The 143,527-nt window shown below is 46.7% G+C and overlaps 2 protein-coding genes across 6 annotated transcripts; one reads left to right on the forward strand and one right to left on the reverse strand.

The window, feature by feature from the left end:
- Window positions 1-2,129: 2,129 nt before the first annotated feature.
- Window positions 2,130-69,774, reverse strand: RNFT2 (ring finger protein, transmembrane 2). 3 transcript variants are annotated; one of them, XM_041728325.1, is made up of 11 exons: window positions 69,646-69,774; window positions 67,824-67,996; window positions 67,252-67,310; window positions 62,078-62,556; window positions 61,611-61,687; window positions 58,523-58,623; window positions 54,958-55,111; window positions 15,541-15,690; window positions 14,202-14,267; window positions 13,986-14,087; window positions 2,130-5,066 (listed from the first exon to the last, which is right to left on the reverse strand). In XM_041728325.1, exons 2-11 carry the CDS (start codon window positions 67,845-67,847, stop codon window positions 4,932-4,934), a joined length of 1,347 nt encoding a protein of 448 aa, XP_041584259.1. In that variant the 5' UTR covers window positions 67,848-67,996; window positions 69,646-69,774; the 3' UTR covers window positions 2,130-4,931. The 3 variants fall into 3 exon arrangements, with proteins under 3 accessions (XP_041584259.1, XP_041584261.1, XP_041584260.1); XM_041728327.1 differs by lacking the exon at window positions 2,130-5,066 and adding an exon at window positions 9,974-10,465; XM_041728326.1 differs by lacking the exon at window positions 2,130-5,066 and adding an exon at window positions 12,169-12,335.
- Window positions 69,775-69,972: 198 nt separating this feature from the next.
- On the forward strand, window positions 69,973-88,881 carry SPRING1 (SREBF pathway regulator in golgi 1). Of its 3 annotated transcripts, none has more exons than XM_041729446.1 (5): window positions 69,973-70,229; window positions 79,904-80,060; window positions 83,936-84,087; window positions 84,475-84,588; window positions 88,490-88,881. In XM_041729446.1, the coding sequence occupies exons 1-5, from the start codon at window positions 70,119-70,121 to the stop codon at window positions 88,538-88,540; spliced, it is 585 nt and encodes a 194-aa protein (XP_041585380.1). In that variant the 5' UTR covers window positions 69,973-70,118; the 3' UTR covers window positions 88,541-88,881. The 3 variants fall into 3 exon arrangements, with proteins under 3 accessions (XP_041585380.1, XP_041585379.1, XP_041585381.1); XM_041729445.1 differs by lacking the exon at window positions 88,490-88,881 and adding an exon at window positions 86,562-87,128; XM_041729447.1 differs by lacking the exons at window positions 79,904-80,060; window positions 88,490-88,881 and adding an exon at window positions 86,562-88,363 and having other exon boundaries at window positions 70,052-70,229.
- Window positions 88,882-143,527: the final 54,646 nt, after the last annotated feature.

The raw sequence follows: 143,527 nt of genomic DNA on the forward strand, positions 1-143,527 counted from the left end.
AGCAAACCCATGAGCTAACTGCTCTGTCACACTGGATTCCCTCCTCAGCTGGTCCAGAGCATTGCTAGTTCAAGGGCAAGCACAGCCTAGGGCCCGGCAGGGACCAAGAGAGTGTTGCATTTGGGAACACTCCAGAACAGGCTGGATTGGTTGAGTTGGCAATTTTATGTATTTATGCCCTGCCATTTGTGTCCTTAATTTCTCTAAGGTCCCTTGGAGGAACGTCTGGTTTGCAAACAGGGCCTGTTCAACTTACTTCCTAGGACATGGGAAGTTTTTCTTACCTCTTTCCTGTCCCCTCCCTGACCGGAACCCTTAAGTCTTTTGCACTATAAGTGCCCAGGAGTCTATGTGTGTGTGTGACAGGGATAGCTGTGGGGGTGTTTGGAACCTCGGTGAGGCCTCTGGCTCAGCCAGAGAGGCAATAAGCTTGGGAACATTCCGTTCTGGGTTCTAACCTTGCTGGTTTGTTGTGCTCTTTTGTAAGAGGAATTTCATACCTTGGAGACGCTTTGTACATATTTGTAATGACTTTATTAAAAAACTGGTTGTGTGCTTCCAGCCAAAGGCCTTTGCGTTTTCATTTCATTTTGAAAGATTGGTCCCCAAAGATTATGGGAGGATCTGTCTGTATACCCCAACCTTTCCTGGAGCAGGAGGCCACACTCACCTCCCTTCTCTGAGGGTATTTCTGAGAACTCCCTAAGGGGAGGATTGGCCTAAACAGTACCCTTGGGTTGGCCAAGACATTGAGGGAACCTGCCTGACAGTTCAAGATCAGTGTACAGAACCATCACTTAGGCATGGTGCCATGCATATAAGCTATAATGGCTGTGCAGACTGATGTCTCCAAACATGGGCACAGGGGTCTCTCTGGTGGGCTCCTTTTACCTACATTTACCTGGTCTAAGATACTCTGAGCAATCAAGTTGTAGTCTTTTTCTAAGAATGGTGAGTTAGGGACAGGTGGTTTTTCTAGATAGTAAATGCTTTCTTTTTCCTTAGGGACCCACCCCTGCCTCACTCTCCATCTTTGTGACTTAGAGGTGTTGACCCTATCCTTCTACACACCCCTGTCCCCACAGCTGGGGCTCAACACCTGATGCAGTCCTGGCCAGCAGGATGCCAAGTCCCAAAGGCCATAGGGGTTGGTTTGGGGACAAACTAGCAAGTCACCCTCAGGATTTCTGCTGTAGCTCTGAGGAAGCAGAAGCTCTTTGCTGGGGTTGCTAAGCTGGTAGAACAGAAGCAGAGAGCTTTTGGAGGCCATCTTACTGGCACATGGGGAGTGACTGCCTCAAAATCAACCTATCTTAGAGGAAAGCAGGATTGAGGGATGGAAAGACATGACTCTATTATCACTAGAACCCCTGAACATAGCTATACTCGAGGCCCATACTGTCACATGAGCCAAATAAAGCCATTCTCTTACTTAAGCCATATTTGAGTTAATTTTCAAATAATTGCAACAAAAAAGTTCTGCCTGATGATGTTTTTGTGACACCAATGTTTTGGTTTCATATCCATGTCCTGAGAAGCACACACTGTCACCTAATGCTATTAATTTACATTTTAAATGTCCTTCACAATCTGGCACCCAGGCAAACCCGCCTTGAATCATTAGCTCGTACACTCTGGGTCTGTCCTCTGGTTAATCACCATGGTAAGCCCTGCAGGTGACCTGCCCAGATCCCTTCTGACCCCTCCTACCAGTTCTGTATCCCCATCCTGCACTTTTATGTGCTTTGTGGCAGCTGGCACCTTCAGAGCCTCAGGGGCTCCTCCACCAGCAAGCCATACCCAAGGACTGATGGTGCACAAACAAAAAAACCTCAGGATGGGACAAACCCTGAAATGCAGCTGATGCTCTAGAGCTCCGAGAGACCACACTGAGCTGGGACTTTTCTGAAAGTCACCCTCTTACTTGGTTTCTTCTCCCCTCCTTTACTGGTTTCTCCTGGGAACACTTCCTAAGCATATGCTACTCAACCGATCTGCTTGGGGGGCGGGGGGGGGGCCCAACATCAGACAACCACCCACTGCTGCCTGAAGTGCTTCTCAGCATTCCTCCTCCAACACCTCCACCCAGCTTCAAGAGACGAATGGAGATTCAAGACCACGAACCGAAGTTTCATCGACAAATGATTATTTATTAGCAGAAAGGAACTTAAGGGAACATTAAAAACATCAAAGGCCGCTCTGTCCAGCCCAGAGCAAAATTACTAAGAGATTCCAGGACTTGCTTTACATTTCCTCTTTCCAACCCAAGGTCCCAGGCGCCTGGGGCCTCCAAGCGTCTCTCGGGTTCTCCTCTTAGGAAGGTAATGAGCCTGTTCCATCCAGGTCTAAAGCTTGCCTTTTTATTCTCACATTAATTATGCTCATGATCTTCTACATTAGGAGAGCCATTTCCAAGAGTTTCAGGAACTTGAGTCAGTGAATCATAAAATATTAAGAGCAGGATACTCCAACCCGATACTTGATTAATCCTGCTTATAACAAAGGAGTTGCAGAGCCAGGATGGGCAATGGAGAATGTTCTTCTTTCCCAATGACAACCCTTGGCTGCTTTTACCAAAAGGGATGCAGATTGTAATTCCTTCACGTGGTGGGGAACACATGTAGTCTGATGTTTGGGAGACTCTTAACCGGCCACTGTTCCTCCTCAGGGCAGAAATTCCTCCCATCCAAAAGAAAACCTCCAGAAGGAACTTTCCTCAAGGGGACAGGAATGAATAAGTAAAATCTTAAACTAAGTCCTCGCACCTGCCCCCAAGTATCCCCTGCGTGTGACACTGTTTATAATGCCAGAGTCATGGCTCATTATTTGAAGACTATTAGAGATGTGTGGGTTTCTTTTCTCTTTTTTTCTGGTGACATGAGTGAAACTGGCAAGCCCACCAGTGCCTTCGCCGCTATTCTACACTGTTAAGTTTTCCTAGCTCCAGCAGCTAATCTACAAGGTTTCATCATCCTAAAGATGGCTTCGAGGAGGTGAAGTGAGTTCCCAAAGTCATGTGGAGTTTGGAATCAGAATTCTGGTCTATCTGCTCTGTCACAAGCTAGCACGTTAATAAATCTCCAGCTCCAATTTCTTGTGTCTCTTTGATGGCATCTGTAGGCAGGGTGATCTTTCTGATAAAAACCAGTCACAGAAGCTCCTGTTGCTTCTCTTTGGTTCTTCCTCAAGGCAGGGGGAACAGAGCAGCCACATCCACCCGGCCCCCTTTCCCTCCGCTTCCCCCTTCTGACTTGATTATCCAGGCAAGTGGGATTGTAACATCGCAGCCATTGCCATAGTAACAGAGCTTGAAAGATGCCACGCTGCCCTGGAAGAGATGTCTTGCTGGGTACCAGGAAAGAGCCAGGGATGTCAGGCACAGGAAAAGGTCCTGGCTTGATAACACATGGGGGCAAATGTCCTGAAACTATTGGGGATGGGGTGGGCTCGTTATTACTGGCTGAGAGCGAGGTGGCAGTGAGTCTCCCACCATTTCTGCTGGGGGCTTTGTTGCTAATCTGCTCACGAGCCACAAGATTGATTTCTCTGTAATGCTGTTGGCACCAGCCCATCGTGCTGAGGTTGATGGTGAGTGAACAGAGTGGGGAGAGGGTTAGGGCAGGCAATATTCCAGAAGCTTCTAAGTGATCACCTGTGCCATCTCCTTCCACATTCAAAGCAGGTGGAGAACTATTCTGTTATGGAGATTAGTAGTTCTGCTGTAGAGATGACAGAAACTCTGACTGCTACTGCACTCTATGCCACCACCCTGCCTTGTGGAAAAATCCACCACATGGATCATGCATTTTGCTCTCAAGGCCACCAGCAGAGAAAGCGGTGGCCACAGGCACTGTGGACAAGCTGAGACTTTAGTGATGGACAGGACAAGAACAGAAGGAGGAGCAGAGAGATGAAGACAGGTGTGGAGACCCAGTGATATCTGCACTGGGACCAGAGCTGGCCATTCGGTATCCAAATGCGATTGCGCATCCCAGCCAGAGCCCAGCAACATTGCGATTTTAAAGACCAACTCTTTCCATGAACCCAGCCACAGCTAGATTTCCAGAGCCAGGCCTCACCGTTGGCATCTTCAGTGAGACCCAAAGCAAATGTGCTATGCACCTGGGCCACTGACGGGCACCAAAATCACCTCTTATGCTTCTACAAATCCATGTCTGCTGGGCCCCACGCCTGCAGCGTCTGAGCAGCAGGGGAGCATGGTGGTTGAGAGCGCAGGCTCTGAAGCCAGGTGGGCCTGGTTGGAAACTCGGTCCACCACTGCTACCTGGATGACCCTGGGAAGTTACCACATGGGGCTTGGTGCTTCAGTTTCCTCAACCTTAAAACAGAGGAAGCAACAGTACCTCCAACCCAGGGGCTGTTGCAAGGATTACAAGAGGTCATCCAAGCAGGATGCTCATCTTGCATGAAGTGCTTGGTACACTCAGTTATTTAGGTACAACATGGGGCCCCAACATTTTTATTTGGGAAAGGCTCCATGGTGATTCTAATCTGCAGACCTGTGCCATCTCAGGAGGGGCTGTAACCTCCAGGCCCCTCGACTTCCAGGCCCCTCCCCACCCAAGTGCCGCATCAGGTCAGCATGAATTAAAATAATAACAGGCAGGACCTGTGTGTCACCTGTCCCTTCACATGGAGGGGGCAGGCGACCCACCTGGAGGAGGCTGAGTCTGAGACAGGAGGGTTGTAGGGGAGAACAGAGGCATGCGCTATGCCCCAGAACACAAGAGGAAGGTGAAGGTCAGGACAGGGGGCTGGCTTTAGGGAAATTGCTGGAGAAAGGCAGCAGGCAGGATAGGAAGTGCTTGAAGCCTGTTTTCCAGGAAGCCTCCGGAGCCGGACCCATCACGCTGGCCACCCCTCAGCTCCCAGAGCATGCCTGGGAGCCCAGAGTCTTAGTTTTTCAGTCCCTAATACACCTGGAAGTGAGCCGAAGTGGCCCCGTCTTTCCAGCAGCGCAGGGTGTCCACAGCAACCGAGCGGCAGAGCGGGCAGGTGCGCTCCCGATCCAGCCAGAGGCAGAGGCACTCCTCACAGAACACGTGCTGTGGGGACAGCAATCAGTAGGACTGGGATACTTTGCCGAATGGCCGCTATGTGCCAGCCTCGCTCCTAGGAGCTGGGAACATAGCAGTGAACGAAATAGACGACTCCTGCCCTCATAGAGCTTGCACTCTTGTTGGGGAGATGATGGGCCAAATCAATCTCCAGAATACATTTGGGAGTATATCAGTGATAAGTGCTGAGAAGAAAAACCTGGGGGAAGTGGGTAGGGAGTGCTTGGGAGGGCTGCTGTGTTCAGCATGGTGGGCCTGGAGGATGTCACTGAATACCGACATCCGAGTGAAACCTGAAGGAGGGTAAAGACTGAGGCCTGAGGATCTCTGGGGAGAGTGCTATAGGCAGGGGGAATGGCTTGTGCAAAGACCCTGAGGCAGGACTATGCCTGCTGTGCTGCTGAGCCTGGGGCTGGAGGGTTATTGGGCAGGCGATGGGGTCAGAGAAGCTATGGAGGGATGCAGATTGTATAGGGCTCTATGGGTATCATGAGGCCTTTGGCTTTTATTCAGAAAGAAGTAAGGAGCCATGGTCGGGCTCTGAGCAGAGGAGTGACCTGAACAGGATTTGTATGTATGTATGTATGTATGTATGTATGTATGTATGTATTCATGACAGACACAGAGAGAGAGAGAGGCAGAGACACAGGCAGAGGGAGAAGCAGGCTCCATGCAGGGAGCCCAACGTGGGACTCGATCCCAGGACCCCAGGATCACGCCCTGAGCTGAAAGCAGACGCTCAACCACTGAGCCACCCAGGTGCCCCCAGAATTTGCATTTTTAAAAGAGCCTTTAGCTGCTGGGTTGAGAACAGAGCTCAGGGGTTAAGAGGAAGACAAGGAGACTGGAAATACCAACGAGTTTTACCACTTTTTAGCCACTGGACAAATGACTCAACCTCCCAATCCCTCAGCTTCTTCATCTGTAAAATGAGAGGTCAGGTGAAGTGGAGAGAATCTCCTCTTTTTTAAAGTAAGCTCAAAGCCCAGTGTGGGCCTTAAACTCATGACCTCAAGACCAAGAGTCGCATGCTCTACGGACTGAGTCAGCCAGGAACCCCCAAAATGCAGTTAAGAGTACTCCGCTCATAAGAAGACTGATGCTCATTAAAAGTGTTTAGATATAACAATTGAAGGCAGTATATGATCCTCAGTTGGAGCCTGGTTGGGGGTGAAGCCTAGCTATGCGGGATATCTTAAAGACAATTGGAGAAAGCCATATATATGCTATATAATATTATGATATACTATATTATTATTATAATATATTATGTATTATATTACATATAATACATAATACTATATATACTAGATAATATTTTACACCAATTTTAAATTTTCTGGGCATGACGGTGGAATTACAGTTACGGGAGAGAATGTCCTTGTTCTTCAAAGATGAACACTGAAATATTTTGGGATAAAGAATCAAAATGTCACCAACTTATTCTCAACTGGTCAGGGGGAAAATCATTAACATCAAGAAAAGACAAATGTAAAATGCCAATGATTAGTGAATCTAGATGAAAGATAAAAGGGTGTTCATTCTACTATCCTTTTGCTCTGAGGCTTTGCAATTTTTCAAAAGAAAAGCGATGATTTAAAATAATAATATGAAAATCCAAATACAGTGTTTCTTAAAAAGTTTTAAAAAATTAAATTAAAAAGGCACTTAGAGCCCTGCCTGGCAAACACCAAATGTGCTATAAATGTTGGCTATCACATAGTAAGAGTTATTATTACATTATATCTATTTATCTGTCCCTCAGTGCCATACTGTAAGCTTGTTGTAAAGTGTGTAGTAGGTGCCTACTTGTAAACAGTGCTCTAAAGGAGAGCTCCATTATCCTCTATGCAACAGGGACCAGTCTAATCCTGGAGGTAGTCAGGAAGGCTTACTGGAGGAGGGCACGCTTGTGTTAAGGCCTGAAGGGCATTTAGGAGTTAAATGGGTGAAGAGAGCAGGTAGGGAGAGTGCATTCCAGGCTGAAGGGAGCAGCGGTGTGAAGCCCCTGAGATGGGAAGGCACTGAGGCACACAAGGATGGCCAATGTGGCTATAGCTGGAGAGTGTAGGGAGTGGGCGGCAGGAGGTGAGCAGGCCACAGAGCCTTAAGGGCTGTGCCTGGACTCTCACCACAGTCTGAAGGGCAGGACCCAGGGGTCAGCAGGCCCAGCAACTTCTCTAGACTCCCACCTAGGGCACTCAAGGCCCTCCATAATGGCGCCCTCCTCTCTTCCTCCTCCTCCTCACCCTCCCACCCTGTCTCCACCTCAGGGTAGCTGATGTCACTGACACACTGGATGACTTGCAATGCAAAGCTCTTCCATACTGCTAAGCCTCTGGGCAAGCTGTAATGTCAGTCTGGGATGCCCTTATGGCCTTTCTCCATCCTTAGCAGCCGGTAGGTGCCTACTCCTCTTAGAAGACTTAGCCCAAGCCATCACACCTCCCCTGCTCCGGGATATACCTCCTCTATGCCATACAGTGCCCAGCAAAGCTAAGTGCTGACTGTGCCTTTCCCTTTCAGTTCCCTCCTGGGGAGGACCCTCTCACAATATCACACTCATGCCTCTACAATGATCCGCAAACTCATCTATCTTGTTCACCGCATTAAGGGCTTCTGGAGGGCAGGGACCATGCTGCCCACAGGGTCTTGAGAATGTGGCTGACGCTCAGTAAATGTCTGCTCAACAAATGAGGGAGACTTAAACTGGTTCCCTGGGAAAAGGAGGTACTTACATAGAATAAAGCAACACAAGCCCTGTTCACATGAAGCTCAATACCTGAGTCAGGTGAATGGGAAAGGGGCAGCTTTTCATTCTGGCATCCATAAAACATTCATGGAGGCTCTCTCACAGGTCTCATTCAGTAGTTCTCAAATATTTTGGTTCCAAGACCCTGTCTTTACGGTCTTAAAAATCATTGATAATCTTAAAGAGCTTTTATATATGAGGGTCAAATCTGGCTAGATTTGCTGTATTAGAAATGGAAACTAAGCTCTATTGAAAACACAAGACTCCATGAGCTCATGAAAATGAAAAGGAACACCAGGGGTTTCCTGGGCTACACTTTGAGAACCACTCTTCTAACTGCTCCTTTACCATTTGACATACCCTCCGGGTGGCAAACTTCGTGAGGGTAGCAACTGTTGATGTGTTCCCACTGCCCAGCCCTGAGCCTGCACAGCCCGGGGATTCCATGAATGTAGCTGACAAAGGAATGCCTTCCCAGGTAGGTCAGGTGGGAGATCCTAGAGATACCAGGATGGTTCAGACCTGGCTCTTGCCCTCTGGGAGCTCACAGTCTCCTTCTCAGAGAATGAGGCAGGATGGGATCCAGTGCCAAATAAAGAGGTTTGAAGAATACACATCAACCCAGGAGTCCAACTGGAGAAGGTCACCATCTTGGACCCGCCCCCAGCATCTGGAGAGAAGGACTAGACCCTATAGAGGGAAGGGAAGGAGGGGCCCCTCTTGGGCTTGGAAGTGTAGGATCGGGTGGGTTTATGGTCAGTGGGGAAGACAGGTGGCATTGGGTCACTGACTGTTCCCTGGCTGTGCCTCCTGGAGCACAGAGGTGGGTGAGGAGCCCCTGGTGTCACCCTCCCCTCCCCCTGAGTTCCATCCAGACTCCCCAAGTCTTGCTCAAAGATTTGGAGCAGATGGGTAAAGTGAGATAAGAGATCTTATCTTGGGACAAGAGCCCCCCAAACCACAGTAGCTAACCCCCATTTGAGTGAGAGAGGGCAGCTCCTAGCCTGGCACTTGGTGTTTGGTGTGAACTGAGAAAAAAAAGGAAGCAGCCAGGCCAGGTCTAAGTGGATGTGTTCAGGTGAGGAGTACAAGTAATGATTAGTCATAGGCCTTATCCTTCACTGAGCACAAATGCTGTGCCAGGCACTTCTAATGTCCTTTATGTACAGTCTCATGACAGCTCACAGAGCAGTGAGACTCAGAGAGGGAGAGCCACCAGCCCAAGGGCACACAGCTGCTAAGTAGTGAGGCTGGAATTCAATACTTCAGAGATGTGGTAAGCTGACTTCTATCATGACTCCCAGTAATCTTCTCCTCCTGGGATTCACACCCTGTGTAGCCAGTCCCCTCCCCTTGAGTGTGGCTGTACTTAGGGACTTGCTTCAAGCCAACAGAATAAAGATGATGGGACATCACTTCTGAGATGAAGTTACAGCAGACTGTGCCTTTCATTTTGTTCATACTCTTCCTTGGGCTTCTCACATGTTCACTCTGATGAAGTCAGTGTGACAAGCAAGTGGAGGTAGCTTTTGGCCACAACAGTCAGCGAGGACCTGAGGCCCTTGGTCCTACAGCCCACAAGGAACTGAATCCTGCCACCACCATGTGACTGAGATTGGAAGCAGATCCTTCCCCCAGGGTACCCTGGCTGTTATGGGAGCCTGGGAGAGGCTCTGAAGCAGGGGACCCAGCTGTGCTGTGTCTGGATTCCTGACTCCTGGAAACTCTGAGATGATAAATGGTAGTTGCTTTATGCCACAGAGTGTTAGAGTAATTTGTTATGCAGCAATGGGTAACTGATACAAGAGGTATCTGACTTTACAGCAAATACTCTCGCCCATTATGTTCTATGATGCATACTGGTCACACATAGAGATTGTGGGAAGGGGTGTTTGTAGCACTTGACTGTGAAAACGACATTACTGAAAGCGGGGCTTCGATCAAACAAGACAAGACACACACACACACACCTCCTAACCACAGATCCTCTTTAATCACACAAACCCAGCCAGCTTTGTCCAGATTTAGAATTAAACACTTACACTGAGTATTGGCCTCACAGGCTATTCTTTTCAAAACCCATACACAGATATACATGTCACCTCATTGGACTATATTTAAGAGCCTGCAAGCGGCTCAGGGCAAGCATTTTCATTCCTGGGTAACAGAGGACACAGGGGTTAGTGCTGCAATGACATGTGTTGCTCAGGGTTGCAAAGTTGGTGCCGGGGACGTTGTCACTGCTTGGAAAGTACCTGATGCATAAATGCAGGGGTCGAAGAGTCAGGTGTGGAATCTGATTCCAGCTCAGCTGTTCATTCACTCCTTGGAGAGGATGTGCACAAGCTTAGCTGAGCAGGAATTTCCAGGAAAAGGGCTCTAATCTTTTAATGCAGCCTAGAGGGCATCCCAAAGCCAGAGGCTGCATCTGGTAGAAAGGTCCTGGCCTCTGAAATCCAGGGCTCTGGGCTGGAATCTGGTTCTGCTGCTGAGGAGAAAGGGGCCCTCAGGCAAATCTGGCCTTTCTCCTTGCTGAGCTCACCTTCTCTGTAAAGAGGGTCACTGTTTCCCCCACAGGGTGTCTGGAAGGATGGAAATGGCTAAGGCCTGCTATAAAGCATTAAGTGTGAGACACCTGTAAGCACAAAATCAACAGGAGTCACCATTCCCTTGCCCTCTTTCCTTTATATTATCAATACTCAAACAAAGCAAAACAAAAACAAAACAAACTCATAGTGATGAAGAACTAATTGCACCTTGACTTTGCACAGTGGAAAGAAGTCCTTTAAATAAGCCAAGTTTCTGACTGTGTGTTCAGCACGCCCTTTCCTTGATCCCCCGTTGCCTGGCAGGAGGCAAGCCGCAAATACTTGTGGAATGACTAACTGGGCAAGTGGATCTGAGTGGAGAGCTCTCACCTCTGGGCATGCTCAATGTCTGCCTGAGCAGCTTCCCAGGGTCTGATGGGTGGGGGTGGTGGGGCAGAGAGGTGGGACATGTGTGTGAGTGACACACTGTACTTAATTAGATGCCCCTTTGAAGGGGAGATAGGATGTTCCTTTAGCCTGGTGCGCTCTTCATCTACCTACTCATTCATCTGTCCTGTTCATCTAACCATCCATCCGCCCATCCATCCATCCAAAATTTACTGAGTCAGTACTATGATTCTGCTGCTAGCTAACAAGACAGCCATGGTCACCACTCTCAAGTTTGCTTACACTTTAGCAAAGAGGAGACAGGCCTTCATAACCAGTTGTCCAATTAACTAGCTGACAACTGTGATAATTGCTATGAAGGAAAAACACAAGGATCTCTGAGGCCATACCACTGGGAGCACCGGCTAGTCCTGGGAAGTAGAGTCAGGGAAGACTCTGAGGAAGAAACATTTGACTCATCATTCAAAGCACTCAGGAATTAATGAAGCCCTTTTACCTGTTGAAGTCATCTGTGCTAGTCCAGGCCCAGCTCCCGGCAGCAGAGTGACACTGGCTTGGCCAGGACTGTGGGTTCCAACCACTGCTGCGTGTGGCCAGTGCTCCTAGATCTAGGACAACCCTCCCAAGAATTTGAATTCAGCTTTGGGAAGACGTCATGGCACCAGGAGAAGAATGGCAGGGAAACAAACACAAGAAGGCTGGGAGAGATTGCCAGAAAGGAATAAGGAAGACTTTCACCTTGATATCATGTTCAAATAATTGCTGCCACTGAGAAGGCTCTACAGATGGCTCTGAACCATGTGAAAAGATGCTCAAGTGCACTTGTAATTAGGGAAATGCAAATTAAAACTGCACTGAGATAGCATTCGTCACCTGTCAGATTGGCCAGACTCAGAGAAGGCTGGAACATGCAATGTGTTGGTAAGCGAGGGGAGCAAGAGGTCACGTCAGGCTCCGCACTGGGAGCGTAAACGGATACACTCTTTATGAAGGGCAATTTAGCAATATCTGTCAAAACCGTATACCCTCTGACCTCATAATTCCACCGCTAGGAATTTATCTACCAAGAGCTTGCTGCACATGTGTGAAATGGAATGTGTGCCAATAAGAGCCGATATGTATTGAACACTGACCACGTGCTAGGTGTAGTTTTAAATGCTTCACTTGCATTAACTCATTCAATCAACACGATGGGCCAAGGCAGGTGCTGTAGATCTCCCCACTTCTGACCTCTCAGGACCGCCAAGCATTGTAATAACAGAAGATTATAAGCTACTTAATGCCCACCCACAGGAGAATGATAAAACCAATGATGGTCCATCCACAAAGAAATGCAAAGAAGGAGCTATTTCTTAAGATAGAGTTTCAGGTCAAAGAGGAAGGATGCAGAACACAGCTTGGGGAGAATATGCTACAACATGGGTCTTTCTGAAAATGACACATTTGCATGTGTGTGTGCATGTGTACATATGGGTGTTTAAAATCTATAAAGCATCTCTATGAAGATATAAAGGATACTGTGGAACTGGGAGGAGGGTAGGAAGCTGGCCACCACTTTCCTTTTTGTATCTTTAAAACATCAAAAAAAAAAAAAACCTTTTAATTTTGGAATAATTTAAGAATTACAAAAAAGTTGCAAAGATAGTGCAAAGAGTCCTCGTCTGACACCCTCATCAAGTTTTCAGTGCCCCAGTATCATCAACTAGCTTTTCTGGCTTTATTTTCTAAATCAAAGCCAAGAAACCCCCATTGAAAACAATACTAACCACTAAACTCGGGACTATATCTGGATTTCCTCAAACCAGTTTTCCTCCTTATGTCCTTTCTCTGTTCCAGGATCCAACCCAGGTCCCATGCTGCACTTAGTCCTCCATGACTCCCTGCTCCTGAGTTCCTCAGTTTGAATTCTGAGTCATGCAAAGATAGTCTCAATTTAAAAATAAATAAGGGGTACCTGGGTGGCTCTGTTGATTAAACAATTGTCTGCCTTCAGCTCAGGTCATGGTCCCAGGGTCCTGGGATCGAGCCCTGTGTGTATGTGTGTGTGTGTGTGTGTGTGTGTGTGTGTATACACACAATCCCTCCCCAGGCATGGATTGCCCAGCTAGTCCTGAGGAGTCTGCTTCTCGCTACCCCTCTGCCCCTCCCCCTGCTTGTGTGCACTCTCTCTAATAAGTAAATAAAACCTTAAAAAAATAAACAAAAACCTCCTAGCATCCTCAAACAGCAAAATAAGAAGTTTTGCTGGTGCTAAAAAAGGACCTCACCTCCTGCCCTCTGAACCCAGAGGGTGGTGGTGGTCATCAAACGGGGGAGCATCTGTGTTCCCATTCCTGCCAGTGTGTAGGCTGTGCCTCCTGCAAAAAGCCTTCCCAACCTGGAACTCATCGCTCTCTATCCAGGTCCCGTGGGATGCTGCATGAATCTCTCTTACCCAGCACTTATCACTGCCTGCCTTGTTTCATAGTTATTTATGTATGTGTCTGTCTCCCCAAGGAGACCGTGAGCTTCCAGAGGAGAGAACAGGGTCTCTGTGCCCTGCCTCCCCTCCCCGGTATCTGACAGGATGCTTTGACTCATACATCTGCTGAATTGACATCTTAGCCCCTGATGTCAGGAGCAGGAGGAGGGGTACGTTGAGGGGGTAACCAGTACTTACTGCTATGGCTTGGTGACCCACAACTAATAATGAAAACAAATGGTAATAGGAATTATGATGATGATAACAATTTTATCAAGAGCAATTTTTAGGGGTGAATAATTCAAATTTGTTTCTTTCATAGATGATCTCATTTAATCATAATAATAGCTCTATGAGGTAAATATATATGATGCCCATTTCATAAACGAGAAAAACCAAGGCTCAGGAAGATGGAGTGATCCATCCCTGCATGGTCCAGAGTGCCACTGGGATTCGTACTCAGACTATTCTGACTCTGCACCATCCCGAATTTTTCATTTTTGACACTTGACTGATAAATCCAAGGCTCAGAGAGGTGAAATAACCTGCCCAAGGCCACCCACCAAGTAAGGGGAGAACTGAGATATGAACCCAGGTCTGAATGACTGACTCCAGTCTTCACCATATTGTTACCAAAGACCCATCCCAGAGCCCCAAAGTTTGGTCCTGGGGTTAATCACATGGGACTTCTGCATGGGACAGGGCCCCAGAGGCACCCCCAGCTTCAGGCCCCAATGGTTCTGCCTGGCCCTGCTCACCTGGCACATAAGGATCAGAGGCTCTCGGAACTCAGCCTGGCAAATGGCACAGGTATCGCCGGCTTCTGTGCACTGCTGCCCAGTGGCCCGGACGCCGTAATTCTGTTTGAGGGAGGAGAGAGAGAAAAATCCAGCTGTGGACCCTCACTGGAGCAATGCCATCAGATGCACTGTGAGATCCGTTCCTGGCTCCTGGTTCTTTTGAAGTTGGCTCACCTGAGAGGTGCAGAGAAGTTTCAGGGCTTTCCTAACTCCGCCCACTCGACCACAGATGTCAAATGACTGAAAGGAGAGAATGATTCTTGAAAAAGTGTCCAAGGGTTGTTCAGGATCTCTCTCACCACCCCCAAGCAACCCCCACTGACCCCTCGTCTTTGATGACAAACATTTTCAGGGCACTCTATCCCATTTGGGGCTCCTCATTCCCATCAGCTTTGCTTGGCATTCGTCTTGCTCCCTATGTCAACAGTTTTCCTTGCTACCTGGCCAGGATAGCAAATACATGACACGCATACTGCATTCTCCCCTTGCCAAGCCCAGCACAGGCATTGCTAATTGATCACAGCATTCTTCTTCTGAGCCCACTCCAGTCAGGCATTACCAGTCAATCAGAAACAGTAGGCAAGAGAAGCCCCAGTGGTGGACAGGGCATGGATCGCCCGGCTAGCCCTGCTGGGAGGAAGGGAAGGGAAGAACACATGCATTCCCCCAGGATTCTCTAGAGCCAGAAATAGGGAAGGGAGAAGAGAAGGATGTGCTTATGGTTGGAGGGGGGAAACCTGATTGAAACCTCTCTCCCATGATGGAGAGAGAAGTACTGCATCCTGACTTACAGACCTGAGGGTATGTATTTGAAGAGGAATGGAAACAAGTTTGGGGTAAAGTGTTGTCTATGGGTAAGAGCTCTGGGCTTTGGAAGCAGACTGCCCAAGTTTGACACTCACTCTGTTATCTTTAGCTGAGTGATGCTGGGCAAGTTGCTTCTTTCTGAGCCCCCATCTCCTCACCCATAAATATGGAGTAGTAATGGAAATACATGAAGGGAGAGCATATGGTGAGCTTTATGGGCAAGAAATTACGGTGGATTTAACCGCAAAAAGGAATGAAGTATTGATATATGCCACCACGTGGATGAACTTTGGAAACATGATGCTAAGTGAGAGAAGCCAGACACCGAAGACCACACAGTGTAGGATTCCATTTATGTGAAATGTCCACAATAGGCAAGTCCTTAGAGACAGAAGGCAGACTGGTGGTTGCCAGTGGCTGGGGGAGGGTAGTGAGCAGGAATGGGGAGCGATGGCTTAATGGGTACAGGGTTTCTTTTTGGGGTGATGAAAATGTCTTGGAACTAGAGGGTGGGGGTGGTACAGTTCTCTGAACCTGCTCAATGCCACTGAGCAGTACACTGTGAGGTCATTAGCGGTTAATTTTGTATTGTGTTTATTTTATTTCTATTAAAAAGAAAAGATTCCAAGCTCCCCACTCGCCCCCAAGGCCCAGAAAATGCATGAATCTTCCTTGGCCTAACCCTCCAGCCCCCGGCCCACCTCACCTTGCAGAGGCTGTAGAGAACAATCAGGACCCCTCCTAGAAAGTAGCTGTTGGAGGAGTCATCTCCCATGATGTATTTATACCACAGCTGGATGGGGACGAGCGATCGGAACAGCTGGCTCAACTCCTCAATGACCAGATAGAACTTTCCCTGCAACCACACAGAAAGCATCAATTATTATTAGCTGTAAAGACCCAAAGGACCCTGACGGAGGTCCCCCAGCCTGGGCAGTAATGACGTTCCAGGTCACAGGCAGGCCATTAATCAGCTTTGGAAAGCACTCAGACCTGCTCCTAATGGGTTTGCGATATGGCTGGGGAGACGTGGCCCCTGCCCGCTGCCTTCACCCACTGCCCACCAGCCCTGAGGAGCAAAGCTCTGAGGATCACATTTCAGGGAGGGAGAAACTGGACACTTCTGTTGGAGGGTTGGAGTATCGGTTGGTCACTCCCTAGTGCCTGTTGTGGCTTTGGGGGCACAGTCCCTGGCCCCACACACAGATTGCCCTTGCCTTGAGGGCTGACCTGCCCTCAGTGCATGGGCAGGGTGGACAATAGGACACAGGTAAGGGCAGGCCTGGAAATGGGGAAGGGATATGCATTCTCCTTCCCAGCTCTACCCACCTACTGTCTGCAAGGAGGCAGGATGACATCTGGGCAAAGAAAGATGCATTTGGGGCTAGGCTTGAAGCTTACATTGCTGCAAGTTCACGAGCCCCAGCTTCCTTATCTACAGAATGGGAACCACATGTCCTATCTTACAGGGTTGCTCTGAAGATTCTCTGAGATAAATGGGAAGAGCATCTAGCACTGTGCCTGGCACGACGTGGCACTCAACAAATTCTATTTCCCTTCTTCCCTTTGCCCTTGGACAAGTCCCTCAAGCTTTCTGTGGCCTGAGCTATAAAAGGAGACAAAAATAACTCCACCCTGTTGTATCTAATAAAGTTAAATGAACATCTACTTATGCCCCAGCAACTCTCCTTCTAGGCAGGTACCAGGGAGAAATGAAAATATATGTCTGCTTATGTGCTAGTGATCAGATAGCAATTCTATTCATAATAACTCCAAACTGGAAACAGCCCAAATGTCCATCAGTAGAAGAATGGATAAACAAATTGTGGCATATTTATACAATAGGATACTGCTCAGCAATAAAGATGAACAGATGACTGATACACACAACAACATGGATGGATCTCACATGCATTACGTCCAATTGAAGGAGACGTTTATAAGATAATACATATTGTACAATTCTCACTTACACGAAATCCTGGAATAGGTTAATACTAATCTGTAGTGATAGAAATCAGATCCGTGGCTTCCTGGGGTGAGGAGGAGGACTATGAAAACCATCAAGGAACTTTTGGGAGTCATAGAGATGTTTTATAATGTGATTGGGGTGCTGGTTACACAATGGCATACATTTGCCAAAATTCATTGAAAAATATGCTTCAAATTGCGCATTTTTTGTATTTACTGACTTATTTAGTTTTTAAAAAAGATTTAATTTATTTGACACACACACACACACACAGAGAGAGAGAGAGAGAGAGAGAGAGAGAGAAGCAGGCTCCTCGCTGAGCAGGGAGCCCCATGTGGGGCTCGATCCCAGGACCCTGGGATCATGACCTGAGCAAAGAAAGCATGTAGATGCTTAACCACTGAGCCACCCAAGCACCCTCATGTTTTGTATTTAAATTATACCTCAATAAAGTTGATTAAAACAAACATAGAAAGAAGAAACCATCCCTGCCTCATGCATGCATAGCCTTAGAAACGTGAATAGCATTTGCTCCAACAATTCTGTTTTTAGAAATTTATCCAAACAAAATAATCAGGGATGTGCACTGAGATGTGTAAGAACAGTCACTGCAGGATTCTCTGTAACAGTCCAAACAGAAACAAGTAAGTTAAGTGTATAACAAGAGGGTGTGATTATGGTAAAGATCCTAAAGGAAAGCCATACAGCCATTCAAATGTTACCTTGAAAAATAACAACTTGACTGTGAAGAAACCCAGCACCTATCATGTTAACCAAGGGATCAAGATTTACATCTTCAGCAGTAAGTTACACTGACAGCACAATGCGATTCACTGATAACATAGTATCACCTCCGTGGTGAATTCTGGTCAACAATTTATAAAACCTGAATTGAGTCATGAACTAATAAGAGACACATTCAAATGGAGGGACGTGCCGCAAAAGCAATGTCCAGCACTCCGGCGCCTGGGTGGCTCAGTGGTTGAGCGCCTGCCTTCAGCTCAGGGCGCGATCCCAGGGTCCTGGGATTGAGTCCCACATCGGCTCCCCACAGGGACCCTGCTTCTCCCTCTGCCTATGTCTCTGCCTCTCTGTGTCTCTCATGAATAAATAAAATCTTTTAAAAAAAGGTCCAGCACTCTTTGAAAGTGTCAAGGTCATAAAAGACAAAGGCAAGATCAAGGAATTGTCAGGTCAGAGAGGATTAAGGAATAGCGCAGATGAATGCAACACAGAATCTTGGATTTGATAATCCCTGGACTATGAAAGACATGTTAGTGGGACAAACGGCAAAATCTGGTAAGGTCTGTAGTTTCGTTAATAATAAGGGCAATGATGTTAATTTCTTGGCTTTGCTCATTGTTCTGTGATCATAGTGGATGCTAACAATAGGGGGAGCTGGGTGAAGGGCACGTGAGGACTCTACTGTTTTTGCAACTTTTGCTTCAGTCTAAAATTTCAAAAGGTAAAAAAAAAAATCATTGTGGTGAAGGATATCTCTTGACTCAAGGAAATATTCAAATAGTTCTGAATGGGAAGGATATAAAATACAGAAACACTAATTTTCTTTGTGTTTTTCTGCCTTTTCCAATTCTTTTCCTTTTTTTGTACTGAGCATATGAGATGTTTACATTAGAAGGGGGAAAAGGTTATAAAAACATGTTGCATATCCATCAAGTGGATGATGTCTGGGTTGACGATAGAGATGTTACATCCACCCCATGATATTCCATCTTGATGGGTGGGGGAAGGGGACTCCTTGAAGCAGATGTGCCCACATCTCTCAGGCCCAAGGAAGGGCATCCAGTTGTCCACTCGTCCCAATGCCTGACCTTAGTGACTGTATGGCTCCGTCCTCATTGTAAGGACCCTTTACCCTCTCCAGACTCCCACCAGTTCTGGACCCCTGGACATATGCCCCAGAGGGGAATGCTGGTTCCCTCTGCAGTCTGTGGGAAGGTGGAGAACTAAGGTATGAGGTGGGGGTGAAGTGACTAGGTAAGTCTTCTAAGACCCATCTAAGCTAAGCTTGAAGGGCTCGCTACTCGACCACCAGCCTCAGCACTGTCAAGGAGTTGGTTAGAAATGCAGAATCTCAGACCTCATCCCAGACCTGCTGGAACAGGACCTGCAATGTGACCAGTTTCCCAGGCAATCTGTGTGCACATTCAAGTTTGAGAAGCCCCGTTTTAGTGGATAAGTAGGAAGCAGAATAATGAAGGAAATGTAGGGAGGATGAGGACGAACAGGTGTTCTAGAAGCCCAGAAGTGACAGAAAGGATGCACAGTGGCCCCATGCCATCTTGGTGGGCAGCCTCCTACTCTGTATGCCTGGCCTCACGGTGGGTGAGGACATGGCCACCTCATGAAAGGTCCTATGTCCCTGTGTCTCGGGAAATCCCTGTAGGCTGGCATCTAGCTGACTCTGGGGACAGACCCTGCTATTCTTCCCTCTCAGCCAAATCTTGCACAACCAGCCTGGCTTGGTGGTCAAGAGTGCAACCTCAAGAACCAGATAGCCTGGGGTCAGATCCTGCCACCCACCACCTTCTTACTACTGCTTTAATCCACCAGAGCTTGGTCACTGTCTTTGGATTCCTAATTCTCAAATTCCATTAGTTGTGGGCTAGTTCCCTGGTCCAGGCCCCAAGCTACCTACTTGCCCACTAGTGGGTCTAGATCAGAGGTTGGCAACATTTTTCCACAAAGGGCTAAGTCATGAATACTTTGGCTTTGTGGGCCATACAGTCTCTGTCACAACTATTCCTCTCTGCTTTTGAAACACAAGACCAGCTTTAGACAGTAGGTAAATATAGAGGCATGGCTAAAGTTCCAAAAAAACTTCATTTACAAAAACAGATGTCAAGAGCATATTTGATTTGTGGCCTCTGGCTTACCAACCCAGTTCTAAAATGCCAGATCCTGGACAGCCCTGGTGGCTCAGCGGTTTAGCGCCGCCTTTGGCCCAGGGCGTGATCCTGGAGACCCGGTGTCAAGTTCCACATCGGGCTCCATGCATGGAGTCTGCTTCTCCCTCTGCCTGTGTCTCTGCCTCTCTCCTGAATAAATAAATAAAATCTTTAAAAAAATAAAATAAAATGTCAGAACCTGGATAAGTCAAACCATGGTGCGGACTCCAACACATCCCCAGAATTTCAGAGCAGGCTCAGGTACCAGCTTCTTGGCCCTTCCTTCTGTTACTTCACTATGCAGACCAAAACTCTTCTTCTGCAGATGGAATACCGTCCCCTACACTCTGGAGAGTGAGCTAACACCTGTTCATCGTCTAGGTGTCAGCCACCTGTCACGTGCTATGAAAAGACTCCCGCAAGTCCTTAGTTAGATCAGGTGCTCCTGTTAGACCCACTAAATCACTCCTTCAGAGCACTTCTCATAATAGCTAGAAAATTATTTTAGTGTCTGTCTCTCCCACTGGACTGAGCCCCATAAGCATAGAGATGATCTGGCTCCCGGTCGTGTTGCCAGCATCTAGCAGAGAGTTGATGCTCGTTTAATAACTGGGGACCTTTCTGGGGCTAGAGATTCCACCCTCATTACTCATGTCAGCTCCTCAAGTTCACTGATGGAGAAGGAGAGGTGGAAGAGAGAACTTCTCTTTAGAAGCAAGCACCGATGTCACAGAAAATAAAGGGAGCGAGTGTCTGTGTGGCACCATGCTAAAGGTAGCAATTAGCTGCTGGGGGGCGGGGATGGCGGGCCACTTGGAGAAGGAGATACAACCACCAGGGAAAACTGGGCATATCCCAGTGAAACCATCTCTCTCTAATTAAGCAGCTTTGTAATTCCAGGTTTCTTGAGCATGTTATTTCTGACGACCACCAAATGGAATGTGTGGTTTCTCTGGGGTGTCAGGGAACAAGGAAAGTGATCAGATTGTGAGTCTGTCTGGCCCCCCTGCCACCCGTGAAGGGGAGCAGGAGCAACTGCCGCGGGACCAGGGCGCACGAAGAGTTCTCTGCTGGGATTCTGAGAAAGGGGGAGGCGGGAGCAACAGAGAAGGGAAGGCGGATTCTGAGCTGACTTCCATACTGCCAGGATGGGAAGGGGGTTACCCACAAAGTGACATTGGAAACAAGGAAACAACAGAGGGCTGACTGGGAGGGGGTGGTGGTAAATGCAGGAGAGCACGCAGCGGAGAAGCAGAGGAAATGAACAGAGAAGGAGAATTTTTGAGAATGCACCTATGTGGGAAAGGGGATTTGAAGAACTTTGGGGGTGAGAGGTGACACATAATCAGATAGTTATTAACATGGGGATCCCTGGGTGGCTCAGCGGTTTAGCACCTGCCTTCGGCCCAGGGCGTGATCCTGGAGACCCGGGATCGAGTCCCACATCAGGCTCCTGGCATGGAGCCTGCTTCTCCCTCTGCCTGTGTCTCTGCCTCTCTCTCTCTGTCTCTCATGAATGAATAATAAAATAAAATCTTTAAAACAAAAAGATAGTTGGGCAGCCCGGGTGGCTAAGTGGTTTAGCGCCACCTTCGGCCCAGGGCCTGATCCTGGAGTCCTGGGATCAGGTCCCACGTTGGGCTCCCTGCATGGAGCCTGTGTCTCTGCCTCTCTCTCTCTCTGTGTCTCTCATGAATAAATAAATAAAATCTTTTTTAAAAAGATAGTTATTAACAGTATAATATTTAAAGAATTGGGTAGACAGGGATGAAAGATCTTTTTCTGAATCAAAATTCATAATATTTATGGTTTTGCCTGTTTATGAATGTCTTTCATACATATTTCTCATCTATAGAAGCAGAACAGTACAGAAGTTAAGGAACGGGATTTGTGACTCCAAGATCAGATCTGTACCTACTAAATTGGTTGATTTTAGACAATAATTTAATGGCTCTGAGCCTCAGTTTCTTCATCTGTAAATGGGGTTGAGATATATATATACATATATATATATATATGCACACACATTTACAAATATATATACACGCACACACATACACACACACACACACACACAGTGGTGTGCAGGCAAACCAGGTCTCTGGAATACAACCAAATAAGGCCCTGATTTGTGTGTTTGTCAATTTCTGTGGTGTAAATATTCCCACAAGGGCCATTTTAAGCTGCCAAGGGTTTTATCAACTGCTTGCAAGTTTCTTGAACATTTAACCATTGGCTCTGGCAAGCCAGTGCAACCTGGCAAATGAACCTAAGACCCAGATATCCAGGAAGGCCTCAGTATGTGACAGGAGCCAATAAGGACTCTCATGATCATCTGAGGTTATGGGCATTATTACTGCTGACTTCTTTTGGAGATGAGAAACGTCAGGTTCAAGAGAACTAAGGGCCACCAGAAGGAGGCTGAGGTGCTGTCTGGGACTTCCCAGCCTGGCATACCTGGCAGCCTCCACGGCCTTCCTCTTTGCTTGGCCTTCCTCTTCCTCCTACAGGTTGTGAGAAGCCCAGGCTACAAAGAGAGACCATGTGAAGAGGATTTATGTACATCATTCTGTGACCTTCTCGATGAGGTGACATTTGTGCCAAGATGTACAGAATGATGTACATAAATCCCGTTCCTTAACTTCTGTACTGTCCTGCTTCTACCTATAAAGAGGAAGAGGCTCTGAGACTATAGGTTGGAGAAAGAGGCAAGGAACCCAGCCAACAGTGAGAACTCAGGTCTGGGACACAGGAGCCTGGGCAGATCATTCCAGCCACTGCAGCTGATGCATCGCACCTGTGAGTGAACAGGCGATCTCGGATGATCCGGCCCCAGTAGACACCACGTGGAGACCAGCTATCCCGGGCATACCTTGATAGAACTCCTGACCCATGGAATCATAAGTGATAATATCATGGTGTTTGTTTTGAGCCAAACAACACAACACAAAACAAACCCCAAAAAACCCCACTTATCTAAGGCTATTTAGCTGGTGCTGTGGATTGGATCAAATCCCCCACCAAATCCCTATGTAGAAACCTAACCCCCATGTGATGGTATGAGGAGGTGGGGCCTTTGGGAGGTTATGAGGCTGGAGCCCTCAGGAATGGGATCAGTGCCCTTATGAGAAGAGACAGAGCTTGCATGCATGTGTGCTCTCTCTCTTCTCTCTCCCCCTCTCTCTGCCCTATGTGGGGACACAAAAAGAAGATAGCCATTGGCAAGCCAGGAAGAGGGTTCTCATCAGGAAGAAATCAGCCTTGATTTTGGACTTCCAGTCTCTAGAGCTGTAAGAAATAAACGTCTGTGGTATTTTCTTAGAACAGCCTGAGCAGACTGACACAGGGAGCCACAGCCGGCCTGTGATATGGATGCAGGTCTTCTGTTCTATTGATCAGGTTCAAATCCCAGCTCTGCTACTTTCTAGCCGTCTACCTTTGGCAAGGTACTTCCTCTCCCTGTGCTCAAACCCCTGCAATCATCTTGGTTGTCCTCTCTCTGATAACCAACATCCAATCCATCTACAAATCCTATTAGAAACAGCTCTTTGCTTCTGCTTGCCCCTATGTCCTCGTCCTTCTGTTTTTTTTTTTTTTTTTCATTCACACGGTATCTAAAATGAGCTTTTCAAAATTCGAGGCAGATCAAATCATCCCTGAGCTTGAACCTGTGAAAAATCTGTTTCACTCGGAGTGACATTTGAAAGCCTTGCCATGTCTTCCAGATCCTGTAAGATCTGCTCCCTGCCCACACGTGTGATGGGGCCCATTTCTCAAAAAACAAAACCAAAAACAAGCCAGGCGCAGGCCTACCCTAGGGCCTTTGCACTTGCTCTTCCCTCTCCTTGGAGCACCCTTCTTCCTGAGATCTGCCAAGTTGGCTCCCTCACTTCCCTTACATCTTGGCACAAATGTCACCTCATCGAGAAGGTCACAGAGTGATGTACATAAAGCAACACCCCTGCACTCCTTCCCCGCTTCACCCTGCCACTCTCCACCTTCTTTATTCTGCTTTCATGTTCTTGATCGTACTCACCCTCTGACACAGTGTATACTTCTTTGTGATGAGAAGGTAAGCCCCTGCAATATAGGCTCTGTGTCTTTCTAGTACTTATTTCTGTCTGCAGAAGCTAGAATGGCGGTTGGCATCAAACAGGATGCTCAGTACATCTCCGCTGCATGTGGAAGTAGGCCTCAAGGTCCTCCACATACATAAATGGATGTAGTAATAATATACCCCTCAAATGGTTGTGATGCTAATAATAACAAATATATACAATGAGGGCTATTTACTTGCCAGGTGTTGTTCTAAGCACTTTGTATTAATTCATTTGGTCTTCACAACAACCTGGGGGACAGGAGATCATTATCCCTATTATATAGGAGAGTAAACTGAGGCACAGAGAGGTTAGGCTTGTGCCTCAAGGTCACACAGCTGGTAGGTGGCAGAGAAAAAGTTTGAACCCAGACAGGCTGGCTCCAGAAGTCAGTTTTAAATCCTTCCTGGTCAGAAAAATAAGTCACATGCAGAAAGAGCTTAAAACAAGGTGTGATGTGTCACAGTATTAAAATACTGGGGGTACCTGGGTGGCTCAGTTGGTTAAGTGTCTGCCTTTGGTTCAGGTCATGATCCCAGGACCCTGGGATTGAGCCCCAGATTAGGCTCCCTGCTCAGTGGGGAGCCTGCTTCTCCCTTTCTCTTTGCCCCTCTCCCTGCTGTGTTCTCTCTCTGTGTATGTCAAATAAATAAATAAAATCTTTACAAAAATAAATAAAATAAAATATTTCTATTAGTATTATTCTTCCAACTGCCTGTCAGCTAAAGGAAGCTCATTTTGGAATAAAGAGCTAAGGAGAGACGTCACAGCCACTCTGGGTGCTGGCTGACCCATAGGCCAAGTTTCCTGGGTAAGTCTGGTATGTGGCTGGCAGCCAATGTTTGCCAGCATTTTTTTAAAGCTGGCTAAGGGCTGGTTAGCACTCCAGGACTGTGCCAAAAAAGCCAGCCACGATTCTATGCGGAGAAAGACAGCTGTGCCTCCTCCTAGGATGTTCCTTGGGGAAATCTGATTATTGAAGAACCCCGCTTATAACTTTCCATGGCTCCCCACTGCCCTGAGGACAAAGTCTACACAGCTTATCCAGCCCTTTCCATGTAGCCCTGTCTACACTGGAGCCATATGGCCACCTTGCATGTGCATGAGGCTCCTGCTCACTTCTGCACAACCTGGTCATTTCCTTCCCCCATCTTACCTTGCCATTCTTTCCCTGAATTTCCATGGATCATCTCCCCAAAATCTATTCTGCTTCGGGGGAGAGCTTGTGACCTTGATTGTGCCTACTGTATAGGATTCCCACAAGCATCCGAGTAAATCAGTGTTTCTCAGAACATGGTCTGGGACCCTGATGGTTCCCCAGGACCCTTCCAGGAAGTCTGTAAAGTCGAACTATTTTCATAATAACACTAACACATTATTTGACACCTTTGCTCTCTACCAAGTGTACACTGGAGTTTTTCCTAAGGCTTATGACATGTGATTTGCAACAAATGGGAAAATGCAGGGATCTTCTCTTGAGCCAGGTATTAAAGAAATCTATAAAAAAATAAAATGCCTCTCTTCTCAGTAATTAAAAAATACAATTATGTTCCATTAAGATATGTTATTAATGTTAATGTGCAATTGGCTGATTATTTTTAATTAATTAGTATTATACAAAGATCACAGTTCTTTTTTAAAGCTGTATTTATTTAAGTAATTTCTACACCCCACATGGGGCTCATGACCCTGAGATCAAGGGTGGCATGCTCCTCTGAGTCAGCCAGGTGCCCCAAAAAAGTCAGTTTTAATTTCTATGACAGTGAATGTGGATAGCTGTGACTCATGTAAACAGAAGCTCCTTTGGTTCTCAATACTTCTGAAAAGTTTGAAGAGGGGGCACCCAGGTGGTTCAGTGGTTGAGCATCTGCCTTTGGCTCAGGTCATGATCCCGTGGTCTTGGGATTGAGTATTGCATCAGGCTCCCTGTAGGGAGCCTGCTTCTCCCTCTGCCTTATGTCTCTGCCTTTCTCTCTCTCTCTGTGTCTCATGAATAAATAAATAAAATCAAGGAAGGAAGGAAGGAGGGAAGAGAGGAAGGGAGGGAAGGAAAGAGGGAGGGAGAGGAGGGAAAGGGAAGGGAAGGGAAGGGAAGGGAAAGGAAAGGAAAGGAAAGGAAAGGAAAGGAAAGGAAAGGAAAAGGAAAAGGAAAAGGAAAAGGGAAAGGGAAAGGGAAAGGGAAAGGGAAAGGGAAAGGAAGGAAGGAAGGAGAATAGAGGACCTGAACCAAAAACATTTGAGAACCTTCAAGAAGCACCTGGCACAGAGTAAGCACTCAATAAATATTACATGTTTCTTGGACTAGACTGTGAGCTTCATGAGTGCAGAGAATCATATCCTGTTCACCACCTTTCCCCTATGCCTCATCAGGGTGGGTCCCTAGTTGCTGGATGTCACCCTAACCTTTCTCATCTACTTCCTTAGTCCTAGAATCCTCAACTTTGTAACTGGATGCAGAACTATCTTGAACAAAAGACTGTATCTTCCAGCTTCCCTTGCATCTAGATGCCACTTTGGTCACTAAGATAAAGTATAAATGTCTTATGATAACTTAAGAGAACCTTTCACCTTATTCTCCCCCCTTTTCTCCATCTTGCTGTCTGGAACTTGGACTTGATGGCTGGTGTTCTAGTTTCCATTTTGGACCATGAACAGAAGTCCCATACCCTAGGATTAGTGAAGCAATGAGCTGAAAGGTGTCACATTACTAGGTTTAGGTTGCTCACCTTTGGGTTTTATGTGAGAAAGAAATACACTCTTTTTACATTTAAGCCACAATTATCTTGGGTTCTTTGCTGTTATTAGCTTATTCCAATTCTAACTAATATGGGGGCTTGGCATCTAGTAGGTGATCAACAAATGTTTATTGAATGAATGAATAAGTGAATGAGTCAATGGGTGGGCTCAATGGTCATGGTTCAAACAGCTCGGTTTTTCACAAGGGTAACTCAGAGAGAGCCCTAATGCTGAAGGTGCTAGGAAGTGAGGGTTTGTGTATAAGGAAGGGTTTATAAAACGGTGAGGCTGAAAGGAAGAGGCTTGTCCAGTGCACCATGTGGGAAAGACATGAAGTGCAGAAGGAAGAAGGGCTGTGGCAGTGGGTGCAAGTCCCAGCTCTGCCTCTTCCAAGCTGGTAAGGCCCTGGAGTCTGAGTGAGTACAGTGGTGAAGAGCACAGATGCTGGAGTCAGATGACTTGGACTTGAATTCAGACTGTCTCTTACCGACCAACCTAGGGTAAGTCACTTCATCCCTCTATGCTTCAGTTTTCTCAATGGTAAAACGGACTAAAGGTAATACCTATCTCCTAGGGTGGCTGGGAGGATAAATGAGCTACTGCAAGTAAAGCACTGAGTCGGGTGCCTGGCACATGAGAGTACCACAGCCCCTGCTATCAGTCTGGCGAGTATAAAACATCTTTCAGACAAAATGAATTAAAGCTTCATTAAACAGGATGGCAGTGGATGAGGAAGGCAGGATGGAAAAGAACTGACTGTCATCTGTAAACATGGGAAATGGGAAATGGTGTCAAAGCACCAAGTTGGAAGTCAGATAGTTGGGGGTGCATCCTTTGTAGCTGTGTGGCTTTTGGGCAAGTTGCTTTCCCTCTCTGGGCCTCGATGTTGTTTTGTGTGTGATGGGGGTTTTGACCCAGCTCTGACATTCTGGATTTCTTTTTCTTTTTTTTCTTTTTTCTTTCTTTCTTTCTTTCTTTCTTTCTTTCTTTCTTTCTTTCTTTCTTTCTTTCTTTCTTTCTTTCTTTCTTTCTTCCTTCCTTCCTTCCTTCCTTCCTTCCTTTCTTTTCTTTTCCTTCCTTCCTTCCTTCTCTCTTTTTTCCCTCCCCTCCCCTCCCCTCCCCTCTCCTCTCCTTTCCTTCTGAATTTCTTTTTTTTTTTTTAAGATTTTATTTTATTTATTTATTCATGACAGAGAGAGAGAGAGACAGAGAGAGAGAGAGAGAGGCAGAGACACAGGCAGAGGGAGAAGCAGGCTCCATGCACCGGGAGCCATACGTGGGATTCGATCCTGGGTCTCCAGGATCGCGCCCTGTGCCAAAGGCAGGCGCCAAACCGCTGCGCCACCCAGGGATCCCTCCTTCTGAATTTCTAAGCACTGTTACAGGAACTACTGGTAGAAGAGTCTGTATTATAGTGTCACTTCGGCTGTAAGTGATAGAAAGCTAACTTGAAGTAGGTTAGAGAAAGATCGTTTTGCACTGGTCATGAAACTGTAAAGGCAGAGGTGTTTTGGTTCCAGTATGGCTAGGTCCACGAGTGCAAACAATGTGGCCAAAGATGTCTATTTTTTTTTTTTTTTAAGATTTTATTTAGGGCAGCTCCAGTGGCCCAGCAGTTTGGCTCCTGCCTTCAGCCCAGGGCGTGATCCTGGAGACCTGGGATCGAGTCCCACATCGGGCTCCCTGCATGGAGCCTGCTTCTCCCTCTGCCCGTGTCTCTGCCTCTCTCTCTCTCTGTATGTCTCTCATGAATACATAAAATAAAATCTTAAAAAAAAATAAAGATTTTATAAAATCTTAAAAAAAATAAAGAGGCTGCACGGTGACCACAGAGCCCTTCAGAACAATACAGAGAACAGCGACCTCTGAGGTGCTGTGCCATCCGTGCCTGAACTAGTCTTCTCCATCTCAAGAAGGCTGCTGGTGGGGATGGCCCTGGAAAGTGACTTCAGAACAGGGTAGCGAGGAGTGGTGGGAGGGAGAAGTGTTGAGGGAACAGGGGCTGAAGGAAGGCTAGAGGAGGGCAGGAGATCATGCAGGAGGGGAAAGGAGCAGAGAGTGATCTCCTTATCAAGCACTTAGCATGGGCCAGGAATTGCACATCCGCTGTTTCCCTGGTGGCTAGTTATGGCCCGTTCCCATTTCCTGGATGAGAAAGCTCAACAGAGAGAGGGAGGGAGGAATAGTTTGTGGGAGACTAAGTTCCTTGGGAGAATTACAAGAGGGAAGAGAGAAGAAACCAGCAGAAAGAGAACTAGAACCGGCTCACAGTTGGGTGATGAAATTTCTCTTTGGAACACTTAGTACCTACATGCTGCCCCAGACTCCGAGAACCTAAGGAGATGGACCCTGTTATCACCAGTCACAGTTAAGACGTGACGAAACACAGGCTCAAAGCGGCAAAGCAGATTGTTCAACTGCTAGACAGGGGCAGGGACAGGGTTCAAATCCAGTCTGACTTCCCATGCTCTGAGCCACTAGGATGCAGACCCGAGGAGTTAAAGTGAGAAACAAAAGACACAAGATGTGTGCATGTGGGGCCCGGGAGAGAACTGAAGAGGGACGATGGATGTCAGAATAATGGGTGCCCTTGTCAGGGGTACTGACCAGAAGGAGGAATGAAGGAGGCTTCTGGGAGCTGGAAATGTTTTATATCTGTGCTGCCCAATACAGTGGCCACTTGTCACACGGCTACTGAGCATTTTAAGTGTGGCTAAATCCAGATTGAGATGTACTGAAAGTATAAAATACACAGGGATCGTCCAAGACTTAGAGAAAAGAGCTCATTAAAATTTTTGTACTGATTACCTGTTGAAATACTACTACTTTGGACGCACCGGGTAAAAGAAAATACGCGGTTAGATTAATGTCACCTGCTCCTTCTTACTTGTTTAACGTGACTGCTGGGACATGTGAAGTCATCTAGGCGGCTTGCATTACATTCCTATTGAAGAGATCTTGAAACATATGGACATACATATACATGTTTTACATATAGATGCATGCATATGCAAAAATTCATCGAGCCTGTACATTTATAATTAGATCATTTTACAGCATGTAAGTTGTACCTCAATACCAAAAAAAAAAAAATAAATAATAATTAAGAAAAAAAAAAAAAAAAAAAGCCAGGAGCCAGGCAAGCCAGGATGGATGGAGCCGAGAACGCGGCAGGTGGGGGGCGGGGCCGGCGGGGGCGGGGCCGCTCGTTACCCGGCAACGGGCGCTGCCGGTGACGTCACCGGCCGGTGGCAGCCATTAATCCCCCTCCGGGCGGCGCGGGCCGGCCCCGCCGCCTGCCTCCTCCTCCCCCGGGCCCGGATGAGATCACCGCGGCGGGCGGCCGGCTGTCCCCGCGCTCCCAACAAATCGACTCCTCGGCGAGCGCCGGCATCTCATGATCTCATGGCCCCGCGGGACGGCGCCGGCCGATGAGGTCACAGCCCCGCGCCCCCGGCCGCCCCGCTCTGCGCGCCGCGGGCTCCGGGGTCCTCGGGGTCTCCGCGCGCCCGCGCCCCCCGCGCCCCCCGCGCCGGCCGCTCGCTGACCTCTGCGGACAAAGGAGGTCGCTGTCGGCGAGGGGCAAAGCCGCCTTCTCGGTTCTTGCAGCCCCCCCGCCGCGGGCACGTGGCAGCCGCGCCGGGAGGCGGGAGGCGGGAGGCGGGAGGCGGGAGCTGCCCGGCGCGGGCTCCGGGGCTCAGCGCGCTCAGGGACCTGCCGCGAGCTCCCGGCTGGGAACGCACCGAGCAAGGCCTCGAACGCGGATGGGGCGGGTTGGCCCCGGCCGCTCCCTTTCCCTGCACCTGTCCCAGTTCCTGCTCCACTGGGCCCGGCGGTGATGGCCTCGCTTGCTGGCTGCCCACGGCCTGGGGGACAGCTTATATCACAGGTCCCTGTTCCACGTGACAAACCAACCCACGGCGCAGTACCGTAAGGGCCGCTGTGCATCTCTGCAAGGTGAGATGACCGGCCGCAGAGCTGGGATGGGTCCCGGAGCACAGCCTTTGTATTACTCTTCGTCACCTTCTCCAGAAGAGGAGGAGGACTTCCTGTGGTCAGCGCTACATACCTTCTCTCCTCTCTCCCACCACAGGGTCAGCCAGCAGTCGCAGAGGGGCCAATGAGAGAGACTCTCAGAAACCTTCACAACTCACTGGCCAGCAGCAGGTTCAACATCAGGCACTGCTCACCAACAGCTGCTCAGCAGATCTCAGCAACCTGCATTGCCATGGCTGACAGGGAGGAGGGCGAAAGACACTGTGCCCCTGTGCCCCTGTGCCCAGACGCGGAGTCGGAGCTTATTACCAAGGGCAGAGCTGTTGGGAGGGTACTTTCCAGCTCCATTTTGCAGATGAGAAAACTGAATTTACTTGAACCAAACTCGGATGCCAAAGAAGTACAAGTCTCACTTTCAATGCCATTTGTGCAGAGGAAGCCCTTCTCGTTTCCCTAAATGAGTCTCCCATGAATTATTTTCTGCCTAGTGCTTATCACAATTTGAAGTTTTGCATGTCTGCATGTTTATTTAATGATGAGCTCCCCAACCAAACAAAAGCAGGGACCCGGTCTGTTTCCGGCAGGAAACAGGAATTCACGGCATTCCTATACCTACACAGTGCCTGTCATACAGTAGATACTTAATATTCTTGGTGTGAACTCAAAGAACTCGTGGCTCAAGCTGGTAGGCAGTGCTGATTTTCAGATCCAGGTTTGTTTGAGTATAAAGTCTGGGCTTGTTGCGTTCTCTCTAGGAAGTCCAAGGTTCTTGGCACAAGGACTTTATTCACTGTAAAGTTCCTCAGGTGCTCACTCAGAGCCTATTAATTCTAAGTTTATTACAGGATCAACAAACTTAATGTTCGGGTCTTCCGACCAGCAGCATCCTTGCTTAGTAACAGGAGAGAATAGAGGAGAAATTCGTAGGAAGTATGAAAGACAGTAGGGTTATATGTAATAGCTCAGCAAGAGAGGACACAAAAAACCACACAAAGGCAACGAGGGAAGGGTCATTGCAAAACTCAGTGGTTTCTTACAAGCAAAGGAAGGGAGGGAGATGGATGGAACCCAGGATGCACACACAGGGAGTTTCTAAGGTGCTATTAATTTTCTACTTTTTAAACACAATTATTTGTTATTATTTTTTGTACCTTATATGTGTTATTTTTTAAAAAGCCACAAGCAGAGGGCACCTGGGTTGGGCTCAGTGGTTGAGTGTCTGCCTTTGGCTCAGGTCGTGATCCTGGGGTCCTGGGATTGAGTCCTGCAACGGGCTCCCCACAGGGAGTCTGCTTCTCCCTCTGCCGATATCTGCCTCTCTCTGTGTGTCTCTCATGAATAAATAAATAAAATCTTTAAAAAAAAAAACCACACAAGCAGAAAATTTGCCCACTCTTTAAACCAACTGTAACAATTTCATGAGCCAGGGGACAAATCAGTACCCTTATCTCCAGATGGGGATACTCAGCTCTGTTACAGAGAAGTTCATCATTTTGCCTAAGATCCCGGAGCTAGTAAGGGGCAGACAGGATTGGAATCCAAATCTGTCTGATGTCAGCATGGACACTTACCCACCATCACATCTTGGACACTAGGTATTAAAAGACCAGAGCTAGTCAAAATGTCTGTTGTCACTTTCTCCCTCACATCCCCAATTTCCTAAAAAAAAAGTCCTCTCTCTACTCTTCTGGCTTCTATGCCCAGGATGAGGTGGAGGCCAGAAAGCATGCCAAAGGCTAGGCTAGGTCTCTGGTGCTGTGGCCCCAGGGGCCGGATGACAAGAGTCCTTGGGGCCTGCCGCTGGCCCCACAGGAGTCACTAGACTGGGAGGAGAGCTCTGCCCCTCAACTGTAGCAGGCATGCACCCAATTTCATTGGTTGCGGTTCCCTTGATTTAAGAGCTTCGGACCCATGAACAGGAAAGGCTTAGGCCACGTGTCCCAGCAACATGCACATCAGGAGCCTCCTTACAAACAGGGCCTTGCTCCCTGGGACCCAAGAGAGGCCCAATTATAAGGTGTTGATGATTAAGCCTGAAGTGGCCTGGGATCCTGTTAGCTGCAGAAAGGCGGTCTCTTCCCTCTCAGTCCCAGGTGGATGGACGTGCTTATCTGTCCCCATGTCAGCTACAGTCTTAGGCACAAATGCTCTGGCCACAACTGCCTGAGCCTGCCTGCCTCCTAAAGCACTGGGCGTCAGGTGGAGGGAAGAGAGACGGCAGAGGTGGGCAGAAGATGCCTCCTTCCTGGCTGTCTAGAGCCCATGACTTGGAACTAGATGGACATGAGCCCCAGTTGCAAGTCTGTCCTTTAGCTGGGAGGTGACTTTGCCCAAAGGTGACATCACCTCTCTGGACCTCAGTTTCCTTATATCTTCAAAGGGTATGGGGAGGGTGGTGGTGGGGTGATAGGTTTAATAGTGGGCCCCCAGAGATGTCCACATTCTATACCTTGGAACCTGTGATGGTATCTTGCAAGGCAAAAGGAATTTTGTGTCTGTGCAGATGTGATTCAGTTAAGGATTTTGAGAAGGAGAGATCACTCAGGATTATTGGGGTGGGGGGAGAGACAATGTCATCACAAAGATCCCTGTCAGAGGGAGGCAGGAGGGTCAGAGTGAAGGGAGCAGAGGTTGGATAGATGTGCTCCGAAGGCAGAGGAAGGGGGTCAAAGCCAAGGAATGCAGGCAGCCTCTCCAAGTGGACAAGGCAAGGAAACCGATTCTCCCCTAGAACCTCCACAAGGAACCGCTCTGCCAACACTTGACTTTAAGACTGCTTTTGGATTTGTAACCTCCAGAACTGTAAGATAATAAATTTGTTTTAAGCCACTAAATTGACTTAAAATTGTTACAGTAGCAATAAGGAAACTAATACAGGGAAGAAATTGTTCCCACCATCACAAGGACAGTGTCAGGGTGGGATGTGCAGATCGTCTTATTTTAAGGTCTCTCCCTGAAGGGCTGGCTCTATGGCAGGATGGGAGGAAGCCAGGATGCAGGCCAGGGCTGGGACAGGGAAGAGGCCTCTGGTGTTGTAGTCCCCTGTCGCCTCTGTGACTGTATCTACCACCAGGACCAGTTACATAACTTGCAATGTCCAGTGGAAACTGAAAATGTGGAGCCTCTTAAAAAATCATTTAGAATTTCAAGACAGCGGCAGCTGATCATTAAACCAGGCATGGGCCCTTTTGCACAGGCTGCATGTCCACGAAGTGGGCCCTGTCCCCACCCACCACTGCTCCGGCCACACTGACCTGTTACTCCTTGAACTTGCCAAGCATGCTTCAACCCCGGAGCCTTTGCACATGCTATTTCCCTTGCCTGGAACACTCTTCTCCAGATGTATGCATGTACACTCCCTTGCTTCTTTCAAATCTTTGCATGAATGTCCACTTCTTAGTGAGGCCTTCCCAGACCATCCTATTTAAAACAGCGGTGCCTGCCACTGCATTCCATTTTATTTTTCTCTACCTCACATACTGCTTATTTATCTCAGCATCTCATTCACATCAGTACCTTGAAAGCAGATACTGTGTCTCGTTCATTGCTGAGTCTCTAGAACCTAGCACAAAAATACTTTTTGAATGAATGAATGGTTGGATGTAAAGAGAGTAGAGCCTGGGTGGCTCAGTCAGTTAAGTGTCTGCCTTAGGCTCAGGTCATGATACCAGGGTCCTGGGATTGAGCCCTGCATCGGACTCTCTGCTCAGCCAGGAGCCTACTTCTTCCTCTCCTCCCTACTTGTGCTCTCTGTTACTATCTCTGTCTCTCTCTCTCAAATCAATAAATAAAATCTTAGCGAGAAAGAGAAAGAGTAGGATCACACTTGGCATGGAGTAAGTACACTGTGACTGGTTTCTGCGCTGTTGCAGTGGCAACACTATCATCATTTCCTACTAGGGAATGTGGGATGGGGGGAAGTCATGCCTCCCAGGGCCCCCTCTCCTCTGCTACTCTGTTTCTTCACTAAATAATAAACTGTGACTGCCACTTACTGAGCTGCAGTGATTAGAAAGCTTCACTCACAGGCATGATCTTGTTTAATCTTCGTATCAGTATGATTATTATCCCCACTTTACAGATGACAAAGCTGAGGCTTAGAGCCTCACCGAAGGTCCCATGGCTAATAAATGGAGCGACTGAGATGGAACCTGCTTGTCTGACTCCCAGTAGACCCTCTCCACTGACTGCACACAGCCTGTTTCAGAGCAAATGTGCCTTTGCCACAATCACAATTAATTACACAGTTCATCCTCTGTGTTTTGAGTGCCTACGGCACCATGCACCAGGCCAGGGAGAAAAATGAAACATATGAGACCTAGCTTCTGCTCTTACCAGGCTTGGAGGGTTTTTTCCGGGGTGGGTTGGGGTTGGGGGAGACAAGCCAGCAATCAGAGCATCATATGATGCACACAGAAGTAACCCAGGGACTGTGGGGGCACATGGGTGAGTCACCAAGCCCACCTGGGGCCAGCTTAGGCCCAGGCCTCCTGGGGGAAGTGAGATGTTAACACAGACCTGTGAGCAGTTAGAGGTCAGCCAGATGGAGTTGAGGTCAAGAGGACAGTGTTCTCAGCACAGGGAACAGGAAATGCAAAGGTCTGGAAGTGACATAAGGGGGGAGGGACCAAGACAACTTCAAAGCCGGCAAGTGATGGGTGGGATGTTAGGCCAGAAAGAGACAAAGGCCAGGCACGCAGTCAAAAAGACGTTCCTAAAGGAGGATAATTGAGTGGGTAAAAATTAGAGAGGAAGACAAACCATGTGAGACTCCTTATTCTGGGAAACAAACATAGGATTGCAGAAGGGGAGGGGGGTGGGAGGATGGGGTAACTGGGTAACAGGCTTTAAGGAGGGTCATGATGAGATGAGCACTGGGTGTTGCACTATATGTTGGCAAACTGAATTTAAATAAAAAAACAAACACACATACACAAAGACTCCCTTGCCTCTGAGAGGCTGCAAGATTATGAATAAAGTGCTGAAATCCTGGGGATGATGGTCTCCTGCTCTTAAAACAGGAACAGCCCTAGACCTGGAAGCCTGGCTGCAGAAAATCCCTGCCTCACCTAGTGCAGGGACGCGTGTGTTTTCAGTAATGCCAAGCCTCAGGGGCCTGCAGCAAGCCAATCAAGGCCAAGCCGACCAGGAACCAGAGAGCACGCCCCTCCTCTCTGCCACCATCTTGCTGCCCCTGCACACCTCTGTTGCTGTCGCTCAGCACGTATCTATAGAGGGCTGTGATGAGCCAGGGACCCTGAATATGCACACAGTAAGGGAATACGTCTCTGCATTCCAGGGGTCCACTCTTTCTGTCCTGTTCTTGTTCTTTGGTGCGTGTCTCTCCCCTACCTTTGTCAGCCTCCTGAAGGCAAGAATGGTCTTATCCTCACAGCAAAGATTTAGCAGGGGCTGCAAACTCTCTGCTAAGCCTCCCTAATTCATGATTTTATGTGCTCCTCACCAGGCTCCTCCTCGAGGCAGGTGATATTATCTACCAGTCCTCTATTCAGATGTGGCTCGGTGGAAGCCTGAAGCTGTGAGCCTGCTCACCTAGTGGCAAAGCCAAATTCAAACCCAGGCTGCCCCAAGATCCTATCCAGGGCTGGGCACAAATAGGTAACTAGGAAGTGTAACCCTTCCTTCTTTCTTTCCTTCCCTCCCTCCCTCCCTCCTTCCTTCCTTGGGCCATTCGGGACCTTGGCATTTCTGAGCCCTGAGGAGAAGAGTCAGAGGTCAGCCAAGTTTTAGTGGGTTCTGAGCCTCTGATCAACCTCCAATCTCCAACCTCCTGCTGAGTCCTGACCTGTGAGGGTCATGAGGGAAGACATGCAAAAAGAAAAGCATATACACACATTGAGCATCTACTACCTATCAAAAATTGCCGAAGGCAAATTTCACCTGTTTTATTTAAAATTTACTTTCTAGCTCACCTCATATCTTCCCTAAAGCCCTTCAAGGTAAACAGAATGATCTCCTTTCTCACAGATGAGGAAACTGAGGCACAGAGTGGGCAGGTGACTGGCCAGAAGGCGCTACCCACAGTAATGGCAGAACCAGGGTTCAAATTTGGATCTGCCTGCCTCCAGAGCTCACTCTAGGATCTTTTTGGACAAGCCGAGGGTTGAGAAATGTAAGCAAGCTGTGGGCTCCCTTGGGCTAAATCTGTTCCAAGCCCCTTCTTTCTCCCCAGGGAAGGAGGAGCATCTGGGTGCAAAGTGAGGACAGGACAGCCCCAGCCACAGCACTGGAAGCCCGACAGTGGGAAACCTGTAGCCCACCGCACTTCTGCAGTCCTCCACCTGGAGGGCGGACGTGAAGTGGACGCCTCCGAGGCCACAACAGGGAGCTGGCTGCCTCCCTGATCATTTAGCTGAAGAAGAGCGCAAAATAATCACCACTTAGATGGCTAATTAATCCTTGCAGCACCCCAGAGTCAGTAGGGGTGGCCACCACATAGCTGTAATGTGGCCGGGAAAGGCAGAGTAGGGACGTGGGCCTCCCTGCCTGGCCCTGTGTACTCACACTAACCATTTGCATGCTCCCAGCTATTTGTCTGAGAGTCACTGCGCACCTGCCATGTGTCACTGGGTCTAAGCACGAGAACGGCAGATTTCCTCTCTGCCCTCCTGGAACTTAGAGCCCAGTGGGGAAGATGTTCTATAGTTACCAGGAAAAATGCAAACGCCAAACTGGTTCCTACTTCCCTGCCATGGCTCTGTCGGGCCCCTCTCCCTGGCATGTTCTGTTGGCTTGGCCTGGCCTGGTTAACTCCCACACATCTTAAAAACTCAATTCTGAGGTCCTCCTATGTAGGAGGACTTTGCTAGGCACTGGTCTGAGTGCTCCTTCTGTTTCCCAAGAGGGCTCTGTGGTCACTGCTTCCCTGCCTACCGACCCATCAGACCATGAGGTTTGAGCTCGAAAGTCCTGGGTCACCATGGCTCCCACGCCCAGCACTCGGTCAATCTGTAGAATGAATATATGAGATGGTCAATCATGTGACCCGGTAACCTGTGGTTCCCCCACCTGTACAACAAGAGTGTCCTTCTGGGTCTAATGTCTGTGAACAACCTCCGAGAGACTGGAGGGGCCTCTGGGATGTCCAAACGGGCATTACTCATCACAACTGATCCCTACTAAAGTCATAAGCAGGCCAAAGCCTCATGCGTCCCTCCTGCATCAGCCAAAATGGTTGGTGTATCCATCCCGGTTCTCTGTACCTGCAAGGAGCCAAAGCTGCTTTGGGCCAAAGCCAACAGGGACTTTGGAGGGATTGTGGCTTACCTCGGGCTTCAGAGAAGCACTGGAGCACCTCACAGTCCAAGCAGAAGGACCCTCCCCTTGACTGCCAACTTGCACAAACGAATGGATCACCTGGGGATCTGGTTAGGATGCAGACTGCCCCAGGTGTTGAATGAATGCACTCAGCTCCCAGGTAACTCAGTTCCTGGGGTAGGGCTCCAGATGGACCTTGCTTGGGCCAGGTGTCTGTGCAGGATTTTCAGCAATGGACAGGTGGGTGGGTGGGTGGGGAATAGAGGGACACCAGGAACAGCCACAGCCCTGGTCCCCATTCCTGTGTATCCACTTTTTCCCCAGGCGGGCCCTGGGCTGGGGCGGCCACACTGGGGCAGGTGGTGGTGGTGGGGGGTATTGACTGCAGCTGGGGCAGAGCCGGGCTAGCTCCCTACACAGTGACCGTCTGAACTGGTGAAACGTATCATCTTTCAACCTGGAAAGTGATTTCCAGAGGCCCCGGTGCAGGGGGCCGGGGTGGGGGTGGGGGGAGCCAAGTGGCAGGAGAGTTTAATAGCAGCTGTGTTCCTAATTTCCCCAGGAGGAGGCCTGGCCGCCCCTCCTCCGTGCTGAGTGTTTGCCATTAAAAACAAACAGTATCATTTGGTTCAATATAAAATGAATTAAGGGAAATTAAACTGCGGGGGCCATGTGGCAAGCCTTGTCCTCCATTGTCTGAAGCCGTTTTTCATCTTCCCCAGTGAGGAACAACAGCTTGGGGGGTGTGGAGCAAAGCAGGACTAGATACATAAATAAATACTACCCCCCCCACCCCCACCCCACTGCCTTCCGGCATGAGGGGTTTGGGAAATCTCAGGTGGCTGCCCTGTCCCTCCTGTGTCCCCTGGCAGCAGAATGTAGCCTTTGAGAGTCTCCCAGGGAACAGAGTGAGGGAAAAAAAACAAAGCACAACAAGAACAACAGAAAACGAGGTGTAGGCCCCTGAGACTGACCTGGGCGGTCGGGGTGGCAGAGGCGGGAGATCATGGACCAGAGGCGGCTGGAGGTAGGGGGTGTGATCCCTGGATTACTGGGGATGTCACCAGTAATTTCCACCAGTCAGCCACCTCGCTGTACCATTTGTGTTGGGGGGAACGGAGTTAGGAAGGTGAGGCACAGGGAATGATGGGCAGAGAGGGCTGTGTGATGCTTAAGACTGCGGGTTCTGGAATGAGACAGCCAAGTTCAAATCTGCCCCCGCCCCCAGCCACTTACCAGCTGTGTGACCCTTAGCAAGTCACTTACGCTCTTTGTACCTCAGGCACCTCATCTGCAAATGGAGGCTAGAGGAGTATCAACCTCAGCAGGTTGTTGTGGGGATCAGTTCATGTTTACGAAGCTCTTAAAACAGTATTGGGCAAATTACTATTATGTATTATGATATTTAATATATTCTGATGGTTGGCCCTTGGGGCATTTCCTTTGGCACCTGGAAGACCTCGCCGTAAGTCATAGCTCTGCCACAGGCTTACTGTGTGACCCTGGGTAAGTGAACACAAACTTGCTGAGCCTCATCTGCAAACCAGGGATTCTCATGCTGGGACACAGACTGCTAGTGCATCCCCACGTCCATTCTCCTCTTCTTCCTTTAAAATCAGAAGCCTGGGGGCACCTGCATGGCTCAGTGGGTTAAGTGCCTTCAGCTCAGGTCATGATCCCAGGGTCCTGGGATGGAGCCCCATGTTGGGCTCCCTGCTCAGCAAAAAGCATGCTTCTCCCTCTCCTCTGCCCCTACTACACCCCACTCGTGCTCACTCTCACTCAAATAAATAGAATTTTTTTAAAAAATAAAATCAGAAGCCTGATTTTTTGTTTTGGTCCCTTGGCACCCAGCTAAGAAGATGCTCCCAGCTTCCCAGGCAGTGACTATGACTGGTAGCCACTGAGATGTCAGTGAAAGTGACGGGAATTATTTCTGGGAAGTCACCCACAAAGCGACAGGGATACTAATGACTGTTGATGCAAAAATCCTAAGTAACATAGTGGCATGCACGATCCAGAAGCATATCAGAGGATACTACATCAGGCGCAAGTGGGTTCATTCCAGCAATGCGAGGCTTAAGAGGAAACCTGATGATGCAGGTTTTTCACTGTAATAGATCTAAGGAGGAAAATCATTGTTCAAGTTCAATGACCAGTTTTTATCTTAAAAATTTCAATAAACTGGCCTAGGTAGATATTTCCTTGCTGTGATAAAACATTGGCCTAAGCCCCCAAATCAGCATCTCGTTAAATAAGGAACAGCAATAGTTCGTTTCAAGCTTTGACTTAGGATCTAGCACCCAGTTATGCAACCAGACTAATTTAGGGCTTGCTACCAGAGGTATTGTGTAAATGTGATCAGCATCTACAATCAGTCAACTTTAAGTAAATGAGATAACGCCTTGATAACCTGGGTGGACCTCATCCAATCACCTGAAAGGCCACAGAACTCTGCAAATGCCAGAAATTTCCATTTTCTTTACATGGAGGAACTAAAGTTAAAGCCTAGGCTTCATCTCCTGTTCCAACAGTGATTGGTTGGGGCTGTCTGGGTTGCTGCATTGAGATGATCCTGGGTGAAGCAGGGCCGTGATAAATTAGTGATGCCTGACACAGGCTGGTAAGTGGGTGCTTTGAGACTGTTTGCTATCTCGGGCTTCAATACTTCAGGGAGGAGTAGGCACCTAAGCTACAACCTTTAGGCAGAGCAAAGAAAGAACAAATCCTAGGGGTGACTGTGGTGCTAAGAAGCCTTGTAAGCCACTTGTTGCTTTAGAGTAAAATTAAAAATTAGCCTGGCAATTTCAAATAGTCAAGTCCTTAATAATGACATTTAACCAAACTCACTTCTGTTGGTTTCTAGCAGAGCCTCTGGCCATATTTCACGCCTTGGGGTCTTCTATTTCCTGAAGTGGCTGTCTGCTGTAGACTACTGAGTTCCCCCTTAGACACAGCTTTCTTACAAAGGCCAAACTATGAGGAATTAGGAATGTTAATAGTTTCAAACTCCTGATCAGGGTTAGCTAACTTTTTCTTAAAGGGCCAGACATTAAATCTTAGATTTTGTGGGCCATACAGACTCTATTTCCACTACTCAACTCTGTCTTTACAGCATGAAAGAAGCCACAGACAATGCTTAAACGCACGAACATGGCTATGTTCTAGTAAAACTTTATCAAATAAGCACTAGGTCTACAGGTTGGGATCTGCCAACTCCTGAACTAGATTTTGCAGCATATTATGCTCCTCAATAAAAGGATTCCATGGTTAAAAGTTGGGGAAATGTCAAACTAAGTGAAATGAATTTCTTGACTGCAGGACTTCTCAGAGCCTCCACTATGTTAATGTGCAAGCAGGGCAGGGGGTGGGATTTATGGTTTGGAGGAGACAATGGTCTAGATAATTACCAAGCAGTGCCTCTGTGCTGGGAGGAGGGGCTGTGGGAAAATGAAACAAAGAAATGAGCATTGCCTTAAGGGGAGGGGGGTGGAGTGACATTTAAGTTGAGTCCTGGAGAATCACAGAATCAATGTGTCAAAGAGTACTAAGCAATTCACAACTACCTAAGGTATCCTTAGAGGAATCTCTATGAAAATCCTTAATAAATCTAAACTGGGGACGCCTGGGTGGCTCAGCAGCTGAGCATCTGCCTTTGGCTCAGGTCATGATCCTGGGATCCTGGGATCAAGTCCCTCATCAGGCTCCCTGCAGGAAACCTACATCCCCCTCTGCCTATGTCTCTGTCTTTCTGTGTCTCTCATGAATAAATAAAATCTTAAAAAGAAAATTTAAACTGTTTCCACATTACAAAAATCCAGCTGATCCCCATCTCCCCAAAAGCTAACTTTTATATATTGCGTGCCATAAGATATGCAACAGAATGCTCACAACACCCTTTGAGGTAGTATATTGTGCATCCCCCCTAAATGTCCCACCTTGACCCTCAGGACTCTACTGGAATGAGCTATCTCAACTGGAGTCTGTTATATTACAGATTTTACAGATGTAATGAAGGTTACAGATCAGTTGACTCTGAGTCCATCAAAAGGGAGACTATGTGGGTGGGTCTAATCCAATCACTCAAGCCCTTTAAATGCAGAAGGGGAAGAAGTCAGGAAAATATGAAGCAGGAGGAGGAATCCACAGCCCATTTCTAGCTTGAAGTAGAGAAGCCCCAGGAAAGGACAGAGAGTGGTCTCTGGGTGCTCAGAGTGACCCCTGGTTGACACCCAGGAAAATGGGGTCTTTAGTCCTACAACCACACAGAAATAAACTCCGCCAACAACCTGAATAAGTCTGGAAGTAGGTTCCCCTCCAGCATGTCCAGAGAGGAGCCCAGCCTGACCAACACTTTGATTTTGACCTTGCGAGACCCTATGCAGAGAACATGGTCAAGTCCAAGCCTGGCTTCTGACCTACAAAACTGTGAACTAATAAATGGGTGTTGTTTTAAGCTGCTAAGTTGGTGGTAATTTGCTAGGCACTAATTGAATAATAGTGGTAGGCCCTATTATTATCTTATTTTATAGATGAGGAAAGGGGAACAAGCAGAGGTGAAGTTGCAGGGTCCCACAACTACTAAGTGACAGTGGATTTCCCAAACAGAATTTGAATGCAAGCGGTCTGGTTTTTAACCATTAGGCTGTGTATCTGTGTGAAATGATCTCAAACAAGTGAGGTGGAAGCTGCATGTAGAACATTATTGTTTGATTAAACAAAAATAAAATCAAATATAAAGCTGAGTGGGATAAGGGTACACGTGCGTTTGCTTGAATATGTATACAACAGCTATAAAAGATCCAGGGAGGGGATCCCTGGGTGGCTCAGCAGTTTAGCACCTGCCTTTGGCCCGGGGTTTGATTCTGGAGTCCCGGGATCGAGACCCACATCGGGCTCCCTGCATGAAGCCTGCTTCTCCCTCTGCTTGTGTCTCTGCCTCTCTCTCTCTCTCTGTGTGTGTCTCTCATGAATAAATAAATAAAATCTTTTTTAAAAAAAGATCCAGGGATAATTATGACCTCTTTGGGGGGCAAAACAGGTGCCTGGGGGCAGGTGAGGGAAGGGGATTTTTCTTTTCCAAAAAAACATATGCTGTTTTTGGTGTTTTAACTTCTGAATCCTGTGACTCTATAACCTATTTAAAAAAAAAATAGGGATGCCTGGGTGGCTCAGTGGTTGAGCATCTGCCTTCAGCTCAGAGTGATCCCAGGGTTCTCGGATCGAGTCCTGCATTGCGTTCCCCATAGGGATCCTAATTCTCCCTCTGCCTATGGCTCTGCCTCTGTTTGTGTCTCTATAAATAAATAAAATCTTTAATAATAATAATGTATCCTCAATAACTAGGGAGATGGCAGAAAGTTGGGACACACAGAATGAATGCAAAAGCACTCTCCTGAGAGGACATAAGTGGGGAAACCGGTGTGTGGATGTATTAGTTTTCCAGGGCTGCCATCACAAAGTGCCCAGACTGGGTGGCTTGAACAACAGACATTTATTTTCTCAGTTCTGGAGGCTGGAAGTCTGAGATTGAGGTGTCAGCAAGGTTGGTTTCTTCTGAGGCCTCTCTCCTTGGCTTGCAGATGCCTGCCTCCTCCCTGTGTCATTACGTAGTCTTCCCTGTGTGTGTGTGTGTGTGTGTGTGTGTGTATAAATTTCCCCTTTTATAAGGACACCAGTAGGATTAGGGCTCACTAAAGACTTCATTTCAAATTAACTGCCTGTTTAAAGGATAGTTCTCCAAACAGTTGTGTTCTGAGATACCAGGGGTTAGAACTTCAACATACGAATTTGGGGCAGGGGGACACAATTCAGCCTGTAACAGTAGGGGAGTTGACTCAGGATCATAAAACACATTTAACCTAGGGTTTCTTGACCTTGGCACTGCTGACACTTTGGATCATTCTCAGTGGTGGGGCACTGGCCTGTGCACGTAGGATATTTAGCAGTATCCTTGGCCTCTATCCACTAAAAACCAATAGCAATCGCTCCCAACCCCATTGTGGCAACCAATGATGTCTCCAGAAATTGCCAAAGGTCACCCCTCACCCCACTAGTTGGGAACCACTAGTTTAACCCCTTCTAGCACCCCCAGTACAGGACTCTGGGGCAGATGCATCTGGCCCTGGGAGAAGTTCTGCACTTTTATACACAAAATGATGTGCCATAAGGACTGGAGCATAGGCCTAGGCCATCCAGACCTGCCCTAGGGTAGACAGATATCTGCTCAGGAGGGCAGGGCAGAGAGGTGAATGCCTGACCTCCAGAAGGGGAGGGAGACACACTCAACAGGAAATCACTCTGAAAGTAAAAGTGCTGGGTTCAGGACCCAGAAAATAGAGGGATTTTCACAGTCTGAAAAGCCTCATGAATCCTCTCTGCTCTCATCAGAGAAAACTACCTTTCCTAACTTTTGTCTGCTCTCCCTCTCCTGCCCTGTACTTGGAGGCGAGCTGGTGAGGCTGGCATCTCGTGGAGTCTCACTCAACAGGAAGATCGGGTTAAGATGATTTTGGACTTAGGAAGGGCTTCCTCTTTCCTATTCTTTTTTTTTTTTTTTAAGATTTTATTTATTTATTCAGGAGAGACACACAGAAAGAGAGGCAGGTTCCCTGTGGGGAGTCTGATTGGGACTCGATCCCAGGACCCCAGGTACAGCCTCTTTCCTATTCTTACAGCAAAGACAGAAAGTTAATCAAATGCTGGGTTCTTTGGAGGAAACACTTGAGCGAAGCCTTTCCTTGTTTTCAGTTGTGGTTGATGCTAGTAACTACCCAGCAAGCTAGGTACATGGCCTTCTACCTTCTGAGAACCTAAGAGGCTGAGAACCTCAAGATGACCACTTTAGGGATGAGGAACCTGAGATGTCCAAAGAGTGAGGTCACTTGCTCAAGGTCATGTGAGGAATACATCAAGGTGCCAGAGTTTGAATGAGGTTTTGCTCAAGGCCAGGGTCTTCTGTTCTGTGGAGCCACCTCCACTTACTAGAGCTGGAGGGCTCTTAGACAAATACCAGCTTTTATGTTTCCCTCTATCTGAGAAATGGGCAGAATGACAGCTGCCTGCTACCTATACCATTGGAAGGTTGAATAAACCCTGTCCTCAGAATGTTCCAGAACAGTGATGTCCAACGAATGTTCTGGGATGACGGAAATGTTCAATATCTGTGCTGTCCAAAATGGTAGCCTCCAGCCATGGCTGGCTACCGAGTGCTGAAAACATGGCCAGGGCAACTAGAGAATGGGATTTTAAGTTTAACTGATTTAAATGTAAATAGTTACATGTGGTGGAACCTGGCTGGCTCAGTTTGTGGGGCATGCAGCTCTTGATCTTGGGGTTTTAAGTCTGAACCCAACATTGGGTTTGGAGATTTCATAAAAATAAAATCTCTATTTAAAAAAATAAAACAAATAGTCACATGTTGCATGTGGCTGCCATACTGGCCAATGCAGCTCTAGAATTCTGGATGAAGAGTATTTCATTTTAATAAAAAGAAGGAGCAATGCGTACAAGCCAGATTTTTTGTTCTTTCTACTTAATAGGAGTTAGAGATGCATGTTTCAAGAACAAGATTTTTGCTCTTTTAACTAGGTCTGGATTAGGTTAATATAAAAACTGGTTTCATACTTATTTTTATATTCTCAGGGTATAAGATCGCCCATGTCAGTCCACAGGTCCTAAATAATGTTGTGGGGTGGGCTGGGGAGGGAAGAATGTGGCCAAGAATCCTATGTTCCCAAGGAAGGAAATAAAATAGGGGTGTGGTAATACAGGTTGAGGACAACCATTTTCAGCAGGGTGGCCAGGGATATGACACGGTCTCAGAATAAGTGACCCTGGAGCAATGGAGCAAGACTTGAATGATGGAAAGGAGATAGCCATGGGGACAGAGGGAAGAAAACTGTCCCAGAGGGAGGAAACAGTAAATGCAAAGAGCCTGAAAGGGAAGGTGCTGGGTGCATCGGGGAGACCCTGAGGCCACTGGTGGTGGATCCAGAGTGAGCAAGGGAGACAGTCACTAGTGATAAGGTCAGATAGTTGGGTAGGAGCCAGATCAAGCAAAGCTAAGACATATGGGTCATATAAGTTATCTGGATTTATAATGATAAGTGGGTGTCTAGACATGCAGCCAGTGTGATGGTTTAGGGTTAAGGTTGCCAACCAGTGGTTGCCAACCTTAACCCCATCCCCATTTTGGCTGGCCAATGAGCAAAGCTCTCCTGGGAGGCCCAGGTGTGAGAAGATTCCTGACAGGCATTCCAGTGTCTGGAGGCACCTGGGAATTGGTGGCTCACCCAGCCTCACACGTCAGGGACCACAGAGCCATCAAGCAAATCCAAATGCCAAAAGCCCTTCCAGTATAACGATTATCATATTAAAAACCAACCCACCCTCTCAGTGGATGGCATGGAGGCACAGGACAGAGCATCTGTGCTGTGTGCCATTAGGGGTCCCTGACAGATGTGCTCTTCCCCCTCCCTCCCACCTCCCCAGCTGCAAATGAAGACCCGTCCTTTTCTTCTGCCCAGACAAGGATTGATGAGGATTCGGAAGAGCACTCAGACAGGCAAGGAAAGGCTGTGAACCTTTTCCAAGCCTGCAATTTATCTTGAAGAGACTATTCACATCACTTTTTACAGGCTGGATTATGCTCTGACCTGGCACATTAATCTCGCCGAATAAAATAATAATAATCAGAAAAAGGGAGCTGGACAGTTGCCAGGGAGGCATTAATAATTGTCACCCATACCTTGGCAGCGCAGGGAAAGGGTGTCAGGTCCCATCCCCACCCCTTTGCCCCCAGAAGTGCCTGCAAGAGGGGGAAGGGAGTGAAGAAGCCATAGTCTGAACTTGGGGGGATTTTGTATACATGGTGGGGACCCCTCTCCTTAATCAACACTGAGCAATTTCACAAACCAAACCAGGGAATGTACATAGGAGGGAATCTGGCCCTAGTAACTCAGACTAAGGATTCTGGTGTCAGACTCCCTGAATTCAAATCCCTGCTCGGCCACTTACAAGCTGTGTGGTCTTGGGCTATCTCCTGAATCTCTCACTTTGATTGTTTTCTCCTCTGGAGAACATGGATAAAGGCAGTACCTGTTGGAATGTAAAACGGTATAGCCACTGTGGAAAACAATAGGGCGGTTCTTCAAAAAGTCAAAGAATTATCCCATGACCCAGCAATTCCACTCCTAGGTATGTACCCAGAAAAAATGTGTTCAAACAGATGCTTGTTAACAAAACATAACAAAAAAACAGATACTTGTACACAAATGGTTGGAATAGCACTTTCACAATAGCTGAACAGTGTCCATGAAACCCAAATATACATAAATGGGTGAATGGGTAAATAAATGGTGGTGTACCCACGCAATAGAATGTGATTCAGTCATAAGCAGGAAAGAGGTCCTGACACCAGCTACAATGCAGATGAACCCTGAAAGCATTATGTATAGGGGAAGAAGCCAGGCACAGGGTCACATAATGGATGGTTCCACTTATTTGAAATGTCCACAAAATCCAGCAGATTAGTAGTAGTTGCCAGAGGCTAGGGGTGCATGAGGGGGAGTGACTGTGAGCGAAGTGGGGAAGGCTCCATTTGGGGTGATGAAAATGTCTTAGAACTAGACAGAGGGGACAGTTACATATAACTGTGAATATACCAAATGCCACTGAATTGTAGGCTTTACACTGATTACTGGTTAATTTCATAGTACGTGAATAGGACTTGGATTAGAAAAAACACAAAAAACAACAGCCCTTGCCTTGTAAAATGTCAGAAGGAAATGAATGTCTGGCCCGTTCAGAGCGAGCGCCTACTCCACATGAGCTGCTCCTCCTGCTAGGTGGTAACTATGGGGTTTGCAACCTTTGGCATGTGATTTAACCCAGTTTCTGCTCCGTGACAAGAGAAACCAACATCTACCATCCCAGGATTAAGGCTGAATGAGACAATGTCTTCTGTAGACTATAAAGTCCACGAGTATGGGGATTTTTGTCTACTTTGTTCACTGATATATCCTCAGTGCCTAGAACAGTGCCTGACACACAGTTGGCACTTAGGCAATATTTCTTGAATGAATATCATGGCTTAACACGCTGCCTAGCTCCTAGGAACTGCTCAGTAATGCTTGGCTGTATTTATCATTATTAGCTTGACTTCTAGGTTTCTTTGAGGCTCCCTCTATGGTCCTTCCTAGCACAGAGGAGTAACTGCTTTGCTTTGTGGATTTCTGCGTCTTCATGACAGAGTTGTTTGGACAGCTACCAAATACAAGAGGTTTAAGCTGAGCTGGGAAAGGAATTTAACTCTTGCTGCTGGTATAAGAGGAGGTGGTGAGATTTAGTGTAGTTGGCTAGGCTATCACTCATTCACTCACCTATCCAGCTACCCACCTGTCCATCTGTCTGTCCATACGTCCAGCCATCCATCCATACATCTATCCATCCATCCACCCACCTTCCTCTCCAGTCATCAAATTCATCCATCTACCTATATATCTAATGCATACATGTACCTCTATATACATATAATAAATGCTTCTGAGTGCATATGAGATGCCAGCAACCCATTGACAAACAAGCTAGATGCATTCATTTCTGCTGTCACGGAGGTGACAAGCAGAGAAGGCAGACAACTAAGCAAGCAATTATAGTCAGGGTAGGGAGTGCTAGAACAGGAGTATAGGGTGCTCTGGGAGTCCTCGTCAGGGGCACCATCCCTAGCCTAAAGGGGCAGGGAAGGTTTCTATGAGGCTGTGATCCAAGGAGTGGGAGTTAATTATGACACAAAGCAGGGGAAGGGTCTTTGAGGCAGAAGGATCAGCAGGTGCAGTGGGTAGGAGACTGGATGCCACACAACCCACTCTGGAAACTGTACAAGCTAGTTATGCAGTGTCTCGGTGCCTTGGGCTTCTCATCCAGAAAACTGGATAAGGAGAACATTTATCACGTGTTGGTACTAGTCGGTGTGTGCAGAGACACGAGAGAAGTAGAATTGGGCTGAAGCACAGAGAACAGGGTGAGAGGCTGGGGGAGGGAAAAGGCAAGTGTAGGGAGAATGCAGGTGGACAGGTAGGTGGGAACAGTGGCAGAGGGCTGCAAAGCCTTGCCTGCCTCTGTCCAGCAATGATCAACCCGCCCCTCCCTCCATCCCATATCCAGAAAGTTTTTTTATCTTTGCAGCATCTCAGGCAGGGTTTTGTTAATATCTCAATTCTTCACAGGATGAAACGTGTTCAGGGGCATGAAGTGACTCACCAGAGGCCTTGTGGCTAGAATGTGGCAGGGTTAGGAGGGGCCAGGAGCTCTGGCATGTGGCTGGTTCAGGGCCTGGCAGGGACCCTCCTGCAGTGGCCAGCCTTGGGAGTTGGAAGATGTGGGTTCTTACTCTGATTCTATCACTGAGTGGCTAGGTGTCTTGTACCTCGTTCAGCCTCAGGATAGTCAGTGAAGAAATGGCCAAGGACACCTGCCCCTAGAACCTGCAAATGTGACCTTATCTGGAAAAGGGGTCTTCATTAAGACTCTTGGCATGAGGGCGCCTGGGTGGCTCGGTTGGTTGAGTGTCTGCCTTTGGCTTAGGTCATAATCCTAGGTCCTGGGATAGAGCCCAGGCTCTATGTCAGGCTCCCTGCAAAGCGGGGGGTGGGGGGGGGGGTCGAGTCTGCTTCTCCCTCTGCCTCTCCCCCTGCCCATGTGCTCTCTCGCGCTCTCTCTCATTCTTACTCTGTCTCTCAAATAAATAAGTAAAAATCTTAAAAACAAACAAACAAACAAACAAAACTCTTGGCATGAGAAGAATATCTTGGATTACCCAGAACCCTAAATGCAATCACTTATATCCTTAAAAGAGACAGGGACACTTCATGCACAGAGAAAGCCACATGGCCAAAGAGGCAGAGACTGGAATGGAAGCCACAAGCGACACCAGCAGCCATCAGAAGCTGGAAGAGGCAAGGAATGGATCCTCCCATAACATCTAGAGGGAGTGCTGCCCTCCAACACCTTGATTTCGGCCTAGTGATATGGACTTTGGACTTCTAGCCTCTGGAACTATGAGAAAACAAATTTCTGTTGTTTTAACGAACCAGATACAGGGTGATTTGTCTCAGGATCATGAGTTTTTCATCTAGAAAGAGGTGATAATAAATTCTCTCTTACAGAGCTGATGAGAGCCTGAAGTAAAGATATGGGAAAGAATCTAGCAAGAATCAGACTGTATTAGGTGTTTAGTAACCATACCTGCCTGCTTTCCTTATCCTTCTCCCACATCCACTTTGAAGTAGAGCTTGGGCTGTGAAGCTGTGAGGCTCTGGGTAGCCCAGCAATAGCATGAAGCGGTAACAGCTCTGTGACTCTGAGAAGCAACCTACCCCCTCACCGCCCATCTCCTACCCATCCATGAGAGTGATGGTACCCACCTAAAAGGAAGGGGCCACATAAGGAATCACACAAGAAATACTCTTAGCAAAGTTTGAGGTACACAGTTGGTGCTCAATAATTCCAAACTATTATTATTCCAGACAGTTGATGCTCAGTGAGCATCATCACGTGGCTAGGTTTATGTCTCTTGCCCTCAGTAGACACTGAAAAGATTTCCCATCTTATTTCTATCTGGAGATAGTCCACCGGAAGGCACAGGGTAAGGACTGAGTAAACTCCACTTTCTTCACCATGTCGCTCACCCACCGGTTTACTGAGACCTACCCTGCCTGATGCCGCACTCAGTCTTGCAGACAAAACAGACTTTCAGTTTATGGGAAGGAGGACATGGGCCTAATAATCACATGAACAGGTAATCCCAAAGTGTCACAGTGCTAAGAAGGAGAAGGTTTGGGGGATCTGAGTGGAGGCCCCAGAGATGAGCATCTGGGGCCACCCCCTGACAACAGCAGCCCAGACTAGGGAGGGACTAAAGCCAGTGTAGATGCAACAGTGGCCCCTACTCTTAAAAGTGTATATTTGGGCAGCCCAGGTGGCTCAGTGGTTTAGCGCTGCCTTCAGCCCAGTGAGTGATCCTGGAGACCCAGGATTGAGTCCCACGTCAGGCTCCCTGCGTGCTTCTCCCTCGGCCTATGTCTCTGCCTCTCTCACTCTCTCTCTGTCGCTCATGAATAAATAAATAAAATATTTTTTTAAAAGTGTATAATTTTTAAAAGTGTATAATTTGATAAGCTCATTACATGCACACACCTGTCAAACCATCACTGCAGTCAAGACAGTGACTATATCTATTACCCCTTGGTAATCCCTCCCTCTGATCCCTTCGGGCAACACCCTAAACTCAGTTACATTTTCTGAAGTTTATATAAATAGGATTATAAGGTATACTCTTCTTGGTTACAGTTTCTTGTACTTAGCACCATTGTTAACTATTTTAAGATTCATTTATTGTTTGTAACAACAGAGCTGACCCTTAAACAGTACACCATCAGGGGCACTGACCTTCGCGCAGTCAAAAATCTTCAGATGATTTTGACTACCTGAAAACTTGACTAACAGCCCACTGTTGACCAGAAGGCTTACTAGTAACAGAAAGTTGATAAATACATATCTTAGATGTTATATGTATTATACACTGCACTCTTAACAATAAAGTAAGCTAGAGAAAAGAAAATGTTAAGGAAATCGCAAGGAAGAGAAAATACACGGACAGTCCTGTGCTGTGTTTATCAGAAAAAATTCTTGTACAAGTGGACCTGTGTGGTTCAAATCCATGTTGTTCAAGGGTCAGCTGTAGTTCATCCCTTTACATCGCTGAGCTGTATTTTGTTGCATGGAGATACCAAAATCTGTTTCTCTCCTCACCTATTAATGGAAATGTGGGTGCTTTCCAATTTGTGGCTATTATAAATAAAGCTGTATGAACATTCACACAAAAATCTTTACATACACACAAGCTATCACTCCTCTTGGGTGCATGCCTATGGGTGGGAGGGCTGGACTGTACGGCAGGTGTTTCCCTCATCTTTTAAAAAACTGCCAAACTGGGGCACTGGGATGGCTTAGGGGTTGAGCCCAGGTCATGATCCTGGGGTCCTGGGATCAAGTCCCGCATCAGGCTCCCCACAGGGAGCCTGCTTCTCCCTCTGCCTATGTCTCTGCCTCTCTCTCTTTGTCTCTCATGAATAAATAAAATCTAAAAACAAAACAAAACAAAACAAACAAAAACACACACACACACAAAACCCCGCCAAATTGGCTTCCAAAGAGGCTATATCACTTCCATTCCCACTGGAAGCGTCTGAGTTCCAGTTCTCCCACAGCTCTGCCCACCTGTGGTATGTGGTGTGCTCGGACCTTTTCACGTTGGCCACCATCATTCACGTGTGTGTCATCTCATTGTGGTTTTCATTCCTAAAAACTAATGATGCTGAACATTTTTTCAGGTACGTATTTGCTACCAGTAGATCTTCTTTGGTAAAGGGTATTTAAATATTTTGCTTGCTTATTAATTGAAAAAGAGTTTAACACATCTGTTCTTGACGAAGGTGTGGGCAGGATAGAGGGAAGGCAACCAGGAGTGAAGAAGCTTCCACAGGAAGGGAGCTGTTATCTCCCTAGAGATTCATTTACTGTTTGAAGAAGAAATGGAAAGAGTGAGAAGGGCATAATTACTAGTTCTTGACAGGAAGCTGTCTGTGAGGGGCTGCCCACGATGGGACCTGTGTGTTCAGAGCGGTTTCCTATGTCTGTGAAAGGGGATGGTAGTCAAAATAGTACATCCATGGGGCTGTGCAGATTCAATGAGCTTATGTGTATAAAGCACATAAATAAATAAATAAATAAATAAATAAATAAATAAATAAATAAATAAATAATCTTAAAAAAAAAAAAAAGCATTGTGAATCATTCACTGAGCATTTATTATGTGCTGAGCATGGGGCAGAGCAGTTCCAGTTTCCTACCAACAAAATTTCTTATGAGGTTAGCACTCAGGAGGAAGCTGCCATTCCTATCATCATCTGACAGATAAGGAAACTAAGACTCAGAGACATTTTGTCATCTGCCCAAAGTCACACAGCTAAGAGGGGGTATAGCTGTGACCTGAATGTAGATATGCCTAATGCTAAAGTCTGCGTGCCTGGCCATCAGGCCACACTGCTTCCCACTGTCAAGTCCCTGCCGCCTCCCTGGTACGTGGTCTGAGCTCAGGGGGTGAAGGGTAATGTTGATGATAGTCTTGGAGGGGCAGGTGGGGAGGCATCTCGGGACTTCCTGAGGTCTGTTTCCTTGTTGTCTTTCTGTCTATGCCATTTTAGACTCCCTGAAGCTGCCTCTGAACAGCAAAGCTGTGGCTTTGTCTAAGGAAACCGCAATAGCCTAGGATTGTGGTTCAACTGGATAAACTACATGGTGGGAGAGTAAAGGTGAGATTGGGCGGGGCGGGGGAGGAGAATCGAACTCAGATCTCTCTATTGGTCTCTGCCCACAGTTGCTGACAATGAGCTCCTAAATCCCTTGGAATTTCCTGGAGTATCCTTGGTTCTAATGAGATTCCTGGTGGGCTCCGGGATGGGGGTTGCTCACCAGAAAAACCAAGCCATGATTAGAAGCTTAGGACTTTCAGCCCTACCTCCCTTATTGCAGAGAGGGGGGGATGGGCTGGAAATGCAGTTAGTGATTGATCGTGCCTATGTGATATGGCTTCCACAAAAATCCCAATAGTGTGGGGTTGAGGAACACATCCACATACCAGGAGGGTGATGTAACCCAACTCCATGGGGACAGGAGCTCCTGTGCCCAGGACCCTTCTAGACCTCACCTTATGTGCCTCTTCATCTAGCTATTTATCAGTATCCTTTATCATATGCTTTATTACACAACAAGTAGGTAAATAAAAGTGTTTCCTTGCGCTATTCTAGCAAATGACTGAACCCAAGGAGTTGGGGAAGCACAGGTGACAATCTCAGACTGGCAACTGGTACCTGAAGTGGAGTGGGTACATTTTTGTGGGACTGAGCCCTTCACGTTGTGGGATGGGATGCTGCCTCTAGGTAGATAATGGTGGAATTGAGTGGAATTGTAGGACACCCAGCTGGTGCCAGAGCATTGCCTAATGTGTGGGAAAACCACATGTGTGGTCAGAGTGCTGAATGTGTGAGTAAAGGAGGGACACAGTAGTGTTTTTCCTATTCACTTGACCAATGGCTTTGGGCACTGAAGATGGACAGGCCAGTTCCAACCTGTTGTCCTTCCCGCCAATGCCTGGTATGAATTCGGAGTATTCTGAAGATGAAAAGATGGCTGCCTTTACAGAATGGAAAGCAGGATGCTTCAAAAATTCCTTAGTGCATCTCCCTCTGTCTAGATTCCCTGCTTCAAGTCTCCTTGCAGAGGCAATGGCATTAACTAACCCCTAAAGATGCTGTCTTTTCCCAAGTCTGCTCAGTCCTCTGAATTACAGTAGTTACCTCCCAAGACCTCTCTGGGCCAACATCTGCCTGTAGGCCTTTCCAGTGGGCAAAGCACCATCACCTCTACACCCCATCTTATGTCCACAGCAGACATCCCTCATCAATCATGGAATTTGTTTCTTCTGAGCCTCAGGGACTTTCCCTCTATTTTTTTTTTAAAAGATTTTATTTATTTATTCATGAGAGACACAGAGAAAGAACCAGAGACATAGGCAGAAGGAGAAGCAGGCTCCCTGTGGGGAACCTGATGCAGAACTCAATCCTAGGGCCCTGGGATCACTCCCTGAGCCAAAGGCAGACGCTCAACCGCTAAGCCACTCAGGTGTCCCAGGACCCTTCCCTTAAAAAAAAAAAACAATGCTTCTAAAGTCACACAGAATTGAAACCTATGATAGCCATCCTTCCCTGGGAGAAGCAGGACCTAGGGCATGGCGACATGCTTTTTTCCTGGCACAGATGAAATTTACAGGAAAACTGCAACAAGGGCCATTTTGAACAATGAAACTTAGAAGCACCCTTGCAGAAGAGAGGAAGGGGACAATACAGAACATGCTCAGGCTCAGGGAACTGTAAGAGGTGGGTGACAGGCCCTGTTTATTTGATATGCTGGCATCAGCTCTGCCTACATTTATTCTTCCCACCTCCAGAGAGTGCCCCAAATCCCCTGCATGGTCAGTGGGACTGGGCTACTGGGTGGCCACAGCCAGTGCCTACCTTGGACTTGACAGCCAGGATGATCTTGGGCAGGGCCACTATGAGGCACTTGAGGGCGATGGTGACATACTTGAGCACAAAGTCAGCAATGCCCACAATCCACAGCAGGTCGAAGAAGTCCAGTGTCTCCAGGTTGGGCTTCAGGAATATGAGGCTGGTCGGGGGAGGAGGGGAGTAAAGGGGAAGATGGTTCAGAGAGTCAGGATGCTCAATGAGGATCCCTGGCCATTGGCAGTTCCTCCTATTCACTCTGGGAGGCTTGTATTACCTGTAGAAAGAGTACTGAACTGGGAATCGGACATCCTTGTCCTGTTTTTGAATCTGCTACTAACTTGCTGTGTGATCTCAGGTGGGTATTTAGCCTCTGAGCCTCTGTTCCCCTGAGGGCTATGCAACAAGATTGGCCAGGAACATCATTAATTAAGGTGTCCTTCAATTTTAGAATCCACAACAGGCTTCAAAAGAGGAAGCAAAAGGAAGGTAGTCAGGCAGGCTAGCCAACACTATGTTCGGAGGAGGGGAATTGATGTGTAGGCACTGTGCTAAGCCCTCTATCTATTGTATCTCCTTGCCCTGCACAGTGAACACCACTTATTCCCACTTTATAAATGAAGAACTGAAGCTTGGAGAGGTGGAATAAGTTGCCTAAGGTCACACGACATAAGTGTTTGGGCATTAGTATCAGAGAGACCCAGAATTTGAATCCAGTTTTCTCCATTTATTGAACCTTGGGCAAATAATGTTATCTCTGTAAGCCTCAGTGTCTTCATCTGCAAAATGGGACTCATTCCCTCCTTCATAGTGTTATTGGTGGAAATCAATGGGATAATAGACACCTATGGACCCCGCTGTGCAGCAGTGACAGTAAAAGCAACTCTACGAGGTAGGCACTGTTACAAACCCATTTTGCAGATGAGGAAACAGAGGCACAGAAAGTTAAAGTAACATGCACAAGGTCCTACAAATACTAAAAGATAAAGGTGAATTCAGACCCAGGTATCCTGGCTGTGGTTAATGCTTTGGATCTTTTTCTATAGCAGCCATACTCTATACTGTATACTTGGAGTATGTAAACCTATTTTACTGATCTGTGACCAGGTAAGTTAACTTCACGCTCAGTTTTTGTATTTGCCCTGTTAAACACAGACAACAAGCCATTCTGCACCTGACATGGGTCCATGGACCATGCTTTGAGTAGCACTGCTCTCTAGCACCTGAGAATGATGTTGTTCATAATAATAATATAATAGCTAAGTTATCTTGGGTGTTCACATCATGCCGGTCTATTCTATACACTTTACATGTCTTAACTCATTTCATTTTCCCAAAGACTCTATGAGGCAGGTTCTGTGATTATTCCAATCTGAGCTGGAAAAATTGGAGTCCTAAGAGATACAGTCACCTGCTCATGGCTCTTGATGAGAATGGGAGCCAGGATAGGAACCAGCACCCAACTGTGCTGGTCCACTCATTTTTCCTCCTGCTTGATTCGAGGCTCTGAGTGAAGGCCACATCAAGTCCTCTCTGTGCCCCCATAAAGCAAGGAACAGTGCACACAGCCCAGCGTGGATGTTTTCTGAATGCTTCTGCTATATTCTGCTGGGCTGGCAGGAATTAGCACAAACTGGGCTCTCTTATTATAGCATCCTAGCAATGAACCAGTCTATTTCTCACTTTTATTTTTAAAAATATATTTCTATTTATAATAAAGATCCTCAAAGAGGAAGAGTGGAGCAAAATCAATAAAAACCAATCTATTTTGGCAACCACTCCTGATTCCTTCTGTGTCCTTTTCATGTTCTAGTCTTGTCTCGGGTGGACACCTCACCTCCGGGTTTGAACGGCCATCCACGTTATAGCCCAGGAACAGGCTGGCAGCCCTGGGCACTCTCTACCTCTGCTCCTGTCCTACCCTGGGACCTCGGGATGGTCGGCTGACTTCCATGCTCTGCTTCTCTATTACACTTCTGTGACGGCAATACAATGAGATCTGCCGTCCACTTTTATCATGAGCTGGTATTAGATTCACCTGTCTGGGTTGTAGTCCACCGTCTTAAGGGCTTTTTCATGTTTTTCATGTTTTTGCATGAGAGGCAGGGTCAGTATTTTTGCAGATTGATCACTAAGCCCACTTTTTATATATATATATATTTTATTTATTTGAAAGAGAGAGCTCAAGCACATGTGGATGTGGGGGCAGGGGAAGGGCAGAGGGAAAAGAGAATCTTAAGCAGACTCCACACCCAGTGTAGAGCCTAATGTGGGGCTTGATCCCAGGACCCTGACTGAGATCACGATCTGAGCAGAAACCAAGAGTCAGATGCTTAACGAACTGCACCATCTAGGTGTCTCTAAGTCCACTTATTTCTAATGTTTGCTATGAACTTTAATAGACTGATATATTTTATTGTAAGTTTCACCCTTTGTTAGGCATCACTGCCAACAAGGACAGTAATGCACCATGAAATAATATCAATCATGATACGATTATGATATATCAATGTTTCAGTTTACCCAGTACTTTTCATGTATTCTAACATCTGGTCTTCCGAATAATTAGTCTGTCAGGTGGATAAAGCAAGAATAACCTGGTCCTGGTTTCACAAGTGAGGAAACTGGCACAAGGAGTTTCCATTATTTGCCGAATGGCACAAAGCTGCTAAGTGAAGGATGCTGATCATCAGATTTCAAATGCTAGGAAGATTTAATCTCCTAGGAAGAAGATTTAATGTCCTGTCAAGGACTGCCTACCAGGACGAAGACTCATTAGGAAAAGCTTCTTTAAGCCTCAGTTTCCCCACTTGCAAAATGGGGCCAGTAATACTCCGCTGGGTCACTGGGAGGTAAAATAAGGTAATGGCTATGGATATTACTTACGAACACACTCTAGACCACTGACATTATTATGGAATGGGGCTGAGCTCTGTTACTTTTCTCCTAAGCTTCTCTTTCTCTCTCTCTCTCTCGCTCTCTGTTTCTCTCTCTGTGCTGCCAATTTGACTCAGCCCTGGTTCGATGGGGGCACAGAGGTCTAAGCCTGCGAATGTAATCATGCCCAGAGATTGGCATGAGCTGGAAATTCATCCAAGTTTCTGGGAAACTCTACCTCCTCCACCCTCCACCCACCAGGACCTTGATATTCTGGGCCAGACAGTAATGCAGTGTGGGAGGTGTGTGGATGCCTTAGAACTAAGTCCTCAAATTGCTTTTATGGGGTGGTCCCAGAAAGTGGAGAAACTGCCCATTCCTCAAAGTCTATTTCTAAAAGGGACATACATGATTTGAAAGCTTGGCTGGAGTTTCAGCCTACAGGCCCTCACTGGCCAATCCTCTCCCACCTACCCACCATGTAGTTACTAGAAAGTGTAAAATCACACATGTGGCTTACGGTATATTGCTACTAGAGAGCTCTGCTTTAGCATGCATGTATACAAGAGGGTGGAATTTAAAACTTACATGACACAGAACCACTGCATTATTCTCAAGTGAAGGAGTTGTGTGTCCTAAGCCCCAGAAAGCATCCCCACACGCACTTTTCCACTAGGGGCCAGACCCCTCTGCTCACCTGTTGTACAGCTGTTGAGAACTGAATGTATAGAGCACATATAGGGTGTTTCCTGCCAGAAAGGCCAAGATCCATAAGATGACCAGCACCGACCTCTTCTCCTGGAGACAAAGCAAGAGATCTGTAGGGATGCTGCAATACCAAAGGTGCACACAACAAAACATTCCAGAACGTTCTCTGACAAGTGGAAACTTTTCCCTTTCTCAAAGGTTTGGAAGAAGCAGGGCTGATGGTGAAGGGAAGGGCACTGACATCTTCCCACCCTGCTAGAACCCAAGGGGTGGTCCCAGAGAAGGTGACAGAAATGTAGAGCCTGCTATGTGAAAAAAGCAAGAAGGCTCTGTGGTTAGCAGCACAGATTCTGGAACCAGATGACCTGGGTTCAGATCCTTGATCTGTAATCACAGGACTGGGCAAGTTACTGAAACTCTCTGCGTTTCCTTCTCCTCATCTGTAAAATGGATACATATGAGACTCCGTTATAGAGTTATAAGAATTGATATCCACTAAACGCTTAGAACAGTACATGCATGTAGTGAATGTTAGTTCACATTCATTGTAAGGACCTGACACACACAGCAGGCAAGCAGCTCTTGCTCAAGGGGACGTGTTTTGAGCCTCAGTATGTGAAGATGGGAGTTTTGTTAAAGATTAAGTAAAATTTATAAATGTGAACTTCCAGTCTGGTATGGGCTCATGTCTTGAGCTCACTAAGTGGCAGGATCTATGATTCAGACTTTACAACCCAACACTAGATTCAGATCTATAGGCTGGTGAATTCTGCTCTTGCTTTTTCCAGCCTGGACAGCAGGACTACTATCCCGGCCTGACCATTTAACACAGGGCCACAGTTATAGGGTTAAAATTCAAGCTTACACACATGGCCAACAAAGTCTTTCCCCAAACTGTCCCTATTCTTTCTCCAGTCCCATTTCTGATTAGACCCCAGGAAGACAAGCTGGAAAACCTTCTTGGTTTCCTGTTTCCCAGCAGCTTCTCAGCCTGAGAGCCATCCCAGGGAATTTCTAGAGGAGGCACCGGGCAGGGTATGCTCCTGCCCATGTGCTCTGGGAGATACACACAGACCCCTGGCTGCTGATTCCCCAAAGCTCATCTCTTCCTGGATCAGGGCAGCTGCATTGCTGGAATAAGATGAGGTCATAACTTTCTCAGTGGAACCTTCTCTGTGGTTTGGTAAATGCTCCACTGTCTCCAGACACAGCTCAGTGCCCCATGCATGGTTATAGAGCACATTTCCATAGAGGAGACAAAATAAATGCATCTCCATCCACCCATTATTCCAGGAGTGGTCAAGGTTAATGACCCTAGAAACCACCTCCATCCAACCAACTGCTCTTATCAATGTGAATAATCTGCAAGGCAGCCCTTATTACGCCAATAAATAATGGATTCCAGTTTAATCCCCCTGTAAATCCAAATCAAAGGTGGAATACAAAGAGAGAATTAGCAATGCCCTGAAAAGCCAAACTCCGAAGGACAAAGGGGAGAGTTCTCCAGCAATAAGCTGATATTTCACAGAAAATAGGCAACACCAGCTGTGTCTTCAGAGGGTTCAAGGATGCCTACCTAGAACGTCTATTCATGGATATTGGAATCCTCTGACCACTAAAATTTAAGCCAAGGCACCATTTGGAATGTTACTGCATATGAGAGCCAGCCCCAAAAGTGTCCCACTCTGGTGTTGATCAACCTGCTGTCCTAATAGCAGCAGAAGGGAGTTTGCATTTAGAAGATAAGACCAAGGGTCAAGAAGAACCTCTGGCTCCATGCCTAGCACTAGACCTCAATGTGCTCATATGTCAAATGAAGACTGAGCTGCCCTCTGTGCCTTATAGAGGCCCAGATGCTTTTAAGAAAGCACCAGAGAATGACAGAGAGAAGATGGGTCAGAGAGGATGGTGGCTATTAGGGGATCACATGCACGGTAGAAGGCATAAGCTTGTTAAAAGTAGCTCAATTAAATGTCTCCTATATGCCAGGTCCTATGTTAAACATCTCCTAAGCACTACATCATTTGGCCCCCTTTATGCATGTATAAGATTGGTGTGAATGGTTCATTTTCCAGGGTGGCACCAGAGACTGAGATCCCCAAGGTAACCTATCCTAGGGACTGCACGCCGGTGGCTGGAGGAGATGGGATTTCAATCTGGGGGGAGCACAGCCCATAGGCCTAAGGCCTGAGTTCACAGCCGGACACTGCCACTTTCACAGACTATGTGATCTCATACACAATACACTTGGTGTCTCTGAGCCACTATCTCCTCATTGGGAAAATGAGGTAAGAATGACTCTGCCTCCCTCCTGGGATGCTGGGATAAATCTGCAAGATGAACTATGCTGCTGCCTGCCCAGCTTTTTGTGTGTGGCATGGTTAGTGCAGAGTGGGGATTAGATGGGAATTCAGGATGATGGTGGTGAGGCTGGATGGTGAAGCTAGTGAACCAGCAGCGCCAGTGGGATGGACTCAACTGCGAGAACAGCCAAACTGACAAGGGCGCTATGGGCATGTCAGGGAGACACTGCTGTTCGGAGGGTGTGGGGTAAGGATGTGGGGATCTGCCTGGAGTGGCAGGCAGAAAAGTGGCCTCCCAGAGATGTCCCCATCCTACTCCCCATCCTACTCCCCCATCCTACTCCCCATCCTACTCCAGATATGTTAGGGGAAGTTTGATTGATGATCAGCTTAAGATGAGGAGATGCCTGGATTTTCTAGCTGGGCCTGATGTAGTCACAAGAGTCCCTAAAAGTGGAACTGGAGACAGAGGGGAGAGGCCCAGGGACAGGTGGGCACAGAGGTGCAAAACTGTGGGCACAAAGGAGAAGGAACAGGGCCATGAGCTACAGAATGTGGGTGACTTCTAGACCCTGGGAAAGGCAAGGCAAGGGCCTCTCCTCTGAACCCTACAGAAAGAACAGTCGTGCTGACACCTGATCATCACCTGGAGAGACTCCCTTCAGACTTCTAATCCACAGAACTATAAGGGAGTAAGTCTGTGTTGCTTTAAGCCACTGAGCTTGGAGTCACATGTTACAGCAGCCTAGGAACCCGGTTGGCCAGGTGACTCACCTTCAGAGAGACCTGTTCTCGCAGCGTGGAGTTGGCATAGGCAAAGGTGCTGGCCATCCCGATGCACACGGCAATGCCTGCAGGACAGAAGAGGTCCTGGCTGCCCGCTCAGACTCATCAGGCCTGGCCCCAGCTTACCAGGGAGCAGGGATTACCAGGGATTAAAAAGTCACTACCCTCTATTCTTTCATGCCAGCCATGCAGCAGCAGAAATTTCTGCAGGACAAACGACAACCCCCACTGGACAGAGAACAAAACAGGCTCAGAGAAGGCGAGTGACTCGCCCCAGGTCACACAGCTGGTTGACCAGGATCGCAACCCACGTTGCGACTCAAAATTGCATATTCTTGAGGACCATGCACCATGAAGGCCTCTACAACCTTGCCTGGTGCTTGGGATAGAGGGCCCCTGACCTGGCAGGTGAAGCCCCCCGCCAGCTGCCACACCTGTGACCCCCTTGGACTCACCGAGCTTGTGCTGGAAGCACACTTTGGCCAGGAGAATCAGGATGAAGGGCAGGCCTTTCTGGAGCCAGCAGACCACGGCCTTCAGCTCGGACAGGGCAGGGGCGGGCGTTCCCGGCTGCTCGTCACCCCCCTCATCCGAGTGGGCACGATGGTCCCCGCCCACATGCTGCAACAGCGAGCTCCCGCGGTGGCCGCTGTGGTGGAAGTGGTGGTGGGGCTGGCGGTGGTGATAGGTGCCCCCCTCGCCCCGGCCCCCGCCCTCCTCCCTGGATGCAGGCATCTGGATGAACACGTCCCCGCCTCCAGCCGACGCCCCCAGCACCAGGCTGGACGGGAATGGGGTGGCAGGCAGGCTGCCTGCTGGGAGGCCAGGGAGGCCGGAGAAGAGCGCAGGTGGGGAGGCCGACTCTGCCTTCAGACTCTCAAAGACACCGCCTTCATCCACGCTCGCCTCGGAGCTGAGTGCTTGGCTGCGATTTCTGGGCCAGGAGGGAAAAGAGAGCCCCACCAAGTCAGGTGGAAGGAAAGACAGCACCCCAGTGGAGAATGGGGGGCACAAATAAAGGTATCAATATTGTAGCAGGCTGAATTGTGACCCTGCTCCCTATTTCTATGTTGAGGCCCTAACTCTCAGACATCAGAATAGTGACTGTATTTAAAGAGAGGGTCTTTGTAGGGGTGATTAAGTTAAAATGAGGTCATTAGGGTGGGTCCTCATTCAATATGACTAGTGTCTTTATAAGAGGAGATCAGGACACAGACACACACAGAGGGAAGACCATGTGAGGATCTGGGGGATAAAAGGAGGCCATCCACAAGCCAAGGAGAAAGGTTTCAGAAGAAATAGACCCTGCCCACACCTTGATCTCAGACTTCTAGCCTCCAGAACTGTCACACAATAAATCGCAACGTTTAAGCCACCCACAGTGCGGTACCTTATCACAGAAGCCCTGGCAAACTGAGACAAATAATACTAGCGATAGGCTCATAATCTTCACTGAAAACTTACAGTGTGACACGTACTTTTCTAACGGCTTCTCATTGATGAAATCATGAAACCCTCCTATCAACCCTGTGAATTAGGTACTAATATCACCCCATCTTACAGATCAAGGAACTGAGGCACGGAGAAAGTAACGCATCCTGAGTCACATAGCTGGGAAGGGAGAGAGCAAGAGAGATTCAATTACCTCCAGAGCCTGCTTTCTTCACCACTCTACCCAAAAGGCTGCACAGATTCTATGATTCTAGAATAACCTCAGGAACCCCTGGTCCTGTAATCTTCAATGACTCCCAGTTTCCAAGAGGTCCCAGCCTTGGTCATAGCTGGTATTTGGAGGGCAGCAGACAATAATTTCAAGAAGACTCAACAGAAAAGCCCACCCTTTCTAGGGGCCTTAGCAACCCTGCACTCACTGTTCTCATCTGAAGATGATAAAAAAAAAAAAAATTCATAGATAGAATTCCTATGGGATCAAATTTAGAACAGCCTTTTCTTTTTTTAAGATTTTATTTATTTATTTAACAGTGACAAAGAGCACAAGCAGGGCGAGGGGCAGAGGGCGAGAGAGAAGCAGGCTCCCTGCTGTGATGCAGGGATTGATCCTGGGACCCTGAGATCATGACCTGAGCCACCCAGGCGCCCTCAGAACAGCCTTTTCAACCTACTCAGCACATAGTAGGTGCTCAATACATGGGAATGATGTTCTCTAATCCCTAGGGAGAAACCTCAAGGGCCAACTGCCTTCTGTAGTCCTAAGCACAGCCTCCCATACTAGAATTCAGCAAAGGATTCTGTGGCTCTTTCAGAGCCATTGCTGGAGGAGCAGAGAGCCCAGAGTTACCCCCTAGCAGAATGGAGAGCCCTGAACTGGGTACATTTTCCCATGAGCCCCACGCCCTGGAGTTCCAGAGGTCATCTCTCTTGGGTTTGCCTTCTTTTCAAATGGGAGCATGATGTGGAAACTCAGGGTATACAACAGATGCAAGTGGAGCTGATTTGCTGGGTGTGTATGTGTCAGGGAGAGGGGCAAAGAGCCTCCCTCCCCCTCTCTCTTCCCGCCAAGGCGCCTCCCAGACCCCTATGGTACTTAAAATATATCATGACCTTACTGAATGTGTGAGCTGAGATCCACTTATCCTCTGGACCCCACAACCAAGGGCACACAGTAGGTATTCAGTTAAATATGCGCTAGCTTTCATCCAAGCACATCACACTAGACTCACTATAATCTACTGTCCACTCAGAGACCCAGATGTATTGTCAAAAAATGCATATTTGATTAGTTTGCTATCCCACTAAAAGGACTTCGCATTCTAAATTTCTTCTTGCAGGCTCAGATAAACATTATACATAGGGACTAGTATCATTCCCATTTTATGGATAAGGAAACTGAGGCTCAGAGGGGCAAAATTGTCAGATGTCATGGACTCTCTGGCCTCAAACTCAATGTCATCATGTGCCTTGTTCTCATTACCCAAGGGCTTCTTACTACAGGGTCTTTGCGTAGACACCAGGATGTCTTCCCAACCCCAGCCCATCCCACCTGGGTAACCTATGCCTGCCTGTTCATCAGATTTCAGCTAAAATCTCTCTTGCTGGGTGGAGCCCTCCCTACCTCCCAGACAATGACAGTGTCCTTGTTTCTTGTTTTCACTGTACCCTAACTCACTGCATGGGATTGATCCCAAGTGTCATTTCACTGCTTACCTCTGGCTCTCAACCCTGGATGCCCACTGTAACTACTCAGGGAAGCTTCTGAAAGATACAGGGGCCCAAGATCTAGTGTTAACCAACTGAATCAAAATTTCTGGGTGAGCCTTGACATCTCCAGTCCGTGAGAGCCCTGTAGGTGATTCTAACATTCAGTCAGCACCAAGAACAGCGCTTTAGACTGGGCCCTGCTCCAAGAGGTTGAAGATCATGATTGTTCTTAACTGTGTCACTCCTGGTCAGCACAATGCACTGGGCACACAGCATGGTCAATAAATACTGTTTCAAAGAATGAATGAATGGGCATACTCAAAGCTCTGAGAAGGCCTGCAACTGAAGAAAAAAATCAATTCTGTTGAAACTTGGCGTTACCCAACCTTATTTGACAATGAGATTCTTTTATTCTGTGGGAAACCTATTACCATCTTATAGGACACTGGTGAAACCCAACAGGGGAAATGGTGGCCTGGAGAAATCTTGGGGTTGGCTTCTCTAGCTCCATAAATTTGAGGAAATTATCATAAACCTGGTGCAAGGGAGGGATTGGAGATGGCTACCCACTCTCCCACCCCATAGCCCATGCCTGCTAAAAACCCAGCAGATGTATGTCCTACTCCCTTGGGCATGGCATAACAATAAAAACAATATTAATAACAACAACAACAGACACCATGGCTATGACCCTCAAGGGGCCGTGAGCTTTTTCTGCACATCAAGAAACTGAGCTCAGAAAGCAGGAGTCCTGGCAGGTGCCCACGCTGACCCACAGAGGGGCCAGCCTCTCTCTGCCATTGGGCCCTAGAAAGCCTTCCTGGCCCCCTTGAGCTCACCAGTACCGAGTTTACTGGGCTCAGGGGGCCTGTGGTACAACCAGGGAAGACTCAACCCACCAAGGAGCTTTTTATAGCTGGCCTCCCTTCCCTGGGCCTCTCCTCAGTATCCAGCTGAGATTTCAGCCTAAATGGGAAAGAATATTCCTCGGAGAACAGAGGCTGTGCTTCCACCTTAACTATTTCAGGGCCAGAATGTGAGGCAGCCCAGGAGGAGAAGTGGATCCATCCAGATAGGATGCAGTCATAATGTGGTGACTCAAAGTATGGGCAATGGGCTGGGGCCTGAATCTCACTCAGCCTGCTGCTTCCTGGCTATGTGACTTCAAGTAACTTACTTACCCTCTTTAAGCCTCAGTTTCCTCAATTGTAAAAATAATGGTAAAAGTAGTCCTGACCTGAAGAGGCTAATGTGAGGGTGGCACATGGTAAGCACGCAATATACAATGGCCATTATTTTTCTGCTGTCGTCTTTAGGAGCAGACAACGAGTCTGTGTTTCAGAGGCTAGAGAAAAGCTCAAGAGGCGCGATTATGTGCCAGATGCCCTGTTTGTGCATTTCCATACTCACTTGCTCATTTACAAACAACCCTGTTTTCTTATCTGCATTTTATGGATGGAGAAACTGAGATCTGGGGATGGAGTTGCTTGCCAAACGCACCACGGGTGGGAATGGCTAAGCTGGGATTTTGGCCAGTGTTCCTCCTTGTAGAATGGGCAGTGTTGATGTAAAACTCAGTCTTCAGGTGACTGGTAGACAGTCTGTGACTTCATTGTCAACCTTGGGCCTGCAGGGGACCCGGAATGGGATGTGAAGGTGGAGAAGTTCAGCTGCCTACTTCTCGGAGGTATGTGCCAGCACAGGCAGCGTCACAGTCTGGGAACAGACCTCCATGGTGTGTACTCTCCTGGCCTTCACTAGACAGTAATTCTAGCACATGAGTGTTTTCGCAGATTTTTCTATTTGTCTCTTAGGCATCTGCTAATGAGAGGACCAAATTAACAGTCAAAGTTGTTTATATCCCCAACCACTTCCTTATCTGACTCTGACACACCCAGCAAAAGTTGCCCCTGCCCTAAGCCCCCCAGGGCCAGGTACCAGAAAACTCGAGAACACCCCTATAGCCTGAGCCCACTGACATTTTTCACACAAACCAATCCTGAGTGTTTTCCCCTGCCACACAATAAAAGCTGTGGCCTCTGCTTTCTCCCTGTTTCTTTCTGCCTCCTGACTAGACTGCCTCCTGCTTCCCCGTGAGGCCCTGTCTAGTAAGGTGTGCCCCACTCTCTTGGGAAGTGTAAGTAACAAAAATCTTTCAGTGCCATTAGCTTCTCTATGTCCTCACTCACCTCTGTAAGGTAAAATCTGTGGGAACGATCATTGATGCAATGAGTCAGGTGGATTGCCTGTCTCACAGGCTTTAGGAATTACCCTAAATGCAATAGCAAGCTGCTGTGCATTGAGGAGTATATGCCATCACTGGGCAAAGCTGTTTCCAACCAGATCTCCTTTGCTCATCTCACAAGTAACTCTGAGAGGCAGGTCTCATTGGATCGAGATTTGGATTGCTGCAGACCATCTGAAGCCCAGAGCCTCCAGATGGAATGAAACCAGGAGAGGTCCTACCTACCTTTCAGGTGGACCGTTATCCGTGTTACTGCTGTGGCGCCTCTGCATTTTCCTTAAGACCTGAAAGTCAACAGAGGGCATGAGCCAGAGTCTCTCAACATTCCCATTGCTGGCTGGACTGCCAAGGCAACTGTAAACAAGTATTATTACTCCTACCTCGCATCCCCAGAGCTCTCTGACATTCTGCAAACCCTGCTTGCAACTGTTAGGTCATCCAACCCTTAATTCAACATTCAGTCCCAGGGAGGAAAGTGTTATTACCCCATTTGGTGGATGAGGATGTTGAGGCCAAGAAGTGGAGGAAGTCCTCATGTGACAGGCAGCAGTGAAATGTGCGGTAAAGAGGTGCTGGTGCTGGAGGATGAGAGTATAAGGCGTGGTTTTGGCATTGATGCTACTCCTAACCTTCCATGTGACCTTGGACCAATCAGTTACTTCTCTGTGGCTTCAGATTCTCCATCTATAAACTGGGAGGCTGGGGGTATAGAGCGACTGAAACCCAAAGCTACCTAAGAGCCCTCAGGTTTAATAAAGTGGGTAATAAGGATGTGAATTCTCATGGAGACATGTCACCTGGTTCACTGTGAGGAGCCACATGGACTTCAGAACTCCATGTTGATGACGCCTGAGGTGGGCCTTCAGGGCTCGGATGGGGTTGTGACCACGAGAGTCTAGAGAAAGTAGGCCTCTCCCTCCTCTTCCTCCAGAAGGTGCACAGGTCACCAGAGCTTATCAGCCTCCAAACCCTGGAGGGAACAGAACACTTCAGGGAACAATCTGTGGGATAGCTTGAACCTGAGAATGTCTTAGGGCATTGTGGGTAGCTCTAAGCACATGGTCCTATCTGCTCCTTACATCTGGCTAGCCTCTCAATGATCCCTCTTTAGGACTCCTGAGGATACTGTATTAACATATTTTGTCCTATTGTCAAACTATGAGTCCTGATTGGGGAACACAGAAAATATGTATTAGGCCCTCTAATGGCTTCTGATTTTAACCAGAATAAAATCCAAACTCTGTTCATTGCTTACAGGTTCTGCCCAAAGCAGCTTCACCTGTGTCCAATCTCATTTCCCTCTACTCTTCCTTTAACTCCTCCCCACCGGCCTCACTGGTCTTTTTGATTTTCAAACATGTGGGCTTGTCTCTGCCTCAGGGCCTTTGTACTTGCTGTTCTCTGTTCCTTGAATGCTGTTCCTTCTGTGTAGCGCCCTCAGGTCAAATGTCACCTCCTCCCAGAAGCCTTCTCCTCACATCCTCCTGACTCACCATATGTTGCCCTGTTTTATTTATATTACTTATTTACTTACATGTTTGCTTATTTATGATCCTTTAGAATGTAAATGCCACAGAAGCAGGGATCCTATGTCTGGCTCACTCTTGTACATCAGCATCCAGAACACTGCCCCGCACAGAGTTGCATTCAACAAATAAATATTCAACAATTTATTCAATACCTATCTGTGGGTCTCAGTTGCCTTTTTGTATATCCCTTCCTCCTTCCCTAAACTTTCACCCTAGAAAATAAAAGCTGTAAACTTTTCATGAATAGATTGAGACTTGAATTTTTTTTTTTTTTTTTTTGGTAACAGGACCAAAGATGTTATCTTTTAGTTAAGGACATCATAATTGGTTGTTGAATGATTTCCTAATCCTGACCACCTTCTTCTAGGGACAGCACTGGCATTACTAGGACCACTGATTAGAGATAATTCACTGGCTAAACCTCTCTTCTCTTTGGGAAAATCTGTTAAGAAACGGGTCAGGAGCACCATTTTCATTCACATCATGAAGGAAAGCCCATTATGTAAATATTTTTCAGGAACATGCAAGGTCACCTTAACGCCCCCTCCCAAGGACTCCCCATCACTTGCAGATCCTTGGGGAAAATAAAATACAGCCCCCCCAAAATACAAATCTCAAATCTGACACAGCTTCCTAGATCACATGCCCAAGATTCTACTTTCAGATGCTCGCTTTCGAGGGGCTTCAGGTTCACTGTTGGGAGCAGGCGATACACAATTATTCCATTACTGAATTCAGGAATAAAATTTTGCACGTAAAATGCCTCCGAATGACTGAATGAAACGCCCCTTAAGCCTCTGCTCCACTCATCGTACCACAGCCCCGTGAAGAATTACCCTGAGACTTTGCAATGCACGCTTTGTTTTAAGTTGCGCCCCCAGGCCGTAACCCGACTGCACCGAAATGCACGCGAGAGCATCTCCCGCGGTCCTCGCCCGGCGGGGGCGCAGCCGGCAGGTGCGCGTGCGGAACAAAGCCGCGAGCATCTCTCAGCCCCGCGACCAACGCTCAGCACAAAACGCCCTAGGACCGCAAGGGCAGGCGACGACACGGACCGTTCTGGAGGGAAAAAGCGCCTTCTCTTTTTTACCTGCCCGGACAGTTCAGCAATCACGGCGGCATCATTCGCGTCCTCCCAAGCCAATCACTCGCGCGGCCCGGGGAGCACGTGACTTCCGAGTGCTTCCGGCCTCCGGTCGGGTTTTCTCGCAGGTGGCCGCGGCCCGGCGCTAAGACCGCGGCGCGGCTCCTCCCGCGGTGCGCGCGCGATCGCCCGCCCCCTTTCCGGGGCTCAGCCAATAGGAGGCGGCCGCTTCTCAGGGACCAATGGGGAGGGGCCGAGCGAGGCAGGTGGGCGACGCGAGCCGAGCGGAGGCGGGGCGTGGAGCGCGGGGTCACGTGGGGCGGCGCGGGGAGGCTGCCGGGAGCTGGCTGGGCTGGAGGCCGGGGGGCCGGCGCCCGCCGCGGGGGATGGGGCTGCGGGCCGCCTAGGGGCCATGCCGCCCGGGCTCCGGGCCTGCCCCGCTCCGCGCCCCGGCCGCCGCGCCCCGCGTCCGCGCCGGCATGGTGAACCTGGCGGCCATGGTGTGGCGCCGGCTCCTCCGGAAGAGGTGGGTGCTCGCCCTGGTCTTCGGGCTGTCGCTCGTCTACTTCCTCAGCAGCACCTTCAAGCAGGTGAGTGGCCGCCCGCCCGCCGCCCGCCGCCCGCCCGCCGCCGCCCGGCTCTCCTCCGGGGTGGGGGGAGCCGCCTCTGCGGCCGCGCTGCGGGTGTGTCCGAGGGGCCGGTGCGCCGGAACCCAGACCTGCCCGTTCCGTTGGTGCCGGAGCTAGAAGGCGCTGCCCGGCCGGGGGCCCCGGGGGGAGGACTCGAACCCAGGTCTCCGGGCCCCTGGCCGGGGCTGCCGACCTTACTGCCTCCGTGTGCCTTCTACCTGCCGGCCCCTGAGCGTAGGGGGCGCGTGCGTTTCTTGCGTCGCCCTGCGGGCAGTCTTGGGGAGCGGGCGTCCCCAGATGGCAGCGGGGGAAACTGAGGCTCGGCGGGTCGGAGGTGTGGGTGGCCAAGCTGCCAGGCCGGCGCTGGCGTGCCTGGCCTGCGTTTACTTTGGGGGCTCGGTGACCCAGCTGGGAGACCCAGCAGGGCCCGTGAGGTACCCTTTCTGTGCATAACTTGGTTGCATGAAATTTTCTTTTCTCTTTTCCTCTTTTTTTTTTTTTTTTAAGATTTTTATTTATTTATTCATGGGAGACATAGAGGCAGAGACGGGCAGAGAGAGATGCAAGCTCCCTGCAGGGAGCCGGATGCGGGACTCCATCCCGGGACCCCGGATCACGACCCGAGCCCAAGGCAGCTAGCTGCTCAACCACGGAGCCACCCCGGCGTCCCGCATGAAATCTCTGGTCACCTCCCCATCCACTTAGTTTTTCTCCCATGTGAGAATTTCTGGAAGAAAAAGGCAATGTGGGAAATGTGACCAAAGCGTTGGAAGTTTGTTTAGGAGTCGGGTTTGAGCCTTTTGAGTTTTTTTTTTTAATTTTATTTATTTATGTATGATAGTCACATAGAGAGAGAGAGAGAGAGAGAGGGGCAGAGACACAGGCAGAGGGAGAAGCAGGCTCCATGCACCGGGAGCCTGACGTGGGATTCAATCCCGGGTCTCCAGGATCGCGCCCTGGGCCAAAGGCAGGCGCCAAACCGCTGCGCCACCCAGGGATCCCGCCTTTTGAGTTTTTAGGGTGAACATACCCAAAGTGTGTGGGTGCAATACCGGTTTATGCTGTTGCTCTGATGGTCTCAAGGATCACGATCATAAGTAAAATATATTAATGAACATAAACTACGTGGTCACCTTAGTTTAATAGGATCAGTGGAGGAGCTGCAGAAGGGGAAGATGCGGAGCTGTACCCCACCGCTTACCTTAGGATGTGTCCATGACATTCAAGAACTAAGTGCTTCTGGGACTGGTGTTTTCTGCAACCTCACAGATACCTGCTTGTTGTCATGTGTTTTTCCTTCTCAGTCTGGCAGACCTCTGAGTATTCTAGTGAGCCAGGACTCAGATATCTGTATTCCTCCCTACCTGACCCAGGCGATTTTTGGGCCATTGTTTAAATTCTAGCTGTGTGCTCTTGATACCCAGATTTGTAATTTTAGCCTAGATCTATCCAGAAAACCCCCAATTCTTCTATTTAGTTGCCTGCTTGACGTCTTTTTGAATGTGTCATAGGTTTCTCATTCTTGGCCAAAACAGGACTCTTGGGACGCCTGAGTGGCTCAGTGGTTAAGTGCCTGCCTTTGGCCCAGGGCGTGATCCTGGAGTCCTGGGATGGAGTCCCACATCGGGCTCCCTGCATGGAGCCTGCTTCTCCCTCTGCCTTTGTCTCTGCCTCTCTCTCTCTCTCTCTCTGTGTCTTTCATGAATAAATAAAATCTTTAAAAACAAAAAACAGGACTCCTGATTTTTCATCACCAACAGTTCCTCTTTAGTCTTCCCAGGCTCACTCAGTGGCATTACTGTTCACCAGGTAGAGGAGCCACAAATAACTTCCTTCTTTTTCTCACTCCCCACATCCAAAACATTGCCTCTGCCTCCACAGTGTATCCTTATTCTGTTATTTTGTCCTCATTGTCACTGGGTTCCTGGTGCTTCCCGAGGTCAGGCTACATTGTCTGGACTACTACAGTAGCCCACCAGCAGGTCTCTGCTTCTTTTTCTTTTCTTTCTTTTTTTTAAAGAGAGAGAGCTCACGAGAGCTAGCACACAAGCAGAGGTAGGAACAGAGGGAGAGGCGGGGAGAGAATCTGAAGCTGACCCTGTGCTCAGTGTGGAGCCCGATGTGGGGTTCAATCCCATGGCCCTGAGATCATGACCTGAGTCGATACCAGGAGTCCGATGCTCAACCGACTGAGCCACCCAGGTGCCCCAGGTCTCTGCTTCCTTTCTTGTCCAACAGTCTCTTCTCTACCCAGTGTTAATAGGGGTGATAATCTGGAAGAAAAAAATGTCACAGTTCTCCCCTAGGTATAATTCTTCTTTGGGTGTCTGTTGCACTCCGATAAAACTTCAGACTCTATTCCAGGTTCACTGCATGGTGAGTTGAGTCTTTTTTATCCTTTCAGGCCAGGTGAACTGTTACTGCCTCAGGCCACAGTGGGTGACACAGTCTAAATTAAGATTCCTTGCCTGTGGACCTGTCTTATTTTCTTTGTACTAGGAATCACTAACTGAACATTTCTTGTTCATAAACTCGTTTATCTGTCTTCCTTCCCTCTCCCTTCTAGGCAGTAATGTTTTTAAGAACAGGGACCTTGTCTGTGTTGTTCATGGAATCTCACCCCTAGAATACTGCCAGGCATTTAATGGATGCTTAAGTATGGTTTGAACAAGTGAGCCCTGAGTCTTTTGAATTGGGATGACTTCTCCTTTCTTCTCCAACTAATTTTTTATGTCTTGAGTCAGATGCTGTCTACTCTGTGACCTTCCCTACAACCATCTTTTAAGTACTCTCATGCATCTTGTGTATTTATTTTAAAATTAGTGTTGTCTTTTTTAAAAACCTGTGATCAATGGCCATGATTGATTGGGGAGGGGTGATTGTGATTCTCCTAAAACTGTTGGCAGATTTCTCTGGGTTTGATCCCTCCAGCAGCCTAATAAACACTAAGAAACGCTTTAGCTGTAACGTCTCTAGCCCTGCCCATCAGCTCTTGGCAGCCCCTAGTCAACTCTCTGTCTCTGTGGATTTGCTGTTTTGGACATTTCATATTAAGGAATCATATAGTATGTACTCTTCTTTCAGTTTGAAGCCAGTGTTTTCAAGGTTTATCCATGTTGTAGCACTGATTAGTACTTCATTTTATATGTGGATAATATTCTCTTGTATCCATCTACTGCATTTTGGTTTTTTGTTCATCAGTTGGTGGACATTTGGCTTGTTTTTACCTTTTGGTTATTAATAAATGCTGCTATGAACGTTGGTGTACCAGGTTTTATATGGAAATATGTTTTTAGTTCTCTTGGGGTATAGTCCTAGGAGTAGAATTGATGGGTCATGTGGTAACCCATGTTTAACTTTTTGAGGAACTGCCAGACTGTCTTCCAAAGTGGCTACACCATTGACAATGAACTTTTAAGAAACTACACTTGTCAAGTTTTGATGTAGTACCAAAGAACATTATCTGTAATTATTTGAAAAAGCCATTAGGGGACGCCTGGGTGGCTCAGCAGTTGAGCATCTGCCTTTGGCTCAGGGCGTGATCCCGGGGTCCTGGGATCACATCCCACATCAGGTGTGGAGCCTGCTTCTCTCTCTGTCTGTGTCTTTACTTCTTTCTATGTCTCTGATGAATAAATAAATAAGTCTTAAAAAAGAAAAGAAAAGAAAAGAAAAAGCCATTAGAATATCCCTTCCAGGGATCCCTGGGTGGCTCAGCAGTTGAGCACCTGCCTTCAGCCTGGGGTGTGATCCTGGAGTCCTGGGATCGAGTCCCACATCGGGCTCCCTGCATGGAGCCTGCTTCTCCCTCTGCCTGTGTCTCTGCTTCTCTCTCTCTCTCTCTCTCTCTCTCTCTCTGTCTCTCATGAATAAATAAATAATCTTAAAAAAAAAAAAAAGAATATCCCTTCTATTTCAACTACACATCTGTGTGAGGTAGATTTTCCTCATATGCGTCAGCCCAAACAACCTATAGCAACAGGTGAACTGCAGAGGGAGATAGAATCCAGCTGTCTTCCCTTCAGCCAGATTTTAATATTTGATTTTATTTGATTTTATTTGATTAGATTTTAAGATTTGCAGAAAAGTAGAAGTATTTTCTCACCAAATTTGTTTTTTGAAGAACATTTTTTTCACAGACAAAAAAACCCTGTTAACATATAATAGGTCTATTATTTTTAGTTGAATAGATAATTTAAGTATTTTAAGAATTTATTTTTTTAATTTCCAATGTGATAAATATCAATAGCCGTGATCCTTATAAACCCACATATCAAGATTCTCAATATAAAGAATAAGAAAGGTCCTTGGGACCCACAACTCAGAGCCCATTCTGGCTGATGCTGTTCATATACATTTGAGTTTGCTCCTTTTGCTCTGCTCCCTGCTGCAATTCTGGTTATCCATCACCCCTGAGCTGCTCGACTAGAGGTGAGTTTGACCTATTTTGCCTAGCCTCAATTTCTCTTTCTGTGAGACGGAGATATTGTATGGAGTGTTCGGGGCCCTGGTGTGTGTGTGTGTGTTGGGATTGAATTGAGAAGAGGCCGTGAAAAGTTGTAAGGCTAGGTAGGGTCCCATGCTTTGCTTTGGAGAAACTCTGAACTTGGAGCAGATGCAGCTGCTGTGCCTGGAGACTAGCTGATTATCCTCTGTTGCTTTGAATTCCTCTTTTCTTTGGTTTTCATGTTAATTAATGCTTTGGGGGATAGTTGAAATTGTAGAGATGGGAGCGCAGGAGAAATTAATGACAGTGGTGGGGATGCCGTTGGGGGAGAGGAACGGGTGCCAACTGTCTTGAGCACTTTTACTTAACAAATGTTTAGTGAACCTCCGCCGTGGGCTAGGTCCTGTCTGCTAGGTGGTGGAGACACAGTGGGGGGCAAAGCAGATGAGGTCTCACTCTCCAAGAGCCTATAATCTGCCAGAGAATAAGGGGGCAGAAATGGAGAGTGGCCAGAATGATTTCAGATGACAATTTATGTACCAAAGGAAGGAAACAGCAAGGTGTTGTGACAGAGCAGCAGGGTGGGCCTACCCCTGTGGGGCATCTAAGCTGAGACGGAAGAAATCCCAGTCTTGGAGTCAGAGGGTCCTTAGAGTCCTCTCGTGTAAATAAATGTTCTCACGTTCAGGTGGAGCAGTCCTTGAAAGTCTCAGGACTCTTGGCATAACTCACTGGAAATATATTAACATCTTTAGCTTTTAAAATAACTATGTAAATTGCAGTGGATTAAATGTGTGAGTTAGATATTTCTGAAGTGTTAACAAATCATAAGAGAATTGCTAATATGTTTTTGTTTTGCTTTGTTCGGATCACCAAGGTATGTGTATTTTTCAGAAAGTTTGTCAAGTACGGCCCAGGGTACAGAACATGACCCGTAATTCACCAGCCATGGGACATTTATCTCATTTGACCCTTGTCGTAGCCCCTGGAAAACAGATGGGGCAGCTATTGAAATACTCCTTTTAGAATAAGGTTAAGTACCATATACTAGTAATGAAAACATTACTATAGTGCTTTATAATTGATGAAGAAAGGTCTCATGTTTTTCTGCTTGTTTTGCTCCTTTTTGTTTCCACTCTTTGTACCCCCGTGCACCCTGTGTGGATGTCTGTTGTGGTTGATTGCACTGATTTTTGTACACACTTCTTTATCGATTACTCTGGGGATTCTGAGAATAGAGTACTGGCTCCCCTTGTCTATATATCTTTAATGCATTGTGAGGACTTGATACCTTTGTGGGGGGAAACATACATGCAGGCACTCACACACATGTGCATGCACGTGTATATGTACAAAAGCCTAGAATGAAGACAACCTAATAGGGTAGGTCAGTTTGGAAAGGGTTTAAAACCATGGAAGGAATCCCCTCAGCGCCCCTTCACTACACTGTTGGTGAGACTGGACCCTCAGAAAAGCAAACGTATGCTAATTCGTGACATTTGCTACTTGTCTCACTCTATCTCTTGTACAGTCTTTTTTGATTGTACAAGTCTTACCAAATCCTCTTGGCAAGGTCTTGAATATTCATATTTGAAAACAAGTTTAAGTGCTGGAAGACTAGCCTCCCTGTTTACCAGGAGCAGAGTTATGTGGAAGAAGCCCTTCTGGGATGCACTTATCTGTGAACTTCTGTTTTCTTTTGGGAAGAGATAACAGGACAGTTTGAGAGTAGTGGTAGGAGTACTTTTAGCCTCATTGTGAGATCCAGGGTACTTTGACCAGCTCTTACTGATCTTTATGGCTATGAATTTATCTAGGGCAGCATTTGAAGCTCAATTTCATTTGCACATCGCTTGATTCTGCAGTTAACTGGGTCCCAGCAGAGCAGAGGAGTATAAATTTACAGGTAGTCAAGCTGCGTCCACCAAAGTGATTCGTCCCATATTCCCAAGGCTTCTGCACTTAGCCCCTCTTCTTGCGCCAACCAAGGAACACAGATGCTGTTTTTGTATGACCTACCCGGTTTCTGCCAGTGCCAGTTCCTCCCTGTAAATGAAACCAAAGGAAGGACAGAATAAAAATTAAAGCCACTAAATGTGACTACTTCACACTTGGTAAATTAAAAAACAAACTCCAGTACTGGTGCAGTGGTGTTGAAATTGTAAACACTGTTACGTAAATGCTGGTAATACCCTGAATGGCACGTAGAACTCCAAGGAAATTATTTGGCACTATACAGCAATGACTGTTTCTAATAATTATTATTACAAGTCATTCAAGGGAATAAACAAAACTTCTGTTTTTATTTTATTTTTTAAAGGATTTTATTTATTCATTTAACAGAGAAAACCTGAGTGCTGAGGAGAGGCAGAGAGAGAGGGAAAAGCAGACTCCCTGCTGAGCAGGGAGCCCAATGTGGGACTCAGTCCTAGGACCCTGAGATCATGATCTGGGCCGAGGGCCGACACTCCACCAACTGAGCCACTCAGGCGCCCCCAAAACCTCTGTTTTTATTGCAATTGCTATCTATGATAACAAAAACTTGGTATGGGTCAACGTTCTGTAGAGTGTTTAATGAATTATAGCACATCAGCATGATAGATGATTAGATAGCCTTGAAAATGTTATTATCAAGATAAGGTAGGTACTTGAATGGTTTACCATCCAATTAGTGTCAAGAGCTGAATGCAGGGAATTTGTATTCTAAATGCTGGGGTCAAAGGTTAGAAGTTAATAAATAAAAATTGATAGTTTTATTTAAGCAATGGGATTGTGAGCAATTTTTTATCTTTAATGTTGTTAATCATGCTTTTTTTAAGTAACATTTTTATTTTAGAACAATTACAGATTTAAAAGTTTCAAGGCTAGTACAGAGTTCACATAGATACCTCCTCAGTGTCTTGTTAATAACACTCATGTTTTTATTTTAATTTAAAAATATTAATAAAAATATTAATCTGCCAAAGATGGCAGAAGACCTTATCCCTTCTACGTTAATAGTCTGTAGAATATCTTTCCATACTTTTATTTCAGTTCTTACAAACGTGTATGTGTATGTTATTATAATTGTTATCATACTGTGTGATAATATGCACATCATTTTGTAACTTTTTTTTTTTCACTTAATGTATTATGGACATCCATCCAGTGGTCTACACACAGTGCTTTTTTTTTTTTTTTTCACTTAATGTATTGTGGACATCCATCCAGTGGTCTACACACAGTGCTCTGTGTATTAAAATCATTCAGGTACTTTAACAATAGTAATTCCCAGGTCTCATCCAGAGAGATTTTTACTAAGTCTGAAGTTGGACTCAGAAATCAAGAGTTGGTTTTAAAGTTGTACATGAGTGTACATGAGCCCGGGTGGCTCAGAGGTTTAGCACCGCCTTCAGCCCAGGGTGTGATCCTGGAGACCTGGGATTGAGTCCCACATCAGGCTCCCTGCGTGGAGCCTGCTTCTCCCTCTGCCTGTGTCTCTGCTTCTCTCTCTCTCTCTCTCTGTCTCTCATGAATAAATAAAATCTTAAAAATAAATACATAAATAAAAAAATAAAGTCGTACATAATGTCCAAGGCAGGGTTTAAGAGCCATGCTAGATAAATACATATCACTCTCATCTGGGATTTTTATAATAGCCATAGCTATACCAGTGTTGTTCAGTCATTTCTCTGTTGGGTTTCCAGGTTTTTCCTACCATATTAGCAGTGCTATAGTAAACATCCTGGTTCATCCTTACACATTAGTACTTTCTATAAAAAAAAAGCTAAAAAATATGTTTGCTGTGCCCAAAGTATATGTGGATATGTATATCTTAAATATTAATAGCTCTTCCTAGGTTGCTTACCTAAGGAAATATTAGTAACCGTGAAGCTCTGTTTCATTGTTTTAAAGTATATATCCTTTGCCATCAAACTTTCAAGGCTAATCCCTTTTGCTGGTGACACATCACAGGTCATTCTTAATGGTAAAAGCCAAGAATTCTGTTGAAAAGGTAGGATGTTTAAAACATATAAAAAGTCTTTGGGAGAGAGTCTTGATGATTGTGGTGTTTTCCAACAGCAGCTTGAAGGATTCAGAAGATGGCTGTCTCATGCTTGGCTTGTTTTCTGGTAGTTAGGCACCTTCCCCCTTAGTTTCTGCAATAATATAGGAAAAGCAGTTTTGAAAGCTTGGCTGCAGTTTGGAGGCTAGGAGAAAAGCATAAGTGCTTGCCTCTGGAGCAGCATGGCCCTTTGCATGTGTAGGTTAAGGGCTGGCTGGAAGTCTATCTTAAGAAAAAAAGGAGAAATTTGCAAGTTAACATGCTTCTTCATGCTCTTAAAACTAACCTCTCAATTCATTATTCCCCTAAGCTTACTTATCCCTGAAGTACTCATAACAGCAAATGAGAGTGAACTTGTGCTTCAGATGAGTCCAGATATTGTCTGAAATGACAGTTGCAAAATTCCTTTGAAGTTTCTTCTTCTATTTTATTTTTATTTTTATTTTTTTTATTTATTTATTTATGATAGTCACAGAGAGAGAGAGAGAGAGGCAGAGACACAGGCGGAGGGAGAAGCAGGCTCCATGCACCGGGAGCCTGATGTGGGATTCGATCCCGGGTCTCCAGGATCGCGCCCTGGGCCAAAGGCAGGCGCCAAACCGCTGCGCCACCCAGGGATCCCCTCTTCTTCTATTTTAAAGGTGTTTTCAAATGTTATATTCTATTCAGTAATGTATTTGTTTTATTATAAGAAAGTATTTTAAATGATTAACCATCAGAAAGAAAAAGTTTAGAACTTTTTCTCTCCTAAGTTTTGTGTGAAATTAACGTTTTCATACACATTTACAAAATGCATCGAATCCAAAGGCCATTGATGTAAAAGTAAGCCACTTTTGAAGCATAGCTTTAATTTGTTATTTTTCCTACAGGTTTATTTTGCATCTTTTTTAAGATTTTATTTATTTATTCACGAGAGACACACAGAGAGAGAGAGGCAGAGACACAGGCGGAGGGAGAAGCAGGCTCCATGCAGGGAGCCTGATGTGGGACTCAGTCCCGGGTCTCCAGGATCAGGCCAGGGGCTGAAGACAGCGCTAAACCTCTGAGCCACCCGGGCTGCCCTATGTTGCATTTTAAATTACAGCTTTGGCTGGGAATGCAAGAAAGGATACTTTAACCTTCCCATTTGTGGTCTCTTTGTAGGAGGAAAGAGCAGTGAGAGATCGGAATCTCCTCCAGGTTCAAGACCACGACCAGCCCATTCCGTGGAAGGTGCAATTTCACCTGGGGAACAGCAGTCGGCCTGGCAACCAGTGCCGGAACTCCATTCAAGGGAAGCACCTCATCACGGATGAGCTAGGTAGGGCTGGCTCCCCTCTTCTCTGCAGCCAGTGAAGGGCTATAGTGGGAGTCCATTGCTGTGGTTTTATACAGTGCATTTCCCAGCATTTCTCACATCTCTGTCTTTCATACCTTACTTGTCATTCAAGGCTCCCTTCACTGTCAGAGAAGTTTAGTGTGATGATTCTGTCTTTGAAGCTCCTTGTGCTCATGGTTTCAGCAGTTGGTCATGAGCCAGCCCCTGTGCTAGCTAGTTCCTACCCATCTCTTCCTGGCCGCAGGATGTTCAGACCTTGCCAGTGTTGTCTTATTTTAGTGGTGAATTCTATAGGGTAGCTAGTGTTCCTCCTTGGTGGCCTGCATAATAGCCACACGGTTCTGGCGCTTAGGAAATGTGCTTGTTAACTGACTGACTAGGTGATGAATGAATAATAAACACATTCATTTTTATTATTGATAATTTACTTATTTTTTAAAAGATTTTATTTGAGAGACAGAGAGCTCACAAGTGGGGAGAAGGGGAGAGTGAGAAGCAGACTCCCTACTGAGGAGGGAGCCCAATGTGGAACTCGATCCCAGGACTCTGGGATCATGACCTGAGCCAAAGACAGATGTTTAACCAACTGAGCCACCCAGTGCCCTATTTACTTATTTTAGAGAGAGAAAGAGAAAGAGTGCTTGTGCACATATGTGCATGAGCAGGGGGAGGGGCAGAGGAAGAGAGAGAGAGAATCAGACTCCCCACTGAGTGTGGAGCCCAACACAGGGCTTGATTCCACAACTCTGAGATCCTGACTTGTGCCAAAATCAAGTTGGACGCTTAACTGACTTGAGATACCTAGGTGCCCAAATGATAAACACACTCAACATGTGTTACTCTTACAGTGAAAACGGCAGCCTGTCTGTCTGTATCCTTTTCTCCCAGAGTTTTCTTGCCTCCTTTTAGTCTGGAAGAAAGGCGATTCCTGTGCTGTTGAGGTGGTTGGATTAGCTGGTTGAGATCTCACCATTTGAAGGCTGGCCCAGTCTTCCTGAAGAGGAACTTCCATGAATGCACAATTGAGCTCTTATCTGCGTGCTGGGCACTAGGCTAAAACCTCTCCTGGAATATCTCTGATTTTTACAATAGTCCTACAACATAGGCATTGCTCTTGGCACTTTATAGGTGAAGACACAGGCACCAAGAGGCTCAGGAACTCACCTACAATGACAAGGACTCATAAACCATGATCAGGGCAGCATTATCACACCAATAGGGTAGCACTATCCCTTAATGTCAACTGTCTAAACAGTCTTCAGAGTTCCCTGATAGTTTTTGCAGACTCTTTTTTCTTTTTTCAACTGGTGGTTTGCAAATAATCTGATTGGTTTGTTTGCAGGAGTAAATTTTGCTCATTTCAGAGAGTCTCAGCACAAACGGATTGTGAATGTGGCAGTACTGGAATCAACACAGGTCAACCTTGAATTAGAATATTCAGCCATACATGATGACTGAACAAAATGCAGGCATGCTATCTGTAAAATGAAACAAGAGTTCATTTACTGTTCTTTTCAAGAAAAGTTGCATTCCCAGCAAAACACAAACGAACAGAAACCACACAAAAAAAACCCCCAACTTTCCCAAAGAGACTTCAAAGGCATCAGACCAGATGAGATTACTTAGAATTAAGGGAAGGGATCAGAGGAAATATACCCACCTAAGGTAGAGGAACTGGAAAATTTTGCACAAAGATGGAGTGACAAGCCAGCAGTGATGCCAGTGCCAGATTCTGTCTTGAAGATCATGTTAGAAAAGCAAATAGTATTGCAAATAGCCTCTTGTTTTTTAAACAAAGTTTGACAAAGGAAATTTACTTCCATAAGATGATACAGCTGGTCAGTGGGGAGATCTAGGGCTGAGACAGAACTTGGGAGTTCAGTCCTTTTTTTCTTAGAAACTGTTTTGTTTCCATGACACCCAGTGAGAAAACATGAAATCATATGCTTTGACTTTAATAGTTAATACTAGGTTACAAGTGACCTTCATTTTCTTTTGTTTTAGCTAACACAAGAATAATTTTCCTCTGATTAATTCAAGTGAGACAAAGCCTCTCAGACTTCTTAAGTAGAAAGTTCCAAGAATCCATTAATAAAAAATCCTGGGGCCATAGGTTGTATTGTACCTCCATGACCATGAGAGGAAATAAACAATTTCATAAAGAAAACTTGCAGTAATTGATGCCTTTGCATAAGCAGATGCTACCCCACCACGAATGTTGCCAGGGTAACAGTTATTAAATAAGACAACCAATTAGAATGACAAACTTTTCCAAGGTTAGAAGTTAATTTCCTAGTCAGTCGAGACACACTCTGAGGTTGTCATCTTACTGAACTCGTTGTTGGAAACAACATTGGCATGAGTAGAATTTACGATGCAAGAGGAGAAATCCTAATGCACTCTCTTACCAGAAATCAGAAAGCCCTGTGGTTTCAAGGCTAAATAGTGAGAACCAGGGCACCAAAGGAGGGGCACAAAGGTAGATGATGGGATAGGATAGAGAAAAGAAAAAGAGACTGAAAGATAATTTCAACAAGTGAAGTTTAGGTCATGTTATATTTTCCATCTCCTGACAGGTGATAAGATTGCAGTGTATCATTTGGGGCTGAATTTTGAGAAACAGTGCCGGCTTCTTTGGATTTGTATTGGTTTATATAATCCCTGTGAAGAAAATGAGTCAAAGTAGTTAAAAAAGAATCCCAGAAGCATATATTATGGCATTTGAGTAGTCCTCTCTTAGTTTTAAGTACATGCTCTGGAGCTTAATCTAACTTTAACATCATCTGTTCTTAGGTAACTGGGGTCTGGTTCTTTCCAGGCCCTGGTTTTCCAGGTGTTAACTGAGGGCCCTCTGCATCTCTTCCATTGTTATTTTACTGGTGCCACCTGCTTTTGCACAGACTTTGTTTTCCAGAGTAATTTCTGAAAACAACTTTATACTTCACCAAGTCTCATCCTTTGAGGATTAAGAAGCTGGGGTATTTGGAATGGAATGATGCTGGCAACAGCTGCTCTGCACCTGTGGGCCCATGCATGCACCTGGGAGTTTCCCAAGAGCTGTGTGGTGTCCCTCATGCACTTCTTACATTTTTCTGTCCCACTCCCAGAAGGTTGTAGAAAAATGTCTGTTTAGCAGCTCTGAACAATAAAGTAGTTTTTATGAGGAGAGTCTTTACTTGAGTTGGGTTTCGGTTTGACTAGGTTGGAGGCAATGTGTTTACAGAGGGATTTATAAGGAGTGGAGGGAATTAGGATTTTTCTCCCTTGGGTATTAGAGAACTTGCATTCCCAGATTCTGAGAATTCCTGGCCTATATACAGGAAAAATCAACTTATGAAGGTTCAGCGTGACTATTTCTTTTTCAGAAATCTTCCAAATAAATGCCAAGCATTTCAAAGATATTTGTAAAGATTGGAGGGTTGGTTGGTTGGCTGTTAAATCTAGATGGATCTCACTTTCAGGAATGAAACCTTTGGTTTTTTCTATTTTCCTTTTCCTTTTTTTTTTTTTTTTGAAAACAATACCATTTTTCTTCAGTGTGTTGGTTAAGCATGACTTGATATGGTGATTAAATCAAACACACGCCAACAGAGCAGAAGGTCATTTTAGGTAGATGAGAACATGTAGCCTACCCATCACATGGGAGCCCATGTTGCCTGTACACTACGGCATGCAGAAAGCGAGTCCTGGTCACGTGTCTGACTCCTGGCCCTCTGGTGCTTGGCATGCTCCACACTCCACGTTCTTTCTCTCTGTTCTTTGTGTGCAGCATTTGTATTGCTGCTTCGTGTGTGATCACCCGGTAGAGAGGTGGGAGGACTGCTGGCTTGTTACTCAGGTGAGTCTCTGACTTCCAGGATACATTTGTGAAAGGAAGGATTTGCTGGTGAACGGCTGCTGTAATGTCAACGTCCCCGGCACGAAGCAGTACCGCTGTGATGGCTGCTTGCCCCATGGCTGCTGTGGTGCCTATGAGTACTGTGTGTCCTGCTGCCTGCAGCCCAGCAAGGTATGGGCGGTTGCCGCCACCTCCATGTCCTTTCTCTATGCCTTTATTGGATGGTGAGCATCGAAGTCTCCACACAAGAGTCTCTGGAAGGTAGGGCTGAGAAGGGAACTGTGTAGATGGCAGAGATTGCTGCTGTGAGGCAGCGTCAACAAGGAAGGGAGTGCTTCCTGCTGACATGGGTGGCTCATTTGCGGGAGGGGCCATTGTGTTGCTCATCAGCTCTCTGATGGATAGGGTATCAGGCTCGTGCTCATTTGAGCTTGCTCTCACCTTCTCTCTGCCCCCCTCTTCCATATCAGCAGGGTCTTAATTTAGGAGAAATATCCAAGGTTACCCTGTGCTGCTGAGTCTGGAATTTATTACAGGTGCTAACTTTTGTTTCCATAGCAACTTCTCCTGGAGCGCTTCCTCAACCGCGCAGCCGTGGCATTCCAGAACCTCTTCATGGCCGTCGAAGATCACTTTGAATTGTGTCTGGCCAAATGCAGGACCTCATCCCAGGTCAGAAGCTGTGATGCAAAAATAAATAAAATAAATAAAAATAAATAAATTAAAAAGAAGCTGTGATGCCGCTGGCTGGGGGATGGGCGGGTAGGAGTCAGGGTGGAGAAGAAAACTCGGAAATACGCAGTGGGGGCCACTTAGTGGGATAATAACAGAGAAGAGATTTAAGCAAAGCTGTGTCAAATTTTGTTTGGTTAAAAAAATTTTTTTTGTTTGGTAGAGTGATGGTATTTAGAATGTCACTATGAGATTTGTACATGCTGGGAAAGTAAAATCTTTATATTAAATCAGGGTCTAATCAGCTTGCATCTCCCCTATCTGAGTGGCATATCCACACTTCAAGTGGAAGCGTACAATTATTTCTAAGTCTGGGGGAGTCCTAACAGTCCAGTTCCTGAGAGCAGTTCTCTCCTCCACGTCTCTGAAACATGACTAAGGCTTTCCAGCAACCACTTGTTTAAAGGAAGTAGTCATTTGTTGTGGAACAGAGTTGTGGTTTATTTTAGGATTCAAGAGGATGGGGGCAGGTGGGCATTTAAAAATAGGCGAATAAATCTGTGGGTGGTCAAGCTCTCAGTACTCATAAGCATGTTGTCAGTAAATGCTTTGCTCTTCGGGCACTCAGCGCTGCCCCTAGCCCTGCAAGTGTCTGCATGTCTGGGCCTTTGCATCACTCTGCTCCCTCAGTTCTCCACTTCTGCGGTCCGGTGGTCATCGGGGCTCTCAGTTTTAAGACCGCCAGCTGTGTGTAGTGTACAAGTGTGCTTCTTCTGCCTTCTGTTCATGGTGTCTCCCAAGACTGTACTGACTTCATCTGAGATAGCAGACTCATTTTCATTCTCTGTGCCTCTTGCACTTTTTGCCAGATATCTGTTAGCCCATTTTTTGATTTTATGCCGCTTTATGCACCTCTGGTCTGCTCTCAGAGCATTCAGAATCACGGGGTAAATACTTCAGGGATTATAATGAACATTTGAAAACATGAAGAAATTCCTGATGGTCTTGTGTTGCTGGAAGAGCTTTCCACTTGAATGGGCTTTAAAGGAGATGGGGAAGAAGGCCGAACACATGACTCATTTTGATTCAGAGTCTCTCATTCTGAGAAATGCTAGAAAAGGCGGAGTATTGTCTTTCCTCAACTGATAAAACCCAGACACCATTTCCAATCTTGAGGGAAGATGTTAACCTTTCTGACTTTATCTTTTTATTGTAAAGCAAGAGTTCCCAGTTCCTAGTTTGTTTTGATTGTGGTATCCCAAAAAAGATTTGCTGCATGTCCATAAATTGGATTAATACTTAACAATTTAGATGTTAAGCATTGGTCTTGGGCTAATTAATGAACTCCAGACTAGCCAAAAACTCAAGTTGCTTGTTATGAAAACAAATGGCTGAAAAATTAGCCGTCAGGGATGGTTGTCTTTGTTAAATCCCACGTTCCATTTACTTAACCAAATGAGGCTTGTGTGGTATTGTGGGATTTGGCTTGTGTGCCAGACCTCAAGGTACATAAAACTTCATGAAAACGCCTTGACGTGGCGTCTCCTTCATCTCTGCAGGGTTCAGTACCAGGAACTGAATTTCTTTGGAGCACAGAAGTTGGGAGCAAAACAGTCTCTGGATTTTAATCTAATTTAACATCATCTGAGAAAATAGTTGTCTTGAGTTGCCCAAGTTGTAGCTAGGTTGTTTTAAAAAACGAACAAAACTCACTTTTGACATTAAAAGAAACCATTGTCATGCAGTGATGTTCTGTCCATTTGCATGCTTGTTGTTGGCATTTGGTGTTGAGCATCCACCTTTGTTTCAAACAAGTGCCTGGCGTCTCTTGGTGGCATTTGGAGATAGCTGTGCCAGGCTCCTGCAGGGTGTGCTGGCCCACAGTCCTGGGTTTGACCTCTACCATCCCACAAGGGAGGTGTGTGAGCCTCTGCTCTCTCTCATGGCGCTCTTATCTTCCCTTTTGCCAACAGAGCGTGCAGCATGAGAACACCTATAGGGACCCCATAGCCAAGTACTGCTATGGAGAGAGCCCTCCTGAGCTCTTCCCCGCGTGACAGGCACAGCAGACAACACACGGGCGACCAGGTGCCACAGGAGAACTTGTGGCCTGAAGCTACCCTCCAGCGTTCTCTAGTCCGCGTAGAAGAAGAGAGGCATCGCATGGAAGCCTTGGCTTTGACCGCCTCTTGTGCTATACTCTTTGGCCTCAGTCACCACTGGGCTCTACCCTGTGGAACTATTCTGTGAAGCATCTTGAAAACACCAGTGCATCACATGCAAGAACAAACTACAGGCGAGCCTGTGGAGGTGCTGGTGCTCTGGGGCACTTCTACTGTTGCAGACTCCTCGAGCCCTTCACTGTAAATTTATTTATTGGACTTCTTTGGAGTAGTGGGAACATGATAATGGTTTATATAGGAAGATATCTTGCCTTAATAGTCAAATATATTCAAGGAAATTGTTGTTGTTTTCTTGTGTCCCTGGGTTTCCTGAGTGAAGTCATCCCTTTACCCTGATAAAATTGAATATGCATGTTCTCCCAAGGTAGTTGTTTGGGTTTTGTTTTAAAAGCTCCTTCAGGAGTGGGCCCTGGACACTATATTCTGACATCTAAAATTGTCAACAACTCAAAGATACTATTCCGTTCCGGCCCTCTACCAGCCCCCTTGCAGGTGGCACCAGCTGCCCACAGGTTTTCTCATCATGGTTTTGAATGTGTTTGCATTACCTGCATGTGCGCATCCTCTGAACCAGAAATTCCAACTCCCTGTTCCGGAGGATTTTCTCATTTCCAATGCCACTGTTGAAATGATTGTGGTCTGCTCAGCCATGGTACCCTGGGAGCCTCCTCCCTTCTCCTGTCATGGAAACCTGCTGTTATGGCAATTCCTAGGTGAAGAGACACCTAATAACTGGCTGTAGGCAGTCATCCTTCATTGCTTTCAGCATTGGGACATATAACAGGTTCAGACCTTCAGTTTCCTTATGACCTTTGAAGAAGAAGGCCCAAGTTTCTGTCAAGGTGCTGCTATAAGTGAGTCACTCCTACCCTCAGTGGGGCGAGCCCATGAACACTGGGCATGCCAGTTGTGGGTCCACGTGCTCAACATCGAATCTCTCAGGCTCAAGGTCAAGAGTATTTGGTCCTCTGATCAAGACATTCTGCCCCTCAAGTACTATGGCTCTTTGCTCTCAGGAGACATGGACACACAGCTCTTTTCTGGAGCAAGCCCCTTACTAATCCTGGGATCAGGCCAGGTCTTTTTCATTTTTTGATTGTTCAAGCTGTTGACCTTGGAGCCAGGTACTAGTTTTACAATCCACTTTTGACATTTTTTTTCAGTAGGGTTTTTCTTTGGACCATGTTTGCCTTCCAGTATGTTTCTGCAGTATGTAGCAGTAATTCCCCATGATTTTCTCCTATTACTTGTTAAACCTTTCTTCCCAAAGGGGTTTGTCCTCCTTAAATAAGCCATCTCCGAGGGCTTTGTGGCAGTTGTTTTTTTACTATTTTTTCCCCAAAAAAATCTATTTAGTTTGCATTGGACTTTTTGGATTCTATGTGCATTCATGGTGCTAAATCAAACTTTGTATGTGAAAGAAATGTGCGTGTCTGGATGTTTTACCATCTCATTCTTTTTTGGTAATTCGAGTCTGGTATGTGTTTGTCTCATGTGAGTTGTCACTGGTATCAGCCTCTCCTTGGAGCTTATTTGAACTTTTGAGCAATGTAACAGAGATTTAATGTGAAAATGGCTTTATATCAAAGACGAACCCCTGCCTCTTTACTTCCTACTTGAATTATTGATGAGTACATTCTGCATTTTCAGTGCTTTTACAAACAGTATCTACAACCATGTCATAGAGTTAAGCTTACTTGTGTTCCCACCTCGTACAGGAGGAAGTTGTGAGAAGTAAAGTGACTTCCAGAATCCTCACTGAGATTTAACAACAGAACCAGAACAAGAACTTCATCTCCTGCTTCAGATCCTCTGTCCTTCCCACTGCCTCTCGCCAACCGTACTGCTGACTCATCCATAATCATCCCCCCCCCCCCCCCACCGACCAAGAGCGCATAGATTTCAGTTATCCAGGCCAATAGAAAGGAGAGGTAATATCAATAGCCAAATTGGGTCGATAATTCATTTGGCCCTGGAATATGTTTTTATTTGTGGGGTTTGTTTTTATTTTTGTTTTTTGTTTTACTTAGGTCAATTTAGAGGCATGTTCACTGTTTTGGAAACTCAAAATGCTACCAACTACATAAATAAAGCCATTGAAGGACCTGGACCATCACTTAGCTTCCCCAGCCTTCCAACCCAGAACCCCTCCCTGCTCTGCACTCTCTGGGTGGTTTCTGGTTTCCTCGACTGAGGGTTTCTAGAATTAGGGACCTCATCTTAGTTTTTCTTGCCCAGAGTTTAGTAAAGTATGTGTTACATGCTGAGATTTTAGGGAAGGATCGAAGAAGGGGCAAAAAAGTCACCAAAATATTGAGTGTTGGGGCTAAAGGTAACTCAAAGCATTTCCCCCCAATTCTGCATCTTTATTGCCTTGCTCATTGCTGGAATGACAAATACCTGTCATAACAGGGAAGGAAACGGCAGAGTATACAGGAAGTACTGAGACGGGCAGGTACACAGGAGAGGTGGCCTTAGGCCTAGTGATGTGGGGCTGGCATGGAAGTGGGGGATAGGACTTTAGAGCAGAGTTTTCAAGGGTCACCATGTTCCTGAAAGCCGACTTGGGGCCTCTGGGAAGTGTGTCAGTTGGTGTGGCTGCAAAGGAGCTATGGGGACAGGTGGCACAATCTATAAGCAAAGCCTTTTCCCATCATTGAGATTAACAGATAAATTGTAAACATGCAGAGATGTTGCTTATTTGGTCTTGCTCATTCCCTCAAGGACAGCAGAGAATTCTGCGTCGCAGCGAGGAACTACTTGTGAACAGCATGGCTTTGGGTAGTCATCTCTTCAGAGTCCCAAGCCCTTCATCTGGAAAGTGGGGTCATGTGGGTTCTGAGGCGTCAGCGGGAGTGAAGCCTGGTGTTCAGTGCACAGTCCAGCATCTGCAGCCCAGTGGGGGTACAGCGTAAGCAGAGACCACATGAGGGTCAGTGAGCCCCTCAGGTGGAAGGGTGGCAATTATAGAACTCTCAGTATAATTTTTATTACTGTTTTTTAAAGAATTCAGGCTAAAAATGAAATATTTCAAATAATTCAGGAATATGTAAAGATGAAAGTAATAATAATAATAATAATAATAATAATAATAATTAACATCCTACAACCCAGAGATCAGCCCTCATATTTTTTCTCTTCCTCATGCTTTCCAGGCAGAAATGAGAGCACTTTTTCCTCTTGAAAACAATCCTGTAATGGACATCCTCTTATGTTACATATAGGCCTATAATAATTTTAATGACCACATGATGTCAATTTTATGGATTACAATAATGTTATTAATCCCCTGCTGAGGACTCTTTGCTTATTACCTTTCTTTTTTTTTTTGCTACTACACACAGTGCATTGATGAACGCTTTTACGTGCATGTTTGTATATTTATTTGATAACTATTTTCACCAATTTTTGCTCTCACCTGAAGAATTTGGGAGTGTCTTTTTTTGCCATGCCCCTGACAACCCATGCATTATCATTTGTTAATTCTCATGGGTCTCAGTGTTTTGTTTTTTTTTAATTTTAAAATAACTTATTTATTCATAGAGACAGAGAGAGAGACAGAGACACAAGAAGAGGGAGAAGCAGACTCCATGCAGGGATCCCGACGTGGGACTTGATCCCCAGCCCCCAGGATCACACCCTGGGCTGCAGGCAGCGCTAAACTGCTGCGCCACTGGGGCTGCCCGGTCTCAGTGTTTTAATCTGTATTTATTTAATTGCTGCTGAGGTGAACTCTTCCATGTTCTGATTGGCCATTTATCGTTCAAATATGCTGAACTATTTGACCCTGACCTTGGCCAACTTTTCTCTTTTTCTTAGCATTTTTATTTATTTTATTTTTTTTATTTTTATTTTTTTTTACTTTTTTATTTATTTATGATAGTCACAGAGAGAGAGAGAGAGGCAGAGACACAGGCAGAGGGAGAAGCAGGCTCCATGCACCGGGAGCCTGATGTGGGATTCGATCCCGGGTCTGTGGGATTCGATCCCGGGTCTCCAGGATCGCGCCCTGGGCCAAAGGCAGGCGCCAAACCGCTGCGCCACCCAGGGATCCCCTTCTTAGCATTTTTAAATGAAGGAAGCCCTGTGTGACTCCAAAGTAAGTAGCTTATATGTGAACAAACTAACTTTTCCAGTTGACCTAGGGCAGCAGAAGGGGGCAGTTTTGTCTCAAAGGGATCTTTGGCACTATCTGGAGACATTTCTGTTGCAACTGGGGAAGGATGGTCAAGTGGGCTGAGGCTTAGGGATGCTGCTAAACATACTGCTGTCCACAGGGCGGCCCTCACGACAGGATTACCTGGCTCCAGATGTCAGCAGGGCCTAAGTGGAGACCCTAGCCTCCGGTCACATTTCCCCCTTAGGTTGAACAGAGGAGCTACCAGGAGCTGTGAGCTGACTTTATTATTTCCCTGCCCTTGCTTTCAGCTGCACTAGAGTGCTGCTGATTCAATTACCCTGGACTCCCCAGGGACCTGCTACTTCCTCACAGGTCTCCCAGCCCAGTGCTGCCTCCAGGAATGGCATTATTACTCAGCCACGCTGTCCTTAACACGCTAACGTGATCCCAGAGCAGACACCCTCCCAGCTATAAAATGACCTGCAAGTTTACAAACTGCCCCCTCCCCAACCTGACAGATTTGTTCTCGTTGCCCCCGCACCCCATAGCAGCTCTTTGCATGGAGTGATTGGGGGGGGGGGGGGATAGGAAATGCTACTGTAAAAAGGTGCCACACAAGTATATAGTAATAATTTTTTAAAAAAGAGAAACCAATGGATTATGAGAGTTCTTTCCTACATAAGTGCTTTCCTGACTGGGGCTTTTCCGTGCATTGCCATTTAGGCTCTTCTCTGTGGATTTGTCTTGCATGGGCTATTATCAGACTGTGGGTACCAGGTTGCCAGCTCTGTCCTTGCTCAGTCACGCATCTGCCCGGTTCCTCATGCTTTCACAGACACAAAGAGAAACCAGTGACGCTGGCAGTATACTGTGAGCGGGGACAATGGCGGGGGTCACGTTTGTGCCACCAACTCCTGTCCCAGTGGGACCTCGTCAGTTATTTTGTATGTACCACTTCATTTGTGTCTGATGACAGAGCTGAACTGCTGGACATTCTAAAAATGAGAAGACAGCCTTTAACATATTTATTTGAGAGAGACCTCACACATGGTGGGGGAGAGCGGCACAGAGGGAGAGGGAGAAGCTGGCTCCCTCTGAGCAGGTCTGCATCCCAGGACCATGGGATCACTTAACCAACTGAGCCACCCAGGCATCCCAGCTTTTAACATTATAATAAAGAAACAGGGGCAGCCCAGGTGGCCCAGCGGTTTAGCCCAGGGCCTGATCCTGGAGACCCAGGATCGAGTCCCACATTGGGCTCCCTGCATGGAGCCTGTTTCTCCCTCTGCCTGTGTCTCTGCCTCCCTCTCTGTGTGTGTGTGTGTGTGTGTGTGTGTGTGTGTGTGTGTGTGTCTCATGAATAAATAAAATCTTAAAAAAAACAAAAACAAAAAACAACTGGCTGGTTATAGCCAAAACACAACGCAGGCAATTAAATACTTGAACAGGTGTCCAGTTTTTGTGTTTTTCAGAGCTGTTTGTTCTGTGGACCCAGAGGGACCAAAACATGACTACTAGAAATACATCATTTTGGGGCAGCCCTGGTGGTGCAGCGGTTTAGCGCCGCCTGCAGCTCAGGGCGTGATCCTGGAGACCCTGGATCGAGTCCCACGTTGGGCTCTCTGCTTGGAGCCTGCTTCTCCCTCTGCCTGTGTCTCTGCCTCTCTCTCTCTCTCTCTCTCTCTCTGTCTCTATGAATAAATAAATAAAATCTTAAAAAAAATACATCATTCTGATACCCACTTTGAAAGGGGGTACTTTCAAAGTTTTTGGTAGGGTAAGTAGTTCCTTTGTCTTTGGATTTCTTTAATTTGTTCACTTCTTATGCAAGGTAGAGTATGCAAGTGAACTCTGGCCCGCTTGCACCCAGGTTGTCACAAAATCAGAAGTGGTGTTGGCTAAGTGAGAAAAGGTAGCGTTGACTCTCAGTGAAATTCAAGATTTCATGCTCTGTTGGCTACACCTCACTATTACCAAGTGTGAGTGTGTGTATGTGTGTGTGTGAAGATTTCAAGTGGGGCTAACCATTTTCTGCCTCTTCCTCCTCACATTTTAAAATAGACACTGTATTCTTCTCTGCTGGGACCAACTTATCAGGGATTGCTGCTCCACACCTGTGAAAGCAGCTGTTGTATTTCCCGCCATAAAAACAGCCGCCTTTTGGCAGAGAGGCCTGGGACTGTGCTATGTAGCTGTACCTTAATACGACACTAAATTATTCAGGTCTGCCCAACCTGTGAGGTGCCCCAAACATCCTGGAATTCCTAAGAAGGGCTTTTGAGGTCATTCCTTAGTAAAAGGCTTTCTTTTCATTTCTTTTGTGACTACCAGGCAGAAACCTTACAATGTAGGAAACTACGTTTTAAAATGTAGGAAATTACAAAGAAATTGTGCCAAATCAGAGAGGCTGCTAGGCCCCAAAGAGAACTATTTCAATTTTGACGTAAATTTTACCTATGTTTTGTACATAAGCGTGCACTTTATGTTAGCATGCAGATCAAGGAGCATCCTGGAGATATTATTTTAAAATGAACAGTCCCTGTTAGATTGATTTAACCCAATTATAGCTAATTAGCTTACAGAGCAGGAAAGTGCACATTTTGCTCGTATCATCCGGCCTTTGAAATAAAGCCAAGTTGGAGGCAAAACCCCTTTCATAGTGGCACACAAGTGTGGCTCTGCGTTTCTGCATCCCCCATCCCTGTCTGATTGCCACGCGGTGGGGGAAGAGGTCTTTTTGTTCTTCACAAATAAGTTCTGAGTAGTCTACCTTGGCCAGACTCAGCCTGCACAAAGCCTGCTGCTGGGAACCACGCATGACTTCCACTTTCTTTTGTTGTTGTTGTTAGGTTTGCTCCACTCCTAGCATGGAGCTCCCTCCATATGGGGCTCGAACTCACCACCCTGAGATCAGGAGTCAAACGCTTACCCCACTGAGCCACTCAGACACCCTATACTGCCACTTTCTTGAGAGCTAAGAAAAGGAAGGAGGAAAGCCCGCTCCAAATCTAAGAATGCCAGAGTAGCACATCACTAGGTGCAGAAATGGAGGGGAAAATATCTTAAGAGTTGGGGAAGGATGCGTGGATGGTCCTACTGGATGTCTGGTGTGGAGGAAGGATGATCTGAGCTCAGGGCAGCTCATGTGTCCCCCGAAGCCAACTCTGCTTTGACAAGTGTCCGGTGACACGATGGCTTCTGAGGGCGTGAAGGACCTCTATTTTTAAAGATATTCCCACGTGCTCCTTGGGGCCCGCTGGCGGGCACTGTCTGAGGCTGGGCTCTCCTGTGTGCTCTCCTCCAGAGGCGCAGAGGCCTGGGACTCCCTCCTGTGCTGCACGGCATTTCTCCTGGGAGGTCTTTCACCTGGGGAGCATTTTGTGGCGGGCTCTAGAGCTCAGTCCCCGACACGCACACCCTTCCCGTGCTTTGCCTGCAGCCTACTCAGTGCCAACTTGGAAGCCCGAGATAAATAGCCTTGCAGCAGCTTAGCAGTCGGCTGGGCTCATTTATTTGACACAAATAAGCTCATTGACCTGATTTAGCGCGGGGAGGAACTGTGGGGCTGAGTCAGAGGCGATCTCAAAGCCCGTCTCTTGTCTGCGGCCTTTTCAGACCCCCGAGGACGGCCGCCTGGTAAACGATGCTCTGATGCTTTCTCTCCGTGCGCTTGGGCGCCATTTCCAGGGCAGAGGGGGGAGAGGATGGAGAGGTGGAAGGAAGAGGGATGGAGCCGAGAGGAAAAGGAGATGCTAGTGGCACAGACTCCGGCAGTTGTTATCTTTGCCACTTGGTGGCACCAGTTCCATAGGCTTTCTGTCTCCGCGCGCTCCTAGTGCAGCTACCGCAGGGCCCCAGGCCCACGGACTCTCCCTAAAACAATGAAGCTGCTTCTGTCAGGGGAGGACACACCGGGGCTCTTTCTGGGGTCCCGTCCCTTTCGCGCATGGGGCCCGGGGCAGGCAGCCTTTGGTCCCCTGCTCATGTCCCTACTACCCTGTTTACTTTTCTTCCTGGTTCACTGAGAGGAAAAGGAGATGGGGCTGGTAACTGGTAACTGGGAAACCAGGCAAGGACAGCTTTTGGGAAGCGCTCCCAGCATACCTTCTGCATCCCCTGCACCTTCTGAGACAGATGTTCCTTCTGGACTCCACGTCATAGAGGAAGACACGCACAGGTTAATGTTTGCTCGAGGCTACGCTGTGAGACACCAGAGCCACATGCACACTTCAGCCCTCCGGGCGGGCGGCACACACAGGCCCAGTGAGCAGCACAGGACCTTGGCCCCTTGTGATAACAGCAGCCCTCTTCTGATCATTTATGGTGCTAACAGCTTCTTACTGAATGCTAACAACCACTCCTGGGAGGTAGGTAGATAGGCCTGTTTGTTCTTGTTTTAAGAAAATGAACCCGAAGAATAAATACTGTGCACAGGGACACACCATCCTGGTTGTTTAAGCCCAAAATAGTGATTGAACCCAGATCTTTCTTGCTCTTGAACATAGACGTTTAGCCCCTGTAATGTAGTAAATGGCACACTGGGTTCGGAGCACTAAAGTAAGGGGGCAGGTACTGAGGGAGGACTGGTTTGCATTTGCTCTGAAATTTGCACTTTGGCCTCAGGATTGGGTCTTCCTTGATATAAGCAAAACATTTCACCTTTCGCTGCTCGTTCCTACTAGGAAGGGTTTTTGAAGAATGTATTGGAAGGAGAACGTACCCTTTCAGCACTAGTGAAAGGGCTATGTCTTAAGATCCACTGAGCAGAGTCCTTGTACTGGGCTGAATGTGTCCCCCCACAATTCATATGCATATGTCCCTCAGAGTGTAACCATATTTGGAGAGGAGGCCTTCAAAGAGGTGATTAAGTGAAGATGAGGCCGTTAGGGCAGGCTCTAATCTAGTAGGACTGGTATCCTCTAAAAGAGAGACACCAGTGGTGTGAGAAGGTGACCATCTACAAGCCAAAGAGAGAAAGGCCGCAGGAGAAACCAAGCCCCACTGACACCTTGATCCCGGACTTCTGGTCTGCAGAGCCGTGAAGAGAATAAGTTTCTGTTGTTTGAGCCTCCCAGTCTAGTGCTTGTTGAGGCGGCCTGAGCTGACGGATCTAGCCCTTGGCAGAAATGAGTGCTCAGTAAATAGTATAGAACCTAAGGGCAGTTTGCACGAGGGGAAGACACGGCTGCATTGTTGGAGTTCTGGCTTGGCATACCTCCTCCCTCTGGGCCTCTGGGCCCCGCTGTGAGGAAGGGTATGCAGAATCATGCATGAGGATCCTTCCACCCCTGGCATTCTGGGATGCCAGTCGGTGGTCTCCAGGACCTGCAGAGTATTGGTTGAAACCAGCAGTGTTTAACCAGAGGGAGATTTTGCCTCCTAGGAGACATTGCCAATGTCTGCAGACCTTTTTGATGGTCACTGGTATGTATGTGGAGGTGTTACTGGCATGTAGTAGATAGAGGCCAGGGATGCTGGTCAGCACTCTATAGTGCACAAAACAGCTTCTCCACAAGGACTCAGCAGCCCCCAGTGTAGTGGAGAAAGCCTAGGTCATACTTGTCACCCCTTGAATGGTGCTGACACTGGATTACCAGCCCCAGTCATTTATCTGGCAGACTGCTGGGTGCTTACTTAGTGCCTGCTGGGTGCTGGGGAGACCACAGAACTACAGGATGGCCTTCTCACATTTAAAATCACATTTAAAATCGAGTGGATCCTGAGCCTCTGGTTTGGCGAATGTAGTACCTGAGCATCCTTAGGTATTGATTTACCCTTAGGATAAAGTGTTACTTTGGGTTAAAAAAAAAAATCTTGGATGCTTGAGCTGCACAGACACCATTTATTTATTCCTGCTTCATTCACAGGTCTACACTTGTGTAGCTTGTTTATTTTCTAAGAGGATTTGAGAAAATACATGTTTATATACAATATGGATTGGTGAAATAGAAACAAAATTAGGACCAATTTAAAATAGAATGCAGGCACGCAGTTAAACAACACAGTTGATGCAGTTGAGTCTCCTGGCAGCAAGAGCAAAAAGAGAACTAATCCCTCATGTTGGTGCAAACCATCAATGGCATAAATGCACAGCATTTCCTCAATGCAAAGTCTAAAATGAGATTTTTGTATAGGCTTTAGACAGAGGATACTGACTGATACTTAGATATATAGTATGTGTAGCAAGCATACCAAAACCGGGCATTTTTGGATGTTGGGTGGAATGATGAATCAGAAATGGTCTCTGCTTTCAGATAATACAGTCCGTTGTGAAAGAAAGGCAACAATGTCACTGTCTGCCATACAGGATCATAAATGTGAGGATAGAGGAATTGTTGCTCTGTGGCTTCCTTATAGAGTAAAATGCCATAAATACTATATTTTTTCTAATTTTTGTAATTTTTTCTTTTTAGAGAGAAAGACCTTGAGTAGGGGGGAGGGTAGGGAGGAGCAGGGGATGGGTGTGGAATCTTATGGAGACTCAGCCCGATGCAGGGCTTGATCTCACAACCCTGAGATCATGACCTGAGCCCAAAACAAGTCAGACGGCTAACCATCTGAGCCACCCAGGCACCCCAAATTTATGTATTTTTTTCTGATTACGAAGTAAAACGCTGCATTAACGAAAATTAGGGCAGTATGAAGAGAAGAGAATAAAAGCTTTCATAATTCTTCCATCTATAGATAACCACTATTCTTTGGTGTATATTTATTTTCATACACTTATATTTAATATATTTAACCAAAAAGAAAATTGGGATCCTATCATATTTTACCATTTTGTAGCCAAATGAATGGGCCTTGAATGGGGCTTTGAAGTATGAGTTGGAAATGACCAAGCAGGGAAAGTTGTGAGTGTGCCAGGCTGGCTGTGGAGTTAGGTAGCCAGGACCCATGAAGATGGGTGAAATCACACATTTCATTTCACAACTCCAGCGAGCGTCAGAAATTCCCATGGTAACAAAGAGAATGTTGCCCCCCACCCCTGGGTTGTACAACCCAGAAGCCTTGTTTTTTGTTTCTTGTTTTTTCACTTATCAGTGTAATGGGAGTGGTTTTGCTAGTCTACTACATTGTTGTTTTTTTGTAACAGTTTTATCAAGATGATATTTACTTGCCATACAATTCACCCCTTTAAAGTGTACAATTCAATGATTTTAGTATATTTGCAGAGCTTTGCACCCATCACAATTAATTTTAGACATTTTCATCACCCCAATAAGAAACCCATGCCCATTAGTAGTCACTCCCCATCCTTTCTCCCCCGAGCCTCTGGTGACAGTTCATCTGCTTACTGTGTCTATCGATTGACCCATTCTAGGGGTTACATATAAATAGAATCATGCATATGCGTTCTTTTGTAACCAGCTTCTTTTGCTTAGCATATTTGCAGAGTTTACCCATGTTGTAGCATGTGTCAACTTCATTCTTTATTGAATTATTCTTTATTGAATTTTATTGAATATTCTTTATTGAATTATATATCAATTATTCCTGATAAATAATTTTCCATTAGAGAGAAAGACCATATTCCCCTGCCCATTCTTAAGTTGATGGAGGTTTGGGTAATCTCCACTTTTTGGCTCTTGGGCGTAATGCTGTTATGAGCATCCATGTGGACACATGTTTTCAGTTCCCTTGGGTGTATCCCGAGGGACTGGAATTTCGGGGTCATTTAGGAACTCTGTGTTTCACCTTTTGAGGAACTCTACCAGATTGTTTTCCATTCCCACCAGCAATGTACTAGGGTTTAATTTCTCCACATCTTCTCCAGCACTTTGTGTTGTTCATCTTACTGATATAGCCATCCAATGGTTATAGAGTGGTATCTTGTGGTCTAGACTTGCATATCCCTAATGGCTAATGACATATATCATTTTTGGAGAGATGTCTGTTGTCATCCTCCCGTCTTTAAGTTGGGTTGTCTAAAATTGTTGAGTTGTTAGAGTTCTATATGTAGTTTTGATGTTAAGTCCCTTATCAGATATATGATTTGCAAATATTTTTCCCATTCTGTGGCTTGTCATTTCACTTTCTTGATGGTGTTCTATGAAGAATAGAAGTTTATTTTTTTTATTTAAAGATTTATTTATTTATTCATCAGAGACACAGACTGAGAGAGAAAAGCAGAGACACAGGCAGAGGGAGAAGCAGGCTCCTCTCAGGGAGTCCAATGTGGGACTTGATCCCGGATCCCAGGATCATGACCTGAGCCGAAGGCAAACGCTCAACTACTGAGCCACCCAGGCGTCCCTAGAACTTTAATTTTGATGAAGTTTAATTTAACTTTTGTTGGTTATGCTTTTGGTGTCATATCTAATACCGCTTGATTTTTTTTTAATTTTTATTTATTTATGATAGTCACAGAGAGAGAGAGAGAGAGGCAGAGACACAGGCAGAGGAAGAAGCAGGCTCCATGCACCGGGAGCCTGATGTGGGATTCGATCCCGGGTCTCCAGGATCTTGCCCTGGGCCAAAGGCAGGCGCCAAACCGCTGCGCCACCCAGGGATCCCCCACTTGATTTTTAATGCATGATCATACTCCTTGGAATGACTGTAACATAGGGAGATAATTATTTGATTCTAACTTGCATAAGGTCATGTATCTTAAATGCCCCTCACCAACTGATGTCTGTACTCTAGATGGCTGCAGTTAGATCCCAGACCATATTTTGTCCCATCCTGTAGCCTTTACAAAACACTTCATTGTTCCACATGCTGTTTTTCTCCTCCATGAATGTGTCCGGCTGCACACAGACCTCTTCAGAGTAGTTGGCAAGGAGCACAAGTCTCCAGGTAGTACAGCTTCAGATGCCCTCTGTCCTCATCATGTCTTTGCTAAGGGGTGCACTCAGGCACCCTTGCAGGACCACGTCGCCATCTGCTGGCAGAGATGGGCAAGTGCAATGCCCGGACCAGGAAGATGGTTCTTGCTCACTGTGGATTGCCAAAGAGCACAAGCTAATTCTTTTCATGCTGGCCTACCCATTCCTCCTGCTTTGAAGGTCTTCCCACCATTGGAGGTGGTGTTTAAATATTAAACCCTTTACTAAAATTGAATCTTTTTACAAGGCAAGGAAGCTCGTGCAGTTCTTGTCACATGAGTGTCACCGAGTGTGTGAAAACTGTCATCAAGTAGGAAGCAGTACTGTACTTCCAGTGCAGAAAGGGGGATGGATAGGAACCATTTTGTACCATACATACAGGTAATGTTATCATTGCGTATGTTGAGTCTCCGATGCTCCAGAATCCTCTCGGGTGTCGTTAGACCTGCTTCTTTCTGCTGGCTTTCCCAGGTATGTTGCTGTCACTTTGCAGATTAGGACAGTGAGGCCCTGTAAAGATAAACAACTGACCTTTGTTTTCTAGAACAGCATGGGTAACAATCTGATTTTTTTAAATAAATGATTAAAGGGGTACCTTGGTGCCTCAACCAGTTGTGTCCAACTCTTGATTTTGGCTCAGGTCATGACCTCATGAAGGGTTGTAAGATCAACCCCTTATGGGTTGGAGTGTGCTTAAGATTCTCTCTCCCTCTGTCTCCACACATAAATGAATGAATGAATGAATGAATGAATGAATGAATGAATTGTGCAACAGCCAGGATGTAAAATCATTAGTACCTTAGTATATTGTCTTATATTCTATTTTGATAAATATTTATTGGATGAATGAAAAAAAAAAAAGCTCCTGCCTCCCAACTCCTGACCACGCCCAGCTGCTTCTACTGTCCTAAATGCTGCAATTATTCCAAACATATTTGTAATGTTCAGCAAGAGAACATGTGTGTATCCTTTGTCTTTCAGCCTTTAATAAAGGGATTATAAAAATGTGCTTTGTTAAAAAAAAAAAAGTGCAGACTTGTACACAAATATTCATATAAGCGCTATTCACAACAGCCAAGGAGTGGAAACAACCTGAACACTCATCAGTAGATGAATGGATGTGGTCTAGCCTACAGTGGAATACTGTTCAAACCCAGAAAAAATGAAGCACCGACACAAACTAAACTATGGATGAACCTTGAAAGGATGATGCTAAGGAGAGGAAGTTAGACACAGGCCACATATTGTGTGATTCTATTTCTGTGACATGCCCAGAGGAAGCCAATCTGTAGAGAGCAGAGGCAGGTTAGTGGTTGCCAGGGGCTAGAGGGAAGGAGACTGATACGGAGTGACTGCTAAGGCTTATGGGGTTTTTTGGGGGTGATGAAAATATTCTCAAGTTGATTGTGGGAATTGTTGCACAACTCTAACACACTAAGAATACCATTTGAAATGGGTTTGCATTTTAGAACGTATTCTATCCCAATAAAGCCATTTTTAAAATGTGCACAGTATAGCTTAGCACAGGGCTGGTGTGTGAGGTTAGGGGATTGCACTGGGGACCCTCACAGAGGAAGTGGAGTCGTGGCTACTTAACTTCACAGCCAGCCTGGCACACTCACAACTTTCCCTGCTTGGTCATTTCCAACTCATACTTCAAAGCCCCATTCAAGGCCCATTCATTTGGCTACAAAATGGTAAAGTATGATAGGATCCCAATTTTCTTTTTGGTTAAATATATTAAATATAAGTGTATGAAAATAAATATACACCAAAGAATAGTGGTTATCTATAGATGGAAGAATTATGAAAGCTTTTATTCTCTTCTCTTCATACTGCCCTAATTTTCGTTAATGCAGCGTTTTACTTTGTAATTAGAAAAAATTACATAAATTTGGGGTGCCTGGGTGGCTCAGATGGTTAGCCGTCTGACTCGTTTTGGGCTCAGGTCATGATCTCAGGGTTGTGAGATCAAGCCCTGGATCGGGCTGAGTCTCCATAAGATTCCACACCCACCCCCTGCTCCTCCACTCTCCTCCCTGCCCTTCCCCCTACTCAAGCTCTTTCTCTCTAAAAAGAAAAAATTACAAAAATTAGAAAAAATATAGTATTTATGGCATTTTACTCTATAAGGAAGCCCTGGCTGCCTCGCCCACAGAGCAACAATTCCTCTATCCTCACATTTATGATCCTGTATGGCAGACAGTGACATTGTTGCCTTTCTTTCACAACGGACTGTATTATCTGAAAGCAGAGACCATTTCTAATTCATCATTCCACCCAACATCCAAAAATGCCCGGTTTTGGTATGCTTGCTACACATACTATATATCCAAGTATCTATATATCCTCTGTCTAAATCTTGGCTCACCAGGTAGACTGGGACTCAGACCCCTGTGTAGTAGCGTCATTTTGTGCCAATTCTCAAACCCCTGTGTAGTAGTGTCATTTTGTGCCATTTTGTGCCATTTAGTCACTCTGAAGCCTGGTTTCCTTCCTTACAAAAGAGACATGATAATACCTTCCTCAGTTTTTTTCGGGCTTGCGGAGAGGGAGATTATATTGATAACATATGTAAAGTTTCTTGGAAACACCATGTTTAACAAATATTTATTTCTGTCTCCCAACCCTGAGCTGCTATGAGTCTGTGGCTTTCAGGCTAGTGAAAGGGCTTTCTACTAAGTACTCTTGCCTTCGAAGTTTCTGTTGGGCAGTGTAGCTGAGTGGCTTCAGAACGTGAAATGAGGGGTTTGGACTGAGCCGTAAATGTGGTCCATTGCAAGGAGTCTGTGATTCCTACATGTTCCTTTCCTACATTATGTGTCTACCAGAGTCCACTGTGTTCTACCCTGAGAGATCCTGATCCTGCAAATGATGATCTGTGGGTTGGTGGGCCAAGTGCATCATCCTCTACCTTATTTTGAAACGACGGTGCAGGGGCACTTCTGCTTGCTACAGGCTGTTCCCAGCCCTGCCTTCACCAACTCATTCTGCAAGGGGGATTGATTTGCAGAGTGGCCTCCTAACAAGGGTGATGCTGGGAGTGTGGCAAGCATCAGAGTTTTTCCAACACTCTCTTGAAACAACTTTATCCTGGATGAATAAGGACCCTTCAAGCTACTCCACATAAAGAACGTATTGGATAAAGGCAAATGTTCCACCAAGGCTGGGAGAAAAATATAAGGGGGCATTTAGAAACATCTCTGCCGTCCCCAAGCCAACAAGTCACAGTGGTTCCCCCCCCCCCCCCACACACACACATCTCAGGACCCAGGTGAAGTTGATTCTGTTGGTGATTATTGCTCTCCCTGCCTTTGGAAGAGGCCTCCCCCCGTGCATGGGTGGTGTCCAATAGTGGGTAATGAATTCTGAGCATGGAATTTTCAGATTGGGCAGTATGAACTGGAGAAGGAGAACGGTTTAGGGTAAACTTTAGGAGAAAAAGGAGAAAGATTCTGTTGGGCTTTGAAATGTCCAAATTCTCACCTTTACATTGGGGAGTAAATTCAGATTCTCTTTTTAAAAAGTAAAAAGCCTTCATTTGGGGGTCTAATCTGTTAATAACCATAATGAGGCTATAGGGGATGCAGCTGCCAAGCCAAGAACCAGGAATGGGGAAGTGGGATTCAGATCCAGCCTCTACATGGTCTCCTCTTCCACCTGGTCCCTCAAACCATGATGCAATGGCATTAGGCCTGGAAATGACTTTAGATGAAGGTAGTCTGTGCTTTTTCTCAGGCTCTCACCTATGGTTTGCCGATAATGTGCACATGTCATGGCTGAGCACTGCCGTGGAAGAGATGGCTTGGTACAGGGGTCAGCAAACTTCTGTAAAGGGCCAGATAGTAAATATTTTCAGCTTTGAAAGTTGTATGATCTCTGTTGCCAACTGCTTAACTCTGCTGTTGTTTCAGAATGTGAAATGAGGGGTTTGGACTGAGCCATAAGTGTGGTCCATTGCAAGGAGTCTGTGATTTCCTACATGTTCCTTTCCTACCTACATTATGTGTCTACCAGAGTCCACTGTGTTCTACCCTGAGAGATCCTGATCCTGCAAATGATGATCTGTGGGTTGGTGGGCCAAGTGCATCATCCTCTACCTTATTTTGAAACGACAGTGCAGGGGCACTTCTGCTTGCCAGATAGGGCAAGATAGTAAATATTTTCAGCTTTGAAAGTTGTTCTGGTTGGTTGAAAGTTGTATGATCTCTGTTGCCAACTGCTTAACTCTGCTGTTGTAGCAGACAGTAGGTACACCAGTGAGTATGGCTACGTTGCAAATAAAACTTTATTTACAGAGAGACAGGCAGGCCGAGGGCCAGATTCAGCCTGCGGGCCAGAGGTTAATGACCTCTGGCTTCATGGACCGCCTTAATTGCTCCAACTCCTTTCTTAGTGTTGTCCTTTATTTTAGAGACAAGGTGCTAGAAAAGCTGGACTGTTTTCCTCAGTGCTCCCAGAAATGTTGCTAAAATCATGAAAGGCCACCTTCAGAAAGAAGGACCTCAACTGAGTGGAAGGAACAGGAATTTGGAGTTTTAAACCTACAGCAGATGCTGAGAAATGAAGATTCTACTGTCTTTCCATTGTCCCGCAACGGAAGGCTGGGTGTTTTAATTAGCTAATGTTGGCAAATTGCTTTGAAGAAAATTGTAAAATGTTTTGTGCTATAAGTGCCAAGATTCCTAATTAGCTTTCCTTAAAGATACCACCTGGAAGTGCGATACTTTGTTGCTCGAGGTCCAAGCCAGCAAGAATAACCTGCAGATCAAAACCCGGGTATTAAGCAAACATAACTGAATATAAATGGATCTCTGCATCGACGTCACATTTTCTCCCTTCTGCCAATCTGGTTCCTAGCAGCTGGGATATTAAACCCCGTAAATGGAGGTTTTCGTGGGGTTTGGTTGGTTGTTTTTTCTTCCAAGAGAGCTCGGTGGTGACGGGGACATGAAACAAATTAACCCATCCGTGTGTCGCTGCCAACGTTGACTTTTAGGTTTTTGGCTCATGCCCCAGAGGCCCTGCCCTGGCGTGTCAAGGTCATGGAGAGGAGGTGGCCAGCGGCCACTCATAGGGCAGGGCTGGCTCTCAGGTCCCCAGTCCAGGAGAGATGTGTGCATGCTCTGTCGCTCTTAACAGCTGGGTAATGAATGTGCTTTGCAACATTCCCGTTTCATGCGGTGGCAGCAGCTACAGCAGCAACATCTGATCTGTGTCACCATCAGAAGCAAGTGAGATGTAGTTAATATGGACCTTAGCCACCGACGTGCAGTGATTTGGAATCTCAGTGCTCTGATGAAGTCCCTGCTAAACTAGTGGGGCCGGCCTGTGCAAGAGGAGGCAGTGGGGCCAGGGGGATTAGGTCAGGGGTCCTCAGCCTCAGCACTGTTGACTTTTGGGACTGGATGATTCTGCGTGTGTCAGGGGAGGAGGCTGTCCTGTGCCTTGTAGGGTGCTGACCTGCATCCCTGGCCCATCTGCCTATCAGATGCCAGTGGCAGCCCTCATTCCCAGTGGTGATAACCAAAAACTGTCCAGATGTGGCCTGATGTCCCTTAAGGTGACAGTTACCCCTCATTGATAAGCATAGGGTTAAAGGGAGGCTAGGAGACCTATTCTTCAAGGAGATGCTTGGAGCGGAGACCTAATGGGAAGTGGGCCCCAGGCGTCACTTCTGACTCTTCTCTGTGTCTCATACCCTCATCTCATCCATTAGCAAACTCCAAACTACCTTGACTGCATGTTTGTGAACTGACCATTTCTTGCCGTCCAGCCTCTCCTGCCCTGTTCAAGACCCCACATCTCATCTGGACACATCACGTGTTTAGCCTCCCAACAGCCCCCTGCTCCCCTCTGTGCCCCACAGACTATTCTCCACCCAGCAGCCAAAGGGAGCTGTGGGAAGGGTCAGTGAGAGATCTCATGGTCCTGCTGGGAACCCCTGGCTCCATGACACTTACATGTAAATCCTCCTCCTACCTGGCAGTGTGCCCCACATACATATGCCTCTCTCACCTCTGCACCTGTCCTCCCTGCCCAGATGTCCTTCACTCTGCTAGTGTCTGCTCAGATGTCCTCCAGAGGTCCTCCCCAAATTCTGACCTTGAAGAGCACACCTCAGTCTTCTCTGGGCCAGGGGTCCTCAACCTTGGTTCTAGTGACATTTGGGGCAGGACAGCTCTTTGTGGAGGGGGAGCTGTCTTGTAGGTAGGATATGGAGCAGCATCCCTAGGCTTTCCCTATCTACCCAATACAACAAGAAAAAATAAAATGTCTCCAGACATTGCCACTGTCCCCTGAGGGGCAACAGCGACTTAGTGACCACCACTGCTCTGCTCCTGCTGCTTTATTTTTCTTCATGGCACTCTCCGATGGGACGTCCAATCTATTTGTCTTCTTCACTGGAAGGCAAACTTTATGAAAGCAGTCTTAGATTTTCCCCTGTTATGCTTCCAGGGGCATAGAATAGAACTTAGTGCATAGTAGGGGCTTAATAAATGTGTTGGATTTTTTTTTTAAGATTTTATTTATTCATGAGAGACAGAGAGAGAGGCAGGCTCCCTGCGGAGAACCTGATGTGGGACTTGACCCCGGGACCCCAGGATCACAACCTGAGCCAAAGGTAGATACTCAACCACTGAGCCACCCAGGTGCCCCAAATATGTCGAATGTTACGAACTTTGTACTTCTAAACAGCCAGTGGGGCAATGGGGTCATGGATTTTGGGCAGGACTGGGCCTACAGAGTGTATCTTACTCGTCCTAGATGTCAAAATTCTGTGCCTCGGATGCCTGCAAAGTCCTTAAAGCACAGAGAAACTGTAAGGAAAGCTAGGCCAGGGGTCAAAGGGCAGCTCCAGGACTCCTCCCTCCCCGAAGTGCTTACCACACAGGTTAGAAGCAAAGGTGGAAAGCTGTTTCCCCGTAGAGGCCCAGTTGAGCCTGCGGAGCACATCTGGGGAGACACAAGGCTCTGTTGAAAGGGAACTGTCCCTGGCCTCCAAGTGTTTGCAGACAAGGATTCGGGCGGTCTGGAGATCCTAACTTCCATTTGTGGGTGTGCTGGGGATTTCCTCTCTGGCTGCAGGTAGTACCTAGAATGTGATCCCTGAAGGTGATTTCATCCCTTCCTTCCCCCTCCCACATCACTCAGACATCCGAAGGAACAGCTGTGATGTAGTGTGCTGAGCGCCAGGAACACTGCTGAGCACCCCTGGGGTGCTGGGGGCTGGGCCCATGCGCAGACTCTTCTCTCCCCATCCTGGTGGGTGCCGCACTGCCGCTGCCCATGTAGCTCCTGGCGCTGCACCTCCCCACTCTCTCTCCCCAGTGGAGGCAGAGTACTGTAAAGGGTCGTGATCCTGAGATATCTGACTTCAGACAGGTTCCTCCCCTCACTGTAGGACTTTGGGCAGACAGATTTTTCTCAAACTCAGTCTGCTGATCTGTACAATGGGGATAACAGCTAGCTCTCTGGTTCATCGTGAGGATTAAATGAAGTGAACAGCGCTCCTCACCTGGCCCGGCCCATGTCCGAGTTCACGAGGAGTGGCTGTTGTTATTCCCGCCTTATCCGGGTGCCCCTTTAGCGGGCTCAGCCCCTGGCCTGGCTCCCCTGCCTCCCCCTCTGCTCCTGCTGCCTCTGCCATGTGAGGCGCCCTCCCCCTCCCTCCCAGCATGCGCATCTCATCACTGTGATTACACCGTATTAGCTACCGTGATTGCTCCATGCCTTGGCACCTCATTACTGAAATAAAGTTAGCATTAATGGGAGTCCTGCAGCTAATCCCTCTGCTCACCTCTCCTGAAAATGCATTCCGGTGATTAGCAGGAGAGACACATGCATATATTCATTTTTAAAACTGTTCCCTCCTCCCCCTCTCCCCGCATGTCTCCTCACAGTCACTGCAGAGATGGAGGCCGGGGGCCTTTTAGCTGCCAAAGGGCAGAGAAGGTAGTGAAATCGGCTTGAACTGGGGCAGGGCCGAGCTTTGAGGGCAGCCAACTGCCACCCCCCTCCGGCCCCGCCCAGAAAAAGGAACAAATCCGTTTCCTTTGGGTGGGTGCAAGCAAAAACAAAACCAACCCACAAAACAAAAGGCCAGGGAGCGAGGGAGCGGGGGTGTGTCCCAGCCTCACCGCCTTCCAGCTCTGAGACCTTGGCAAAATTGCTTTAACCTTCCCGAGGAGCAGTTTCCTCCACTGGTGAAGGGTTATGTCTGATAAGGACCAGGCAAGAGCCCTGAAGGCCCTCCGCAGCTCGCCCCCCTCCCCTGGGCTAGGGAGCCGGACGTCAGGTGTGTCCACCGGGCTCCTCCCGTCCCCCCCGCCCCCCCAGGACTGGGACAGCCCGTTTCCTTTTCCACGCAGAAGCCGCCGCTGCTGTCCCACGCCAGGCACGGCGAAGGCTAATTGCTCAGAGGTGTCGTGTCATTCGTAAGGACTTGGGTGAAGCGTTCCACTGGCCCCCTGGGAAGTCGGCGCACCTGCAGGCAATCAGTGATCCCTCCCCGGCGGGCTAGGGGGCTGGCTCCCGGTCCGCTCAGGTCACCAGCAGTGCACCTCCCCGTGCGTCCCCTATGTCCTGATCAAACCTTGGGCGAGGTGACCCTCGTGCCGCTACCGCTCCGCAGCCCAGGAAAGGGAGCAGAACGGCAGAGGGAGGTGTGGGGCTGTAATGAGATTCACAGGCGCCCTTACTCACCCTGCGTGTCAAGGAGACATTTTCAAAAAGGTTTGACACAGCATCCTCGCAGAGCCCTTTGCCAAAATGCAAGGTGGAGGCCCCTGGAGTACTTTAAGCCGGCTTCTGTTAACAGAGCAGTCCGCATGCATATTATAATCACGCCGCTCCAATTCCCCGTTAAGCAGCTGTTCCCACAAAGAGGGACAATAGCCCAGCCCCACCCCTTTGAGAGCTTTCAGTCCTGTCTTTGCCGGTGCCAATTCTTTGATCAGTTTTCACGTAGGATCTGGAGGGCATGTTACAAAGTGCTTTGGGCTGGCTGCCAGCAGGCACCTCACTGGAGCATGACAACAGCCCGAAGTGTCAGTGCTGGGAGAGAGACAGCGCACACAGGATGCCTTTTAAAAAATAATTATATTTGAATTTTAAAAGCAATCTTCATATATGTTCGTAGAGTCATTTATATGGAAAACTATGCTGGTTCCTCTACCCTTTTAATATTTGATGTTACGTCAGCTTCCTTCACGGTTGGCATAAGCGTTCTGTGGCACCATGGGGAGTTTTCGGACTCCCGAGTTAGGAAGGAGCCAGGCGAGGGCCAGTTCCTGTCATTCCTCTCTCCTTTCTCTCTTGCCCTCTGCACCCCCCCCCCCCACCTCCTGCACCTCAGCCACAAACTCTGCTCTAAATTGACTGGAGAGGGCATGAGGGGGCAAAGAGGCAAAGGGGCGGGACGTCCAAAACTAATTCGGTTTGGTGGTGGTGGTAGTGGTTGTATGTTTTTATTCTAATTTAATTTTTATTTTTTATTGTGGTAAAATATGCTTACCATAAGATATACCATGTTAGCCATTTTTAAGCGTACTGTGGCATTAAGTCCATTCGTGAGACTGTGCAGCCATCACCACCGTCTGTCTCCAGAACTCTTCTTCATCTTTCCCAAGTGACACTCTGGCCCCATAAAACATTAACTCCCCGTTGGCCCTGGCCCTGGCCCTGGGCACTCAACCCTCTACTTTCTGCCTCTACAGACTTGATGACTCCAGGTACCTCATACAATCAGAATCATACAGTATTTGTCCTTCAGTGTCTGATTTCTTTCATTTAGCATAACGTCCTCAAGATTCCTCCCCGCTGGAGCCTGTGTTAGAATGTCCTTCCTCTGTACAGCTGACTAGTATCCCAACTACGCATGCACCACACCCTGTTTACCCAGGCGTCTGTCCACGCACATCTGGTTGTCTATCACGCATTGAATCTTACAGGTTGCCTGCCCATCAACTCTGTTAGTTGTGTATGTACGAACAGATGTCTAGTTTATTCCCACCAATGCCATCCGATGGTTGAGAAAAGGAAGCCTGGTGAGATGAGGAACCTCACATAGCCCAACATGCTATTAATTAGTGGAACTGAGACTGGGTTTTAGGGCTGTCTGACTCCTAAAACGATTGTTCTCAAGTGTTGGTGAGTTCCAGGATTGCTCAGGGAATCTGTTAAAAAATGAAGATTCCTGGGTCCCGTTCCTGGGCTATTTTGGTTCAGAAGTCTGGAGTGGGGTTCAGGAATTTATATCTTAAGAAACACCCTACTCTGAATAGGTTGTTCGAGAACCAGGGCTTGCTCAATATGCCCTAAAATCTAGGGTTTTGATTACTATCCTATTCAGCCTCGTTCATGAGGGAATTGGAGACGGCTTCCCGCCCCCCCCCCCCCAAGCATTTTAAGATAAGAGAAACAGGAGTTTTCTAGGGAAAGGGAAGTTGGGCGAGATGGATCCATAAAGAGTTCATACACAGAGCATGTGTGAGGGCTTGCAGTTTGGGCTGCATGTTCAGCTCTGGCCTTCTTAGTAGCCAAAGCAAAGAGCGAAATAGGATTATAGCCACCTCATAACAGAAAACATGGCACCAGAAGCACAGCTGTCGCGTGCATTTTGGTCTGAGGGCTCCTCATTGAGAAGACTCCAGGCGGCAATGGAAGAGTCACAGATATCCCGGAGTCCCTATGGTAGGACCATCACGGGGCTATTTCCTGCGGGTGAGCCAAGGTGCAATACCGACGAGCAGTCCAGTAAAAACAGACCTAGAGGGACTCCTGGCTGGCTCAGTTGATGGAGCCTGCGACTCTTGATCTCGGGGTCGTGAGTTTGAGCCCCACGTTGGGCATAGATATTACTTCAAAACAAAACAAAACAAAACACCCAACAGACATAGAGATGATCCTGCCGTTTCGAGGTTGCTTTTTCTGTAGGGGTGTAATAGAGTTCTGTGTGTTCTGAAACGGGTCTTCTTGCTCCTCAGCAGCTTGCAGGCCAGCCTCAGCTGCTGCCTTCTCTCTGGTTCCTCTCCTGAGCCTGCAGGCCTCCCCGCCCCAAAGAGAGGAGCCCAGCAGGGGCCTCTGCTTTAATGACTAGGACGCTTGTCTTTAAAGTTTGCAAAGCCCTCGGCCTCCAACCAGTGGCCACTTTGGCCCTTCCTCCTTCGGCATGCAAGAAAAGCTGCTGTCTGGTTGAGTGAGTTCTGCTATAAATCAAAGTGTCACCACTTAGCCAGTAGAAGTGATTTAATTAATCCGCTGTGTTGTCCCCTGAGCATCACTCCACCTGACTGCTAATCAACTTCCATCAGCAGGAGGAAAATACAGGCCCCCTTTTTCTGAACCGCATTGCATGAGATGAAGGAGGAGAAGGAGGGGGAGAAAAAGTTAATTGCAGCAGGGGAGCTCAAACTGTCACAAGAAAAAAGTCTCTTGTCTGGCGTCTGCCTCTTTATACACTGCTGTCCTCGTCTCGGGTGAGCTACAGGAGAGGACCACGTTTTAGTGATATTAATATAGACATTATCTATTGTCCATATCTATTTTTCAGAAATAATATCTTGCCTGGAAACCCATGACAGCTGGCATATTGCAAAGAGGAACCATTCTTTTGTCATGCACCCAGCATTTAGACCCTTAAAACACACACCACACATACAAAACCTTCCTTGGTAATCAGATAAGGCTGAAAGTTTATGTACCTATCTCTCAGGCATGGGAACGTTTTCGACAAATGACCACCCCAATTTCCGTCACATGCAGCAACATAAATGCAAGCCATTGCTCTGCAGTGTAATTAGGCAGACCTCGTTAATGCTATCGTGCTTTGAAGGTGAAACAAGCCATTGTAATGAGAATTCCAAGTCTGAGATGGAAATCTTCTTTAAGAGCCTCACATTTCCTTGAAATCGCTTGATGAATAGTAGCTAGTGTGGCTCCATTTGACAGATAGGAGAAAATGAGGCAAACAAAGGTCAGGGAAGTTTCCAGAAAGATGCAGAGCGTTCAGAGCATTCCGAAGGTGGGATCCATCCCTTGTTGGGGAAGAAGAGAGTGTCCACGATTCTGTTTTAAAGCATAGGCTTATCTGGAATTGGATTCTAAAGATTACCAAGCACTTACTCTGTAAAAGGAAATTTATAGAAAGTCTTTTTAGCGGGATGAATAGCAGAAAATCTTTTATCTGATCCAAAAAATGACATCTTGCATCAATTATACATAAACTTTGGTTTTTTCCCACCAGAAAAAGCCGCCCCCCCCCTCCTGCCCCAAGCAAACACGGAGTTCCTGCCCTGCTTGTGTGGGTGAGTCATTCTGTCTTTAAAGATGGGGTGGGGGCAGTGTTTGCCTGCCCAGAACACTGTGTTGCTGCACAGATGTGCTTGGGATCAGAGCTTCTGCTGCGCTGGAGTTGATGGATGTATTTTTTCAGAGCAAAGATGGCCCTGGAATCTAGTTGTGCTAACTCTGAGAACCCAGGGTATATAAGGACTTCCCTGGCACATCCACATGTGGCCTCTCTATGTGCACCGCTGGGCCAGGGCCACCCCCAGAATTCTGCATGGGCGATGGGGTGAATGAGAGTGCCTCTCCTTTATTACGAAGTTGAAGTCTGATTCACATGGAGGTCTGGGGCACCCTGAAAGGGAAAGAGCTGTCCTGGGACAGGGAGGTTGTGTGTGTGTGTGTGTGTGCGTGTGTGTGTGTGTGTGTGTGTGTGTGTGTGTGTGTGGTCCATCCAACACGAGGGGGCAGCACCGCCTCCTCCCTCCTTGCCTGTGGATGCGGCTTCTCTAGAAACAGCTTTCCTCTGGCCTGAAGGCAGGTTAGCACTGCCAGGGTGGAGGGGGCAGCGAGCAGCGGAAAGTGCGCCCTCCTTGCAGAGGAGCAGTGTTGAAAGGGCTGGGTGTGGGGCCCCCACAGAGCTGGCTGGAATTCTGGCTGCCCCAGCCTGTGTGTCTGCGTGCACATCCCTCTCTGGACTCAGTTTCCTCACCTGCAGAATGGGAACATCCATCTCGCAGCATGGACATGGGGATGATAGGAGATTATATATACAAAAGCCCTCAGCACAGCACTAGGCACCTGGGAAGCTACTGAGTAAATGCAGCTTCCTTCTGGTCCTGCACTTTCCCTTTCCTCCTTCCTCCCCCTCTCCCTCATTCTTCCAGTGGGTGACAGCAGGGGACCCTTGATCCAGCCACACCTGCCACCATCCTGCTCGCCCTCAGGGCAGGCTGCAGAGGGTGCCAGCCCCCAGGCTCAGGGCGCTGGGGCCGCTCCCTCCCTCCCACCCAGTGTGCTGCTGCAGACACTGCGAAGCTCAGCACAGCTCCCACCTGGACCTTCTCAGTTCAAGAGTTTCCCCCCACGACCATCAAACCACACTCCAGCCTGATGCTGGGCAGGTGGGGGCCAGCCAGGGAGCCCTTTATCGTTGGTTTGTTTATTTTTATACACAATTTGGAAACATCTGTTCTGACATTTTCCGGGGTCACAGACAGGAAGAGAACAGGGTTGATATTTCTCAGGTGCTGGTGCCTTCGCATCGGTAATTGGAAAGCAAAAGGGTTCCTGTTGCCTCTCCATTTCATCGTAAACATTTCATTTGAAAGAGAAGGCAGTGTTATTGTGCCCGGGGGTTACATTGTATGCAAACAGGTTCCCATTAAAGGGAAGTCTCCTAAGTGAGAAATGGCACAGCATTATGAAACCAATGGCAAAGGTCTGTGTGACTTTCTTTTAGACAAAAGACCAGCCACTGGGAGGTGGGAGTTCACTGCAGCCCTCCTCTGCCTCCTTGAACTGGAAGCATATTTTCTTTTTCTCCGTTAAGCCCTTTCTCTAGACGAACATGATAAAGTTCACTGAGGGTAGGCGAGCAAGTGTATTTATTCTGAACCATTTACTGAGCACCTACTCTGCCCAGATCTAAGCAATAAGGAAGACCCCACCCATGCCCTCCTGTAACATAATTAAAATACAAAGTGGTGTAAGTCACCACGGGCAAGTGAATTAATCCTCTGGGAATGCAAAGACGAGGGTGGCAAACATTCAGGAGATGTTTGCCAGGCAGAAAAGGAGGAAGGAGATTGAAGAGTGGAAGGAAGAGTTTCTACTTAGACCGAAACAGGTGACAAAAGAACTTGCTGGAGCCATCACACTGCACCAGTGGATGATTACATGCCATATTATATGCTCGCTGCTCTAATGCACATCCTGAATCCTCCAGTGAATGTTACTGAATCCTCCAAAGTCCTGCAAGGACTAAGTGGTATTACCCTTGCTCTTTGGGTGGTGTTGGGAGAGACTGCATTGCTTGGCCAAGGCCAAGGCTAATGAGTGGCGAACTAAGAGCCCCCCAACAAGGTCCACCTGTCTCCTCCCCACCCCCCACACTTCCCTCCGTGGCGCACTGCTTGCTTGGTATGACTCGGACTTACAGGATGAAGCTGCAGAGGTGTGGGGGCGCAGGCTGCAAAGGACTCTGCATGCTGTGTTACGGAGTTTGGACTTTTTCCTGCAGGCAGTGGGAGACCAGCAGAGGTTTTTAAGTGGATATTGATTCCATGACCAGTGGGAGATGGATCGGAGAAATACCCAGTGCCAGACTGCAGCCCGGAACCACGACTGCCCATCGGATTCCAGCGCTGCCCCCCCCACTGCTCGCCCAGCCTCCAGTATGGCAGGCTGCTCAGCTGAAAGAACACACTATTGGGGAGGGCGAGTCTCGCGTAGGAGGTGGGAAGGGACCCTTTTTCTTTTCCTTATCTTTTTTAGATCAGATACGCTTTTCTGTTTTTTTTTTTTTAATTTGGTTTCTTTGTTTTGCTTATTTTTTTGCTATAAAGCTCACATAGGTATATAAGCTTAAAAATTAAGTGGCATGAAAGAAAAGGAATGAAAGTGAAAGTCTTCTCACTCCCAGGTGTAACCACTGGTAACAATCTCTTGTACAGCTTTCCTGAAATTGTGTGTTTCTTTATGTATATATAAAAATGGCTCAACATTCAGAAGGGCTTTTCTCCCTCTCACTGCTGCCCCCAGCCTCTCCGTTACTTTGCAAAGTCACCATTTCCTTGTATTTAGGCAGAGATAGTTGCTGTGCGCACTGATGGATACCTGCACGTGTTGTCTTTTCTCCTTGAAGACCAAAAGCTCTATAGCACACTGCCTACGCTGTTCCACTTCTTGCTCTTTTACTTCCTAATAATTTTTAAAAGCCCAATATTTAGGTAGTGCTTACCGGGTACCATGAATTCTTCTAAATGCTCTCTATGCACTGTTCTATTGTACGGTATGACAGGGGCACTCAGGATCTCCAGTCTCTGGGGAGGAGACTGAGGCACCAAGAGATTGAGTAACTTACCCAAGGTCATTCAGTTAGTGAGTTATCCCTCACCTCGGGCTGGAAGTGGAATAAGGCAGGAGAGGAGATGCCACGGTAGTCAGGGCTAGTCTGAGGATGTTCTGGGTGTTGCTTATTTGCTTGTTGTTTCTTTTTGTTTGCATATGTTGGAGATCTTTCCAGATGGGCACATACAGACTTCTTTCCTCTTTAATGTAGCTGGAGAATACTTCGTGACTTCATCATTTGCCTACTGGTGGCTATTTGGTGGCGCCTTATCTCCTACTGATGATACTGTAGCTGAAGCATCCTTGTATGTAAGTTGTAGAGTGCTTGAGCAAACATCTCGGTAGGATAAATGACTAGAAGTGAACTTGCTAGTCCCTGGCTATGCATCCTTTAAAATTTCACTAGATATTGCTAAATTGGACTCCAAATCGCTGCACCAGTTTGCCCTCCCCGAGAGATGCATTAAAGTACTGATCCCACATCCTCACCCATCCTGGGCATCATCAACCTGTTTAATCTTTACCAATCTGACTGCTGAAGAATTGACTCATTTCAATTCACATGCATTATGAGGTGCATTTTTTTTCACATGTTTATTGGCCACTTATATTTCTTTTATGAACTGGTTTTCATGTCCTTTGTACATTTTCTGTTTTGGCTTTGTCTTTTTTATAGAGATATATAAGAGCTCTTTGAATACTAAAGAAATGCATTACAAATATTTTTCAGGTTTATTGTTTGCATTTGTAATTTTTTTCACCACATAGGAGATTTTAATTTCTATGTAGTTGGTTATATTAATCTTTCCTTATGGCTTTTGGGTTTTTGTGTTTGCCTTTTCCTCTCCATGATTATATATATTTTTAATGACCATTTTTTTTCTCCCTAGCCTTTTTATGGCTTTAATTTTTAAATTGAACATTAATCCCTTTAGAATTTATTTTCATGTGAAGAGTGATTGAGGGGTCCAGCTTAATTTATTGGCCTTGAGGGGAACTTGTTTAGACTCCTTGGTGCCCAGGCTTCGTTGAGGCTGGGGCAGCCACTAGCAGGAAGCTGGGCACTGGTAGAGGAGTGTTATCAAAGGGAGGGCCAACACAGCAGCTGGCTAGGACTTTGGCTGTGGGGGGCTGCCAGGACCCAGAGCAGCCAGCCTGGGGCACTTGGACGCATTGGGGTGAGCCAAGCACAGAGCCCCTATCACCATGGTGAGAGGCATATCTGACTTGTCCCTATATTGCCAGTGCTTCTTCTGGGCCCCAGTACATGTTTGCTAATTGGCCTGTTGTATGGAATGAACCATTTCTGACATCCACTGTGCTGCTGCTTGGGTGCATGCGACTGTGGGACCTTGAGAGCATTCCTTCACCTTTCTGAGCCACACTGTCCCCACCTGTAATCAGCCTCCATGAGCTGTTGTAAGGGGTTTCTAGAATAAATGGAAGATTGCACATGTCCAACCCCAAAGAGCTCTGCAGGTGGAAAGTTGAAATTTTCAGTCACCTCTTTGCTACTGTTACTATATCTTAGGTATGTCCAGCTTGTAACAAATTTAAGTTGTAAGAATTACAATTTTTCTCCTTGTGGGATATAGGTTTTTTTTCTTTCTTTTTAAACTTGTAATGAGAAAAGGAAGCTTTCTAAACATTTTTTCCGAGTAGGTTCTTGTATCTCTCCAAAATGTTCACTGCTACTCCCAAATCTCTGACACTTGGAAAAATAATGATGGCCTAGAATGGGACGGTCTCTGTCCAGTAGCATCAGGTACCTACATGAAACAGCAGCCTAGGGAATTTACTTCTGGTTCTTTTGGAATAAAGTCCCGGGCACTCAGGCTTTATTTGATCCTGGGTGAGACTTGGGTCTCTTTCATGCCTCAGTTTCTCCCACTAGGTTAAAAAAAAAAAAACACCTTATACCAAAGACAAATCGATCTAGAATGGCATGTAGACTAGTGGTTGCGAGCATATGTTCCAGACTGACCACTGACTTCAAACCCCAGCTCCACCATTTACTGGGTGATGTTGGGCAACTTACATACCTTGCTTGTCTCTTCGTGGGGTAAGTAAAAACCTAATCATCTAAGTACCCAAGTCCTGAGTTGCTTAGAATAGAGCCAGATACACAGTAAATGCTTAATAAAAGTACCTGTTATCATCTTCAAAGATTTTGTTGGAAGTGACAGCCGGTCACATACCGAGGCGTCTTTAGTCAACAGTCCCATAGCAGGTATTGTAGGGAACTGGGGGCGGTGGCTACTATAGAAGTTACAGGGATGATCCTCAAAGAACCTGGAGATCCACTCTGATAGGAGAGAGGCTGCAGACACACGTGGGAAGATTGTAGGCCAAGGGCTGCAAACACCAACGCCTGTAGGGAGAGGATAGAGACAGGCATCGTATCGTGCAGGAGAAGATGTGCGCTATATATCAGAGTTGTAGGCATATGGTTGTGCATATTAAATCATATAGGAATAATCTTTTCTCCACAAAGAAATATGCTTTCTCCATTTGTCCTGAAGCTTGCTCAGCTAGATTTGCTCAGGTGGAGGCCTGGCTACAGAGAACTGGTTCTCTATCATCAGAAAAACACCAGTGCATGTGAGTGATAACTGACAGCTGAGCCTCAAAACCAGAGGGATGAAAGGGAGCCGTGGGGTCTTGGCAGCTTGGGAGAGGGTAGCTCCATCTCAAAGGCAGAAATCAAGATTTTTATCCATTTTGATTTTTAAAAAAATTATTATTATTATTTTAAGATATTTATCCTTTTTAAAAAAATGCTAGATCAGATAATCCAAAGATAATATCCTGGCCCAACATGGCATGCCTGTGGGAATGAATTTGGCCTCTGGGCACAGGTTTGCAACCTCCGCATATGGCCTGCCCCCTAAGAGTGCATATGTGCAAATTAACACACCCTGCAAAGTTATCACATGAAAAATACTGCCTAGCTCAGCAGTTTTATTTTTCCAAATCATTAAAGCATCATCTCTTCACAAAATCCACTGTTCCAACCCACAGGCTACCAAGATCCCTCCATACAAAACTGCCTTTTAGGAAAAGATAAGATTGTAAGTAAAGTATATTTTCATGCACTCTTAGGTCCAAAGAAAGTTAGAGAGGGTTTGAAGTCATAGGAGAATTGGTGCACTTGCAATTTTGTCACCTGGTTGAGTGCACCTGTGTTCCCACCAGCACTAGTCACAACAGACTAAAGGTGGAAACCACCCGAATGTCCACCTGTGATGAATGGAGAAGCAAAATGTGGCGTGTCCTACAACAGCATATTTAGCAGTGAAAATGATGTGGTGCTGAGAGATGCTCCAACACGGATGAACGTTGAAAACACTATGCTAAGTGGAAGGAGCCAGCTCCGAAAGACCACATCGTGTGGTTCTATTTATACGAAGTATATAGAATAAGCAAAGCCATAGAGACAGAAAGGAGATTGGCGGTTTCCAGGGAATAGAGGGAAGAGGAACTCAGGTCTAACTGCTACTGGTGTGGGGTTTCTTTTAGGGGAGACAGAAATGTTCTAAAATTAAATTGTGGTGTTGCACAACCCTGTGAATATACCAAAAACCATTGCATTGTGTGGCATGTGAGCGATATCTCAAAAAGCTGTTTGAAGAAAAAGACTATATGATTTGTTCTTTTGGTGATCTTTGCCTCGTAGAGGAACGGTATCAGCCGCTGTCATCCTTGAATACAAAGGACAGTGATGACAATTCTGACCTATCAAATGTACTGGTGGTTGGTTGCCATAGGCAAATGTAACTGCAGCTCCAGTGTTGGATCCCTGGGCCATTATTATGTTATTTACTAATACTATGTTCCAAATCCATATCTAGCGCTATAAACAGTCATGTTAATTTTAGGTCTGTGAGGACAGGGGAATTTTAAGAATGCCGGTGCCTCTTCCCATAATCTGCCTAGTTCCTGCAAGGGGAAGCTGGGGCTGCTATGCCACCAGGCCCGAGTCACATGTGAACCCAAAGGATCTTGGCACGTGGCCACTGGTCCATCCTGTTTGCTACCAGTTGGGGGTTTGTGTGTGTGTGTGGAGGGGGGGTAGGTTTTGTTTTTGGCAGACTCTCAGACTTCCCTTTCACCATCTTCACCCTCCAAGCCCCTCCCTCCCAGAGCACTTCAACCTGGCCGTGAGGGTGAAGTGAAAGCCCCTGCAGTCTTTGTGAGCAAGAGTGAAGGAGGGCAGGCAGGGAGCAAGGTGAGCACCACTCCTGGCAACAGCCTCATCTGCTCCGTCTTCGTGGCCTCCTGTTGTCCTCTCTCTCACTAGCTGTGCACGTTTTCCCTCCGTGGAGGGTGTCCTCCGGAGAAAGGCACTGCTCTCCATCCCTCTGGCCAACGTCCTTCCCCAGGAGCACAGAGTCAAAACCATTGTCACCCCTCCCCACTCCCCAGCACCTTGCCCAGGACTTCAGACCACACTTGGCCTATTCCCCACTTCATATGTTTTTGTTACCCCTCCTATTCTCTGAACCCTGAGGTCAGCGCCCCTTCCTACTGCTTATTTCATGCTCCGTTGTTTCACTGGGGACCGTCACTTAGCAGGCTTCCTGCCTGAATGGGACAAGACCTTTTAATGAAAGTCCCTCTTCACTCCAGGGGCCCTTGACCATTAATGGCCTCTGGAAGCAGATATTGTCTGACTTCCGGGAATCTAAAGTGCTTGACCCGCGCATAATTACAAAATGACCTACCAGACAAGGAAATGTTTGTTTACACTCCGTCTCTGCCACCCCTCCCACGCTGCTTCCCAAGGGGAGAAGTTTGGCACTGTCGCTTCCCCCATGTCCACTGTGAGTCTTTCCTCTCGCTTCCCGTCGTCGCCCTGTCCCCTCCCCTCGGACCTGCCAGCCAGCCAGGGGGTTAAAAGCAGATCGAGTGACTGTTCTTGCTTAGGACAGGGCTGAGCCGCAAAGGTGAACTGCCTCCACTTAGCCACACCTGCAGCAGGTATCTCTTGAGCATGCGCAATGAGCCAGGCTCTGTGTTACATGCCGTCTGGAGACCTGTCTGCTGTGCTCCTTGCTCTCATGGAGCTCGTAGTCTAGAGGACATGTAATGACAACTGTGACAAGTGCTTTGATGGAAGACTTCAGGGCACAATGAAAGCATTTGATGGGAAGACCTGGCCAGTGCTGCTGGGAGGTTGAGAGGGCTAGAGCCCAGTTATTCATGCCTTGGTGGGCCCTTTTCAAATTAAAAAAAAAAAAAAAAGGGGACACCTGGGTGACTCAGCTGTTTAGCTCCTGCCTTCAGCCCAGCGTGTGATCCTGGAGTTCCAGGATCAAGTCCCACATCGGGCTCCTTGCATGGAGCCTGCTTCTCCCTCTGCCTAGGTCTCTGCCTCTTTCTCTGTATTTCTCACAAATAAATAATCTTTAAAAAAATTACCTTTAACAACTGCATTAGTATAAATCCAGGCTAGATTCATCATTTTATAATAATCATTGTAGTCACTTTATTCTTCTGATTTTCAAAGAGATTAAACATTTTTTCCATGGTTCCTAAATGGATCATGGATCCCAAAGCACAGTCCCTGCTGTGTATAATGGAGAAATCTGGACCTGGAAAAGGCATCCCTGAGGAGGAGACAACTGAGTGATAAACAGGAGTTAGTTCAATGAGCCAGATGTGAAATGAAGTCTAGACAATGGATATAGCATATGCAAAGGCCCTGTGGTAGAAGAACTAACACTTAAAGAGCACCAGTGAAGTATAGTTCAGAGAATAAAGAGAAGCATGGATAAAAACGAAGCTAGAGAGAAAGCAGGACCATATGGCCCATGAGAATTGTAACCTTTACCCAGAGCAGTGGGAAATCACTGATAGGTTTCAAGCACAGAGTGTTGAATGACTCCTGAAGATATCAATAGGAACTGAGCTGCATTCTATAGGACTTGGTTTCCAGAGCTGCCTGGAAGAAGCCTCCCAATGTTTGCAACTCAAAGGACACACTTTCCAGCCAGCCTGCTTTCCCCAACCCCCACGCAATGCAAATGGTCATCACACAGCGCAGAATGCTCAAAGGGAACATTTGGTCTCAGTTTGCAACCTCAAGATCCACAAATTCCAGGAAGAAACTAATAAAACATCAACCTTGAATTTCACCCTTGACTTCAATCTCTTTCCTCTACAAGTGTATATACCCCCAACCTGCACTCGTGCTTCACATCATTGTTGGCCGCTGTTTAATTTGAGGGGTGAGGAAGTGATGGGGTGGGGAGCCAGAAGGCTATTTTAGGGAGCCTTGATTCCCAAAGTATGTTGAGGAATTCATTCATCCTTCCGAATGCCTGTGTCACACCTGACTCCTGGGGCAGATTTCTTTTGGCACAACGGAACTTGGCAGCGGCTTTCTAATCTGTTGTCCTGTTTGGCTTGTTTAACCCCACCCCACCCTAGTTCCTGTTTTGTTCTATTTCCTTCCTCTCTTATGCTGGGATTATTCCACTTATCGTGGGAGAAAAAGGTACAGGGTTTCAATCTGTCACCCAGTAGTGTGTGGGTCCCCAAAGGTAGCACATGTTGTGACAACTGGCACAGGAGGTGGCGGCAAGTCTTTTCCGTCCTCTTTTTGCACCTGAGTGCTATTTTCATCTTCTGATAAAACCCATTAGCATTAGCCTTATTGGAAGATAGTTGATAATTACTGGATCAACTAGATGTAAACTCCTACAGGCTCCAGACCATGTCTTGTGTTTATTTGTTCTGTAACCCTGCAGCGTCTGGAATACAACAGCGTCGTAGGGTCATGTGTTGGTTGATTGGACAAATCCAATATTTCATAGGTGAAGTATTTCTTGGATCCCATCCTCCCTCTGTTGCCCCAGGCCCTCGTCATCTGTTTCTTGGGCCTTTGTAATAATTTCTCGTTTCACCTTCCCACCCATTCCCTAGACTTTTCAGACATCTGAGCCCATAACTGCCACTTTTTGACTTAAATCAGTTTGGTGGGGCTTCTAACATTCAGATTTTCCTGGCCTATGTGAGGTTGAGGGCACAGCCCATTTTCATCCATCTTCATATCATCCGTGTCTTTAACAAGACCTGGCTGTTAATACACAGTTAACAATGTGTATTGAATGAATGAATGTGAAAAGGGAGAACCTCTATAACTCCACCAGCCTCCAGCTTTCTCTAATCCCCATGCTGTGTGATTACCACCTGGATGAATTCATGCAAAATTCTTCTAGCTCATCATTTACCTGAAGTTACTACAAAATCTTCCTCAAAGGAGGGATCCAGAAGAGTTGCAACATTAAATGAGTCTGAGTCTGAGGAGAGCTGTATGCTCTTACCATGTTTTGAGAGTGACCATGACTTCGGCATTTAAAAGACATCCCGTGTTTAGAAACCTCTTTAGTTCTCTTTATTTTTAATTTTTAAAAGGATTTTATGTATGTATGTATGTATGTATGTATGTATGTATGTATGTATGTATTTATGAGGGCAGAGGGAGAAGAGAGCACAAGTAGGGGGGTAGGGAAAGGGAGAGGGAGAAGCAGACTCCCCCCTGAGCAGGATGCCCAACAACAGGGCTTGATCCCAGGACCCTGGGATCATGACCTGAGCCAAAGGCAGACGCTCCCAGGTGCCCTTCTCTAGTTCTCTTTAATATGGAATGTCCCAAACTCATTTGACCATGGAACACCTGTTTCCTAGGGAATCTTCCAAAACTAGTCTTCCAGGCCTCATGAGCATAATATGTACATCTTGTATCCGAATTTCTAAAATATAGGAGCACAATGCCTGGTGCCTCAGTATAATTCTTCTAGGCCCTGAAAGTCTGTTTAGATCATCCCTAAGAACAAATGGTCAGTCCACAAAAACATGCATTAGTTGTGCAGACATACACAGAAGTGGGTATCTCTTTGTGATTTCAATTTCTTTGAATATGGACCCAGAATTAGGACTGCTGGATCTTATGGTAGTTCTATTTTTAATTTTGTGAGGAATCCCCATACTAGCTTTTCATTTTCTTAATGGCTGCACCATTTTACATTCCCATCAACAATGTGTGAGGGTTCCACCTTTTCTGCATTCTTGCCAGCACCTGTTCTTTCTGTTCTTCCACTAGCAGACATCTTATGGGTGTGGGATGACATCTCATTGTAGTTTTGATGTGCATTTCTCTTATGATTGGTGATATTGAGCATCTTTTTCTATGCTTGTTGGCTATCTCTGTGTCTTCTTTGGAGAATTGTCTGTTCAAGTCTTTTGCCCATTTTGAAATCTGGTTATTTGGGTTATTTTGTTATTAAATTGTAGGAGTTCCTTGTATATTCTGGATATTAACCCCATATCAGATACATGATTTGCAGATATTTTCCCCCCATTCTGCAGGTTAGCTTTTCACTTTCTCAGTTGTTTCCCTTGATACACAGAAGTGTCTACATCTGAGGTAGTCCCATTTGCCTATTTCTGATTTTGTTGCTTGTGCTTTTGGTGTCATATCCATGAAATCACTGCCAAATCCAATGTCCTAAAGCTTTTCCCTTTTGTTTTCTTCTAGGAATGTTATAGTTTGGGGGCTTAATTTTAGGCCTTTACTGCATTTTGAGTTCATTTTTGTAATGTGGTATGAGGTAAGGGTTCAACTGCATTCTTTTGCGTGTAGCTGTCCAGTTTCCCCAGCACCACTTGTTGAACAGACTGTCCTTTCCCTGTTGTATAGGTGATTACCGATTTTTATACCAAAACTGAAATGCACAAGGATAGCAGTGGTAGTAATGAAAGAGGGGATCTGTCAGCTTTATCTGGGCCCTAGAGACATCTTTCAACTAACTCTACCCTACCCAAATCTGGTTTGTTTGGGCATAAGAGGCATGCGGACTTGCCAGGTGAATGTTGGAGAAGTTCCAAGGTGATCTGATATGCATTTCTTTTACTCTGGGTAAAAACCCAGAACCAACAGGGGAAAGAAATCATCAAATTGGTTAGAATGGTCATTGTGCAATGTAGAGACACCTTGCCACAGGTGTCCTCTTTCTAAATATTGCGTTTTCTCAAAGCAGGGCCCACCTGTGAGCCATCCGGAGGCTTGCAGATCCAGCTGCCCAGGTACTGATGAGGAGGTGTCAACTGCCCCATACCTGAACCGGCGGGGAAGCCTCCTGAACATCTGCCTCCAGTCTGCACACTTTTTTGAATGGCCATCTCGGGGGAGAGGGAAGGAGGAGCAGCTAGAGGGAGGTGGGGAAAGAAGGGCAGACAGCCCATCCGCTTGGAAGGCAGCAAGCACAGATGTTTGCAGCAGCAGATGGCAGCCTGCAGCAGAGCCGTCCACAGTACCCCTGGCCAGCAAGGGGTAGGAAAGGGAGAGGGAGGCTGCCCAGGTTCCTCTGGATCCACCGTCTTGAACAACAGCGGCTCCCTCTGCAGACATGGTGAGCACATCCGCTCCTCCCCCCCCCCCCCCGAGTACTGATCCCACAGCAAGAGTATGTAGGCCTCTTGGAGAGCCAGGTCCAGCTGTAGGCTCATAAATACTCTTACACCATTATTGCCTCGGGGTTATCCTGCAGTGTTTCTGAGTACCCACTCAACCAGAGGCCTGCCAAGCCGGTCAAGGGAGGAGGAAGCAACCGGGGGCATTCAGCATTTCCTCCTGCAAAGGACTGCTCCACAGGCTGCTTCACTCAGAACCGCCCACCAAGGCCCCTTTGGATCAGGTGGAGAAAGAAAGAGGCCCAGAAATGCGGCCTGAGCAGCCTGAGTGCCGTGAAGTTTCTTTTCCTTACTATCAGTGAAGGCATTAATCCCCGGCAGGCAAAACCGTGGTGGAGTAAGGGGTGGAGGGGTGGAGGTGAGTGGTGGGGAGCAGGAGGGCTGCAGACACACCACCACCAGCACCCTCGTGTTCACGGCAGAGCATCTTTCTCCCCAAGAGCTTTGCTGCACTTCAGGATCTTCCTCAACCCGGCTCTTTGGGAGACTACCGCTGGCTGGTTGGAGTGGACCCTGGAGAGGGAGAGGGAAAACTGCCTTGTAGGATACCAGTCCCAGCTCTGCCTCAGTGGTCTCCGTGTCTCTGGAGGAGTCCCATTACCCTTGGGATCTTAGTTGTCCCAGCTGGAAGAAACAGAAAAGCCACTCCACACTGGGCTGAACTTTGAAGAGGCAGTTGAGAAGCCGCAGTGGTGTGCATGGGGGCTGGAGCCCAAGTCCGGAGTTCACACCTCCCGAGTTCTTTCCCAGCCTTCCCTGTGGAACCTGGGGAATGTGGGGAGTCATCTACACTACCTTGACAGGGAAGGGGCATGGTGGGTGGTGGGCATGTGCCCAGTGTCACGAGTGACCAGGGAGTCATAGCAGTGACAATAAAAGCCAACACCTCATCTGAGCTCTCGACTGTGTAAGTCCGTCAGCCCTCCCCACCACCCTGTGACTCGTCCACACAGCTGCCACTACTACTACTCCTACTCCTACTATTACTACTACTACTACTACTACTACTACTACTACTATTATTATTAGTGCTGCTGCTGCTGCTACAGGACCAGGATCAGATCCCAGGCATCCTGGGTTCAGAGGCCATGCCTCTAACCACTCTGCCATGCTACAAGACAAACAGGAAAACAAACCCATTTTTTAATCCTCCAGCCTGACAAACAGCAGGTTTGATACTGTTGAGCCCTGGTGACACTGTGGTGAGGACCTGCACTTAATTGCCTCCAGGAAGGACTGGGGGGCCAGGACTGAGCGAGGAGTTGGGGGCATTTTGTAGTACAGAGTATAGTTCCGTGTTGCTGGGGCTCATCACCCATGGAAGAGAGAAGAGTGAAGAGGATCAGGGAAGAGAACTTACAACAGATGGAAGGTCCTCAGAATCCAGAACCACCTTGAACATGACCTCTGGGCTGCTGAAGCCCAGGCGGCTTTGGGCCTTTAGGGATCTTGTTCTTTCTTCTGTTTTGCATGCAGGACTCGTGTGTTCCAGGCGCCGTGTTGGGCTCTGTGTCCTTTCCATGCAAAGGCAGGGTGTGCCCTAATGCTACTACCCTGCTGCTGTCCCCAGTTCCGGTGCCTCTGTGGCACTGAGGTCATGGCCGCATCCAGGGAGGAGCCCGTTCACCCCTCGGCTCTGATCTGTGATGGGCCGTTCCCCCAGAGCAGCTGCTGCAACAACATTGACTTTGTACAGCGGCCAAGAGAGAGGGAGAGAGGGAGCGCGGGAGCGAGCGAGCACGAGCCTACCCCATTCCAAAACGTTTCTGACAAAATCTGGCACTCCTGGTTCTAATCAAAATGCTGAACTTTGGAACAAATTAACATTCCACAGCCCTCGCAGGGAAGGAGAAATTCAGCCGAGACACACTTCAGTTCACAACCACAACAAAAATAGCTTCTCCCGGGGAAGACACACTCTGCTAACAAGGTCACTTTTGTTTTGCTTCCCCTGCCATCTGGCTGAGCGGCACCAGGGGGCTGGATTTGGTACCGGCTCATTCTGCCGAGGGTGGATGGGAGCCGGGTGGCACTGCAGACGGCTTCCCAGCCTCCTGGCAAAGGGTGCCGGCACAAAGTTACCTTCAGACGTCCCCCAGCAAGCACGCGGGCAGATGGAGCCCCGGTTTCACCCAGCCCGGCTCTGCTCTGAGCTCCGAGTGTGCAGAAGGTGTGACACCAGCAGACAGCAACAAGCAGGTGGGAATCAGAGGAGAGCGAAAAACACGACAGGATGGGAAAGCTATCTTCGTCTCGAAAAACATTCCAGAACCCGATGTAATGCTCGCTCCGGAGAGTTGGAAGTCTCAGTTCCAGAAGGGAAACAAAGACGCATGATTTTGGTTTGGGTTTTGTTTTTTTTTTTTTTTTTTCCTCTCTCTCTCTCTCTCTTTCTTTTCTTTTCTTTCCCCCCCTCTTTCCTTGTACTTCCAAGACTCCACCTCTCTCAATTCTCAATCAGGGGTGTTCAGTAGCCTTCCTTGACTCAGTTTCCTCATCTGTAAGGTGGAAATCATGTAGTGGGTAGGAGTGTGGGAAGAGGTGGTGGGTGGTAATTGCCTGGGGGTCCGTGGCTGGCTGGGGCTCTCAGAGACCCGGGGTACACTCAGACCTTTGTGGCTCTCATGGAGTGGATCAAGGAAGACCTCTTGGCAATGCTCTGCAGAGCTGTTGCAGAACGTAAATGGTCTGCCTACCGTTACTCTGTTAAGGTGAAGACCTGGCACCTGAGCACAGCATTTGGATGACAAAGACCCCGCTGCTTCTACTGCCCCAGTGATTTCCATTCTTTTAAACTAGGGGACTATGAATCTGCACAAGGGGTTTGTGACTTAATTGAAGCCATGTACCTCCTAAGAAGAGGCCAGGGGCCCCGTTCATTAGAAAAGTATTCCTGCTGGGAAAACAAACAGCCAAAGTTTTTGTTGGTAAAACAGGGAAGGAATCCTTAAAATGACCCAAACCCTCCCTCCCTACTCTTAAATCAAGAAAATAAGTTCATTAGGGCATCTTCTTCAGGCATTCCCGCCACCCCCCCCCCGCCCCCGCCCAAGAAAGAGACATAAGGAAACTTAGCTTTCCAGGTGAATTGAATCTGATCTCTGAGGTGTGGGAGGTGTGTGAAGGGGTCTTGGATGCCCCAGTGTGTCACCACTGCCCCTGGGGAGTAGGGTGAGCAAGGGAAGCCCAGGGTCCTACTGTTGCACATAGTTTCTGGACCAGAACTGAGCTCTGAAATCTAGCATAGGATTAAAAGTTTGGGAAGAGCCCTGAAGCCATTGCAAGCATTAACCAGTATTAGGAGTGAGCCCCTCTCTGCTGCTGGTACACCAGGGGCTTGCCACCCACCACCCCCTAGCTGCATGGGGAAGCCTTTGCACTACTCCCAGCAGGGAACATCAGGGGCAGGTCATTGCTCCCCTTGGCCCTAGGACCTGCTCATCTGCACCCTGCCTCTGTCCTCTTGCCTTGCCCCCCTCCCCGCCCCAGATTTCAGGAGCTTTGTTTACTCAGAAGTCCCCTGGAAACCATCTGGTCTTTCATGTCTGTGCAACACATTGAGTATTAATTGTATGCCAGGCAGTATGCTCGGCTGTTGGTATAAAGCATAGAAGAAAAGAGATGACGCTCTTGCCCTCAGAGGGCTTTCAGCCTAGTGGGAAGCTAGACATTGAACTCAAACGGTGGGATGGGTTGAATTGGGCCAGAGATTGACTTTCTAGGTCAAGAAATACAGGCCACTGAAACATCTTGAAACAGGAAAGAACTCTGATGGTTCCAGATTTTTCTGCCCCAAAGACACATAACCAGTATTATGTCTCTAAGCTAAATTTAAAATAGCACTTTACGTGACTTTGAGGAAATGAGAGTGGTCTAAATCAAAGACTGCATGAAGGAGTTACTGATGGAGATTGGGGGCTGGTGGCTAAAGCTTCTACAAGGCCTTCCTGGACCCTGCCGCTGGGAGGACTTGGACCCTGCCACAGAGGAAGGGTAGGGACTTCATGCACTCGGAGGTCATGGGCCAGTGAAGAGTGAACAGCACGCGATGGGAGGAGGTAGGGGAGGCCCATTCTGGAGGACAGACTTTCTGAAGCGGGACTCGTGGGTCACCTACAGCACGATTATCCCAGGGGCTTGTTGCCAGTACAGAAGCCTGGATCCATCTCAGACTTCCAAAACCAGCATCTCCAGACCAGGAGCTTAGAATCTGCTTTATGGGCAAGCCCCCTAGGGGATTATGGCATGCACAGGGCTTCATAGTCCACGGTAAGGCTTTCTGGATTTTATCCTAAAAGCAAGGGAGGCCATTAAAGGTCTTGGAAAAAGAAATGATGCAGTGCACTTTAGAGATGTTGCCCTGCCTGTTGGGAAGCAGCTGAATGGAGTGGGACAAATGAGGAGATGGACAGACCATATGGACGACTAGGACTAAAATCTGCCTCGCCTTCCTCATCCCTTTGCTTCCCTGCCAGTAGGTTTGGGTTTTGTTTTTTTTGTGTGACCCTGCACTGGGTAGACTAGCTCCCGACCTTAGTGCCCAGTCCTGGGGCACCGGCTGGTTCTCCCTGGTCATCTAGACCCTGGTGTAGGAGCTGCCTGGACCCTCGAGTGGCAGGTGGATCGGCACTGGCCCTCAGATTGTCCTTTAACTACTCCTTGAGCATCTCAGACAGTCGCTCGCTGTCACCGCACTGGTTGGTTGTCCAGGGCAAACTGTGACCTCACCTGTCCAGGAGGGATTAGACAGTGTTAGGCCCAAGAATGGGGCAATTTCATGGTTCTCTCTGGCCCTATGAGTCTGTAGCATGAGCTTAGGTTGGTAGGGAATCAATCAGTGAGACTGTCATCTCTTAATCAGTCACACTTCTCACACCAATCCAGGTGACCCCACCAGGGCCCCTGGTTTGAAGAAGCACTAATGAGGCACCCCGTCTCCCAACTCATCCCAATTGGAGGCTGTGCCAAGTGGCTCTTGATTCAGGGCGCTGGTTACCAAAACCAGCCTCCTTCTCCCAGGTAAATGACAAATTGTTCACTCCCACTGCATTTTCAAAGAGAGGCTGACAGAGGGAATGTTACGAATCACAATCAGAGTTTCCTGCCGCAGAGCACACAAGATGAGAATTGATCTCAAACCTTTTACTGTCATCATTTACTGAGTGCTAGAAAGACATACACATAAGTCAGCAGAGAAAAACTCAGAATCCCAGTCTCTGGCTGCCTGTCAGCAAAACGCCCGGATAATGTCGCCTGCTAAAACAGAGAGCGGGATCACGCCGCAGCCCAGCCAGGCCTCCTTGGGCTCCAGAAACACCATGGGGCTCCTTGCCCTGCCTTCCTTATTCCTTTAATCAACGTATTGAGGTGTAATTTACCCACGAGAAACGGTATCCGTTTCAAGTGTGCAGATGTCTACACCCAGATAACCATCACCTCAATCAGCACGCAGCCTGTTTCTATCTCCAGAATCCTTTCCAGTCTCTCTGGGGTCAGTCCACTTTTACCTCTGGCCTCAGGCAACCACTGATCCACTTTCTGTCACTATAGTTTCACAATTTTTATAATTTCATAGAGTGGACCCAGACAGTATGTACTCTTGCGTCTGGCCTCCTTTACTGGTTTTTGAGATTTGGCCATGTCGCTCTGTACGTCAGTAGCTTGTTTCCTTTAATCGCTGAGGAGTCCCCCACAATTTGTTTATCTGTTCACCTGTTGTTGGACATTTGGGCTATGTCCAGATTTCGGACATCGTGATAAAGCTATTATCATAGACACTTGTGTAAAGTCTTTGGACATGTGATTTCATTTCTCTGGGGGCAAACACTTAAAAGCAGTTGTTTTGGGGCACATGGGTGGCTCAGTCGGTGAAACATCTGCCTTTAGCTGGGGTCATGATCCCAGGGTCCCGGGATCAAGCCCCATGTTGGGCTCCCTGCTCAGCAGGGAGCCTGCTTCTCCCTCTCTTCCCCATTCATGCTCTCTGCTGCTCTGTCTCCCTCTCTCTCAAATAAAAAAAAAATATATAAATTTATATATATATATAAATTTTATATATATATAAATTTTATATATAAAATATATATAAATATATATTTTAAAGCAGCTGTTTTGTATGGTAGGTATATATTTACTTTCTAAGAAACTGCCTTTTCCCAAAGTAGATGCACCATTTTTACATTCCCGCCAACAGTGATAAGAGTTCTAGTTGCTCTATATCCTAGCCAACGCTTGGTGTCGTCTTTTTATTTATTTACTCATTTTTAAAAGATTTTATTTATTTGAGAGAGAGAGAGAAAGAACACGAGTTGGGAGGAGAGGCAGAGAGAGAGGGAGACAAGCAGACTTACCACTGAGCAGGGAGCGTGGCTTGGGGCTCTTTTCCTGGACCCTGAGATCATGACCTGAGCAGAGATCAAGAGTCAGATGCTTAACTGACTGAGCCACCCTGGTGCCCCAGGTTGTTTTATGAGTAAGTTCCAAGGGTTCTTTATAGATTCTGGCTACAAGTCCTTTGTCAAATGTATATATATTCTTTCAGTCTGTTGCTTTTATTTTTTTCCTCCCATTTTCTTATCTGTGTCTTTAACAGAGCAAAATTTTTAATTTCGATAAATTGTGATTTATCATTTTTTTTCTTTTATGATCTGTGTTTCTTGTGTCTTAGAAATCTTTACTTACCCAAGTAAGTACTTACCAAGTACTTACCAAGTATGAACCCAAGTTCATAGATTTTCTTCTATGTTTTCTTCTAGAAGTTTATACTTTTAGCTTTTACATTTGTCTGTGATTCATTTCTAGTTAATTTTGTGTATGTTATGTAGTAAGATCTGATGTTTATTTTTGCCATGTAGGCATTCAGTTGTCCCATCACCATTTGTTGCAAAACTTTTTTGTCCTTACTGAATTATCTTGGTGCCTTTATCAAAATCAATCAGCCATGCACTTGTGGGTATATTTCTGAACTCTGTGGTGTTCCATTAATCTGTGTCTAGCTTTTCAATCAGTTCCCCATGATCAGATAAGTTCTCCAACTTCTTCTCTTTAAAAAATGAATCTATTCTAGGGCATTTGCATCTCCACATACATTTCAGGATGAGCTTGTTTCTCTGTAGATACTTCACTGGAATTTTGGTTGGGTTCATGTTGAATCTCTTGATCTATTTGGAGAGAATCAGCAACTTAACAATTTGATTGAACATGGTCCATTGTCCCACTTATTTTAGTCTTTTAAAATTTCAGCAGTGTTTTATAGTTTTCATTATATAGGTTTTATACACACTTTGAAAAATTTATTTTGTGTTTTTTAGTATTGTAAATGGAATTGTATTTTACATTTACTTCCAGTTGTTCATTTCCTGCTCCTGTTCCTGCTCTTTGGCCTTCATCTTTTTCAGTTATTACTTCCTTCCTGGTTGTAACCTGACATTAAAGTCTTAAATACATCTTATCATTGACACTACTTATATCCAGGGTTTGAAAAGATCTTAACTGACAGTTTGTTCAAAAATTGGCATTGGTGATATCCTTCATCTTGCCTCTTATTTCAGCATTTATGGCTACTCTTGGCATAATTCTCACCTTGTGAAACCATCTTCTTTCTACCACTTTTCTCATTTCTCACAGATCCCACAATCATACCTCCTCCACAGGGCCTTCAAGAAAGATGCAACAGGTTCTCTGATACCTTTTCAACATTGAATCTTTCTGTACTCACCACCACATTGATGGAAACAGTTATTCAATTGATTGTTCAAAATTAAGGGACTTTACACCATTTAACTCTTGTATGTCTATATTCATTTTCTAGGTGCCACAAAATGGGTGCCTTGAAACCACAGAAATTTATTTCCTCACAGTTCCAGAGGCTAGAGGTTTAAAATCAAGGTGTTGGCAGGGCCATGTTTCCTCCAACACCTGTTAGGAGAATTTGTCCTTGCTTATCCCACTTCTGGTGGTTTTTAGCAATTCTTGACATTCCTTGGCTTATAACCTCATACCTCGATCTTTGCTTCCATCCTCACATGGCATTCACATGGTGTGTGTCTGTGTTTCTTCTCCTCTTCTTGTCAAGACACCAGTCCTATTGGATTAAGGTCTCACATACTCCATTATGACCTCATCTTAACTATCCACATCTGCAGTGACCCTATTTCCAAATAAGGCCATATTCTCCAGTATTGGAGATTAGGACTTAAACATATCTTTTTTTTTGGGGCGGGGGGGGGAAGTGGGGACACAATTCAAAATATAACAATGTCTTAGCTCTTTCTTTGTCTCAAATATTCTTCCTCATTTTTTTCTCTTTAAAGATTACCTGGAGGACCCAGTTCAAAATTCACCTTTTCAGCTGTCCCAGAAGAAGCAAATTGCTTCTTCTCCTATCTTCATAGCATTTTTGCATTTGTTTTAGGCAGCCTATCACACTATGTGCAACCTGAGAGCAGAAGTCACCTTATTCATCTGGGAATAGAGGTCAGAGTCCCAGAATCCCATATAGACTTCCTCTGTTGAGTAGCCATTCCCACCATGGGTTTTGCAGGCACATATTCAAGCAATCTCTGATTCTTAAATTTGTAGATTAATGAAAAAGATGAGGAAGCTTTTGAGATCCTGTATTATTTAATTTAAAAATTTTCTATTTTAAGAATTTTATCATTAGGAAATACTCCAGATAACATTTGGGGGTCCTATCTAAATGTCTTCTTATGTAAAATGACTTTTTCTGGTTGACTACTTTATGTTCAAAATATAAGCTAAAAATAGTCTTTTAATGTAAATACGGTAAAACTGAGTTTCTCAGCCTTGGCACTCTTGATGTTCTGGGCTAGATTATTCTTTGTTGTAGGGGGGCTGTCATGTGTATTGTAGGATGTTGAGCAGCATCCCGATTTCCATCTAATAGATGCCAGTAGCAACTGTGACAACCACAAGTAATACATTGCCAGGCATCCTCTGGGGGACAGAATCACCCCACAATCACAGTCAAGAGCCACCACAGAATCTCATAAGGCAGTTGAAAATCTTAATGTAAAAGTCCTAAAAAAAATCATCCAAATTTCTCTTTAGTTTGCTTTCTTGTTAACACTCTCCTTGGCTTGTAAGGCCACTCTGCATCGAGACCACTGGCACCATAAGTAGATTGCATGGCTCGGCTTTTCCTTGCTCCTGCCTCTGTACATCTGGAGCCTGTGGGTGGCCTTCTTCACGCAGAGGGAAAAATTAATGCCCCTGCTTATCATAAAGACTCAAGGACTCAAAGAGGGGAGAGAAACCACGCTAGTGCTCAGGCACGCAGAGCCATGTTAACTTCATTCTCGACGCCCCAGAATCTTCCAAAGCCCTTGCTGAGTTCTTCCTGGAGTCATTGAACTAGAAGGAATAAGATTGTGGTTTTAGAAGAAAGACCAAAAACCAGGGGTGGAAATCATCCGGAGGAAATTTAAAAAACAGTGTGTGGAAGGCAGTGCTGGAGAGAGTTGAGGCGGCAGCCAGAGCTCTCCAGAACCAGAGCTACTTCCTGCACTGGCTTCCAAATGTGGTCAGAGGGGAAGCAGCCCTCATGGGCGGGCACACCAGGCCGGGACCCTTGTAAGTGTTAGTTCAGGCCTGGGGTGGGAGGAAGGCCCAGGGCAGGGCAAACTCTGGAAGTGGCTGTGAGTCTGTCTACTTTCCACAAACTCTTAGTTTCAGTTTGAGAGCTGCTGTGCTCTTCTGATTTATTGGCAGCTGTTCCACAGAATGGGGAGAAAGTTGCACCACAGTGGAGACCCTGCCCTGGGCTTTGGGATCTGCTCTGTAATATAAACCCTTTGATTATAGGACAGGTAATTTGCTGAACCAGGAAGCTGTTCCTCTCATCCTTTTTAAAAAAATGAGAAGGGGCACCTGGGTGTCTCAACGGTTGAGCATCTGCCTTCTGCTCAGGCTGCGATCCCGGGGTCCTGGGATCAAGCCCTGCAACATGCTCCCCACAAGGAGCCTGCTTCTCCCTCTGCCTATGTCTCTGCCTCTGTGTGTATGTGTCTCTTGTGAATACATAAAATCTTTTAAAAATAATAAAAAAAATTAAAAATGAGAAGTTCACATAACAGAAAGTTAACCATTTTTTTATTTTTTATTTTTCTAAAGTTAACCATTTTAAAGTATATAATTCACTTGTATTTACTATACTTCTAGTGTTGTGTAACATCACCTAATCTATCTTAGAACATTTTCGCCATCCCCAAAGAAACCCTGCACCCACTGCATGGCCACTCTTCACCCTCCCCTCCCCCAGCCCTTGGCAGCCACGAGTCTATTTTCTGTTTCTGTGGATTTGTGTATCTTGGACGTTTCATATAAATGGAACGATACCACATGTGACTTTTTGTGCCTGGCTTTTTTTTACACTTAGTATATATTTTGGAGGTTGACCCATGTTTGTTGCATGTATCAATACTTCATTCCTTCTTATGGTTGAATGATGTTCCATTGTAGAGAGACCACATTTTGTTTATCCACTCATCGGTGGATGGACATTTGGGATACTTCTGCCTTTTGGCTCCCGCGAAGAAGGCTGTTAACAACATTTGTGTTTCTTATACTTAAAAAAAAATTGTACAACATACATACATAAAAATGTGCCAGGCTAGCCATTACAAGTATACAATTCAAGGACATACACCAGTGACACCCATGATGTTGTGCCACCATCACCATGATCTAATACCATATCTTTTCCATCACCCCCAAAGGGAAGCCCACACTCCCTAGGCAGCAACTCCCTCACCACCACCACCACCCCTGACCCTAGCCCCTGGTCATCTGTAATGCACTTTCTGACTCTATGAATTTGCCAAGGTGAGAGAATCCATGCAAGTGGAATCATACCTTACGTGTTCACGTGTCTGGCTTCTCTCACTGAGCATCACATTTTCGGGGCTCATCCAGGTTGTATCACGTGTCAGTTCTTCATTCCTTTTCTACATTTGGAAAATATCCCTTTGGAAGGACACACCCCATTTTGTTCACTAGTTTATCTGTCGATGGACATTTGGGCGGCTTCTGCCTTTTGTCCGCTGTGAACAGAGCTGCTGTGAACACCCGTGTTTCTTACCAGTGAGTAGGAGTGTCTGTAGCCCTCGGCACGAAGTGCTAATTTCTCAGGATGACACTCCCCACAAGAGCTTCTGTTCCCCCCTCCCTGGGGTATAACTGCTGGATGGCCTGGCCCCACAGAAGGCCTCATAACTGCTGGGGTCAGACCTTCCCCACCCCCGTGTCTTTGCCCAGGTACATCATCAGCTTAGAGCAGTTTCTTCTGTCCCTTCTCCTCCTGCCTACATCTTATGGGTCCTTCGAGACTACGATGAAGTGTCACCCTTGCAGGGAAGACTTCTCCAGGACGGTGCAGCTCACTTTGCCTCCCAGCACCAGGTTGGCGTAGGCAGGTAGCCAGGTAGGGGTGCAGGTAGATCACGAGACAGGGAAGGCACCCAGAGGTCTGGGTGCTGGTGAGCAGGTGGGATGGGGCAGCTATGGTGCAGCAAGGCCAGGGAGCATCGTGAGTGATGTCGAGGTGCCAGGGACAGTATTACTAGGAGTGCTGTCTGGCTCCAGCAGGATAGGTGCTCAAAATGCGTCCCAGAGCTGCTGCTTCCTATTGTGTTCCTGAAGCTCTTTCTGCTTATCTCTGTCACCACCCTTAGCGGATCACGGAGTCAAAGTCCATTAAATCTGACTGTCTCCTCCAGTCGACACAGAGCTCCTAGAGAGGGGGGATCCTGGTGATCGTCTTTGTATCTCCAACACCCAGTCAGTAAGACGAACCCCAGTGAGCAAGGAGGCTGGATTAAATTTCTAGGAGGTTTGAAATAAAACACAGTTCTTATTAATATCACTCATTAAATCACTAGGATTCATTCACATTAAAATAAATATATAGCTTTTTGGATTACCAAGAAAATTCCTGCTAATAGGTATACTTCTCGAGGACACTGGGCCTATTCTTATTTGCTGAATCTATTAGACTCTTTTCTTATAAAAAAATGTATTTATTGAGGCACCTGGGTGGCTCAGTGGTTAAGCATCTGCCTTTGGCTCAGGTCGTGATCCCAGGGTCCTGGGATCCAGTTCCACATCAGGCTCCCTCTAGGGAGCCTGCTTCTCCCTCTGCCTGTGTCTCTGCCTTTCTCTCTGCGTCTCTCATGAATAAATGAATAAAATATTTAAAAATATATATCTTTATTGAGATATAACTTATCCACTTAAAATATGCAGATCGGTGGTTTTTAGAGTATTCACAAAGTTGTGCCACCATCAACCAAGAGTCGAATATCTATTAGCAGTCACTTTCCATTCTTGTCCCTCACCTGGTCCTGCCCTTGGCAGCCCCCTAGTCTTCTTTCTTACACTGAGTCTTAAATACTCTGAGCACTAGACACTCTCCCTCCCCTCTGCATGTCAGGCTTGAACATCTGTGTTAGTGAGAGGGTTTTTCTTTTTTCTTTTCCTTTTTTTTTTTTTTTTAGCTTTTATTTATTCATGAGAAACACAGAGAAAAAGAGGCAGAGACAGAGGCAGAGGGAGAAGCAGGCTCCATGCAGGGAGCCCGATGTGGGACTCGATCCCAGGACTGCGTATCACGCCCTGGGCAGAAGGCAGATGCCCAACCACTAAGCCACCCAGGCGTCCCAGTGAGAAGGTTTTTCCAGGCAGAGAATGAGAGAGAGGAAGGGATGTCAGTCAGAGGAAGGAGGGAAGGAAGGAAGGGAGGGTGTTAGGGAGAGAGGGAGGGAGGGATAGACCTTATGGGGCAAAGAGGCCGCAGTTTTATATGAAATTGGGACTGCCTAGCATAGAAGAGTCTTAGGAAAAAAAGTAGGAGATACAGAGACAAAAAGAGCGAGCCAAAGCATATTCCTTTGGAAAAGTTTGCTGGGTTATTTTCTATCGAAAAAAACACTGATGTCATGGAAATGAGGTGGCTGGGAATGCTGCAAGGGTGAATGTTCCCGTTGGCTCCATGAGCTGCTGACAAGCTGCAGCAGGAATGTGGCTGGGTGATGGGTCTCCAGTCATCCCCTGACGTTTTAAAGGAAAATCAGGAATACTGTCCCTTATGGCCATCCCCCATTGCGAGGTGTGTGAGGCAAACAGTCTGCCTGTCGGATTCCAAGTCTCCTAATTTAACAGGCTCGTGAACATGTCCAGGTGACTGCTAGGTACAAATATTGTGCTTGAATGCATATTTCAGCTTTTTCCACTGTGTTCAATTTTTTTAAAGAAAAAAGCAGGTCCGTTTGGTGGACTTTCTTCCCTCTGATGGATGAAGCAGAGTGGTCAGGTTTGTGTGGCAGACAGAATAATGACGCTTGAAGTGTTACATCCTAATCCCTGGAGCCTATGAATCTGTGACCTTATATGGCAAAAGGGGCTTCGCAGGTGTGGCCAACGGTTTTGGCAGGGGGATTATGCAGGTGGGCTCAGTGCCATCACAAAAGTCTTCAAAAGAGGGAGGCAGGAAGATCAGAGAAGATATGACCACAGAAGTGAGACTGGACTGATAGAAGACCAACAGCCAGGGAGCCTTCTAGAAGCTGGAAAGAAAAAACAAGGAGGCGGATTCTCCCCTAGAGCCTCCAGAAGGAGCCCCCCCTCCCCGCCCGCCACCACCGACCCATTGTAGCCTCCTGACCTCCAAAACTGTGAGATAACAAATTTATGTAGTTTTCAGCCACCCCGTTTGTGGTCATTTGCTACAGCAGCCCTAGGAAACTTGTCCAGATTTCTACCTTAAGTCTGAGTTTTGCTTTGAGACGCTGCTTTTTCCCTGTTGTAAAAATAGCTCGCAGTTACTGAGTGGTAATGATGTGCCGGGACCTCTACGAGACCTGGGGCAGACATCATCTCCTCTAGTTTTCCTGGCAACCTGAGTAGAGAGGCATCATCACCACCCTTAGCGGGTGCCTCTCTCTTCACATTGCTTTCTCTCCTCTGTGTGTCTGAGTGTCAGATTTCCCTCTGCCTCCCTCTTCTCCATACATGTGATTATATTTTAAGGCCTGCCCGGATAATCCAGGATGATCTTCCCATCTCAAGATTTTTAACACAATCACATCTTCTGCCAATGTAAGGTAACAGGCACAGATTGCAGGAATTACGAAGTAGATAATGTATCTTCAGAGGGCCGTTTTTCAGCATACCACGAGGGGGTAGGCACCCTCTTCACCTTTCCTTCCCATGTCAAGCCTAAGAGCCAGCTGTCACATCTGCACTTTCATAGATGAGGAAGCCAGGGCTCAGGGAAGTTTACCACCTTGCCTGTAATTCTCACGCAGCTGCTAAGTGGGTCGGGCTCTTTCCGCTACCCCCCACCCCACCAAGAATGTTCGTGGAGAAGTGCAGGGCTTGCTCTACCGGTCTACGTGATTTCAGGGAGCTCTCTTAGTTTCTTGGATACTTCAGTGTTTTCAGCTGCAAAATGAGAATCGTAATACACCCTTCCTGATCTAGGTCAGAAGAAATTAGACAATTTTTTTTTGTGAACATTCTTTGAAAAATACTATGTTATAGAGATGCAACGAGTTATTATTATCTAGAGCGGGTTCATAAAAAGAAGTCTTCATGTATGAGAAAAGAGATGACTTGGCTGAGCATCATGAAGGAAATGCCAAAATATTTATAGAAATCATCACCCTGGCTTGGAGTGCTGAGTCTTCACTTAAGATAGTGAATAAAGTTCTGATGCAGAGGCATTAAAAAACCCTCCCTGTTTAAAAAATTATACCTGGAAGCCACTTCCCAAGGGAGGATGGCAAGAGAGGCTGAATTATTTCAAGTTGAGAGGGGGAAGGAGGGTGAGCTTTGTGCGTGATGATGCTTATACCCTTCTTTCCACGCATCTAGGTGTACATAACCGGGACGTTAGAATTTGATTGCAGTCATACCATGTGCTGCTTTTGTCTGTGATGTGATGTGATGTCTTCTGTGGCTTCTGTCACCAGAGTGATAGAGAGAAGATGGTGGGAGAAGAGAATGGGCAGGTAGGGGCAGGGGAGGTTGTATAGGTAAGCAGTGAAATGACACCAGGAATAAAAAGTCAGGCCCGATGAAGAATATTTAGTAAGAACCTAGACATCTTTATCAAAATTGATTTTTGACCTTTCAGAAAGACCTCTACTCTGCATTCATTCTGTATTCATAATTCTAGATAAATTCTAGGTAAAAATGTTGCACTTGAATGCATATTTCTGCTTTTTCCACTATGTTTTCCCACGTGGAAAACACATCCACTCAGAATAGACCGCATCCAGTGCCATGGCAGACATTACTAATCATTTATAGCAACCCAGAGCTCCAGGCAGCCCCTCCTCATCAGTGAAGCCTGTCACCTCTGCTCTTGATGAGATGCCTAGGACACAAATATTACTGCTTTCGTTAACTTACTTCAAAAGACTTTCTGACCTTCTACTTGTACCCAAGCTCAAGCTACTCATTTGCAATTTTAGTAATTCCTGGTTTATTGGTGACCCAACAATACCAGCTACCATTCTATCACTGTCTGCCAAGTACTCCACGTTTAATCCTCACGAATGTTAGTTTTCTAAGTAACTGAAGCTCATCTGAATAAGATATCCATCAGGGGAAGGGTTCTGTGACTTGCAAAGTGTTGGAAGATACTGCTCTGGAGACGAGCAAGACATTGCACCAGTGTATATTGTTAGATAGTTGGGGAATGCAAAAAAAAGTTATTTACCCTCAAAAAACTTGTGGTGTGGCAAAACGAGCACACATGATCCAGTGAAGGGAAAAAAAACTAAGCCACATGTATGCATGCATGGGCAGAAAAGTAAATATGACAGGGTGTTAGCTGTTGTTGAATATGGGCAGAAGATACCAGGCATTCACTTTCACCTTTTGCATGTTAACGTTTTTACAATAAAAAGCTGGGGGTGGAATAAAACACAGTGAATAGATGTATTTGGGGAAAAAAACCATTTGTGAGCTCTTTGTCACTTCTGTTTTTATTTATAATTTTTATTGAAATGCCACTCACATAACATAAAATGCACCTTTCTAAAGTGTACATTTCATTGGTTTTTAGGGTTTCTGCTATGTTTTGCAGATATCACCACTATCTGCTTCCAGAACATTTCCATCACCCCAAAAGTAGCCCTATTACCTATTAGCAGTTAGTCTCTATTTCCCCCTCCCCCATCTCCTGGCAACCACTAATCTACTTTCTGCCTCCATGGATTTGCCTATTCTGGACATTTTGCATGAATGGATTCATACAGTTATATGGCCTTTTGTTTCTGGCTTCTTCCACCTGGCATAATGTTTGCAAGGCTCATCCACATTGCAGTGTGTGTCAGCCCTTCACACCTTTTTATGGTTGAGTAATATTCCATCCTGTGGGTATGTCACATTTTATTTACTCATTCACCCAACTGATGGATGTGTGGGTTGTTTCTACTTTCTGGCTGTTAGGAATAATGCTGCTAAGAGCATTCATGTCCAAGCTTTCATGTGGACATTTGTTTTAAATTCTCTTGGATATATATGTCAGAGGAAAATTGCTGGGTCATATGGTAACTCTATGTTTAGCCTTTTAAGGACCTGCCAGACTCTTTCCAAAGTGACTACACCATTTTGCATTCCCACCAGCAGCGTTAAGGATTCCAATTTCCCTATATTCTCACCAACCCTTGTCACAGTCCTTTCATAGCCATCCTAATGAGTATGAATTGAAATATCATTGTGACTTTTTATTTTTTCTTTTTTTGAAGACCCCATCTATTTATTCATGAGAGACATAGAGAGAGAGGCAGATACACAGGCAGAGGCAGAGGGAGAAGCAGGCTCCATGCAGGGATCCCGATGTGGGACTAGATCCCGGATCCCCAGGATCACACCCCGGGCTGAAGGCAGGTGCTAAACTGCTGAGCCACCCAAGGATCCCTATGTTTCCAAGATCATTCTTGTTGGTGGTAGAAATCAGTGTCTTCAAATGGCTATTAGAACCGAGAAGAGCACTCTCGGCTCCAAGGGACTGTCCACATTCCTGGCCACATGGGCCCCTCCATCTTCAAGCCAGCAGTGGCATGTTGAGCCTCATTCTTTGAATTGGTGACTTTTCTGTCTGTGATGTAAGGATCCAGCTTCACGGGGCTCATGTGATTTGGTGAGGCCCACCGGGATAATCTCCATCTCCTCAGGTCAACTGATTTGGGACCTTAATTCCTTCTGCATAATCTTTTCTTAGTGGTACCTAGATTAGTGTTTGTGTAACTGGGAAAGATTGTACAGATGGCAGGAGCTGGGAATCTCAGGTGGGGCGGGGAAGGGGGGTCGTTTTAGAACTCTGCTTCTCATAATGCTTTTGACACGAATGCTAGAATATGTCTTTTGCTGAGACGGCTTCAAAATGTTTTAATGCACCAGCCATGCACAAAGTTCCAGCTTTATGGCTAACACTGGCTAACAACTGTTAAAGTATGATAGCATTCTGCAAATTCATTGACACTGTTCATGCTGACTCTGTCGCTGATCATTGAATTGAAGGCTCCTGTTGGTTTCAGGAGCTCCTAGCATGTGGACCAGGACCTTGCTGAACCTTGACAAAGTGTTAAATTGTACTTTTATGTCCTCGTTTGATTCCGTGGCTCTTTTGAAAGGAATACCCTTCTGATGTGCCCAATAAAATCCTCTTTGATGTGCCAAATATGGACAATTGAACTTTTAAGGAATTTGAAGCACAGAAAGTGAGTATTTGCCCAGATTGACGCAAGCACAGTCTTTTGTTTGTTCCTTATGATGGACATTAGTTTTCGGAAATGCTCCTTATTCTTGGCAAAGGCCTTTTCCTCCTCCGCATACTCGTCTGGCTCTCATGTTCTGAAACAGGAATAAATTGCCCCTTGTTTTATTAAGTAGAATAAACTAACGTGAACACATGTGAAAGCAGAAATGACTTTGAAAGAGAAAGCCAGTGGGAGCTGGTTCCCATTGCAGAGGTCAAGTCAGAAGTGACTAGAAATTTTTATCTCTTTTAATATTGTTGAAATGCAGTGAGTTTCATCTGGTCTAAAACCAGTATTTCCAGTGTGTGTTACAGGGACACTGGTTTCATGAGATGAATCCTAAGTGTTAAGTGGAAATGGGTACTGTGGTCAATCAAATAGGTTTGCATTAAGTACATGAAAATGTCCTGGGGAGAGATGCAGTGTGTTATGATTTCCAAACCTAAAGGTTGAGTCGAATGCTCATTTGCTTTGGGAAATATTTATGAGATTCGAGCTTTGCAGAACACAATTTGGGAAGATCTGTGTGGAACAAATTTTTTTACTTGGGAAAGTAGACATATGCCTGGTGGCGTATATATATTTTCTAAAGATTTATTTATTTATTTGAGAAAGAGGGCGAGAGAGCAGAGGGAGGGGGACAGGGAGAGAGAGAGAAATCCTCAAACAGACTCCCTGATGAGTGTGGAGCCTGACATGCAGCTCGACCTCACAGTGCTGAGATCATGACCTGAGCCAAAACTAAGAGTTAACTGACTGAGCCACCCAGGAGCCCCTCTGGTGGCATATTTATTGCACAAATCCAGAAATGGACACATCTCCATTTGGGTCATAAGTACATGTATGTGGGTCATAGACACACCTATTTTGGTCATATAGAAGGATAGTAATTTTTCTGCCTCAAATGAATTTCCTGGTGGGATTATCTCCTAATCCCTTCATAGTCTATTAATACCATTCCAGGTCTAGCCTTAGAAGTAGCCTCAGACACATCAGCAACAATTGTACATCTAGTGACTGGAGAAGAGAAGGAAATTAATGCTTATTGATCATCCTCAATGGGGATGGGTGCTCTGTGTGCTTTATCCTATTTAAACTTCATAGTAACCCTGCCGAAGCGAGTCTTAGTTACCTTCAGTTCATAACAAGGACACTGAAACTCAGAGAGGTTAAACAGCTTGCCTAAGG

The sequence above is a fragment of the Vulpes lagopus genome, chromosome 14, assembly GCF_018345385.1.
Source record: "Vulpes lagopus strain Blue_001 chromosome 14, ASM1834538v1, whole genome shotgun sequence".
In the NCBI taxonomy this organism is placed as follows: Eukaryota; Metazoa; Chordata; class Mammalia; order Carnivora; family Canidae; genus Vulpes; species Vulpes lagopus.

Bases quoted from the DNA above. Each gene is read 5' to 3' on its own strand.
- RNFT2 (XM_041728325.1), bottom strand. From the start codon at position 67,847: ATGTGGCTCCTCACAGTGAACCAG. The intron at 14,268-15,540 runs GTGAGGTGGGCC...CTCTCCTTTCAG, and splicing joins TTCTCTACAGCCTCTGCAAG to TCATTTGACATCTGTGGTCG. The intron at 5,067-13,985 runs GTGAGCAGGGCC...CTGTCCCCACAG, and splicing joins CTCTGATCCTTATGTGCCAG to CACGTGTTCTGTGAGGAGTG.
- SPRING1 (XM_041729445.1), top strand. From the start codon at position 70,119: ATGGTGAACCTGGCGGCCATGGTGTGGCGCCGGCTCCTCCGGAAGAGG. The intron at 80,061-83,935 runs GTAGGGCTGGCT...TCTGACTTCCAG, and splicing joins CCTCATCACGGATGAGCTAG to GATACATTTGTGAAAGGAAG. The intron at 84,589-86,561 runs GTCAGAAGCTGT...TTTTGCCAACAG, and splicing joins AATGCAGGACCTCATCCCAG to AGCGTGCAGCATGAGAACAC.